At 35.0% G+C, this 128,197-nt stretch overlaps 5 protein-coding genes across 5 annotated transcripts; 3 read left to right on the top strand and 2 right to left on the bottom strand.

Annotated features, from left to right (window-relative positions):
• Positions 1-23,580: 23,580 nt before the first annotated feature.
• LOC120161530 (UDP-URONIC ACID TRANSPORTER 1-like) lies at positions 23,581-26,528 on the top strand. Its single transcript, XM_039171746.1, has 3 exons — positions 23,581-24,180; positions 25,929-26,037; positions 26,458-26,528. The coding sequence occupies exons 1-3, from the start codon at positions 23,707-23,709 to the stop codon at positions 26,526-26,528; spliced, it is 654 nt and encodes a 217-aa protein (XP_039027677.1). The 5' UTR covers positions 23,581-23,706.
• Positions 26,529-30,457: 3,929 nt separating this feature from the next.
• On the bottom strand, positions 30,458-67,093 carry LOC120161937 (ABC transporter A family member 1-like). Its single transcript, XM_039172132.1, is given in 41 exon segments — positions 30,458-30,658; positions 31,148-31,206; positions 31,402-31,535; positions 31,742-32,045; positions 32,150-32,224; positions 32,297-32,433; positions 32,871-33,021; positions 33,257-33,364; positions 33,458-33,537; positions 33,793-33,928; positions 34,012-34,263; positions 34,604-34,734; positions 34,737-34,749; positions 35,531-35,635; positions 35,729-35,853; positions 36,362-36,458; positions 36,541-36,582; positions 37,732-37,815; positions 38,737-38,947; positions 40,288-40,466; positions 40,630-41,328; positions 41,869-41,940; positions 42,043-42,097; positions 42,524-42,708; positions 42,799-42,897; positions 43,848-43,934; positions 48,142-48,204; positions 49,095-49,201; positions 50,613-50,725; positions 50,811-51,031; positions 52,703-52,792; positions 52,884-52,998; positions 53,082-53,314; positions 63,381-63,467; positions 63,628-63,688; positions 63,806-64,035; positions 64,242-64,458; positions 66,065-66,144; positions 66,402-66,570; positions 66,669-66,748; positions 66,852-67,093. Coding segments are annotated over 41 exon segments (5,655 nt in total). The 5' UTR covers positions 66,939-67,093; the 3' UTR covers positions 30,458-30,576.
• Positions 67,094-90,244: 23,151 nt separating this feature from the next.
• LOC120161529 lies at positions 90,245-91,684 on the top strand. Its single transcript, XM_039171745.1, has one exon. The coding sequence runs from the start codon at positions 90,245-90,247 to the stop codon at positions 91,682-91,684; it is 1,440 nt and encodes a 479-aa protein (XP_039027676.1).
• Positions 91,685-100,242: 8,558 nt separating this feature from the next.
• On the bottom strand, positions 100,243-108,475 carry LOC120161843 (villin-2-like). Its single transcript, XM_039172051.1, has 23 exons — positions 108,450-108,475; positions 107,818-107,924; positions 107,462-107,561; positions 107,294-107,362; positions 106,955-107,191; positions 106,630-106,807; positions 106,346-106,478; positions 105,519-105,678; positions 105,283-105,433; positions 105,103-105,200; positions 104,857-105,015; positions 104,271-104,332; positions 104,128-104,209; positions 103,875-104,012; positions 103,317-103,448; positions 102,721-102,871; positions 102,599-102,609; positions 102,364-102,504; positions 102,159-102,284; positions 101,593-101,653; positions 101,031-101,264; positions 100,713-100,903; positions 100,243-100,623 (listed from the first exon to the last, which is right to left on the bottom strand). The coding sequence occupies exons 2-23, from the start codon at positions 107,871-107,873 to the stop codon at positions 100,510-100,512; spliced, it is 2,784 nt and encodes a 927-aa protein (XP_039027982.1). The 5' UTR covers positions 107,874-107,924; positions 108,450-108,475; the 3' UTR covers positions 100,243-100,509.
• A 17,049-nt stretch (positions 108,476-125,524) lies between these two features.
• Positions 125,525-126,776, top strand: LOC120162006 (polyubiquitin-like). Its single transcript, XM_039172200.1, has one exon. It carries the CDS (start codon positions 125,555-125,557, stop codon positions 126,698-126,700), a length of 1,146 nt encoding a protein of 381 aa, XP_039028131.1. The 5' UTR covers positions 125,525-125,554; the 3' UTR covers positions 126,701-126,776.
• The last annotated feature ends 1,421 nt before the right edge of the window (positions 126,777-128,197 follow it).

Below are 128,197 nucleotides of genomic sequence, written 5' to 3'. Positions count from 1 at the left end.
GATTTTTTTAGTGTTAGTATTAAAAATTAATTAATATTTTAATTAATCATATCACATAAAATAAAAAAAAATGATCTTTTTTTATGTTTGTATAAGACCAGTCACTTTCCAAAGAATCTTCACTAGTCAACTACTAACAAAATGACCTGATATACTATGTCTACTTATATTTAATTTACGTTTTAATTAATGCGTCTTTTAAATATCTGAAAATATAAGTTTTAAAAGCACTCTCTTCGAAATTTTTTAGGGTAATAACATTTATTTCGTTTTAGTGTCAACTATTATTTTTTTAAATCAAACATAATATTATATTTTGATTTTATTTTAATCATATACTGTTAAAATATTAATCTAACTAGTAATGTAACATTTAAAAAATTAGTGATGATATATCATTACCTTATAATGATACATCAATATTATTGTTATTTTTTTACGGTAAGTGGCTAAAATGAAATCAAAACGTAACATTAAGTATGATTTGATGTAATGTATAATTTTATGTATCCATAATAATAAAAAATGACATGTCCTTAAAAACAAAAATGAAAATTTAATTAATATTTTATTTAATGATGAAATATATGTTGCGGAAGACGACTATCGGATAGAGCAAAATCGTAATTGATAATTTGAGAAAATAAAAATGAAGATAAAGAAGACATAAAATTTACGTGGAAAACCCCTAAATAATATAGGGTAAAAACCATGGGCAACAGTCTCTCGATGTACCAAGGAGAAAACAATGATAATTCTCTCTTGATAAAAAGGAGAAAATAACTTTCAAGAAACTCTCTAAATTTTCTAGTATTAGAAGAAAGCTAGAATGCTTTGGGATGGTTTTGAAGCTAAATGAGTTAGGGTATTTATAGTTAAAGCTTAAGGACTAGTCTTGAAAATACCCTAAAGTACAATGACTAAATGTGAGATTTTACCATTACCAAAAAATCAATAATTTTGATGAATCATTATGCCAACTAATGCACTTTATCATTGCTGCCAACTAATGCACTTTCGGTGCATTATTGAAACCAATTTGGTGCTTGCATGGCTGTCAACTTTCAATAATCTCTCACTTGAAGATTTATTTGGAACACTCATATCTTCACACCATTCTTTCTACCTTGTACCATCATGTTGCTTACTCTAACAGGCCACAAGAGGATCGACACCAAGTAAATTTATCAGCATTGATCGCATTCGTCATGAAATCTGCTATGTTATCTTTGGTATGGATCTTCTGCATATCTATCGCCCCTTCTTCTACCTTTTCACGAATGAAATGGTACTGAACTCGTATGTGCTTTGTCATTGAATGAAATGCTGGATTCCTTACTAAATGCAAGACGCTTTGACTGTCACAAAATAAAGAGACATACTCTTGATTGTGTCCAAGCTCCTCCAATAGCATTTTTAACCAGATTGCTTCTTTACTGGCTTGTGTAGCTGCTACATATTATGCCTCTGTTGTGGATATAGCCACAACTGATTGTAATTTTGAAACCCAGCTTACAGCTCCACCAGCAACTTTGAACACATATCCTGTAGTAGATTTGCTTTTATCCAAATCCCCTGCATAGTCAGAATCGACATACCCATTGATAAGTAAGTTTGATCCTCCGTAACATAATGCAATATTTGAGGTCCCTTTGATGTATCTCAAGATCCTCTTTATTGTATTTCAATGCTCTTTGCTTGGATTTGCCATGTACCGACTAACCACTCCCACTGCTTGTGATATGTCTGGTCTTGTGCATATCATAGCGAACATTAAACTTCCCACTGCCGATGCATACGGTACTCGAGACATCTCCATCCTCTCTTCTTCACTGCTAGGACTCATACTGGAGGATAATTTGAAGTTAATAGGAAGAGGGGTAGAAATTGGCTTACAATCTTGCATGCTGAATCATGACAAGATCTTCTTTAAATAATTCTTTTGTGAAAGCTAAATCTTCCTATTACTTCTGTCTCGGTGAATTTGCATCCCTAGAATCTTGTTTGTTGATCCCAAGTCCTTCATTTCAAATTCCCTAGCCAGTTTTGCCTTCAATTCTTCAATATGATCTTTGTTGGGTCCTGCAACCAACATGTCATCCACATACAACAGTAATATAACAAAATCGTTATCACCAGACCTCTTGAAATAAGCACAAGGGTCTGCATTAAGTCTGTTGTATCCAAGGCACATAATGAAGGAATCAAATCTCTTATACTAACACCTCGGCGCTTGCTTTAGACCGTACATATATTTGTTCAACCTGCAAACCTAGTTCTTCTTTTCTTTTTCTTCAAAATCTTCAGGCTGGAGCATGTAAATCTCTTATTCAAGATTTCCATGAAGAAAAGCTGTTTTAACATCTAGCTGCTCTAAATGTAAGTTCAATGTAGCACACATTGCCAAAACTACTCGAACTGTTGTTAGTCGAACCACAGGAGAAAATATTTCATTAAAATCAATATCTTCTTTTTGAGCATATCCTTTGACCACCAGTCTTGCACGATACCTCTCCACTTGATCGTCACCATTTCGCTTGATTTTAAAGACCCATTTGTTACCAATTGGCTTCCTTCCTTGTGGTAGTGGCACAAGGTCCCATGCATTATTTTTATGAAGGGCTTCAATTTCTTCTTGCATCACCATCATCCACAGTGAAGCATCTGAGCTGTTTATTGCCTCTTGGTATGTTGATGGCTCACCGTCCTCTGTTAAAAGACAGTATGCAATATTACCTTCTATAACATAATCTGAGTGCCAATTGGGACGTCTTCTCACACGATCTGATTTACGAGTTGTTGGAGCTTCAGAATTCTCTGGTCTTGTTCATCATGTGCTGGTTCTGCTTCAGAAGAATCTCCTTGTTCAAACTCTTTTTCCACATGTATCTGAGTAGTCTCTGACTTTTCAGCGCTACCATATTATTCTTTCTTTGTAGTTTATCTTCTACAAAGATAACATCTCTGCTGATGATCACTTTGCGGGCAGTGGGATCCCACAAGCGATACCCCTTTACACCATCAGCATACCCCAAGAATTTGTATTTCCTGGATTTTGGATCCAACTTTGAAATTTCTTGGGAGTTGTACATCACGTACACTATACTTCCAAATACATGGAGGTTTGAATAATCAGCTGGTTTACCAGTCTACATCTCCATTGGTGTCTTCAGCTCTATTGCAGTTGATGGAGCTCGATTCACCAAATAACAGGCGGTATTGACTGCTTCTGCCCAGAATGATTTTTCTAGGCTTGCATCCCTCAACATTGTTCTTGTTCTTTCTAACAAGGTTATATTCATCAGCTCTGCCACTCCATTTTATTGAGAAGTGTTCGCCACTGTGAACTGTCTTTTGATGCATTCTTTCCTACAAAAGTCATCAAATTCTTCACTTGTGTATTCTCCTCCATTATCTGTTCTGAAACACTTGATCTTATTTCCAGAATCAAGTTCCACCCGCGCCTTGAAGTTTTTGAAAGTTGAAAACACGTCTGACTTCTTCTTAATAGGGTATACCCAACATCTCCTAGAGTAGTCATCAATAAATGAGACAAAGTATTTTGCTCCGCCTAGGGATGTAACTGGTGCTTGCCATACGTCAGAGTGAAAAAATTCTAGAACACTTTTGCCTCTAGAATTTGATTTGTTGAATTTCAATTGGTGATGCTTACTTGTTATGCAATGCTCACACAAAGGGAGTGTTACCTTTATTAAGTCTGGAAGTAGCTTTTGCTCCACAAGGACTTTCATTCCTTGTTATGAAATGTGTCCAAGTTTCTGATGTCATAACATTGCAGAATCCGAACTACATGAGGCAACATAGGCTTCTGCTTCTAGAAAAGTCTCTCCCTTCAGCATATACAAGTTTGATGCTATCTTTTCACCTTTTAGCACCACAAGCGCTCCACAGAACACCTTCATGATTCCTTTCTGTGTTTCAATCTTGCTTGCATTATTATCCAACAATCCGTAAGATAATAAATTTTTCTTCAGGCCTTTCGCGTGCCGCACATCTCGAACAACTTTAATTGTTCCATCATACATCTTCAATTTGATGGTTCCCACGCCAATGATCTCTAAGGCATGATCATTGCAACTAAACACAGATCCTCCTGAGACAGGTTCATAATGATGGAACCATTCTCTTCTTGAGGTCATGTGATATGTTTCTCCTGAATCAATGAGCCATATATCTGCAAATCTTTTTTTACCTTCCACGGTGGTTGACACTTCACAGCATATAACATCTCCATCATCTGAAGTGTTTGCGGTATTGCCTTGTGGATTGGAGTTTTTATTTAGACTCCAACAATCCTTTTTCAAGTGACCCTTCTTTCCACAGTTGTAGCACTTTAAATTCTTCTTGCTCCTCAAATTCGATCTACCATGTTTGTGACTGCTACTTTGGCCACGTTCTGTTGACCTCCCTCTCATCGTTGTCAACGCTTCTGCTTGTTGCAGATTTACTTGTCCATCTTCCTTGTTTTTGTGCCGATTTTCTTCTTTTAGAATAGCAGCTGCAACATCATTGAAGACTAGACTGGTGACATTACTGTTTGTCAAGTTGATAATGAGTTGATCATATGAATCCGGTAGACTTTGAAGTAGAAGTTCAGCACGTTCTTGTTCTCCTATTTTACGGCTTAAGAATGTAAGCTGAGAAAATAAAGTGTTCAGTGTATTTAAGTGCTCCGTCACTGAAGTAGATTCTGGCATACGGAGAGTGTATAATTTTCTCTTAAGGAAAATTTTATTGTGCAGCGATGTGGCCTCGGTGAGATGATCCCATATCTCCTTAGTTGTCTTCTTCTCCTCGATGCTTGACAATACTTCATCTTCTAATGCTAGATGAAAGTTTTCCATAATATTTCCGTCCATTTCGATCCATTTGTTATCATCTGTAAAATCTACCGGCCTTTCATTGATAGCCGCTAGACAACCGTATTTCCTCAGGATGGCCTTCATCTTCAATTTCCACAATGAGAAATTTCTCCCATTGAATTTTTCAATATCAAATTTCGTTGCCATAGCTTCTTTTACAGATAGCTCCCACTATTTCACTATCGTGAATAGTTCTCTAGAACCTTCAAAGAATGAGTAATAACTTCTTATTTTCTTATTTTGGAGGATTGATAACTCCGTAAAAGGTCACATTTTTGTACCTTTTTACTTAAGTTATTAAATGTCTAAAGGCCCATTTAGAACCATATAGATACATTTAGAAGCATTTAGTTGCATGTGGTGGATTCCGACTTGCCGTGGCATTTTATTTTTACAAGCGGTACTGCTTTATGGGAAAGGTACTTGTCTGATGATGTGTATATATTGAAAGCTGAAAGCAGGGAAAAGAGGAAAGAAAATACCGTGGCATAAGGAGATTGTTGAGCTAAATAAAAATGCCGAGTTCGACTGGCATTTCGAGAACGCAAAAGGTGAAAGAATATATTTTCTAGCCAGCTGACCCCAACTCTCCGTGCCCTCTGCCCGAGAAATCCATATCGAAGATACGCCTGGAGGGATCGGCGCTGGAACCGTCGATCCTGCTGATGACGCCGTCTGACCCTGCAGATCTTATTTGTCCTTGGACGCCTGCAACGGGATTATGCCGGGTCTCAGCCAGCAACCCAGGCTGGATCACTGCTATGCTTTGTCCGACTCCCTAGTAATCAACCATGGTTTTGGGGTTTCCTAGGATGGTTAACATCAAGTCTTAGGGTTAATTTTCCCCTATAAATAGAGGAGGATGCCACAATGAAGAAGACTTAGTTTCACACTGTTTTGAGCTTAAAAAGTTAGAGAGAGAAGGTTTCATATTTATCCGTCAATCCCACTTGCCGTGGCATTACCCCTTGACAAGCTGAAGGAAGTGGTGTTCTGAGCATCCGAGAGGAGCCAGTTTGCTAGGAGCAGATCTTGGTGGTCGAGGGAAGCATTGGGCAGTGCACGTCGAAAGCTTTCTCTCATCCCCTTAGTCCTTTGCTTTTATATTTTGTTGTTGGGTTGTAAGGAACGAATAAATCTTACTTTGTGCTTGTTGATTTCGAACCCCACCATGAACTAATCCTATTTGGTGGGAGTTCACTGGATGTTTAAGTTTTATTTTAATGAATGGTTGTTGTTTTATACTTTATTTTGTTTTGTTTGTGAGACTTAATGCTTTAAGGTTCTAGGAGCTACGAGAGTAGCCTTTCCTTAGAAGGTGCTTAGGGTTCAGGAGAATGCCTTGGCAAAATATCTTTAGTCTTTAAGAGAAGCTAGGGAGGAACTACATAAACAAGGGGTTCTATATAGTAACTAGGCCTAATCCACCTTAAAGATAAGGATAGGATTTCATTCGACTAAAAGGAGTTGTGTATAAATAATAAGTTAGATGTTAATGCTGCCGCAAAAAGGTATTGCCGAGACATATCCTATTAACTGAACTAATAGGGTCACTATAAGGGCTTACGGCAATCGGTTTTACCAGGGCATCTTCAATTTGTCGAGTCCCTTACTAGAGATAGCATAGGGCATTTCAGTAGACTCTGTCGGGCAGAGTAAGCTTAGATGAAACACCATTCACAGATAGAGACTTAGATTTTCCTTGTGACTCCTTCCACTTATTCTCATTGCTACTTGTCATTTGAGAAAGCTAAAGTCCTATATTTATTAAATTATATATTTACATTTTATTTTGCCTTGACATTTCCATTTGCTTGCACGTATTACAATTTAATTTGCCACAGCATTTTCAATTACCATCACTCTACCATCATTCCATTTCCACATCAGCTATTCCAATTTGCCACAACATTCTCATTTGTACATACCATCACTAACTTTACTTAGGTGACAAAGTAAAGTGCCTTGACAAACCTATTTGATTTCCCCAATTCCCTGTGGAGACGATACTCGACTTATCACTTTATTACTTGTTCGATTGTGTATACTTGCACACATATCCGCACCCATTTATAGTACTCACAAATAGCGGACAAATTTTTGGCGCCGTTGCCGTGGACTTGACAACTGGAAGTTAAATTGATTTGTCATAGCATTCTTATTTTACTTGTTCATATTTCTTTTTAATTAGCTTTACTTTTTACTTTCCTTAATTTTATTTAATTGTTTTTCTAGGTACATGACCAGAAGCAACCCTGAAGAGCCATTAGAACCGATTGATCCAGAAATTGAGAGGATTTTTAGACAAAGAAGACGCGCTCAACGTGTAAGCATGTACCAAATCGAAAATTAAGGCATTGGTCATGAGGATGATCAGAATGCCGAGGCAAATCCAAATGTTGGGAATGCAGCCAGGCCTCGTGCTATTCGTGATCACTTAAACCCGATCTTAGATGATTTAAATCCTAGAATAGTGGCCCCAGAAATTCAGGCAGCTTACTTCGAGCTCAAATCTGTCATGTTCAATATGTTGAATTCTATAGGGCAGTTTGGGGGCATGCCAAATAAAGATGCCAAACAGTACATTCGTAACTTCTTGGAGGTATGCGATTCTTTTCGCCAGCAAGGGGTGCACGAAGATGTTCTGAAATTGAAGATTTTTCCGTATTCTCTGCGTGATCGAGTGAGGGTTTGGTTGAGTGGCGTTCTAGCGGGTTCTATGGAGTCGTGGACAGATCTGTGCAAAAATATTTTGATGCGGTATAATCCTCCAAACATGAACATCCAATTAAGGAACGACATTGCTTCCTTTCATCAAGCTGATGAAGAGTCGATGTATGAATGCTGGGAACGGTACAAGGCATTGCTTCGCAAGTGATCAAACCATGGTTTTCAAGATTGGACACAAGTGGTGATGTTCTAAAATGGAGTAAATGCACCCACGAGTATGATGCTAGATGCCTCGGCAAATGGGACGTTACTTGACAAATCACCAGCGGAGGCATTTGACATCTTGGATAGGATTGCTACCAATGATTATCAGTTTCCCTCTACTAGGCTTGGATTCGGGCGCAAAACACATGGGACTTTTGAGCTAGATTCTAAAGACAATGTGTCCGCTCAGTTTGCGGCCATTACCAACATGCTAAAGAATTTACAAAGGCCAAGTGAGGTGAGAGAAATGAAGGCAGCCAATTCAGCATGTTTATTATGCCACGACAATCACAATGAGAGTGACTGCCCAACCAATCAATAATCCATAAACTTTGTAGGCAACTACAATCGAGGCAACAAACAACCCCTATTCCAACACCTATAATCCTGGATGGCGTTAGCATCCAAATTTTTCATGGGGAAATCAAGGAACCAGTAGTGCCTATCAGCCAGCTCGGCAGCAGAATTTCAATGACTCATAGGGCTATCAATCTAATATGCCATGGCATAATTCTAATAAGGGAGGGCCGTCTTCATCTAATACTAGTTCGTTGGAAGCCACAATGCAAGAGTTCATTGCAACAATGAAGACAATGCTGCAAGACTATTCTACCTCCATTAAAAATCAAGGAGCCTTACTTCAAAGCCATAGTTCGTCACTAAGGGTGCTGGAGAGTTAGGTAGGTCAAATTGCCATGGCATTACAAGAACGCAGACCAGGACATTTTCGAGTGACACTGAAGTCACGAAACCTCATGGCAAAGAGCAATGTAGTGTGCTAACTCTCTGAAGTGATACACAGATTAATCTTGAAGACAAGTTTGGGGGAACACCGAAGGATGATTCACCCCCTAAGACCAGTCATGCTGATCAAGAGGTACTAGAAGAAGCACCAGAGGAGAATAATAAATCTGAAAGTTCATCAAGTAAAGAAACTGAAGGGGCAAACAAAAATGCCGCGGTAACTTCTGTTTGCACGCCATCAGTACAGGAAGCCAAACCCCCGCCTCTTTTTCCGCAAAGACTGAAGAAGCACAACGAAGACATCCAGTTTAAAACGTTTGTTGACATACTGAGTCAACTGTAAATCAATGTCCCTTTTCTAGAAGTAATGGAGCAAATGCCAACATATGCTAAATTTCTTAAGGAAATTGTCACCAAGAAGAGAATGGTTGAGCAGTACGAAACAATTGCCACGGTAAAAGAATTTTGCCCTTCCTTAAGCAAGTTACCACCAAAGAGACATGATCCGGGTAGCTTTATCATACCGTGTTCGATAGGAGACAAGTTCGTTGGGAATGCATTATGTGACCTTGGTTCAAGTGTAAATTTGATGCCTAAGTTAATATTCGTAAAGCTTGGGATAGGAAATGCGAGACCCACCTCCGTCATCTTACAATTAGCCGATCGTACACACGGGCGTCAAGAGGGGCAAATTGAAGATGTCATCGTGAAGGTTGACAAGTTCATTTTTCCTGTTGATTTTCTGATTCTGGACTGTGAGGTCGATGTCACTGCACCCATCATATTGGGGAGACATTTCCTAGCCACTGGTTGAATTCTCATCGATTGTGAGCGGGGCGAACTAACCATACGTGTGGCCGATCAACATGTCACCGTTAATGTCTTCCGATCTCTCAAATACATGGATGATTCTGAAGAATGCCAAAGCATTTTTGAAATAAATACAATAGTTGAAAAAGAAGCAGATCAGTTTTGCCGCGACAATTTCATTCAGCTGGATATTGATGAGAAGTTTTTTGAAGAGACTTATGACTTTTCATCTGAGGAATAACAGGCTAGCTTCCTTAAAGCTAGCCCAGGTACGCACTTTGAACCTTTGAATTTTGAAGAGTTTGTTCCTCCCAAGCCCTCATTACAGCATTCACCTACCCTTGAACGTAAAAAAATGCCACGACATCTTAAATATGCTTATCTGGGTAGTAATGAAACTTTGCCTGTGATTATTTCCTCTGCCCTTACTCCTTACCAAGAATCTAGTTTGCTAAGTGTTTTGTCACAGCATAAGAAAGCGTTAGGATGGACTATGGCAGACCTCAAGGGAATAAGTCCAACAATCTGCATGCACAAAATCCTATTGGAAGAATGCCACAACAAATCCATAGAGCCATAGCGAAGCTTAAATCCAATCATGAAACAAGTTGTTATGAAATAGATTCTCAAATGGCTTGACGCTGGAGTAATATACCCTATTTCGGATAGTTTGTGGGTAAGTCCCGTTCAATACGTGCCAAAGAAGGGAGGTATGACCGTGGTAACGAGTGAAGACAACGAGTTGATACCGACTCGCACGGTCACCGGGTGGCAAATCTGCATGGACTACCGCAAGCTCAACAAGGCCACCAAGAAGGATCACTTCCCTTTGCCATTCATCGATCAAATGCTGGATCGGCTTACTAGCAATACATATTATTGTTTCTTGGACGGTTACTCGGGGTATAACCAGATTGTCATCGTACCAGAAGACCAAGAGAAGACCACATTCACATGCCCGTATGGCACTTATGCTTTTCGAAGAATGCCTTTTGGACTCTGTAATGCCCGACAACTTTTCAGCGCTGCATGCAAACCATCTTTTCTGACATGGTTGAGGACTTTCTGGAAATTTTCATGGACGATTTTTCTGTTGTTGGTGACGACTTTAAAAATTGCCTCGATAATTTGGCAATGGTACTGAAGCGGTACGAAGAGGCCAACCTTGTGCTAAACTGGGAAAAATGCCATTTCATGGTGACAGAAAGCATTGTTCTGGGCCATAAATATCTAAGAAGGGCATTGAGGTTGATAAAGCCAAGATCAAAGTGATCGAAAAGCTTCCCCCACCAAATTTTGTCAAGGGCATTCGGAGTTTCCTTGGACATGCTGGATTTTATAGGAGATTCATCAAGTATTTCTCCACACTATCCAAGCCCTTGTGTACCCTACTGCAACAGAACCAACCGTTCGGGTTCGATCAGAAATGCCATGCGTATTCAAAGAGCTGAAGCAAAGACTTATCTCTGCGCCGATCGTAGTTCCCTAGATTGGACGGCCCCATTCGAATTAATGTACGATGCAAGTGATTTTGTCGTGGGAGCTGTGCTTGGGCAACGTAGAGGTAAAATCTTTCATGTCATATATTATGCTAGCCATACCTTAAATGATGTACAATTAAATTACACAACCACTGAGAAAGAATTACTTGCCGTGGTATTTGCATTTGACAAGTTTATGCCATACTTGATAGGTACCAAAGTTATAGTTCACACTGATCATTCAACTATAAAATACCTAGTGAACAAGAAAGATGCCAAGCCTAGACTGATTAGGTGGATATTACTCTTGCAAGAATTCGACTTAGAGGTAATTGATAGGAAAGGTACTGAAAATCAGGTTGCAGACCATTTGTCTAGGCTAGAGAACACTTCAGAATGCCATGACATATTTGATATTAAAGAAGAATTCCCTGACGAGAAAATTTTATATGCCACGGCAACTCCGTGGTATGCTGACCTGGTTAACTTTCTTGTTAGTGGTGTTTTTCCTTATGAACTAAACAACCATGGTAAAAAGAGGTTTCTTCATGATGCCCTGTTCTATTTTTGGGACGAGCCGTACTTATTCAAGCAATGTACTGATCAAATGATTCGACGATGTGTCCCCGAAGAAGAGGAAAGCGATATCTTACACCATTGCCATACATCAACTTGTGGAGGCATTTTTGAGGTTCGAAGACTGTTGCAAAGGTCCTCCAGTCAGGCTTCTATTGGCCATCATTATTTAAAGATGCCCACGTATTTTGCAAAGCGTGTGACAGATGCCAGTGCATTAGAAATATTTCCCAACGCCATGAAATGCCGCTGTAAAATATTATGGAGATTGAGCTTTTCGATGTTTGGGGCATTGATTTCATGGGACCATTCCCATCTTCCTTTGAAGACTTATACATTTTTCTTGCAGTGGACTACGTTTCAAAGTGGGTTGAAGCAATTGCTACGCCAAGAAATGACTCCAAGACGGTGCTCAAGTTCCTTCATAAGAACATATTCTCTCGCTTTGGAGTCCCTAGAGCCATCATCAGTGATGAGGGCACTCACTTTGATAACAAGCTGATTGCCAAGGCATTACAGAAATATGGAGTGCGACATAAAATTGCCACGACATATCACCCGCAGACGAATGGACAGGCTGAAGTTTTCAATAGAGAAGTCAAGCAAATCCTTGAGAAGGTGGTGAACCCTCGGAGGAAAGACTGGTCCCCCAAGCTCGATGAAGCATTATGGGCGTATCAGACGACATTTAAAACACTTTTGGGAATGTCGCCTTTTAAGATGGTATAAGGAAAAGCCTGCCACCTACCAGTTGAACTAGAACACAATGCATACTTAACAATAAAAAAATCAAACTTCGACGAGCAACTTGCTGGGGAGAAACGATTGCTCGATCTGAATGAAGTGGAGGAGTTTCGAGCGCAAGTATATGAAAATGCCAAGCTCTACAAGGAAAAAACCAAAAGTGGCACGACAGAATGCTTTTCCACGACATTTTCATGTGGGTCAGAAAGTTCTGTTGTTCAACTCCAGGCTCAAACTTTTCCCAGGCAAATTAACGTCACGTTGGTCAGGACCATTTGAAGTTCACCATGTCTACCCTTATGGCGCTGTTGACATCAAGAACATGGACGATAGATCCATCTTTAAAGTCAATGACCAGCGCCTGAAGGCTTACCATGGAGTCCCACCTGTGCGTGATAAGTCGGTGTTGCTTTTGCACGACGTTGACATTGGTCCGACATCTTAAGGATGTCGTGGCATTTTTAACTCACTTCTGTACATAAAATATTTTTATCTTATCTTTATTTTTAATACTTCTCATTTTAATTAATCATTTTCATTTTATTTTTGTAAAGGATATCCCACGCACGAGGCACGTGAAGCGTGTTAAGGAAGATGAGTAAATTTTGGGCGGTAAAACGAAAAGAAAAGGAGGGAAATTTTATTTTGACTTTTGACTTGGGAATTGATTTTTATTTTTTTTTATTTTGTCTCTTTCCCGCCCCTGCCCCACATTCCTTAACATTTCCCAAAAAAAACATTTCCTTTTATCTCTCATACCCCACGTTTTCACCTTTCACTTTCTATCTTTTTACTTTTACTTTCTATCATTTTCTTCTCCCTTCCATTTGACGAAAACCGCCATTGCCGCTGTAGCTCAAAGCTTGCATCATTTTTTCCTTTTTACTTTTTCACAATGGTTCTTTCACGACCCCCTTCACTGCCCTCACCACCACGCTTTGTGGATGAAGCCGCTGAGGAACGGTACCAAACAATCAAGAACCTGTGAGTCTTTTTAGAGTTAGGTTTTGTCTTCTCCGAGGAGGAGTATACCGACTTGGGCAGCGAGGTGCTCGATGTGGTCACTAGGCATAAGTGGAAGAAATTTGCCAAGCACCCTGCCGCTGTCAACGCAATATTAGTGAAGGAGTTTTATTCTAACATTACTGAGCCAAATCAGCATGTCGTGATGGTTCGCGACATTTCTATTCGTTTTACTCCTACCGCTATTAACTGATATTTTAAACTGCAGGTTGTTGATGACCACCATGCAAGCTTCGCCCAAGACGCTGCCAATGAAACTTACCAATGCATCTTGGAAGACCTGTGTCTTCCCTATACTTAGTGGAACGGTCAGCAACTAAGATGACAGACCATGGATAGGGATAGACTGCTCCCCCATGTAAAGTTGTGGAACCATTTCATGAAGCACAAACTTCTACCAACCTCCCACAATACAACCGTGTCGTGCCAGCGGATGCTTTTGCTACACTCGATCATTTCCGGACGAACCATCGATGTAGGGAAGATTATCGTGGAACAGGCTCATCTATGCATGAAGCGACCGGCCAGTGCCTTAGTATTCCCAAATCTCATCACTACTTTATGCCGGAAAAAGAAGGTTCGAGAAGAAATGTTTGATGAGATTTTACCGGGCATTGCTGGACTCAATAAAGCAAAAATCCCTCTGTTGTTGGGCTACAAGAAGCCAAAGGAAAGGAACGCGAGGCAACCACATCTTACGCTGCACCATCTCCATATGTCAGAGCAACTTCAAACGCCCTGGAGCAGGCAGTCCAACGCACTCAAGAGCATGTCGGGCAGCTGTCCGACAAATTGATGGTCTATTTTGTCTATACCAAACGACGAGATGCATTTCTCACCAGCGCCTTGATAGAGTTCCTCCCGCACACTAACTTTACCATTCCTGCCTTTCCTGCCGTGCTTGTGCCATCGAATGAAGATGCCAACGTATCTACAGAAGTACCTCACCCTGCTCCAGCGGCTGCTCAACACTCATTTAGTAAAGACAGTCACCAGCCAGATGCGGCAGAAGAGCCCATCGATCCCGATCCAATCCATGATGTGTCACGCGATGTAGACAGATAAGCCAACCTCCAACTCGCTAATCTCCTAGAACCCGCACAAATTGTTGAACCTTTAGCAGCTGAACATCTTGATATACCGCAACCTACCGCACCAATGGAATTTGAGAATCCTACCGTACCACAGCTCACCGAGTCAACCGAGGAGTTACAATCCGAGATGCCACAGCAAGCTCCCTTGAGTAAGAGCAGACGTCGCCTTAGGAAGGCATCTCAGCGTGAGGAGCCCCCGCTCCCAGTTGTTCCCGAAGGACCTAGCACTCCTCCAGCCACACCAGCATCTGACTCTGAACATTCCAGCCCCGCCAAACTCCGCAAGCACACTCACCGCGCAACCGCTGTACCACCACCATAAAGCAAAGGTACCTTGCATTGCATTTCATTTATAGCATTTAGTTTCATTTTCCTTAGATTTAGTAAGCATTAGGGACAATGTTTCTCTCAGGTTTGGGGGAAGTAGGGTTCTCGCATCACTACATGATAGTAGTAGTAAAATAAATATGCCATGACATTAGTAATTGTTGAATAGTTTTCTGGAATTAGTTAAGGATGCCCGATGATGATGAATTCTGGATGACCAGGATAGAATGTTCATGACTGGTTGAGGATGATATGACCAATTCTAGGACTTGCTTCTTTGAAACCCTTGAATACACGATTGTATGCTTTCCATACTTGAGAAACTTAGAAATTTTTTATAAGAAAATTCTTAAAATATCGTGGCATAAAAATTTGACTGTTGAAACCCCACAGTTATATGTCTATATATATATATATATATATTGAAAAATAAATGAAGTATGAATAAATGCCTCGGCATATCTGTAGAGGGACACTCCGCTATATCATGGTATATGAGTGAATGAAAGATGTCACGGGATGACTCTACCTGACTAGCTCGGGGGTAGTAGGTATACTCTCTTTCACCTAGAGTGTGGGATGGTAGAGTGATGGGCTGACTCCCCTCGTAGCAGATTTAATAAAAGAAAAGAAAGGCAAGGTGGGAGTAGATTTTAAAAATGTCATGGCAAATTGAGAAAGCTTGCTTAGAAAATTTGTAGGTTTGTTAAGCATGGATTAGATACAAGCACGCACACACCCACACAAAGAGTTTTATTCTAGGGGGAAGTGCTTGAATTCTCAAACCTAGTCTAACTTGTTGAAGCCAAATACTGAGGGCTGAAATTTTATTCCGTAAAATTATTTTGCTTCTGAACTTGTCATGGTATTTTTGTTTTGCTATTATTATCCATTGCTTGGGGACAAACAATAACTTAAGTTTGGGGGTGTGATAACTCCGTAAAAGATCACATTTTTGTACCTTTTTACTTAAGTTATTGAATGTCTAAAGGCCCATTTAGAACCATATAGATGCATTTAGAAGAATTTAGTTGCATGTGGTGGATTTTGACTTGTCGTGGCATTTTATTTTTACAAGCGGTGCTGCTTTATGGGAAAGGTACTTGTCTGATGATGTGCAGGTATTGAAAGCTGAAAGCATGGAAAAGAGGAAAGAAAATACCGTGGCATAAGGAGATTGCTGAGCTAAGTGAAAATGCCGAGTTCGACTGGCATTTCGAGAACGCAAAAGGTGAAAGAAGATATTTTCTAGCCAGCTATCCCCAACTCTCCGTTCCATCTGCCCGAGAAATCCACCTCGAAGATACGCCTGGAGGGATTCGACGCTGGAACTGCCGGTCCTGCTGATGACGCCGTCTGACCCTGCAGATCTTATCTGTCATTGGGCGCCTGCAACGGGTTTATGCCGGGTCTCAGCCAGCAACCCAGGCTGGATTACTGCTATGCCTTGCCCGACTCCCTAGTAAATTAACCATGGTTTTGGAGTTTCTTAGGATGGTTAACACCAAGTCTTAGGGTTAATTTTCCCCTATAAATAGAGGAGGAAACCACAATGAAGAAGACTTTAGTTCCCCACTGTTTTGAGCTTAAAAAGTTAGAGAGAGAAGGTTTCATCTTTCTCCGTCAATCTCACTAGCCGTGGCATTTCTCCTTGACAAGCCGAAAGGAGTGGCGTTCTGAGCTTCCGAGAGGAGCCAGTTCGCTAGGAGCAGATCTTGGTGGCCGAGGGAAGCATTGGGCAGTGCACGTAGAAATCTTTCTCTCCTACCCTTAGTCCTTTGCTTTTATATTTTATTGTTGGGTTGTAAGGAACGAATGAATCTTGCTTTGTGCTTGTTGATTTCGAACCCTACCATGAACTAATCCTATTTGGTGGGAGTTCACTTGGATGTTTAAGTTTTTATTTTAATGAATGGTTGTTGTTTTATACTTTATTCTGTTTTGTTTGTGAGACTTAATGCTTTAAGGTTGTAGGAGCTACGAGAGTAGTCTTTCCTTAGAATGTGCTTAGGGTTCGGGAGAATGCCTTGGCAAAATATCTTTAGTCTTTGAGAGAAGCTAGGGAGGAACTACATAAACAAGGGGTTCTAGATAGTAACTATGCCTAATCCACCTTAGAGATAAGGATATGATTTCATTCGACTAAAAGGAGTTGTGTATAAATGATAGGTTAGATGTTAATGCTGCCGCAAAAAGGTATTGCCGAGACATAGCCTATTAACTGAACCAATAGGGTCACTGCAAGGGCTTACGCCAATCGGTTTTGCCAAGGCATCTTTAATCTGTCGAGTCCCTTACTAGAGATAGCATAGAGCATTTCAGTAGACTCTGTCGGGCAGGGTAAGCTTAGATGAAACACCATTCAGAGACAGAGACTTAGATTTTCCTTGTGACTCCTTCCACTCATTCCCATTGCTGCTTGTCATTTGAGAAAGCTAAAGTCCTATATTTATTAAATCATATATTTACATTTTATTTTGCCTTGACATTTCCATTTTCTTGCACGTATTACAATTTAATTTGCCACAACATTTTCAATTACCGTCACTCTACCATCATTCCATTTCCACATCAGCTATTCCATTTTGCCACAACATTCTCATTTGTACATATCATCACTAACTTTACTTAGGTGACAAAGTAAAGTGCCTTGACAAACCCATTTATAGTACTCACAAATAGCGGACAAGGATCCACCTTTTGGTGGCAACCACAAAGACAATAAGCATATATTACACACTCTAATCTGGCTCGGATACCAATTGTTGCGGAAGACGACTATCGGATAGAGCAAAATCGTAACTGATAATTTGAGAAAATAAAAATGAAGATAAAGAAGACACAAATTTTACGTGAAAACCCCCTAAATAATATAGGGTAAAAACCACAGACAACAGTAGAAGAATTTCACTATGAGAAAATAGGAATTACAACCTCTTTCGATCTACCAAGGAGAAAATAATGATAATTCTCTCTTGATAAAAAGGAGAAAATAACTCTCAATAAACTCTCTAAATTCTCTAGTATTAGAAGAAAGCTAGAATGTTTTGGGATGGTTTTGAAGCTAAATGGGTTAGGGTATTTATAGTTAAAGCTTAAGGACTAGTCTTGAAAATACCCTAAAGTACAATGACTAAATGTGAGATTTTACCATTACCAAAAATCAATAATTTTGATGAATCATTATGCCAACTAATGCACTTTATCATTGCTGCCAACTAATGCACTTTCGGTTGATTATTGAAACCAATTTGGTGCTTGCATGGCTGGCAACTTTCAATAATATATAATTATACGATGGAAGTGAAGGATATAATTGATGTTGAATGGGTAAGATAGAAGAATTTTCTATGGCCATGTTTCGATAAGCTAACTTGGATTATTATAATTAGTTTGAAACAATTGTAATTAAAGTGGCAATAATATTTCATCAATTGATTGATTAGGCTGATGGAATTGGAGATTTAATGGTCGTTTATGTCAATTTTGTGTTAGTTGGATATCTCCATCTCAATCCTAATGGGGACCATCAACTTCGGTTGTGCACATTAGTTGAGTGCATTTATCCAATAAATTATGATTCAGAGCAAAATTCTTACGAAATAAACTATGATTAATGGCTCGATTATATCTTAATAATATTAGCATGAGATTCATGCATACACACACACATACATGTATCTCCCAAGTAAGTTGAACAAAAGCAAGTGCCATTTGATGAGACATAGAATCAGTACCTCTTGGGTCTAATAATATTGGATTCTCCTATTTAGTGATTGTTTCTGCTTGAACAAACATGCCATTCCGACTAACGACCTACATTACTCGAACTCAGATGTGAGTACCAAATATTGAATCGAGTTATCCTTAGAAGGTCATATTCCCATACCTATATTCAAGAGTGGGTCAGCTAATAGACACGGGTACTTCAAGGAAAATGAAGAGACATAAGGTGAAGAATTCATCATACAATGATGCAAAACAATGCAACTGGTATATTCATTAGCAACTCGATTGACTTTCCAATTGTTTGACCAGATCTTCTTTCTTCATCGTCGAGTATTTCTTTAACTTCTGTAATCTTGCAATGTCCCTCAAATCGCACTTCATTTTCATCAAGTTACTTGGATCAGAAGGCAGGGGTGAATCTCTGATTTACCATATCTCCTATTTAGGTCCCCATGCAACTTTGAGATGTTCATTTGAACGTGTGAATCTCTGATCTCAACGACAATTGGAACACTAAAAAGCTTTTTACGTCTCTTTTGTGGCAGTGACATTGTATTCTGACTAGCACCAGGCATAATGCTTGTTGGCTCCTCGGCTTTGCGTTGACTATGCTGAACTGTTTTCTTAATTATTTTCCCAGTCAACGAGCAGCTTAAAGTACGGTATTTAACCCTCTTGCCTTTCGGAAAAGGGGAAGAGTTTGAAACATTTTTCTTTGAATTTAAACCAGGTTCTTCAACTTCGGTGGGGGGCCGACTCCACATTCATCGCTACATTCTTTACCATTCCTCTTTGGAGCCTCGTGCACAAGTTTGAAACCAGTTTACCATCACTAGCAACAATTTCAGGCATATGGGCTTCCTCCATTTTTTGTTTTTCTTCCAAAAGATGGGTAGTTTTATCCTCTCCATTTCCATCCTGCAGTTCTACTAGTGAGGTTACGGCGGGATGTTCATTGTCACTCAGAGCAGCTTCTTCTCGTGTAACAACCAGTAAAGAGTCTTTTCTCTTCTCGTCTCCCTTCAATAATGAATTTGAATGCTGATTATTCTTAGTTGAAACTACTTTAGACTTTGATGCCTTGTTTACTTGAAGATTTCACAGCAAAGTCGCATAGCTTTTGCTCCATATCACATTTTAGACATTCTCCCTGTCCGAAGCACCTAAACTAGAATTATAATTGACCATGTCTCAAACTATAAGGATTGATACTTTTAACCAGGCCACTGGCAGAAAATGACATTATAAGCTCGTTGATAGGATGTAGTTTAAGTTAGATTCAAATAAATGTCTCAAATTGGTAATTGAAATTCTCCTATGAAAACAACATCTAGCTAAAGTCGTGGATTTCCCCCCTAGAATTGGCAATTACTCAAATACAAAAAATCCATGAGAGAGCAAGACCTGATTGTACCTTATCCGCTTTCTGAATATTCTTTCATGTTCAGGATTCAAACATGAATTTGACATATTACTTTTTCTGATAGTAGTTGTATTACATCCTTCCATTCCCCCTCCATTAACTTTCAGTTCATCTGTGCATATTTTCATCTCATCAGAGTCGCCAGTTGTCGGTTTCTGAGTAATTGAGCCTAAATTTTTGGCAATAATATTTGTAGTCAGCGCATCCTGAAACAAGAACCTAAGTTAGGACAGACCACAACGGCCACCTTAAGTGAGAGTGGTCGTAACAGAATCACCCACTCTTGTACCTTGACACGGCGTGTTAAGCATCAATTTAAAACCAATTGATAGTAAGTGGTGAGGCCCAAATTGACAAGAAATCTAAGACTTCACAGATGTAGGCCAATTTCACCAAGCACTCCCTCTCATGTGTAGCTCAATAATGCTTTCACATGGACCACCTCAGATGGAGTCAGGTATCAACAACAGCACATATTTGGGATATTCTGCATCGAAACTAAAACTATTTGGCAGCAGGTAGAGAGACCCAACTTGAGTATAAGGCCACAAGAAACCCAAAACTTAGTAGATCTGAGATAAGATCACTTAGCAAAGGTATCTAAAGAGTAAAGACGCATCAAATTTTAGCTCTAACATGTATCAGATAGCTGGTCATGCCTTCACTTGATTGGCAAGATCTTCTGTCATCCCAATAGGCGCAAAACTTAATAGATGTGGGACAACATCACTTTAACAAAAGATATCTAAAGATGCAGCACATTTTGGTTCCAACATGAATTAGATAACTGGCCATACCTTCACTTTCTAGCTAAGATCTGCTGTTATGCACATTGAATTTGATGATGAATCCAGGATTAACATATCTGCGGAAGATATAGAAGTGTGCATTGTTGCTTCCTCACTCATGATTTTCAAACTAGAAGAATTTAACTTTTTCTTCTTGTTCAGGTTGTCAGCTGAATGTTATTCACACACTGTGCCGCTGCATCCTGTTGAAGAGAAGCATATTTAATTTAATTTACATGCAACACCAGAATCTATAATGCAACAGAGAAAATGATATATATAAGTGAAAAAGAAAGAGTATATTGATTGAAATGATGGAATGCTTAAAGTTAGGAAGGGTAGAAAGCTGCAAAAGAGCATTTCATTACGCATTCTCTGTAGTTTAAATCACAATTAAGTCAATTTTTTCTCCCAGAGTATCATGAATGCAAACCATTTAGTTGATTGTAACATGTGAGAACTCATAAGGTCCAACTTATCTTTTAGTGTAGGCAAGCTCGAACAGCCTATTTGTTATCTGTACAAGTCGTGCAAAATTAAAAGAAGAAGAAGCTAAATGTATGTTAAAAAACTTCCGTCGAGCTGAACTAGTTACAAGTGAATTGATATTCACTGAAATTACCTTCTACATCTAGCAGAAGGTTTATAAAACACCTCTACGTAAGTCTATTAAAGGTTCTCCGTTCTGTTTCCAATCAAAATGTCTAAGGTAGCAGAAAAATCCAACAGGATTTCAACTCTGAGATATCTAGACAGTACTAAACCTACATTTAGAACAAACATGAAACAACACGGACCAGCTAAGCATTTGGTGAAAATAGCTTAAATTGCAGAAGCAAGAAACATATATACTACACAAATTTGGCTGAAATTGCGGAGTTAGGGGAAACAATCTGTAAACTCAACGTGAGGACATAATCTTCTGGTATTGTCCCTTTAAATTTCAGTGTTGAATCATGTTCATGGCAAGTTAGTAAAAGAACATGAAAAATATCCAATAGTCAAACCTGCTCATTTTTCTCATGACAAACTTTTGAGCAGTGCCTTCATTATTTCATGCAACTTCTCAGCAGGTTCTGTATGCATCAATAAGTAAACCTCAATGTCATTCTCATCCTTATCCTTGTTCCCCAATTTCTTTATTGAAATCTCAAGGCATTACAGCAGATGTCATGCCATTCTTCATGTTCATCCCAGACCAGTTCACTTTGGAGCAACACCAAATCTTTTTCAAGTTCATCAATGTATCTGCTTTTGCAATCAATATACTCAGCACTTGAACACAAGATTTCTCGTTCAAGACATTTTCTTCAATCATATCTGTAAAATAACAAAGCACTGCATAACCATGCTAATAACAAAAGCCAGGAAACACTACACCAATCAAACCTTAAGCATGCCTTGAATCTCTTTTTTGAGCTCATCTCTCTTGAAATTTAACTCGTCGAAGTATGTCCCATGCACATTAAAGATCTTCTTCGTTTTCTTGATGGATCCTTCAAGTCGAATAACCTTTCCTTCCAATGATGACAAGATATCCCTCAAACAATCCTTCTTTTACTCATCCGTATGAGTCTTCATAACTCATGTGCAATAATCTCATTTTTTGTGTGTGCCATAACTCGGATACCACTTATCACAAAATTAGAGTTGAAATTAGTAATCTGTATAGTCTTAGGCACAAAAGCATGAATTAGATGCCTAAGTCAACCTCTAGCCTAAATAAACAAAACCTAAAACTCCTTAAACGATTTGAGAAAGACACAACATATTAAATGGGTGAAATTAAAATAAAATAAGACTTACATGAAAAAACAACAAAAGAAATTTTTGAATCAATACTCAAATTTATCTTATGTATTTATAATCGACCATATCAGTTGAGATGGCTAATTCAAATAATTTTTACTTAAAACAGAAAAACCCTCGAACTCTAAGATAATTTTTATTTGTTTGTTATTATTTTTTCTAAAATCAAGTAAATTTTGATTATTTTTTCTTAAGAATAAACGTCATGTCTTTTTGAGGTGTCGAGAAAACGTCCGTGCCACCGACAGAAACCGTTTGAACAATAGCTGCCGAATACACGTGGCATTCTCTCACAATTCTCGTAAAATCAAATACGAACACCAAGGTGGATGTTATCCACGTATTATCTAGTTTATATGTTTTAAAAAAATTAATTAATTAATTAGTTAATCGTGTTTTTAGATAAAGTAATCCAAAAGGAAAGGAGCATAGTTAAAAAGTTGTCTTAAAAGTCTTAACCTTTCTTCTTCTTTTGTTTTCAATTTGTTTTTATTTTTCATTAATATAATAAATTTCTTATTTTATTTTATTATTATTTTAAATAATGAAACAATATCCGTTAATAGTGGATCTTACTATTTTTTTCATTAAAAAAATAATAAAATCATAGGAAAATGCTGGAAATTAATCAAAAAAATTAGGGGAGATCAAAATGTGCAAATTTAAAAGATATAAATAAATAAATGTTGTTGGGGGCATGTTTATGATTTTGAAAGATGAACAACATATACTATTATGGTAGGTAAAATAGGGGGGAATCACTACAAAAGGGGGAAAATACATAATCTATTGATATTAATATTAAAAAGAAATGAAATCACACACTTTTTTATATATATATAAATAAGGGTAAACTACATGTTTAGTACCTCAACTATCACTTTGTTCCGTTTTGGTCGTAATTATCTTTAATTTCAAAATCATATATAACATTACGTTTTGATTTCATTTTGATCACCTACTGTTAAAAAATTAATGTTGATGTTGACGTGTTACAATAAACTAACATCATGTCATCATTTATTTTTTTAAATATATCAAATCAGTATCAAAACGTAACATTAAGTATATTTTTTTATAAAACTTTTAATTGAGTGATTAAAACAGAACAAAATAAAAGTTGGGATACTAAATATGTAGTTTACCCTGAATGTAATTTAAATTTATGATTAAATTAAAAAAATGTTAAAACTTAAAAGACATGTATATAAAATAATTCCAAAATTCCCAGTGAAGGCTGTGAAGCTGACAGCTTATTCAGTTCTTTATTACATCTTCTTCATCGAGTTCATAGAAGAACAGATCCAACCCTCTTTTCTTCTGATTTCGAAATCTCCAAAAATGTCATCAACCCAGCAACCATCATCATCTTCATCATCAAAAAAGCAAACCCTTTTCATATATTCACTCATAATCCTATGGTACTCCTCAAACATCGGAGTCCTCCTCTTGAACAAGTACTTGCTTTCCAACTACGGTTTCAGATTCCCAATATTCTTAACAATGTGTCATATGTCAGCTTGTGCTTTCTTCAGCTATATCTCCATTGTCTTCATCAGGCTCGTCCCTCTCCAACCGATCAAATCCAGGCCTCAGTTCCTAAAGATTGCAACTTTGAGTGTCGTCTTTTGTTGTTCGGTCGTCGGAGGCAACGTTTCTTTGAGGTATCTCCCGGTTTCATTCAACCAGGGTGTCGGTGCCACGACGCCATTTTTCACTGCCTTGTTTGCATACTTGATGACTTTCAAGAGGGAGGCTTGGGTTACTTATGCTGCTCTTGTGCCTGTTGTTGCTGGGCTTGTCATTGCCAGTGGGGTATGTTCTTTTTTTTTCTTCTTTCAGCTCTTTGGGATCTTTGATTGATACAAAAAGAATAAAGTTTTATATTATTTTATATTTGTTTTTAGATTCATTACATGATTTTGATTTTGTGTAATGTGTATGTGTGGTGACCAAGACGATAGATCTGAGATTGCTTTGATGTTATTTGTGCATGATAACTTGTATGCTTTGATCTTAGTTGTAATTGTATGACAAAAATTTAATGGATGAAAACATATTATCAATAAAAAATACGAATAAAATACTTAAATTAGAGAATTAGAAATTATCGATAGGTGACCGTCCCGCCAGCCCTTTTCGGTCAATCCATGTGAGAGAACAACAATGTTGCTCGGACTTTGTTTTTCCTGAAATACCCTGTCCCGGACACTCGTATTTACACATGGATTTTAGGATACAAATACAACTTACAAGGAATCTTTAAATACATGGTAAAAATTTTAAAAATTCTAGCCATATTCCTAACGGATACATTCCCATACTTGATGCTTGTAGTCGAGACCGAGTAACATAGAAACTGGGAATGCATTATATCAGTCAATTTTTTGGAGAAAAAATCTCTCCTTTTTTTCATTAATTAGCCAGATTGTGCTTAATTAAGTAATTAGTTTGCAGAAGCCGAAACCTCGATCCCAATAAAGTTTTGTAGCATTTCAACTTTGTTGTCTTTTCGGGTATGTTATTTGGACTTGGATACAGTGGAGTGTGGGATACGGGTATGTGTCTAACATACGTGTTTTCATTTTTTTTCTAAGTTTTTCGACGTATTTTGAGGATGCCGCCGGCGATAGGTACCTATAGGGAAAAGAGGAGTCGAATGAGAAGAACATAACTTTTGGGTTATAAATACTCCAGGACTTTCCTTTTGTTGTAAGTCTTAGAAAAGCCTTACGAAATATGCATTAAGCTGAATCTAGAAGAATGAAATATCTTGATACAATGGAAATTTGAACAAACTGAAGTAACATAGAGGCGGGTTGGCTAGGTTTAAGTTACATGTTCAGTAGCGTAAAACTCGAATATCGGTTTCACTAATTTACTTGTTTTCTTTTAGGATGGTTTATTGAGTCACTTGTGGTGATTAACAATAGATGTGCCAAAACCTTTAAATGTAAAACTTGGCATGCACTGAGCTACTTAGTGATTTTATAAGATGGTAATTTTCTGCAATAATTGTAGTCTAATCAGAACCTAAGCAAATTTATGAGATATTGACTGCATTGTGATTGCAGTGAAGATGCAAATTACCTCCTTTAGAATTGAAGTTGTAGTGTAATTGGTACGAACACACATTTACGTAAGATATTGACTGCAATGTGATTAGCCATATCCGGAGCACATCGTGAGATTCATAGCTTATTTTGGCAAATCGGCTGGAATCTTGGACTTCTAGAAGATGAAACAAAAGAAACTGGCTCGAGATCTCTGACTTGTTCATCGGCAAGGCCCTTTTTTTATGTATAATTGACCTGTTTTAAGTACAACCCTCTCGATCCTCTGACATCCTGGAATGAAAATGACAAAAGGAAAACAGATAAAAGGAAGAAGACGGGACCACTGTGCACTCGCGCTTGTATATGTATAGCATCTCTTTTTAAGCATTCATCATTTGTTAATTGTTATTAACTAGGAAAGAGACACAGAGCTCGATAGCTTTTCTGCAGTTCTAGCCAACCTTTGTCTCTTTCTTTAATTAAAACGAATTTGATTATTGGTGGCAGGAACCGGGTTTTCACTGGTTTGGATTCATTATGTGCATAAGTGCAACTGCTGCAAGGGCCTTCAAATCAGTTCTTCAGTTCTTCAGGGGATTCTGCTTTCTTCAGAAGGGTATAACACTTATGTTTCTTTTTTTTATTATAAGAAACGAGACCTCGTTAAAAAACCCCTTCATAACCGCTGTTGTACAAAAGGAACCTTAGCGGACATTGAAAGGAGGAAAAGAGTGCCCCAAATATTATTCCAAAAAATAAATAAATAAATAAACCTCATACAACAGCAGGCTATTACAAACATCACCCACCAACTTAACCTCAACCCTCCCAACAAACACATCACCCTAACAAAAATTACTAACCAATTACCCTATACCCGACTTAGTCAAACTGTCAGTCTCCCAATTCACAACCCTTTTTAGAAACCTTATAATAACACTATGCTCCAGTATAACACTGACAATTTCCTTAACTAGCTTTGAAAACACGGTAGAACACACTTTCGGAGTCTTAATCCATTTCACTGCAATTGCAGAATCAGTCTCTATAATTAATCGACCTTTACCACAGCACTCTGATTCCACAAACAAAGCTAAACCAACTTGAATGGCCTTCAACTCACCTAAAATAGGCGGACATGGACTAGTAGATGCCGAAAATGAACCCAGAAACTTGCTTTCTTCATTTCTAAGGATTCCACCAATTCCACTGTTTTTCAATCACTTCTCACTGCCCCATTCACATTAATTTTGAAGAAACCCGGGGTGGGGGACTCCACGAGATCGATGAGAGATTTATCTTCATGGACGGATTACTTGAATCAGCCAACTTCGGGTCACCAACAAGGCAATCTAAGAGAACTGGAAAATTAGGAAATTTCGCCAAAAACCACGCAGCCACTCTACATCTAGAAATAAAGAACAAATGTTTAAGATCAAGACTTCCATTCTCGAAAACCACTTGGTTTTGACACTTCCATACTGACCACAAGACAGCTCCCGTAATAAAATTCTAAATAATAGACTTTGGAACTAGGCTTTCCCAAGAAGATAAGAAGACATTAGGATACTTTGGAAGGACCGTGGATAGGTTCCACAACCTTAAGAAACTCACCCATAAGCCCCACACAATAGAACAAGAAAAAAAATGTGAACATCCGTCTCTTGATGCAAACCACAAAGAGGGCATAAAATGTTCTATATCCCACTAACACCACGCTTGATAAGTTCAGATTTAATAGCTAATTTTTATGCAAAACCTGCCACATAAACGCCTCCACTATTGGGGTAACATAACCGATACAAACCAACTTCGACCAAATCTTATCCACAACAGACCCTCATGACAGAAATTTAACGCATGATTTTATCGAATAAACGCCCTCCCCATTCCCCGTCCACACACATTGATCATTCGCATCATTCTGAATACTAGCATTCTTAATAATGACAAAAGCTCCACCCACTGCTCTAATTCTCAGTCCAATAAATTCCTTCGCAACTGAATATCCCAGCACCAACTCCTGTATTAAAAAAAACTCGGAGATTTTTCCCTCTTTATTAACGGAAAGAGAAAACATCCTCGGAAACTTCAATCTAAGAGGGACATTGCAAATCCACCTTTCAAACAAAAAAAATATTCCCCTTTCCTACTCGTAATTGAAAATGATTTCGAAAACAGTGACTAAAAGCATCATTTGCCCAGCAGTTATGAACAACTTCCCTCCAAATCCAAGATGACTTATATAGGGTACCACATTATCCATCAAAATTGATCTATTATCCAAATTATATTTGCAGCACATCAAATTCTTCCACCAGGACTCCTTTTCCATAGCAAACTTCCTGCCCCCTTCCCTAGGAGGCCTCTATTCATAAAGTTTAAATCAATGAGACCCAGACCCCTTGAACTTTAGGTCTACACATAGTCTGACAATTCACCCAATGGATACGATTTTTCTGAGATGAACCCCCATAAGAAGTTTTCCAGAATAGAATTCAGTTTCCTCATAACTTTATTTGACATTTTAAACGACGACATAAAATAAATTGACAAAGTGCTTAAAACTGACTTCACCAACACAACCCTCCCTGCAAGAGATTTGCTTTTCAACCCGTCAATTTCTGGTAACATCTCTAGATTATTAGTTCCCACAAAATAACCAAATTCTTCGTCGAACCAAGGGGAAGTCCAAGATACTCCGTTGGAAAGATTCCATCCGAACATCTAATAGAATCTGCCCACGCTTTGATGCATGACTTATCAACATTAATACCGAAAATTCTGCTCTTAGACAAATTTAGTTGAAGCCCTGAACACAATTCAAAAATAGTCCACTCTCTTCACATTCTTTAGCTGCCCTTCCGAAGCACCACAAAAAATTAACAGATCATCGGCAAACTGCAAATAAGATAATTGGAACTAGGGCTGTAAACGAGCCGAGCTCGACTCGAACTCGAAAAGTTTAAAATTAGGCTCGATTCGACTCAAAAACTCGCGAGCTAAAAATTATCAAGCTCAATTCGAACTTGAAAAGGCTCGAACTCAAAAAAAATTCAGGAGCTCGATTGAAGCTCGATTCAAGCTCGAATTTGAACCTATAAAAATCTTATATTACATTTAAAAATATATTTTTAAAAATTTATAATTATCAATAATGTATTTTTAATATATTTTTAATAATGTAATTTTAAAAAATCTAAAATTATAATATAATTACCTTATATCAAATTCCTCAGACTTCTGAACTGCTTCTTGGGCAGCTTTAACTGCTTGATTATTCAAGCTAAGATTGGAACAAAAACACCTCTAATAATTGAACGTATTAGTGTCAATGGAAACCATGAATGGTGATAGGTATGGCTCATGAATATACTAGTAAAGAGGATGGAGTGAGCGAAGTGAACATCAACTGTCCTTACAAAGAAGGGGTTATGATTATGTGGGTTAAGAGTGCGGGGGCGTAGCCCTCGCGATACGGTACAAGGTTAATTATGTAATTATGTACTAGGTTTTTTTATTATAAATAGAAATGTAACCTAAACTTATGTGACATTGAATAAAACTTCTAGCGCCGTCTAGGCACCGAGGACGTAAGCACATTACCGAACCTCGTTAAAATTCTTGTGTTTTTTTGTTATCTTTGCCTAATTCTTCAACAAATGGTGAGCACAAATGAATAGAATTCATTATTCAACCAGGGAAGTGCTTCCTTCCAAGCAGGGAACTCTCCATGAAGTTACCAGCATGAATGACTCCCATTGTTAGTGTATAAACGTTAGTGTAAAGTTAGTTGTAACTAAAGTTGTTAAGAATTGGTTTAAGTGTTGTTACTAGTTAGTTAAGGGAAGTTGTTAATCAACTGGCATGGTTAATCAGTTGATATAAATGAGCTGCCAAGGCTCTATTCGTGTAAGCAAGATTAATGAAATAAAATGCAGAGCTTTTCTTCCATCTTCTCTACTGTTTCTTCCATACATAATAGTTACATTTATATCATAACATGGTATCAGTCGCTAATTCCTGGTGCTGCTGTGGTGACTTCCTGCTGCCATTCATGAAGTTCAGGTGTTCGTCTTCTACCTTCCTTGCTTCATCGTTCTTTGCTTCTTGATTTGGTACGTATTTTTCTTGAAGTTCAGATTTGTGTTCTTGCTCAATATGGTTGATCTTATGGCTGATCCGACTCGTGAAGAGAATGGTTCACATATCAACTCCCCTATGAGCTGCATTGCCACTCGTGTAAACTCCATTCAGCATATACCCAAACACGATACAGTTAAACTCACTAAGAATATGTATTTGTTGCGGAATCAGATAATGGCCCGGGAGGCGGAGATGGAAACACTAGCTCAAGAATACTGGTGAACACTGAGGAAATGAACATGATTTCAACTAAAGAGGTGTTTTTAACCCGATGAAGACTACTGGTGAGGATGGGTTGGGTACACACTTTTATCAGTGGTTTTGTCACATCGCGGATGAAGATGTTGCTAGATATTATATTGGTTTTATTTGAGGAGATGAGTCCGATGAACTACACCCATATCGTTCTGGCACCCAAGGTAAATTCTCTAAATCAATTTCGACCCATTAGTCTCTGTAATGTCTTTTTCAAAATTATTTTGAAGATGCTTATTAACATGTTTCAATCCTTTTTGCATTTATGTATGGATGAGGCACAAAATGTTTTTGTTCCAGGCTGGTTGATTGTATATGATACCTGTGAAATATTGCACCCGTCATAGAGAAAGAGAAGAGGGACGGGCATGCCCAATTTAGATATGATCTAAGCATGTGATGGAGTGCAATAAGCGATTGTACGGGCAAAAGATGAGATCGTTTTTTCCAGCTGGATCAATTTCATTTACAGATGTGTTTGCTCCATACCATACTCGATCGATTTTCAGTATCTAATTCATTTATTTATCACATTCAGATATGCACCTTCACTTCATTTATTTACCTACCCCTCGATCCCATTGGGACAAAAATATGGGAAGAAAATGTGTGCACATTTGTAAAACGATGGTTCTTTCACGTTTCAATTGTTTGCTTCTCTACTTTTTTCTAGCTCATATGATTATACATTGGCTGCTTATAGTTTATTTACATTTACCCTGAAAATCTAATACAAAATAAAAAGGTTTATTCATCAAGAATTAGATGCAAAATGATTGAATATAGTCTCCAGAGTTGATTGGCTGATACTGTACTCAGCAATGCCCCATTCATTCCTGATGTAAAAAAGATATATCAAAATCCAGTGCAAAACTCCCTGTATAAGATCGTAATAAGGTACAAATTAATAAGAAAATGAAAAATCATGGATGAGAAAACCGGTTGAATCGTTTGAGCCTCTGCTACTGGTTCTACCGGACAGTTCAAAATCATTAACAGATTAATTAGGAAAAGTAATATATACAGAAGGGCAAAGATAAAACGAACACATAAAAAAAGCCCATTCTACCAAAAAATAATAATGAAAAACTCCAATTTTTATGTTAAAAAGTAAATAATAATAATAATTCGGTTTTACTGGCTACCGATTTTCAGTTGTTACTTGTTCCAGCCAGTGCGTAATTCTCTGGTTTAAGTTATATATATGTTGAACTGCCGGAGCAGCTGGTTTAAGTTGAACCGGTCAATACTATCGACTTTTACGAGCATAGGAAATGGAAAAAGGGAAATGGAAAAAGGGAAATGGTGGTGCGAGAGATGCTTACCTGTTTCTCTCCAAGTGTCCAAATACATCTGCTAACGAGAGACCTTCTCTATATGGTAACTGAAACAAACAAAAAAATCACTGAATCAGTTACTGTCACTTAACTAGAAATCACAAAGCAGCAATGTAATAAATGAACCATTGGTTGTATCGGTATGCATGTGATACGAGTAAACGATCAAACACAGAAAATTCATCAAAAAACCAGAAGCGTTTTCTTTAGCATACGTAGCTGAAAGTAACTATGAATTTTACCTGATATTTAACACTCAATCCATTGCACCCATGGAAAGTTGCACCAGGGAATGAAGCGTGTATAAATGAATCAATGGCTGAAAACTTCTCACGAGCTAACCACCACTCAGAAAATATTGGCAATGGTATACCACCTATGGAAACTTGAATAGTAAGTCAATATTGCTCTAAGAAAGAAAAAATCAAATAATGGAGAACTATAACATGATAAAAAAATGTCTTGTTTTATGCTGAGATTCTATGAAATGCAAGTTCAAAACACTGATAAGAAACAGAATCGAAATTATATTTGCATCGGCAGTGGGTGGATATTAAAATAACACCGGTAGATGACTTATACCATCCCGAATCAACTGCTCTGACAATTGTTCACCAAAAAGCCCATCAGTAACCGGTCTTGAAGAAATAAGTGTCTTTACTCTTTCTTCATTTCCCAGCCAATGTCCAACGACAACTATCATCTCCTTTGACAAGCTAATTTCTGCAACTGATGCATTTTCCGATGTAATGGAATCAATGCCCCCAATACAGACTTCAAGATCATTTAGTAGGCTTCTTGGATGGGAAGGAATGTCAAAGAGCATTTCTTGAATAACGTGGCAAAGATTTTTCAAATCAGCAGAGCTCACTTCAGTGGGTTTAATCTGATTGAAGGTAAGAAATTCTTTCATTGTAAGGGTACATGTGTTTCAACTCTGATTATCGAACATTATTAAATCAAAGAACGACATAATATTCAACGACATACCTCAAGCTCAAGATGATTTCCGAATCTTGTCTTTAAGTGCTGCGGACTTCCGATACACCTTAGCCTGCCTCCAACCTATATGGAAGATGGTTTACATTAAGTGAATGCCAGCAAGTTTCATAAGTTCTAGGATGCGAGGATCGGTACCATTATCCCAATTCTGGTACACAGAGCTTGAGCTTCATTCATGCTATGGGTAGTAAGGATCACGGCTGTCTTTCCTTGTCTGGTCGATAGGCGGGATATTACTTCCCACATGAATCTTTTTGCAATGGGATCCATACCTAAAATAAAGTAAACAAAAAGAAAGCTCTATATAAAACCAGGCACTTCTAGTAGAATTCAGTTATTAGACAACAATTAGTAAGAACTTAATCACACAACACTGTTAAACAAAATAGACCACCAAGCGGATGCCATATCCCCGAGCAGATCCGAGCATTGCTTTTACAAAACTCAAACATGAAGCATGGACAATTTTTGGGAAGGAACGGCATACAACCACTTGAGTAAAAGCAAACCCACATGCTTAGAACATATTAAGGGAGCCAAGCCAACATCAAATCTTCATCACAAGATCTAGAAGCAATTTTATAACATTTCTAAAGACAAATTATTTTCCGTGTTTAGAGGGGGCAAAGTAGCATAACATTAAGAGCTGTATGCACAACATTTTCCAAGTCCTTGCAAGAATTCATGATTTAAAGCAACCTCTTCATACCTGTGGATGGCTCATCAAGAATTACAATTGGAGGATCTCCAATCATTGCAATTGCAACAGACAATTTACGCTTGTTCCCTCCACTAAGGGCGTATGATGGTTTGCTAGCATGCTTTAGTAAGTCAAACTCCACCAGCTTTTCCATAACAACCTGCCAAAATAGTTGCATGCATCAGGTGCATTATGTGGTCATTACAGCATCAAATTAATATATTGATGCTGATGTGTCAATGACGCATATTGGTTATTTTAGGGCTTAACAGACATAATCAGATAAAGCCTCTCCAATTGCCGTACCATGTTGAATGCATCAAATCAAACTAGAACCCGTCTACTTTACCAATGAGGAGTAAAATGATTAGAATAATAACAATAGATACACATACATCATTCATTTTGTAGTCCAAAACTCCTTTTATTCTTGCATAAAGTTCGAGGTGCTCTTGCACTGTAAGATATTCCAATAAAGCATCAAACTGAGGGCAGTACCCAATCTGCAGGTGATCCATTAAATGATAGAAAATAGTTAAATTCTTTCAGCTAGACTATCCAGACTTCTAGATCAAAAACAAAAGAATTTGACATACATGACGACGGGCGGCCTTTGGATTTGAAGATATATCTTTGCCAAAAATGAAAGCAGTTCCTTCAGTTGGAGATTCTTCTCCTGTATGGGGGGAAAGAAAAGGAAAATGATGTGGTTCAGATGGACCAAATATTACTATTGTACAATATCTAAACAGAGTAAAGTTCTAAAGAAGTTTCACAAAGCAGATATCATACAATGGAGAACAGTTTAAGAGAAAGAAATATTCTAATTAAATTATTAACAATTATAGAGGCTTCTTCCTTCTTCCACAATATTACATAATGGAGTGTTCGGCTGATAAAATGTTGTCTAAGCTGGACAAGTGCACAATACCAGTTAGCATGGACAAAGTGGTAGTTTTCCCGGCTCCATTTGTTCCCAGAAAGCCAAAACATTCTCCAGATTGAACGGAGAAACTTAACGAATCTACAGCTACTTTTGCATGGTGATGATTTCCTCCAGGATACACCTGAGATTGGTTGATAAACGTTACTACCAAGAAATAATAAGAGTACAAGAACATCATGAATAAAATCAAGGCCAGTAGAATACCTTCCTGAGATTACGCAAGAAAATAATAGTATTTTCAATGGAACCAGAAAGTACCCTATGCCTTTCTGTTCTTACATCTCTGTCTTCATCAAGGAGAACAGAGGTTTCCGAGGAAGATTTTAGAAAAGGTTCTAAAACAGAATCATCACCCTGATATTGTTTTTTCCTACACCACTTCATTAGTCTTGCAGGAGTCAATTTAAAAGTAGGCAAGATTTCAAGCCCAAGAGTCAGAAGAAAATAAACAATAGCCTGCCACAGAGAGAAAACTGAATGAGATCCCAATCAACCCATCTTAAAGGAAAATGGCATGTCACAGCAAGAAACATGTAAGTTCTATTTGAAACATCATCTTAAAGTAAAATGAAGATGATGCAAATGGCTAGTTCCAGGACTTCTACAAACAACTCCTAGGAGAAATGGAAATAATTTTCTAATCATAATAAAATGGGATACAGAAAGGGAACTATGACTCTCCACGTGCAGTACTCAAAACTGTATTCACCAAGGACTGTCACTCACACGAATAAAAATTATGATAAGCATAATGGCAGAAGATAATCACATCCCAAAGTATGAGAAAGATAATAACCTCAACCCCAAGATAACAAATGGAAGCACCAGTTGCATTCCAATCAAAAATCCCATCACCAGATTTATCTTTCATCTCTTGCCGAAGTAGGGCCAGAGAAGCAAGGCCATCAGCAAAGCAGAACCCGGGGATAATCTGAAGAAATTCTGGAGAAATACATAACAACTTAGTCAAGTTCACCAATCTAGCAAGCAAAATTGCAGCATGCTGAACAAGGTGTATGAGAGACCATGTATAATTTAAGTGCCACATCAGTTATTTGACCAATTTCAGAAATATTTCAAACATTTGAAAGATGTTAGTAGTGTTAATTCTCTGCCAATGTCAGCAGATAACATTTTGTAAGCTGATAAAATTGCGAGACAAATAAAGGCATTAGAACAGTCTGAGTCATCCAGGAGTATTTATAGAACCAAGTTCAATTTAAAACACATAAGCAAGTTCTTACGAATTTCTGAAATTATTCTTTGATAAGTTATCCGGGAAAATAGATTCTTTTCTCAATTTATATTAGGTAAAGCACACTGCATGTTCTTGAGGAAAGGGGGAGGGGAAAGGGGAAGGGGAAAGGGGAAGGAAATGGGTTGCAAACATGTGAGTATCCAAAATTTGAAGCATGAAAAGATTACCTAACTAGCCTTCAAGTAGGTCTTTCACCTTACACAAAAACTCCCACTACACTAAAACTTGAAAGTAATGAATTATTGTAGACATGAGAGCAAAGAATACAAAACAAAAAACAGAATAGCAGATAAGAAAATCAATAATCTTGAAAAGCCAACGAGACTGAATTTCCATCCTAGAAAAGGTTTCAGCTTCAGCTTCATAACTTTATTAGCTTGCATTTGTTTGCTTTGACACAGAGACCATCATAGCAACTGGCAATGTAAGTACTTTCTTGTAAAGATTGAGCTCAAAGAAACAAACCTTCAGAAAAGAATTTGCACTTGCAGTTGTTTTTATAAGCCCCATAATAAACGAAATAACCATGAGAATGAGTCCTGTGAAAAAGTGGATAAGGAGAACCACATTCTGACCAAGCAAGACAAATACAAAAATTTTGTCATTAACAAATTTGGTCTTAAATGCTGATGATATAACAATGTGAAAAGAATGTTACTCTACCTGAGCCATAGAGTGGTCAGAAAAGAAGAATGTAAGGCAATATGTTGATGATGCAATTGCTAGACCATACTCCAGAAACATGATGACTGTTGGCAAGAAACCCCTTCCAATGAATTGATCAAGACCTACAGACCCCAATTAAATTTTAGTAAAAGCTTCAAATGACATTAAACAAGATACACCTGTAAGAAGTGATGATATAACATGGGGAAAAGGATGGATAACTCATTGGGTCACGTTACATATCTCATGAGTCATGCACCAAGTGTCAGGTGTCAAAAGGTTGGATATAAACTTATATCTATAGACACAGCCAAAGTGGATTCTCCTTTTTGACTGTAGTTAGCAATATACTTATCTTTTTCAGCGTTATTTATTAGAAACAAATTATCTAATGAATAATAACCCATCCCTGATGTTCACATTCAATACTTACACGTCCCTAGGAAATGTTATGAAACACCAGAAAATAAAAAAGTGATATCAGAGTAAACCATTATTCATGTTTAATATCTTTTGTTAATTAATAGAAAATATACAAAATTCAGTACATGTTATTACTAGTTTCGATACCTAGCAACTCCCAAAGCATTTGGAGGCTCAACTTAATTAGGAACATGTGTAGAAACATACCAAACACATAGAAGAGAATTATGGCAAAGGTTGAAGGAAATAAGAAGCTGATGAAGTCCCATATGTACGTTGAAACCCAATATGAAATTACAGAAACCTGATAAAATTAATAATTTATCATGAAAAACATGTACTGCATAAACAAATTTAGTTAGATTATTGGGTGAAGTAAAACATACTCCACTTATCAATTGTTGGTGCTTAGCTTTAACTTCCCGTTCCTGCATCAAATAAGACAGCTGAAATCAGGGACAAACCCTTTTTTTCCACAAATATGCAATTTTTCAGAGGAAATGACTGCTGGTATAAGCTACAATAGCAATTGTCTATGGTACATAGAGAGATAGGTGAATCAGTCAGAACAATAAACAGTTTCGTCTAGAGACAAAGAACCTTTTAGTGGCAATACATATTGCTAAAATCAGTCGTATAGAAGTCTTGTTTTTTAGGAGTACTTTATGATAAGAAATGATAAATCATAGGAGTCTTTGTAATCTCAATCTCTGGATAGAATTTTATCTTTAGCAGAAAAGTCTTATTAGGAGTCAGCAAATCTTATGCAAACTATTGTGATCTCCTAAATTTAATAATCAGATTTCTCTTTCATTACTTCTTTTATTCTTTCCCTCTCCTTCAATTTATTTTCTTAGATTATAACACATAACTGAAAGGAATTGGAGGGATGAAATAGTAATTGTAGGAAAAGACTACACCCAGTAAAGTTAGATTATTAAGAGAAGAATTTAGACAAGGAACAACTACAGAGGAAGCAAAAGCAGAAAGATAAGTGCTTGATAGAATCAGATCACCATTAATACTCCAGAGAGTTAAACTTGACATTTCTCCTAAGGAGCAAGAAAATCAACCTTCAGACTATATTTGATGAGTATATGGGAAAAGGGATGCACAACCTATGATCCTGAAGCATTAACCTATGGTCCTGAAGTATTTATGAATTCAAAAGCACACAAGATATAGAATTAGGAGTCAAGTCAAAACTTGGGAAATCAATCGTCAAGCAGTGTTATGCAGACATATAAAGATATCAGTTTAGAGAAGACTAAATAATCTGGATGACTAGAAAACTTTTTTGTAACATATATAAACAATCCTAGCACTCTAAATGAAGTTCCTTCACTAATGAGCAAGTGATTGTTTTGTATGAGTATGAAATAGTGTCAAGAAAGATCTGACTTAGTTTCCTTCTCTTTTTTCTTTTTGTTATCTCCGATCACTAAAGAAAAATGGGACAATAAAAGGCAGGGACTAATTGAATGTTCAACAAAGGCAAACAACTTAGTCTTTCCACATTTGCAATTAACGCCTTCTTATTTAGAAGGGTTCTATGATGCTACAAACTAGGATTATACCTTTACAAGGGAAACAGCAAATGAAGCGGGAATGAATGAGAAGGCTATGTTAACAATAATCGCTGCAGAGAATGCATCCAGATCCTGCAAATTTCAGATGATAAATCAAAGTGAATATCTAGCAGGTGTGGTTAAAAAAAATGAAGAAAATCAATGAGTGGCTTACATCATTTAGAAATTAAAATAATGATTTAAAAAATGCAAAACAAAGACACTTGAGAGAAATTTATTTATTTATTTTTGGTGTTTTATGCAACTTGCAAGCATGCATGAAAACAATCAGCTTGGATGCAGAGCCCACATCACATGCACTACTTAGAACAAAGATACTTGTATAAAAGTATCAAGGGTGCAGAATGGCTCGGTAAGCTAGTCCCGTCCATAAATATACTTACTGGTGCCTTCCATCCAATCTACCCAAGTGATAACCCCTCCCCTTCATTCCCTTGTTAGAACCATTGTATGCCTTTTTTATAAAATTTATTAGACTTCTGACTTTTTTTCTCCCTTGTTAAATTCCAAGCAGTTATTTGTCAATATTAGGAAGGTACACACACACATAGTAATAATAATAATACAATCTTTAATTTGAAGTGCCTACATGCATATTAGAAACATTTTAAACATTTTTAAAAGGCTTTGTTATCCCTCCACCTTTTCTCGCATAGATATTCCTTGTACCAATTTATCAAAATATTAAGATGACATAAACAAATTATTAAAATCTTCTTATGAATTTTTTCTTTTCAAAAAGAAAGAATGTCAAATTGTATCCATCCTAAAACCAAATAGAAACACGCACAGAGATCTATATCATGTTTAAATTTCAAAAACCTGGGGTAACTTAATCACTGTGGAACTTATGTTCTCGGAATTTAACAACAAATATCACAGGGTGTAAACATACGTCAAAAGTGCAACCACGTGTTTACATCCTTATTATAAATAGCATGAGTTATTATGATACATAGCTGGATTGTTTTTATTAATAGGAGAGAAGCTTACATGACGCTGTAAATGTTGACTTTTTGTCATTGGAAGAGGATGATTACGTGCTTGAATTGTCATATTTTTGTCGTTAGTAGCAAGCCTAAGAATTGCAGAGTTCACCAAGTTGATAAAGGTTGGAGCAGCATGCTGACAAGTAGAATTGTGCAATATGGTATACCCCAAACTCCCATCATCATACTGCTCATCCATCACAACTGCCCCATACCTACCCAGACAAGCATAAAAATTAAAAAAGATGCATTAGAAAAAGTAACATACATGCTTAAAGTAAGCAATTTGAATTCCAGTTGCCTTTCATCATAATTAGAATACTCAAACAGATGAAAGAAACCACAGTAAACAAAAGTTTTAGGCACATTTTTTCAACTTAAGATAGAGTAGGCTGAAACTAGAGAAAAATACAAACAAATTAATAATCTCTTACATCAAGCAAAAGTGAAAGGCATCTGAACACAAGTTGGATATAATGATGATTCCAAATGACTTGCCAATAAGTATGGTAGGATAGTTAATTACTTAAAATCACTCGAACAAAACAAGCAAAAATAATAATGAAAAAAATCAGCGAACTACATGGGCTTGGTTACATGAGTTCTTTTCTATGTTCTTCATCATTATAATGTTAGGTAATTCCGACTCATTTGGTACCCAGTAAGCCAGTACCCACCATCCCAACTAATTTCTTCATCCATTATTAAACACTTGATTACCCTTATAAAGCAACACAAACATCCCTGTTTTCACCAACTTAATAATGGAACACATCTTACAGTCTTAAATAGAAAAAAGAACAATGTTATACGACTTTATGACTGTATTTACGACCAGTAACCCCTTCACATATAATAACTTCTGGTTGATTATAAAACATCTCATAGATTTTACTTAATCCATTTCCTTACACCAAGAATCAAATCTTGCTCATCATAATTATATATCTCCAGCTTACACCTTAGAGAAGTAATACCCCGACAAAACCACATACCAACTACTACATAGTTATACTAACAAAAGTTTTTTGCATCAACAGGAACGCCTTTACAATCATTTTTTGAAATATTAATAACTGTATACAGTAGTAAAAAGGTATTTAACCACAACTGGAAATTAAAAACACACACAAACAGGCAAATGCGCTACAACTTTGAGATATCAAAACACGTGATCTCAAAATATAAGAAAAACTCCACACCAATTAAATCAAAAGGTTAACATGTCTAACAACAAATATAAAAGGCTGGACTGTGTGCTAATGAGCTTGAAAAACTACAGCTGTGAAAAGACACAATTTTAAAAACAGATCAAGAAATAATATACACTCTTATTAAGGATTACTAACCAGAAAAAATGGATAAAACTGAAAACCACAAATAAATGTTGAATATATGATGAAAAAAGCTTTTAGAGGGAGGGCATAACTATGCGAATAGTTCAATATTCTCACACAAATACAACATGATTACTATCAAAGAAGGCAACTTCTGCCTCCAGAACAGTTAAAAAGGACAATATAAGAAAATAATTTAGTGATTAAGGAAGATCTACCTTGACTGGTACGATTCGTTAAGGCTGAACATTAGAAATTCACTCATTGAAAGTAAAACAGGTCCTAAAGTTGGCCCTGCTGCCTCAACAGCATCAGCTAAAGCCCTGTCTGAATCAGGAAACCTATATGAAGTTGGCTTAAATTTTTGAATCCACCCTCCTTCTACATATTTTGCTACCTGCAATTTATCACTTTTTTATAAAGAAACTATATCTCTTGTATTGTCCCCAATCAAAAGAGCATGATACAAAGTATCATGACTTAAGCAGTGTACTACTGTGCTCGTGTTAATGAAATCAGAAAATAGAACTCACAACAACAAAAGTAAAAGAATAACAAACCTCTTTTGCAATAGGCCAGGATAGATCAAAAGGAATTGGACCACCGCCACCAGAACCACTTAAAAGAGGATTAAAATGTGAAGTGGTAAAAGTCACAGACTGCTGATCAGGATGAGGCTTAAGCTTGAGAAAAAGAAGACCAAAAAGCAAGAAGATCACAGGAACCAAAAGCTGGAAAACAATTGTTTTGCGGTCTCTTCGAGCAGAAACTGCCCTTTTTATGAGTAATGCCTTAGAATGTTGCCAAAAGATAGAACTTGAAATCATGCAACAGCTGCAGCATTGCATGCTTAAGAAGTGTATGGAACTTAGAAATATAGAAACAAATAAACCACAAAATTTGGTCACCGTGGAGGATATGCCCTCAATAATCTTTTTATAACTTCCCAAAAGCTTAGTGGAGGAAATTCTTTTGGGAACTTGCTCATGAGAAGGCATGGAATCCGGCAAAACAAAATCATCTCCCTCTTTAACAGGTTCTGCTTCATCAAAGTCGCACCCTGCAACTCTCAAAAACACTTCCTCCAAGGTTGTAACAGATATGCCATAACTTTCAATGCCAAAATAATTTTTATCCTCACTAATGTTTGTTTCTGAGTTAGAAACTGGTCTTCCTATACAACTCTCAATTTCCCTAAACATACTTTCAAAGACTGATGAGGATGTCAGAGGGAGCTTGAAGGAAATTTCAGTTCCAACCTGAAAGACGATTAACAATATTATATTGCACAATATAGAACATTTACATTTAGATCTGCTTTTACCACAACTACTAACATGTATGATGAATACTAAATTGTGGTTCACTTTCGTTTTCTCCATAATTATAGCTAGCTATAGCTTCCTTCTATTTCTTCATCTTTTACACTTTTTTTGCTGGTAAAAGGTAGAACTAGCATTACAGAAACTTCATGTTTAATATATTTTCATGGAAAAGAAAGATATACTGCAAGAATGTTAATTATTGAGGAAAAACTATAAGCAGCAGTTTTATGAAAAATATCCCTTATGTGTGTAAACGATAAACAAAGCTATTTCTATCAACTTCTAAAGGATTCAAACTTATTGAGGAAAAGGATGCCCGCTAAAAGATTGACAAGAAAAATCAAATAAAATAGTTAACGCATTAAACATTAGAGGTGTTGACAGATTGGATGCTATTACAGATTAATACTACTCAGATTTTAACATTAGATTAATTTAACCCAAAAACAATCAAATATAAAAGTACATGCATACCTCACTAACACATGTAGCCGATGGAACATAACGATAAACAATATCAGCAGCAGCAGAAGCAGTTGGTGCAGACTGAGAGGAAAATGAACAATCAAACTCTCAAGTATAAGTGAAATACGTAAAAGTAATAATTCAACAAAATCATAGGAGAAATAATAAGACAGAAAACCTAACCTTCACTAATGTAAGAGTATAACCAACCCCATACTGATGCTTCAAGAAAAGGGAACTGTTGCAAAATAGGCATTAGAAATTATGGACGTGGTGTTAAAATATTTCCAAGAAAACTTTTAGCCTATAATCAAGTGTAAAAATCCCACATTATGAAAGATGAGTGTCCATGTATTAAGGGTGAGAAAAACAAGAGTGAAAAAGATAGAGAAATTAAAGAAACCAATTTTTATTTCATTTTTATTTTGGTTGGAAGAAATCCCGAGTCTTTAGTGCCCTCCACCTAGATGACTCGTACAGTGTCAGAACAGGCTTGTAGGAGCCCGAAGCTCAAAGAAACTAGTAATTTCAAAAGCAAGAGCAAAAATTATATCTGTTATTTACTTCAGGGAAACGTGATTCATCGTGCCTGATTTCTGATTTCAAGGAAAACATTTCAAACAAATTGATCTTAGGGAGAAAATTTTCGGTTAACAATATCAACCTTCCACAGCATTTCAAAGAACCATCAGCCATGATGGCTATCCGATCCCCCAATTCATCAGCCTCGTCCATTGAGTGTGTTGTTAGCAATATTATTCTTCCCTTCTTTATTTTTTTAATTAACTGCCAGGTCAAACGCATTGAATATGGATCCATTCCACTAGTAGGTTCATCAAGAATAATAACCTGTAACAAAGAATAGAAGAGAAACAAGAATTAACAATTACAACCTCCAGAATCAAGCAATAATAATTCTGACCTGGAACATTTTCATACCTTACTATTTCCTATCAATGCAATTCCAAGAGATAATTTCCTCTTCATACCACCAGAAAGTGCCCGCACAACTGTGTTCAGTTTATCTGCTAAACCAACCTTACCACAAAACAAGAATTTAAAACATGTATCCAGACATGTGACAGTCGCAGAAAGATGGATAGAGAGAGAGAGAGAGAGCAGAGAGCATGTATCATGTCCTCTGGACTCAAGACTGAGGCAAAGATGCATATCAGACCTATTTTTTCTCATAAGATATCCAAAACAAATACACATTCCATATGAGGTCCCCCAGTATATTTCCTTCACTTTATGCTCTGATGACTGATGCATATAGAATGTGAGCCCAACAGAATTGTATGTATATACATATACATCTGACGCATATAGAATGTGAGCCCAACAGAATTGTATGTATATACATATATACATATACATCTGACGCATATAGAATGTGAGCCCAACAGAATTATGTGTATGTGTACGTGTACGTATACGTACATGTATATGTATACGTATATGTATACGTATATGCTACTATACTCACCAGATGAGAGAAAAGTTAACAAATAAAAGAGAGGAACCTAACTTGGAAAAACATTAAGGATACAAAAAACTTGACCACACAGTCCAAAAAACACCCAAACCTATATACCTAGGACAAGCTGAAAATAAACAATTGACCTTAAAACTGTTCTGAAAACTAATCGGCCTAAATATTCAGTTGCACTGGAAAACTTAAATTTAAAGGAAGGGTTTTGGATTTTAAATTCATATGGAATTAAATAAATAATTCATTGAATTATGATTTTTCTTGATATGCTCAAATTTAATGATTTTCTATATCTCAATTTAGTGGTGCATTTTATGGAATTGTTGCAATTCCTCTATTTATACCCTATCAAATACATCGTCCCAACTTTCATGTTTTCAAGTATGGCTTTATAGATTATCAAAATAACAGATCTTATTTGCTGATTTATACAAAAGTAACAAAAGATTCAGGCAAAGTTATTAACAAAAATCCAGCAAGGAAGACGGGAACTCACTTCATCAACCATCTCAGTTACAGCACTCTCTAAACCATCCTCCTTAACACCCTTCAATATGGCAAACATTTCCAAATGCTCTCTGACCTGAAAACGGGAATCAAAAAAATCTTTGCTACATAAGATCAACATAATTGTCAATCAGACATTTTAAAGATGTAGAGATATCAATCAACTGAAACAAAATTTAGAAATCTAGTTTTTATAAAAGAAAAGAAATTAGGAAATATTGGCAACAGGATTAGACTTAGTTTAGAACAGATTACCCTATGGTTCAAAAATTAAGCATGCTAACTTCCATAGACAATATCATAAGAAGGCCTACAAAAACTGTTGTAAGGGAGGCTAACCATTTCAATTAGAACAAAACTACAAAATAAATGTTTGGGGAGGGGGGGAATTTTCTAGCATAGACATCATATATATATATATATATTAGACCTACATGTTCAACTCTATATTTTTCTTAAGATAAATGTGTTGAACATTTGACACCTCAGTGTAAACCAATAGAGGCATCAATCCTCCAACTACAAGTGAACGGTTGGGAAAACTTGAATGCAGGACACATTCCTGTGCACAACACATGCATGAGGAAAGATCTTACAAAAGTTAATAATCCCCGAGTGACTTAAATATTCACAGTAACATCTAATAAGTAATGAGAAAAATATGTATCAGAACTGATAGAGGATGATATTCAACAGAAGCAAGGAACTGTTGACAGTGAGGTATTAATTGAATTGAAAAATCTAAGAGCAGAATTGTGGAAGCTTCACAAGATTCAGGAGCAGATCTGGTTTCAGTACTCGAGAACTAATTGGATTGTTGATGGGGACCGCAATACTAAATACTTCCACACTTGTGCTACGATTAGGAATAAAAGGAATGCTCTACTTGCTTTAAACTTCAAAGGGGAAACAGTTGAAGACCCAACGGCAATTAAGGCCATAGTTAAAGAGTATTTTTTTAAGATCTATAATGAACGAACTACTTTAGAGATTGATGATTTGAATCTGGATTTTCCCAGAATTTTTTTGGAGCAGAAGCAGTTCTTAGAACAGGAGTTTTCTGAGGAGGAAGTGTGGGAAGTGGTGAAATCTTGTGGCAGCAACAAAGCTCCGGGTCCTGATGGCTTTAATTTGGGATTTTTTAAGAGGTTTTGGCAGTTCCTTAAGGTAGATATTATGAAATTCTTTCATAATTTTTACTTGGGGAAGGAATGGGAACATGGTGTAAATCACACTTTCATCACTCTTATTCCTAAGATTTCTAACATTGGTGGTCTGGACGATTTTAGACCTATAAGCCTTGTTGGTGGATTGTATAAGATACTCTCGAAATGTTTGTCAAGAAGACTTAGGAGCTGCATTTCAGATTTGATCAGTCCAAGTCAATTCGCTTTTATCCCCGGTCGGCAAATCCTGGACTGTTCTCTTATAGCAAATGAAGGGATTGACTTTTGGAGGAAGAATGGTTTAAAAGGGTGTGTTTTTAAGGCTGATTTCAAGAAGGCATATGATACTCTTGACTGGCCTATTTTGTTCAGAATAATGAAGGAAATGGGCTTTGGTTCTAGATGGATAGGTTGGATTTCGAAATGTGTCACTTCAGCGACTGTTTCAGTTTTGGTGAACGGAGTTCCTACTGAGGAAATTCCTATGGCGAGGGGTCTTCGGCAGGGCTGTTCCTTGTCTCCATTGTTGTTCAATTTAGTTGGAGAACTATTGAATCTATTAATAGCGAAGGCTGTTTCACGAGGGCTTTTTTCGGGACTGGTCATTAGAAAAGACGAGAGGAATTTTAATTTAACCCATTTGCAATTTGCTGACGACCTTATTATGTTCTGTGGGGCGTCGGAAAAACAGATCTTGAATGTAAAGAGGGTTCTTCGGGTGTTTGAGATTATTTCTGGTCTCCAGCTGAATTTAAAGAAGTGTAAATTATTTGGAGTGAACTTAAAGGAAGAGGAAATTAAGGGTTGGGCAGCTATGATTGGATGTTCAGTGGGCTCTTTTCCCTCAGAATATTTGGGACTCCCTCTAGGTCCACATAGGAACTCCAACATTCTATGGGATCCAGTGGTTCAAAGCTTTAATAAGAGGTTAGCGGGCTGGAAAGGCTCCTCTCTGTCACTGGCAGGCAGGCTAGTTCTAATTAAATCAGTTCTATGCTCACTCCCGATTTACTTTTTGTCAATGTTCAAGGTTCCAGCTTCAGTTTACAAGACTCTAAATTCTATCATGTCAAATTTTTTGTGGGGTGGTGGTGATGGGAGAAAGAAGATACATTGGGTAAGCTGGTCCGATGTTTGTAAACCAAAAATTGAAGGAGGATTGGGGGTTCCTAATTTAAAGGTGGTGAATAGGGCACTTTTGGAAAAGTGGGCTTGGAGGTTTGCTATTGAGAGGGAGGCGGTTTGGAGGGAAATGCTCTGCATCAAATATAAATTGGATCCTTCCTTGATGCAGTTTGACAGTAAAGTCTCTCCTAAACTATCCTGGATGTGGAGAGATATGGTGAGAAATCATTATAATGCTGATTCGTTGGGCTGTAGTATCAGAGGTAAATATAGCTTTAAAATTGGCAATGGGAGGAACATTCGGTTTTGGCAAGACAATTGGACAATGGATCATCCTTTGATGGTTTTGTTCCCTAGAATATTTTCTATTGCAGTAAATAAAGAAGGAAGATTATCTCAGTTTGGGGAGGTCAGTTCAGGGGGTTGGATTTGGAACGTTCAGTTGAGGAGAGAGTTGAATGACTGGGAATTTGAGCAATGGGCAAATTTGATGGTTGTTATCTCTGATTTCTCTATTTCTGTTGATGCCACTGATGGACTGTTTTGGAAGGGGAATGGGGAAGGGGTTTTCACTGTGAAATCATGTGTCAACCTATCTTATTCGGGTTCTCCCGATTCAGAGGAAGCTAAATTTTGGAAGTATAATGTTTGGAGGGGTCGGTTGCCTCCAAGAGTTGAGACTTTTCTTTGGCAAGTTATATTAAAGAAGTTGGCGGTCAAGACAGCTTTGGTTAAGAGAGGTGTTCGGGGCATAAATGATACTTTGTGTTCTTTCTGTAATCTTGAAGAAGAGTCTTCATCGCATTTATTTTTTTCCTGTTCGTTTGTTTGGCCAATTTGGATGAAATTCTTGGGATATTGGAATTTTCAGTCGGTTTTTCATGCAGATGCTAAAAGATTCCTATTGGCTTGGAATGACTTGAAGACCAACTCTCTTATCTGGCCATTTATTCCTGGAGCTGTTCTATGGACAATTTGGAAGACCAGGAATTTTATTGTGTTTGAAGGAGGGAAGCTTGACCGAGCAGAGATTTTCTTTCTAGCTAGGTGCAGGCTTGCTTCATGGTTTCTAGCTAAGGAAACTCAAGTTACTATTTCCAAGGATGATATTATTGCTGACCCGTCCATAGTGGATTCCTACTCATCCCATTCTTATCGGGTTTCAACCGTGTTTCCTTGGTCCCCTCCTCCAAAAGGTTTTGTTAAACTTAATGTGGATGCGGCTACCTCGAGTGATTGGAAGAGGAGTGGCTTAGGTGGTATTTTGAAAGACATATCTAGTTCGATTCTTGGCTCCTTCAAAGAGCCGGCTGGTCCGGGGCCCCCAACTTTAATGGAATTGAAGGCTATCCTAAAGGGTTTAGATTTTTTTGAATCTATTCGTCATAGGGTTAAAGATAGATTGATTATTGAGAGTGATAGTCAGGTGGCAGTTGGCTGGATTAAGGATGTGGTCTCTTGTCCTATTGTTTATGTTCAAATAGTTAAAGACATTATTCAAAAGCTTAGTGTTTTTGAAGGTTTTATTAGTTGGGTTAGTAGGACAGCCAATATAGAGGCGGATGTCCTAGCTAAGGCGGGTATTGGTTGAATTATGCTCTGTTAAGGGCTGTTTCTTTTTGGTTTTATATCTCTTGAGGGAGATGGTTTGTATTACTTTGTTATATTTGAGTTTATTGAATCCTAGGGCACTCCTTTCCTCCTTGTGTGGATTAAGGAACTATTTTTAAGTTCCGTTAACCACCAAGGGGGTTTATTGAGGCCTTTTATTCCTATCAAAAAAAAAAAATACGATGTGAGAAAGAAAATACTAAATAGATGTATATTACAATAGCCTCCTAGCGGCAGAAGCTTATTTCATCCACTGTACTATACAAAAGTGCCCTTGAAAAACAATTGTTATGCATGAAGAACCAAATATTTAGAATTAAACAACAAATATTACATACTGAATACAAACAGATACAAAATTAAAAGATGCTTCTTGCTTACAGTCAATTCAGGGAAAAGGATATCATGTTGAGGACAGACCCCCAGTTCCTTATGTATCTCTTTCTGCAGGACAAAAGGAAAAAAAGAGATTGATAAAAGAAGAATGAAGCAGAACAAAGAGAAAAATAAATAAATAATTGCGCAATAAGTTTTGATAATTCTTTACAGCAAAAGGAAAAAAAGAGATTGATAAAAGAAGAATGAAGCAGAACAAAGAGAAAAATAAATAAATAATTGCGCAATAAGTTTTGATCAGTGTAAAAGTTAAAATTCAAAATAAGTCAAGCTTGACATAGCTGATGCACCATGTCATAAAGATGCAAAAAACTCAATTTACTTGAGTCAAACTCATTTTTTGTGAATCCACTAAACAGAAGGGAATGATGTGCATGAAAGGGATCCAATCACAGATGCATTTTAGGAAAGAGAGTGAGGGAGTTATTGTTATGCATAAAAGAACCTAAATATCATATAATCTAAAAATCTTATGGACATGACACTCTATCAGCTTAAATTAAAGAAAATGGATCTAAAACCTCCCAACATACTTTGGTGACCATCGGTCCTAATCATTATGAATGTCTGATGGGACTCCCAGCAAGTAGGTCTAAAATCCAAATTTGACAGTAAAAACCAGAAAAATGAAGCAAAAGGCGGAATCACTGGGTGAAGTTTTTGACACTGAAAAAACAAATTGCACACCTCAAAGTAAGATGCTAGAGAATAAATGCCGACTTGGAATATTATATGTTTAACTAACACACCAGATCAAAGCACCATAATGCAGCATTTACAAGTCTCTGTCCACTAAGAGGGACAATTAAAAACTGATGGAAGCATGCAGTCACAGAAGAGCTATAAGAGACAAATCCCCTTTCCAATTATTAATCCTGAAGGCACACAAAAAAAATATATTGAAAAAGAGTGGAAACACCTTGAAAAATACAACATACCATGTCTGTTAGAATACTTTTTCCAAATATCAAGGCATCTCCAGAAGATGGGGGAAGAAGGCCAACAAGCATGGATATTGTGGTACTTTTACCAGCTCCATTGTGTCCTTTAAAATAACAGCATAAAATCAATAAAATAGACATCATGAAATACATGGAAAAGATTTCTAATCAACGCTACTAAAGGAATGCTAAACAGAAGAATTATACAGAAGAAAAGAAAGATCTTATGCAGAGAAGAAAAAAGCATCACAATTCACATCCCCATTAAAGGATATACACAACTATCTAATGCAGACAATGAGCTGATCTCTCACAAACTAGTACTCTTCTAGCACAGAAAACTCAGATAACCTTTTGAAATGAAAACTAGACAGAATTTTACTGTTTTTCACTGTTCGTTTAAGGTTAGCCAAATGGTTTTTAGCAAAGTATCCCCTATTCTCTATTCAGGTAGACTCTCTAATTGGTGATCCTTCTTTGGCTGACAATTTTTCTGCTCCTAAGGTTCTGAACAGCATTGTGTACTGCTGGAATCCTCCTCCGGTGGACTATTTTAAGATGAATGTGGATGGGGCTGTTTGCTGTGTTGGGATGATGGCTGGTATAGGAGGAATTCTCAGGGATTGGAATCGGGTTACTCTTCTTTCATTCTCTGAAAGTGTCGGGCCTACCACACCTATTCTAGCAGAACTTAAAGCTATCAAAAAAGGCATTGACATCTTTGTTTCTTCAGATTGGGTGTTGAAGGGCAGGCTTATTATCGAATGTGACTCAAAGACAGCAGTGGATTGGATCATTAATCAATTTTCTGCCCCGGTTTTTCTGTCTAATTTTGTTAAGGAAATTGTGGCTTCTGTTTCTTTAATTCATGCTATTGTCAGGTGGATTCCTAGGAGTTGTAATTGTGAAGCTGACAAGTTAGCGAAGGAGGGAATTGGGTGATTGTAGTCATGGATTTAGTTGGTTTGTATGCTGTAGAGGAATAGTGTGTCGGGAGTGTTTTATGTTGGTAGTATTTGGCTGGAGAGTTCTTAAGTTTTATGTAAAAGTTTTATATTTAATAAAATTATGTACTCTTTTCCTCCTTCAGCTAGTTGGTTCTTGCCTATGGGCAAGGGTCTACTAAGAGGGAGGTTTTTAAAGAGGCATTCTATTCCTATCAAAAAAAAAGATAACCTTTTGAAATATTTCAATGAAATTACGCCACCCCCATCAACTGCATTTTATGGATATAGTAAAATATAAATGATTTAACAGCCTAATTTTCAAAGGTTTTTTTCCCTTAAATGAAAACCAATGGTTGAACATAACAATAGGGGGCAGATCCCACAGCTGCCGGACAATAATTTCAGTGCTCAAGACCGAAGCAAATCCTTGATGACCTTACAAGAAGAAGCAAATTTAGGATACTGGAATTCCAACAATCAATTCCAGAGCCTATAAAAAAGAATGCAGTTTGGGATTGAAAAGAGAAGGATGTGACAGATATTGAAGTATGAAAGTTAGTATACTCACCAAGAAGAGCTAGGATCTGGTTTTCATACAAGGTTAACTGTAAGGAATTAACAGCACAGCACTTCCCTTTCTTAGTGGCATATACCTTATGCAAGTCCTTTATTTGGATACATCTGCATGTCTAGCATTATATATATATGGAGCAATACCAATTAAAATGAACAAAAAAAGAAAGTATACTAGCCTCAGTACATGTACCTGCCATCGATCTCTTGCTGCTTCATTTCCAAGCTTATAGCTTCCAAAGCAGGTCCAGACATATCCTTTCTTGGAAAGATACTTTTCCTTTTGGTTATTGTATCATTAACTTTTACTTCATTACTGGAAATTTGATGTTCTACAGTACTTCTCTTTTTCCAAAAGCATTTTTGGAAGACAAAGTTCCAAGGATAACGAACTCCATTTTCACTGGGAAGAACCTGATCCAAGAACCGTTTCAGCACATTTCATCATGCACAAAATATTCTAGAAGAGGAAGACAAGGCTAGATGTGTTCATATCTGGATCGGGCTGAGCTTATGCATGGGATTAACACACTTCATGCTTGTCCAACCCAGCCCAGCCCTAAATATGACCATCAAATTTTACCTAAGCCTGCCTGTATTTGTCAATGGCAAACCCAAGCCCGTTTTCAGCCCATCTATATTATTTTTTGTATTTTAAAAAAATATTTATTCTATTTTTAATTTAATATTAAATAATTTTACATTATTGTCCCTTTTATGAAATTTATTATGTTTACTCTTATAAAAGGACAACTTAACATATTTTTTAATGTTTATATTATAGTATTCTATATTATTTATAAATTTGATTTTTATGTAATATAATTATAAAATATCTTATAAACATAGAAAATCGGTCGACTGGGCTCAAGATTTTATTGTTGGAGTACAAGCTCGGCCCATAGTTTAAACAGGCCTAAATTTTTGTCCAAGCCCATTTTTCGGACATAATATTCTTATCCAAACCCTCACAAATTTTGGGCGGGCCTTCAAGCTTGGGTTGATACCCCAGCCCTTATACAGGTCTAGACAAGGCATAGCAGCAAACCCATAGGATCAACCATACTTCCATGCAAGATAATAGTCAACCAAATTAACTATGAAACTACTTCAGTTCACGAAGCTGAGTAATTAAGCTATTAAATTACTTGCTACATCATATTGTAAAACATACTAGGAACGAAATTCTTGACTTTTAAAGATTCTAAATGAAAAACATAAAATAGACCAAGGTATACCTGATATGTATAGTAAATATAATAATCCCTTCTAATTGTTATAACTTGGAACAAACCAAATCTCCTTCAATAACAAAACAATAAAACTTCACATGTCAACCTATCAACTTGAGAAGACACTGTCTGGCCATATATTTCTTTCAACATAAATGATAATTGTTTGAACCATCAGTTTGATCTGATGATAGCAAAACACTTCCAAGTGGTACTGGCTTACTCTGTGATTTGCACAGGGGTTAAACTCGTTGATTAAATATTTTATTCTGATAATGTGGCAAGATCAGAAACATATAGTTTAAACTTTTTCATTAAAAGGTTTGATTTGATTACTGGTAACAAAGAATTTCTCCGTTAAACGTGCTTATGACACAACCATCCTAATTTTAAAACCAAGCTACAATTCAGTTGTTAGGTCGATTGTTTAGGAAATCCATAGGAAGTCAGTTTAGAGGAAGACCAAACATTCACCCTTATTATGTCTTTACTCTCTTTTTTTTTTACTTCATATCCAGCTTATCCAAGTAGTTTAGTTTGTGAATTTGCAATCTCTTCTTAGATTCAGTCAGGCAATTCAACCGGCCTTGTTGTTGCCATAATTTGAAAACTAAGAACTACCAGAGAACATTTAAGATGCAAAGCAAGAAAGTCATTTGACAACAAGGTTTTTACTCTGTTATCAGCAGAACTACAACTAGAAATTTTCCTTTTATACGGAGCAATTCTCTCACTTTTTCACCATTATATGCATCATTACTCATTTAAACAAAGAACATTCTAAGATAAGAGTTGACAATTAAAACACCTTGAATTAAAAGAGAAAAGAAAAACTAGGTCTTTTAAGAAATACCTTATCTAGGTAGAGACCAACAACGCAGTACATCAAGGTATCAAACAGCATCATTATGAGGCAAACCAAAAAGTTCACTCCAGATGATCCCTATTTCAATGATAAAATAAGAGAAGTTGTAAATAGAAAAGAATCAAAATAAGATAAATAGTAGAAAAAATTGCCCTCATGTAGAACTTACCAACCAAATGTTGCTCCAACGAAGTCCTACATGAGCACGTTCATAATCAGCAAAGTTAATAGATCCAAGAGCAAAGGCCGTAGGTGAGAGAAAAGATGCAATGACCTTTAATAACCTGTAGTATAAAATGTTAACTGAAATCAAAAAAAATTGAAACAAACCACAAAGATAAGTTATGTTCATTGCACAAGTACTTACATTGAAACTGCCTCATCATTTACAGTGTAATAAGGAAAGAAGGCTCCAAGAAAAGAAAGAGTTCCAACTGCAACAGCAGTCTTCGCTCGTGTAAAGAACGTAGAGATCAAAAAAGATAGCATGATTGCACTGAGTCCAAATATGAAGAAGTACACGAACACCACTGTCTTATCACTATACTTGAAAAGGTTATCCATGGTACAAATTGTAATGATCCCAGAAGAAATGGCAAACTGCAAATGGATTCAAATTATACTAACATGAGAATCAAAGAAGTAATAATTCCAAGACAGCTCACCAGGCACAAAGGCATTTTTGCTTTAGATAAATCCAAACTTGTAAACCAAAAGAAACAAGTTCTTAAATCATGAAACTGATGCTATTAATCAAAATTTCTATGTATCTTCTGGGTCTCTAGTAAGGTAAGCTTGATTTATAGAAGAAAAAATTGAACTTACAATTCCATAGCATAACTAGACCACAGAAACATACTCTATACATGGCTGTTCAAAATCATTAAAGGAGCTTAAGTCAAATAAATTCTTCCCACTTTTTCAACCTAAATGAGATGTACCAGAATATATTCCAAGGCACTTCCCACTGCTACCATTTTCTTCCTTTTATATTTTTTTTTTTTTGATAGGAATAGAAGGCCTCATTAAAAACCTCCCTCATAGTTGTCTCTTTAAAGGAGACAAGTAGCGGAAGGAGGAAAAGAGTGCCTTAGTAGATTAATAACCAACAATTACATAAGATACCCAAACATTACAAAAGATTGCCTAAACAAAGAAACATAACCAAAATAAAATGCCAAAAGCACAGCTCCTAAAAACAAACTCCACACTCACTAACCAATTCCTGACTTAGCTAGACCATCAGCTTCCTCATTAATACATCTGCTGATATGCCTAATAACAACATTATAAAGCCCAATTGACTTCTGAATTTCTGTAATAAAATCAACAAGGTGAACCGGGCAGAGATCCGGGCTGTTGATCCATTTCACTGCCAGAAACGAGTCACTTTCTAAAATCAGATTTCCTTTGTCCCTCCAAACTGAATCAAAAAACATATCTAACCCCACTTTGATCGCAAAAATCTCAGCTAGAATAGGAGAACAAGGTCCTAAAGCTGTAGAGAATGAAACCAGCTTGTTATTACCAGCATCTTTAAGAACTCCACCAATACCACTCCTTTTCCAGTCAAAATTGACTGCCCCATCAACATTCATCTTAAAGTACCCGAAAGGAGGAGGGCACCATTTTAATCTAGACAGTCGAAAATTAGAGGGGGATTTATGCTTATCCGCCAAAGTAAGATCTCCCACAAGGCTGTCCAAATGAATAGACAAATCCTTATTTTTTGCTAAAAACCATGATGTCACCCTATACCTCACCAAAAAGAACAAATTATCTTTGTCCATCTTGCCATTCTCAAAAACAATCTGATTCCGGCACAGCCAAACAGACCACAAAACTGCTCCTGGAATAAATCTCCAAATATCCGAGTAGGGTCTAAGATGCAACCATGAAAGCAAAAAGCCTTTCGGATTATTAGGAAAGACTGAAATAACTTTCCACAAACGGAGTAGTTTTATCCAAATTTGCCAAACCTGGACACAGGAAAAGAATAAATGACTGACAGATTCTGGTTCCTGTCCACATAACACACAAAGAGGGTTTTCGATATCTTTAACCCCTCTTCTCAATAAAACAGTTTTGACAGCCATCTTCTGATGAATAACTTGCCACAGGAAAATCTCTACCTTTGGTGGGACTAAGCCCTTCCACACAATCTCCAACCAGAATTGTCAGATTCTGCTAAACTTGAAAATAATCTTGAGCAAGAATTAACCGAGAACTCACCATCCCCACTACCTTTCCACACAACACGGTCTCCACCCTTCAACAGCGGGCGAAAATTATCCAGCAACACCATCAGTTCCATCCAATGCTCAAACTCACTATCCATTAAATTCCTCCTAAGTTGTAAATCCCACACCCACTCCCCATTCGACAAACACCCAAAATCAGCCACAACACCTTCCTTATTAACAGACAGAGCAAAGAGCCTAGGAAACAAAGTCTTCAAGGAAACATTAGAAATCCAAGAATCAAGCCAAAATCTGATAGATTCTCCTTTTCCCACCTGAAGCACGAGATTATTTCGAAAGCATAATCCAAATGAGTCGTTAGACCAATAGTTATTTAAAACACCTTTCCAAATCCAAGACACATTAGAGGGCAACTTATCATCTACCACAATAGAGCTCGAACCCACATTGTACTTAGAACAAATCAATGTCTTCCACCAAGAGTCCTTCTCTGTACCAAACTTCCAAACCCACTTGCCCAATAAAGCTCTATTCCGTAATTTTAGATCCGAAATTCCCAATCCCCCCAACTCTTTATTTTTACAGACTGTATTCCAATTAACCCAATGAAGCCTTTTCTTCTCAGCCGAAGACCCCACAAGAAGTTGGCCAAAATAGATTCCAGTTTCTTCCTCACAACCACTGGCATTTTAAAAAGTGACATATAGTAATTAGGCAAAGCATTCAAGACTGAATTAATCAAGACTGTCCTTCCTACTATTGATAAAGAAGACATTTTCCATCCTGTTAATTTCTGGTAAAACTTATTTACAATCGGATCCCAAAGTTGAATTGAATTCCTCTTAGCACCCAATGGTAACCCCAAGTAGTCTGTCGGAAAGGAGTCTCTTAAACAACCAATAGAATCTGCCCACTCCCCAACAATGTTTTGTAAATTGATACCAAAAATTCTGCTCTTCAACAAATTCAACTGCAGCCCAGTACATAACTCAAAAACAACCAAAACCCTCTTCAGATTTGCCAATTGACCCTTTGCAGCTTTACAAAAAATAATCAAATCATCCGCAAATTGTAGATGAGACAGCATCGGCGAAGAATTATCAGAACCTAATTGAAAGCCCTCAAACAGCCCCAATGCAACTACTTTAGACAGCAGTAGATTCAGAAATTCACCCACTATATTAAACAGAAGCGGGGATAGAGAACACCCTTGTCTGAGCCCCCTAGATATGTTAAAACTTTCAGTTGGAGATCCATTGACAAGAACTGAAATAGAAGTTGAACTTAAGCAATTATGAATCCACGACCTCCATCTTCTACTAAACCCCATACACTCCATAATTTTGATTAAAAAATTCCAGTCAACAGTGTCGTAGGCCCTCTTGAAATCCACTTTGAAGACAAGACCTTCCCTTCCTTTCCTCCTCCAAAAATCGATTGATTCATTAGCAATTAAGGAACAGTCACAAATCTGCCTTCTCGGGATGAAAGCAAATTGAGAATGACCAATTAACCCCCCTATGCACATCCATGATAAAACCATTTTAAGTACAAAAGATCCGAATCAGATTAGAGCTGCTATTACGGACTTTTTCAAAATCAACTACAATGCAAAGTCAACTTTGGAGGTGGATGATATTAACCTGAATTTTGCTAAATTGTCTGTCGAGCAAAAAGAGGGTCTTGAGGTCGAATTCTCGGAACAGGAAGTGTGGGAAGCGATTTTTTACTCGGATAGTGCCAAGGCACCCGGCTCGGATGGTTATACTATGGGTTTCTTTAAAAATATTTGGAATATCTTAAAGGATAATATTATGAAATTTGTTCGTGATTTCCATAGTGGAAGGAAATGGGAACATGGGGTTAATCATTCCTTTATTACGTTAATCCCTAAGAAACTCAATCCTGAGGAAGTTGAAGATTTCAGACCTATAAGCCTTGTTGGTAGCCTATACAAAATCATTTCTAAGGTGCTGTCGAAACGACTAGTTGCTATTATTAAAGACATAGTTAGCCCTTCGCAGTTTGCCTTTATTCCGAGTAGGCAGTTGCTTGATTGTGCTCTTTTGGCTAATGAAGGCATTGATTATTGGAGGAAACAAGGGAGGAATGGAGTTGTTTTCAAAGTTGATTTCCTTAGGGCCTATGATTCTGTTGAATGGCCGATTCTTTTCAGATTACTGAAGGCTATGGGTTTTGGTGAAAAGTGGATTTCATGGATGGAGTGTTGCATCTCTTTTGCCTCAATCTCGGTGTTAGTGAATGGGTCTCCAACTGAGGAATTTCAGATTAGTAAAGGTTTGAGACAGGGCTGCAGTTTGTCCCCTCTATTGTTTAATATAGTAGGAGAACTTTTAAATTTAATGCTGAACAAGGCTGCTGATCTGGGCCTTTTTGAAGGGTTCAGTATTGGCAGGTTAGACAATTCTTTCCATCTCACTCACCTTCAGTTTGCAGATGATCTCATATTATTCTGCAAAGACTCTTCTACTCATATTCTAAATATTAGGAGAGTTTTGAGGATTTTCAGTGTGATGTCAGGGCTGCACTTAAATCTGTCTAAGAGTACTTTGTATGGCATTAATGTTAAAGAGGTCATCTTAAAAGATTGGGCTAAGAAGGCGGGCTGTGGAATGGAATCCTTTCCAATGACTTATCTTGGTTTGCCGCTTGGTTCAAAGAAGAATTCAGAGGGTATGTGGGAACCGTTGTTCAGAATTTTTACAAAAGATTAGCAGGCTGGAAAGCTAATTCTTTGTTGATGGCTGGAAGAGTAGTGCTGGTTAAGTCTGTGTTGTCTAGCTTGCCGATATTTTACCTATCAATTTTTAAAATTCCAGTGAAGGTCATGCAGAAATTGAATTCTTTGATGGCGAATTTTATTTGGGGTGATGTTCCAGCTAAGAAAAGGATTCACTGGGTGAATTGGAAAACGGTCTGTCAACCGTTTGAAGAAGGGGGTTTGGGAATCTTAGACCTGAGGTTGATCAATAGAGTTTTGCTTGGTAAATGGGTGTGGAAATTTGCAAATGATAAAAATAGTCAATGGAAAAAGATGATTTGCTGCAAGAACAACGTTAGTAACTTGTCTCTCTCAATTACGAAGGCTATTTCTCCACTTGATTCTTGGATTTGGAGAGCTATTCTAAACAACTATGTCAAAAACGATGAGGTTGGGGATTGCTTGAGAGCTAACTCAAAGATTCAACTTGGTAATGGCAGATCGATAATTTTTTGGTATGATGTGTGGATCAACGACTCAACCTTAAAATCATAATTTCCCATAATTTTTTCTTTATCGATTAATAAGTGGGGGACAGTAGCTGAGTTTGGTGGTTTTGTACAGAATGTTTGGGTATGGAACATTCAGTTAAGAAGGTATTTACTTGACTGGGAACTGGATCAGCGGGTTGCATTAATGTCCTTGATTGAATATGTTACTTTGTCGGATTCGGTGGATGATTTTCTTGGGTGGTCGGGGAAGTGTGATGGCCTGTTTTCGGTCAAGTCTTGTAGGATGTCTTTATATAGCAGAGCAGAAGGTTCGTTTGAGTGGAATAAGTGGGTTTGGGCAGGATTGGCTCCTCCTAGAATGCAAACGTTTCTATGGCAGCTTTGTCATGGAAAATTGGTAGTTAGAGAGGAGTTGAAGAAGAGAGGTATTCCATTGGAAGATGTTTTTTGTCCTCTGTGTCACTTGCATGAAGAATCTGTTGAACACCTTTTCTTCTCTTGTGTGGTTGCAGGGGAGTTGTGGGCTAAATTCCTTAGGCTATGGAAAATTTCTACTGCTCTACCTCAGGACCCTATTTCAATTTTGTGCTCTTGGTCGTTTCTAAGGAAGAATTCTTGTATTTGGAAGTTCATCCCGGGGGTCGTTTTATGGTCAATATGGAAGGTTAGGAATTTGGTTGTATTCGAAAATGGGAAGGTTGACACTTCTGATCTGTTCTTTTTCGCCAGATTTAGATTGGCTAAATGGTTTTTAGCTAAATACTTTTTGGTTCGTATCAACTCGGACACTCTAGTTGGGGATCCTACGCTTGCAGATAAGGTTCAGTATTCTCATGTCCCTGACAAGGCTAATTGTTGGACTCCACCGCCCCCAGATATGTTGAAACTCAACGTTGATGGGGCGGTAAGAAGTGGTAGGTTGCCAAGGTGGTATAGGTGGTATTTTGAAAGATTCTACCCTTAATACATTAGCCACATTCTCAATAACGGTAGGGCCTGGAACTCCTATTTTGGCAGAGCTGAAAGCTATTAAGGAAGGGATTGTGTTTTTCTTCTCATCGGACTGGGCTAACAAGGGGAGATTAATTATTGAAAGTGACTGTAAAACAGCAGTGGATTGGATTTCTAAGCAGATCTCTGCACCTGCTTTTTTCAGTTCGATAGTGGACGAAATTGGGGCATCTATTTCGGCTAAGGATATTGTTCTGAGATTGATTCCTAGGAGTTGCAATATGGAAGCTGATAAGTTAGCTAAGGAGAGGATTGGTTGATTGCTTTAGGAATAATGTGGGATTGTTTTGTGCTATTTTCCTGGCCGCGTTTAGGGTGTAAGTTTTTAGTAGCGGTGGTAGACCGGGTACTGGCCAGCCAGAGTAGAGGTCATTGTAGAGTTGTACAGGGTTGTGTGGGTAGTTATTTCGTTTTTGGTTATTTTGGGATAGTCCCTTGGATGTATCTTATGTAATTTATTATGGTTAATATAATCTAAAGGCACTCTTTTCCCTCTTCCGCTGATTGAGGAGCTTCTCTACAAGCTCCTTCAATCAAGAAAGGGTTTTTTAATGAGGCCTTCAATTCCTATAAAAAAAAAGTACAAAAGATCCCCACAAAAACACCCAACGCACTCAACCACCACACCCAACCAAAACACCCCACATTATCCTATGCCCGACTTAGCTAAACTATCTGCTTCCCAATTAAAACATCTTTGAATATGCCTAATAGTCACATTGTACTCCAACACACGCTTGGCAATTTCCTTAACCAAAAGAACATAAGCAGCCGGATTGGCCTCCGGATTGTTAATCCACTTCAAAGAAATAGAAGAATCACTTTCTAAAATAAGACGCCCCTTATCACTCCACTCCGAATCCAAAAAAAAGACCCAAACCAGCCCCATCCACATTCACTTTAAAAAACCCCGGAGGAGGGGCACCAATGTGACTTGGGGGAAATTTTCTTCCTTTTATATTCAACCCCTAAGAACCATTTCTTAAGCAAGAGTCACCACATCAAGAGGAACTACCAAAACCATCAATGTGTTTTCCTATTATAGATGCAATTATAGTAAAAATTTTGCGATCCATACCATTTACCATCTTCACTAGACAGATCTTTTGATAAAAATAGATCTCATTAAAAAAAACCCTTCATAACCTTCAAACTACAGAAGTAGCTTAACGGACATTGGAAGGAGAAAAAGAGTGTCTCAAAATTTTATTGATATAATACTAGTACAATACAAATAATAACAGCCAGAATACACCTCAACCCAAAACTGACCAAAACATACAAACCCACACTTAAACAACTAGCCTAACACCCAGAACCTAACATAATCATCCAGACCCGAAAACATAGGAATCACCCAATTCATACTTTAGTCAACCCATCTGCCTCCCAATTGGCGGATCTCAAAATATGCCTAACGATAACATCCTGTTCTACCACTAAAGCAACAATATCTTTCACCAATGACTTAAACAACGGAGTGCAGCAATTCAGATTTTTTATCCACTCCAAAACAGTAGAACAATCCGATTCTAGAATAAGTCTCCCCCTTGAATCAAAACCGGACTCCAAAAATAAAAGCATGCCCCTTTTAATAGCCAATAAGTTAACAAGGATAGGAGGCCCAGGACCAACACTCTCTGTGAATGAACACAGCAGCACACCGTCACTGTCCCTGAACAAACCACCAATACCTCCTCTTGACCACCCCTTAACTATAGCATCGTCCACGTTGACGCTGCTGGTGCCTCGCTTGAAAATTTGGGTGTTCGAGATACCTTAGTGTTTTGACGGTTATGTTATGAAGCGGGTTTTTAACGAAACCTCCCTTTCTTATAAAAAAAACCCAAAGGAGGAGGAACCCAGCGTGCCAAGGAAGAACTGACCTTCTTAGAACTCATAGCAGAATCTGCTACTTTTGGATTGCCCACTAAAGAGTCAAAAGGAATTACCAAGTCCCGAAATCTAGCTACAAACCATGTTGCAATCCTATATCTCCTATATCTTACAAGAAAAAATAACAGCATTGAGTCCAAATTTCCTTCCTCAAAAATAATTTCATTCCTACACTTCCAAACCGACCACATTACCGCCCTTGGAATGAAAGTCCAAATAGTAGAGGGCAGAACTTTTTTTTATAGGAATTGAAGGCCTCGTTAAAAACCCCCTTCTTGACTAAAGGAGCTTGTAAGTAAGCTCCTTAATCAAAGGAAGGAGGAAAAAGTGCCTTAGGATTTCATTCAACATATGAAATAACATAAGATACATCCAGATAAAACACCCCCAACAACAACAGAGAACCAAGAAAAAACCATAAACAACCATAGACAACAAACTAACTTAATCTAATCCAACTTAGGTAAGACAACAACCTATATTTATCTGGCCTGTTTATGACCCTAATAACACCATTACAAACTTAAGCCTATACAAAGCCAGAAGAAGAACACAAAACATTTAAACGAGAGGCCTATAACAATCAGCCAATCCCCTCCTTAGCTAACTTGTCTGTCTCCATATTACAACTCCTAGGAATCAATCTAAGAAAGGTATCCTTATCCGAAATTGAAGCCCCAATTTCCTCCACCAGAGCATTGAAAAAAGTAGGGGCAAAGTGCGGCTTTGAAATCCATTCCACTGCATTTTTACAATCAGTTTCTATAATGAGTCTTCCCTTGTTAGCCCAAACAGAGGAATAGAAAGAATTAATTCCTTCCTTAATAGCTTTCAATTCTGCCAAAGTAGGAGGACCAGACCCTACAGCAATAGAGAAAGTGGCTAAAGTACAGCAGTTTGAATCTCTTAAAATACCTCCAATTCCACCCTGCAACCCATCTGTTCTTACTGTCCCATCAACATTGAATTTAAACACATCCGGAGGAGGAGGAATCCAACAGTTAACCTTCTTTGTGAAACACGAATTATGAACCTTATCTGCCAGCGAAGGATCCCCAACTAGTACATCTGCCTGAATATGAACATTAGGGTATTTAGCTAAATACCACTTAGCCAGCCTAAATCTGGCGATGAAGTATAGAGCCAAACTGTCAAAATTCTCGTTCTCAAACACTACCAAATTCCTAGCCTTCCAAATTGACCAGAAAGCAACACCCGGGATTAAACTCCAAATAGTTGAATTCTGCCTTAGAAACGACCAAGAACAAAGAAGGGAGCTGGGGTCTTGAGGCAAAACCGTAGAAATATCCCATAACCTTAAAAATTTATTCCAAATCTCTCTTGCAGCAGAACAAGATAGGAACAGGTGTTCCATTGTTTCTTCATGAATATGACATAAAGGACAAAGCACATCATCCAAGTGCAAAACAGATATAATAAATACTACAAAGACGCCACCTATCCTGAAAATTACAAAACAATATAGCAGCAGAAAACTAAGATACTCCATCTAGGTTCAAGGGGCTGTAGGTAGCTGGATCGCTATTTCAGAAATGAAGCCTACATTCTTGATGAAAAATATGCAAGTAAGAATGATGTCCATGACAGATTATGCTATCATCTCTGAAGGAACACTGTTACCTTGAACATCTGAAACTGTGAAAATGCACAATTAACCAACATATTTAAACATCTTTAGTTAAAGATTAAAGATTAAAGAGAGGATAAAACCTTCATGAATTACACATTAAAAACAATTCAAATTTAGGTGCATGCGACTACATATTGCACACTGAAGATACCTACACAGCAAACAGATGGAAACCAGCAAAAGCATAAGAATTCTTTACTAATTAAGGATTTTACTGATTCAGACAAGTAAAATTTTCATAATATTACAGCAACAAAAATTAGTTAACACCATGTTAAGTCCAAGAGGCAGTCACAGTCTCACAGATACAACGTTGCAGACCTTATGGATTTTTTATTTCCCATTAAAAACCAAAATTATTTTCCCCTTCAACATGATTCACTTTTCTGACACTTAACATGCTACAATTAATATCAGTTTTGATTGAATATTTGAATTATATGCAGGGAAACTAACACTTTATCTTCTTATCTCCAGTGAAGGATTTGCCAACTTAATAAATGAGCATCCGATCCCCACCAACAGCACTTAATACATTTCTAGCCAAATTCATTGAATCATGAAAAAAAATTCAAACAGAAATTACGAAGAAAAAAAGGCCTCACGCTCTGTCAAAATACAAAGAACGGGAAAAATACATGATTATTCTAGAAGTCCGCAGCCAAAAATTAACCTGAAAAGCGTATGTAATGAACCAAGAGAAATGGAATATCCCATCTTTCAATCCCATCATAAAAAGGCCTTCTCTTATCTTCTGCTCCTGAAATGTTAGAAAAGGAAATGATTTAGATCTTAAGAAATTAAAAAGAGAGAATATCTTCCATATCAAAATGTCAAAAATTGAAGAAAAATTAAAAATATGCATAAATGTATAGATATGTGAAAAGTATCACTGATTCACTGCGATAAACATTAGACACCTTCTCAAACACAGTATAGCTGATCAAGCGAGAGATTGGATAGAGGAATCCCAATAAATACCTGTTCATCCCAAAGGCAGAGCAACAATAAACAATATATCATGTTAGCCAATGAAAATAAACATTTTAACATAAATTAATAAAGTGAACACAGGCATTAATGTCAAGAGGGACATACAACAGGCCCAGGACGCTCTTAATGATGGATTGGAACTCGTCATCTATGTATTCTCGAGTTGGGAAGGGAGCTATTCTTATATTTGAAGGGCTAAACTGTGTCCATGGTAACCTGAGGGCTGATGTTACACTGGTTGAGTGAGGTGGTGTTAATTCTATATTTTGACTAGCAATGCCAGTTTCTGTTTGCTGAGCAGCAAATATGATGAATGAATCTAACACCTGCTGAAGCTGTAGAAAATACAAAAGTATCAACAACCATAGCAAGGCATACGTCACCAAATTTAAGATGATAACTGAAGTCCATGACCATCCTTTAACATTGAGGAGAATATTTGGGGGGAAATGACAATGAATAGATGAGACAAAAAGCCGTGAACAAAAAGAAACAAATGTGAAATTAGAAACATCATCTGGAAGGAACTATTGGTTCATACAGTCAAAAATCCGCTGAAGCTGTACTGCATTGTTGATATGATATTAACACCCAATTCCAAGTCATTGAGGTAAGGACCATTAGTGTCCATGATACTTGTAACATCAGGAAATCCAGAAAAAGCCCATGTGTGATTTAGGCGAATACTATAATCAAACAACTGAGGACCTTGATGATGAAATACCACTGCTCCATTAATTTTTGGATTTGAGCAATTCCTAGACCAAGATAAACTCAAATCAAGTCAAATAGTGCAATTACCTACCATTCTAAGAAATCCCATAAAATGAAGCAATTTTTCTCGCATGATAAAAAGATATTTTAGATTATCAGTAACCAATGAAAGCAAAATGAAGAACAACAGAACAATTAAACATGAAGAAGAAGGAATTACAAGAAAAATATCATCAACAACAGAACACTAAAAACACCTCATTCTCGTACACCATAGAATTTTTTATTTTTTATTTATTTTTTTATAAGAATTGGAGGTCATGAATAACCGTAAAGGTTTCTCAACATTATCTCTTTTTTTTCTTTTTTTGACAAGGTAATTAAAAATAATGTTTAACCCCAAGAATTTAGAATAATATATTAAAAAATAAATGGCCAACACTTATGTAAGGATTTCTTTAATGCTCAGTATATGAATGGAAAAATCTGTGCTAAGTCAGGAATTGGTTAGTGAGTGAGGAGGTTGTTGTTATGAGTAGTGGTTATGGTGTATTATTTTGGTTATGGTTCTATGTTAGGTAATTTTATGTATTGTTTGGAATCTTATGTAATTATGGGTTTTTAATAAATTTAGGCACTCTTTTCCTCCTTCCGCTAGTTGTCTCTTTACAAGAGGCAACTATGAGGGAGGTTTTTAATGAGGCCTTCTATTCCAATCAAAAAAAAGATCTAATTTTTACCTAAATTCAAGTTAATGTCGACTACAATTATAGAATTGTCAATTATTAATTTGAAAGTCCTTCAAATTTGGAGGGTTAGAATTGTTTTTTGATTCAGTTTGGAGGGATAAGGGGATTCTGATTTTGGAAAGTGATTCATCTCTGGCTCTGAAATGGATCAACAACCCGGATCAATGCCCGGTTCTCTATGTTGATTTGATCAGAGAAATCCAGAAAACAGTTATGCAGTTAAGTGTTCTGACTAGGCATATTAGCAGATGTTCTAATGGGGAAGCTGACTGTTTAGCTAAATCTTTTTTTTTGATAGGAATGTAGGCCTCGTTAAAAACCCCCTTCATGATTAATGGAACACTAAGTGTTTCTCAATCAGCGGAAGGAGGAAAAGAGTGCCTTAGGATTCATTAAAAACCACAATATACATAATGTTTAACAACAACACATAAACACTCCCTTTACATAATCCAACCCAAAGACTACAAAAGCAAATCACAAATGTAAAACTAGCCAATACCAGCTTTGGCTAAATCTGGAATAGGTTAATGAGTGTTGAGGTTGTGGTTTTGTGGGTTTGGGTTACTGGGTTGTTGTAATGAAGGTCTTTGTATTGTGTGTTTCGTTTCGGTTGTAATTCTTATGTTTGGTAATAAATTATGGGCACCCTTTTCCCCCTTCCAATGATTATTGTGTTTCTAAACACAATAACTAAGAAGGAGGTTTTTAATGGGGCCTAATTCCTATCAAAAAAAGAAAGTCCTTCAAACTTCTTAGAGAAGTGATCCCACACAGTAGAAGTAACCAAATAGCATATTCTCCATTAATTCTCTTAAACTGTTCACATTAACAGTGAAGCACATAAGAACTATCAGCAAATGCCACAATACCAAAACCACAGTAAAAGAGTGCTACTTACGAGAAATCACAAGTACCATACAGATCTGACTGTATATATGTATCCAGGTCGAGCTCGTCTTTGTATATTTTAGAAACTAGCTGCAGCCATCAAACCAAGTTACTGGAAAGTAAGTAATAAAAATAAATGCAAAGATACAGGAAAGTTGCTAATCACACTAATACAGATATCCAAAAATCAAGGATTGAGGCTCACATACAACAGTTAAATTATAGCTTGGCAACAAGGAAGAATAAATAATGATTATTAAATTTATTTCCCACGTTCACAACAGTTTGACGAATGAAAACAAATTACAAAGAATAATAAGAATGAAAAATAGATAATTAATGGATACCTGCAGTAAGGGAAATTTGATGGAAATTAAGTTAATCATCTGTCTTGTTTGTTCAGTATCAGGTGCAAAGGCTAAATACTCTCTTTTGGCCAACAACAATTCCAATACTTGTTGGAAATTAGGGGATGTACCTTCGCCTACCTCCACAAATATATCTTTCCTTATGTATCTAAACCAATTTAATAGCAATTAATTCATCATCCATTCGAGAGAGAGAAATCATAAATGGGAAAACAATAACAATTAAGAACATAAAACTCGACTTACGGTTGAGCCGGGTGAATTTGAGTGTCAACGCGAGTCCTTACACCAATTAACAATAAAATTACGATCGTGGGAAGTAAAATCTGCAACAAACCACAAAAAACGAAACAAAATCAATAAAAGAATAGAAAAGTAAAGAATTTGAATAAGAAACCAGAAAATGAAAAACGAAAAACGAAGTGAAACCTCAGAAGCAGTGATAAAAGGGTGACGAATCTTAAGAAGCCAGTTTTTCCGAAGCATAGCTTTCAGTTGTCTCTTAGAACTCCCCATTCTTTTAGCTTTTTTTAATTAAACTGAAAATCAAAACCCTCGAAACAGTCACGCTTATGGAAGATGTAAGTGAACAGATGAGAAGGAAGTAGTGGTGGTGGAAAGTGGCGGAGGTGGAGGTGTTCCCTTTTTGTTAAGTGGTGGCCACTGTCGACATTTTGGAAATTGAGAAGGAAGCAACGTAAGAATAAGGAGAAGAAAATGTTAAAGGGAAGTATGACTATTAATTAGTAAAAAAATTAAGGGTAAATTATACATTCAGTATTTAAATTATTATATTTTTCGTTTTGGTATAACCTTTATTTTTTTAAATATACCTAATGTTTAGTTTAGATTTCAATTTGGTACCCTTCATTAAAAAAATTAACAAAATTGATGACTTGATATTTTTTATTTTTTCAATAATGATTTGGTATTACCTTATAATAACACATCAACACCATCATTAAATTTTTAACGATGGAATACTAAAATGAAACCTAAACTAAACATTAAATATGATTTTGTGGAAAAAATAATAAAGTTTGGGTATTGGTACTGAAAGGGTAGTTTACCCTAAACAATAAATTAATTTAGGGTAATGTCATCATACATCCTCAAACTATAATTCTGATTTTAAATTAGTCCATAAATATCAAAACATGTTAATTAAATCCTTAGAGCATTAGTACATTATTAATCAAGTAATTCTCTCAGCCTAACTATTAACTTAAACTCTAATTATATGCTCAAACTATAACATACAAGTGCTCATTAGTTGAATAGACCAAGCTGTCAGATAAAAAGTAACCTTAACTTTTATGAATTTTTCAAAACATTTGATCGAAGTTGTATAAACTATAGACGCATATATATGTATTTATAATTAGATTCATATGTTTTAAAGATGTTTCACGTCATATCTAAACAAATTAATGTTTAATACTAGTATGATTGGTAGACCGACAAGCCAACTTAATTTCATATAATATTGGTATTATTTAAATACTAAATTAAATTATTTAAAATTTAAAAACTAAATAGAAAAATTTATGATTTTAGAGGGATCTGATGCAAACCCATGCGTAAAGGTAAAAGAGAGAAATTGATATTTTCTTAGTTTGAAAAATCTTAAGCATGGGGCTTGGGCCCAGGCCACGCCACTTTGGTGCCTTTGAAAGAGATTCCCGAGAAATTCGTTTCCAATGGATTTTTTCATCAGCGACGCGCGAGCGATAGATACTGAAACTCACTGGGTTGTTGGATGACGTACGATGTGAAAATAATTCAATTCTGTCTGTTTGGATTTGGAGTTGTTCTATTTGCTTCTATTAAAAAAAATTAAGGTAGGTTTGAGTTTGAGTAATTACATTTATATATATAATGATTTTAATATTAGAAAAATATTATTTTTTAGATAAATTGAATTTGAGTAACTACGTCGGTAAAATATATGTTCGTTGTCAACTAATTAAAATTATTTATGAACATTTATTACATTATAAATGCACTCTAATCGTGTGTTTGGTTCATGGAATGTAACATTACCTCCGGGAATAAGATTATCGAAATGTAACATTACCTAAAACTGTATTGTTGTGCTTGGTTACTTTAGCATAAATGTAAGATTACATAGGTTGGTTAAAGGAATAAAAGATTATTTTACCAAATTGTTCTTATTATATATATATATTAACAAGTTTAATTCTAAATATTCAAATGAAAATATTTGTATAAAAGATCATAGAAAATATATCTTACTATTTTTAATTTATATATTCTTTAAAAAAATTTAAATTCATAAAATTTATATATTTTTTTACAAAATTTAAAAGATAAATAGGTTTAATGAAAGGGTTTAATTTTATTTTAACCCCTGAACTTCATATAAAATTCTAATTATGGACTTTTTTTTGTAAATCTAAAATAGTTTAAGGATAAATTTTCAATTTAACCATAGTATAATTTTTTTTATTCAACGACAGAAGAATGATATTATTGGAAAAATTATTTTAAGGGCATTTTAGTCCAAAACATCGGGAAATGACAAATACTTAAGGGATTCGGGGGAATCACATTCTCGATAATAAACCCCCAAAATGCTACTATTGAGAATAACTTATTATCGGGGTTGTGAATCTTTACAATCCAAACGGGAGAATCACATTCCGGAATAAAACAAATTCCCCCTGGTAATCTCACATTCCCCCATCCAAAAGCACCCTAATCACTTAGGTAGTTGGTTATCATAAATAAATTATTAAATCTTTAAATATTTAATGAATTGTAATCAATAATTTGCTCGAATAGAGTCTTCAATTTTTTAGAAATCCAAAATCTATATGAATTTTTTTCTTGATTAATTGAGTTATTTAATAATAAATTTATTAAAAATTATTTCCTAAAGAGATCTTCTATAATTTATTTAATAATAATTTTATTAAAATTTGTTTCTTAAAGAGACCTACTTATGTTTATCTAATTTTAGCCAGTACCATAATTTATTTCTGATAATTAATTGAATGATTTGTTTATAATTTCAAAAATTAAATGATTTATTTACAATTTTCTAATAATTAAATGATATGGAAAAAGTAACAAATCCATAAATATTTTATAATTAAAAGAATATTCAAATTTTAATACAAGCACTTGTCTTTTTTTTTTTGCCCTTCTGATTTTCAAGACTTCGTCTTTACTAATTTGGATCGACCCGGATCGCACACCTGGTTGTGGTGAGTGAGTCTCCCAGCAGAGATTTTCTACATACACAATGACTCAAACTCGAAACCTACTTAAGCGATATTAAGTTACTTATCACTTGAATTCTTGAATTAACCCCGCGATTAAATATATTATTATATTTTACCAAAAAATTTAAATATATTATTATATTAATTTTATTAATTATCATGTTGTTTATTATTAAAAAAATAAAATATAATTTATTTATTGTTTCTAAATTAATTTATTATTTTATAACTTCTCATTATCCAATCATGAATAAAAAAAACCCTGACTTATATCCCAACAAATATGCAGCCAAACTCTCTTCGTACTTTTCTGTTGATAAACGAATTTTTAGAAATGATTAACACATGTCATGTTTATTTGATAGGAAATTCTGATAGTGACGATTCAAAATTTTAATATATATTTTTAAAATTTTAAATATATAGATTTTTTCTCATGTCTCTAATATACTAAATTTATTTTTCAATTTTCTAAAATAATAGGATGCATTTATTACTATAAGGTATTAGTGCATCCGTCTCTAGATATAATAAGCTCGAGTGATAATCAAATTATTTTTCAATTTCAATCATAGGTATAATATGCTCGAATGATAATCAAATTAGAGAATAATAACTAATTCTATATTTTACAAATAATATAATAGCCAACTGTAGAATATAACTTATAAAATTTAATTATCATCGTTCGAATGAAGATCAAAATTTAAAAAATTTAAAAATAAAATCTAAAAATGATCAAATTAGAAAATAAACATTGTATATATAACTTAATCATAATTAATAATTGATAGAAAAAATTGACCTTTTATTATAATTTTACTTTTAAATAATATTAAAAATTATTATCAGCGATGAAAAATAAACATCATTACCTAACTTCAAAAATATTATTTCCGACATAAGTAACATCAACCGGCCCATTACTTAATAATCTTAATTCCTCGCCATAAAAAATTGGGAAGCCTTAGTCGATGTCATCGCAACTTAAAAGGCAATGAATTGCAAATGGAATAAGTTAAGCAATTCATGCTTTGAAGCTAAAGCCAAAGGCAATTGGATAACTTATTATTATTCTGAATAACAATGATTGGCTATGAGGTTCCTTTGCATCTCATCAACTCTTTCATTTATTTACATAATAACATATGCTATCTTATATTTTCAAAACCGTCTTATATGAATAAAATTCTTACCTGGAAGGTAATAAAAACAAAGTGTTGATGAATTAATCATATATTTTAAATGAAAAAAAAAATACAAAGAGAGACTAAGAGGCAGCCAACCCAAGTTGGTGGCGGCGAATACATCCACAAGAGGTGGTTAGCCACCCCATCCTAGTCATTCCACCAACCCAATCAACATCTCATTTCGCCTCTTTCTACATTATTAAAAGAATTTTAATATCTTTTAGATTAATTTTTAATTTACCTTTAAAATTTTATAATCTAATTTTAATTACAACATTACTGTCCGATTGAAGGATTAAGATTATTAAATTTAAATAAAATTAGGATCGAATTGATAAAATGAGTAACTAATGAAGAATAAATGTATAATTATATCAATTTTATCAAATATCACGTCAGTTCGTCCGTCAAATATTAATGATAGTTGAATAGATTTGCATCGTTTAAATAATTAAGTGGTCTGATTAAAAAAAATCAATCATCAAATTAGAATTTCTTTATAATTAAGTGACCATGGTTAGTAACATGAGTATCTTGTTCTTCTAACTAAAATTCAGGCTTCAAATTCAATTATTAAGCATTAGAGGAATTTTAGTAATTTTATAAGGAGTATTTCAGCCATTCTTACAAAAAATTTAGGCCTCCAAGCCCATTTATTATTCCTTAGGTGTATTATGATCCTTTTATAAACTTTAGAGTTTTAAATCTATCTAATTAAACATACGGATGCTTTAGTCCTTTTAGCACTCAAGACTTTAAATTAGGCTTAAAAGATCATTTTAGAAGAGTTTAGCAACTCAATTAGGTTTAAAAAGGTATTTTTAATCGTATGGACCAAAATGATTAAAAACCCCAATCAAAACTTTTGTTATGAAACTAGATGGATGATTTTGAAACTAATAAGGTAGATTTAGAAATCTAAGTCCTGATTTTAAAATTGTGACTAAATTATGGACCACTAAAATCTCAATTTTAAGACTAGAAGATCCAACCTTGGAATGGAGGTTCAAAAACTCGAAAGTTAAGACTGAAAATGCCTTTAAAGCACCTTTAATCTCAACTCTAAGCCTCCAAATACTCCTTGCACATTAAAAACACATTGTAGCGACTTCAAAAGAGTTTTAGACACACGCTCATTCTCTAGCGATTAACAAGCATCATCAAGAATGTTAAGTCACCATAAACAAACAAATCACTCATTGCACGCATTCATGTAGTAAAATCAAGCTAGATGTGTATCACCTTTGTTTCCTTCAACAAGATGAGCATTTTCTACACCTATAACATGCTCTGTCCCTCAGTTGTAACACCATATTTTCAAGGATTCAAGTGTCATATGAAATCATTTACTCAACATTTAAAAACAATTAATCAAATATTAATAATAATAAACTATTTGATGTCACATAACATCAAATAATAGTCATCTATATACATGATCTCGTCTAACCTCAAATACTAAAACCAAACAACGATGCATGAAATCACAAATCATAAAACAAAAGTGGACATTATGATCATCACCACAGTTGTTCACCCAACTTATCATATTCGTCCGGATGTTAGCTGTGAAATCACACAATTAAAAAATCGTTTTCATACTACTTACAACACTCTTTCAAAGAAGACATATCTTATAAGATGTACACTCCCATCGTTTTTTAAATTTCAATACCTTTATTTTCCTTTTTAATGTGAAGTTAATATACTCAAAACTTTCAAGCGTGACAATTTACATAATTATATTTTTAATATAAGTTTAATATGGAACAATCAAATTAACTCATATTTTTAGTTAAGCTATTGTTTATTATAAAGTTCAAAAAAACAATTACTAAATTCAGAGATAAGCTTACTCCTGAGGAGTAAGCACTAAATTTGTATTATATGATATTGAAATTTAGAGATAATTTAAATACTATATAACTAAAATATTTTAAAATAAAATTAATCGATTAAGTTTTTATTTTGTTAACACTATCTTTGTTGCAATATTTTTGAAAATCTTGAGTTTAAACACGTCATTTTATTTAAGTATATAAAATTATAAGTAATTAAGATATTATATAAAATTAATTTAATATTTATTATATTTTAAGTGATAATTAATTAATTATTTTTTTCTTAACATCACATTAAATAACGCTTAACGTTAGTGATATTTTCAATATGGGTTGTTGCTTTTCTTCAAACATGTATTTATTTATAGAAAAAAAACATAGATACCCCTGATTTATAATTAATACTTACTTTTTATTTAATTGACTTAAATAATAAACTATAAAAAATTAATTGTGGATTGGCTTTTCGTAATGGATTAAATTAATTTTGGGTTAGTTTGGATATTGCTATTGGGTTTAGGTATAGTTTAAGTATCAAATGATTTGGGTTCTCGTATGGGTACTGGGTTTAGGTGTTAAATGATTTGGGCACGGCTGTGGTTATTGGGTTAGGTAATTGTTAATAAAAATATTTCGTTTATTTGGTTTGAAAATAAAAACCGATAATGGACTGATTAAGTTAGTGACGATCATAGTTCGGGTGATTTAAATTTGATTTTAGTATTTTATTTTTTAATTTATCATTTAATTAATTTAGATTTAAAGAGGTTTCATTCAATTCAAAAATCGATTTTATTTTCAAGGTAGAGCTCGCATTCAACCCAATATATATATATATATAATATAAGATTCTCATTCTATTAGATATAATAGGGACTTAACTACAAAATATAGATATAAGAGTATTATTGTAATTATTTTTAAATATAAAAGATATTTACATTAGTATCTCGGATCGAATCAATAATATTTTACTTTAAATTAAAATTGATCCGACATAATCTTATCCTAAAGAAAATGACAACCCAACGAAAATATGATGTAAAAAAATTCAACCATATAAATATGATAAAGTCGAGACTCACCGAAATTAGATCTTATGCATATCCGTAGACTAATCATTGGATTTATAACATTCACATTCAGAATACAACTTTTTACATTCACTGCATAATGGGTATGATATAATTATGAACAAAGTACATTAAAAGTTTTCAAATCAGGTTTAAATAATTATTACTTTTTCAATAATTATTACATTTATCAATATTTTATAAAATGATAACCGCAACACTTATATATAACATAAAAATGGTTTTTTAATGGGAAAAACAAGTAATGGAGTTACCAGTGATCCAAGTGAGACTGACAGCAGCGATGGTGGTTCAAGTCCTGACACTACTTAATTATCTTTACCAAGAAATCAAGGCTTTCGTGACCCTAACTTTTGCTCCATTTATTTATTTAACTTTACTCCCCACATAATTAAATCATAAGAAACATGAGTATTGTCGGATCCATCTTTCGGTTGGGCCCGGAATTGGATTTCGACTTGAATGAATGAGTTTGGAGTCGTCACCGACCATTTTAAAACGAATTTAGGTGGGTCGAACACCATCTTACCTGATCTACGTTGTACCAGAAACGTGTCGGGTTCGGGAGTCGATTACGGTCAAAGAAGGATTAGCACCCTTGAATCGCCCTTTCGGTACCAATTAATTTATCGGTTGTCTTTAATTGCGAAAATTGAAAAATTAAATTGAAATTTAGAAATCCGACTTGAATTGCTTATCTCTGATTACTTGAGATTATTAATGAAAAAGGCAAAAAAAAATGTTAGATATAAAAATAAATAAATAAAAATGAAAAGATAAAAAAAATATAAAATAATGGTACTAAAAATAAACCAAAGGAAAATAAAATAATAAAAAAAATTATATATACCAAAGAAATAAAATAAAATTAAAATTAAATAAATAAATAAATAATAAAGAAGTATTAAATAGATAAAAAAATATTTTAAAAGTATGAATGAAAACAATATGAGGTAAAAAATAATACTAATAATAATTAAAAAGCATGATAATAATAAAAATAAATAAAATAAAATAATAATTTAGGGATCAAATTGCAAAAATGTAAAATATAAATGAGGACCAAATTGAAACAATTGAAAATCTAGCAGCCAAACTGAATGTGGTGATTGAAATGAATTGTGACTCAAACTTACAGGGACCACAGAAACGATTTAACTATCCTGTAATTACATGGTAGTCCCTAGTATGTAAATACAAAAAAAACACATATTTCTCATTCATTCTCACCATTTCTCAAAAAGCTCCCCCTTTTAAACGAGAGAAAACTCTCTCAATGCCCTCTCCCCGACCGAACGTTGGCCCCCAATGGCCACTCCTCAGTGCCGTCCGGAAAGAATGAGCAAAAACTCCTAAAAAAGTTCAGGACGGCGTAGATCTACACCTCAACCTTCAGGTTTTATCTCTTTTCGTTCGTGACTCTTGGCTTCCGGTGTGCTTGCCTTCGGTTATTTTTGTTTACTGTTTTTGGTATTTTTATGGTTGTTTCGAAGCGTTTTGGTGATTTTAATTTTGTTGGGTGTTTGGTTCTTTGGTTGTGATTATGTTCTGATGGTTCTCGGTTGTTTTGGTACCGTGTTTGTGGGTTCTATCGTTGATACCCTTTGGTTTTTGTGGCTCGTTGGATCCCGATCGATCTGTTCGTCCTTTCTCCGTTCGATGTTGGACGTGTATTTATATAGCCCCGATTAGGGCTATTTTCGGTCATTTTGGGGGTTGATCCCGAATATCATGGGGTCGTTCTTGTTCGTGGTTGACTGACTATCCCAGGATAGGTCAGTCCCGGGAATTTCGGCCGAAAAATCTGACCGTTTGGGTGTTTCGTGCTTGACCCCTTAACTGTCCCCTTGTGCGGCGCCTGTGCTGATGCGGTAAACCCTAGCTTCTTTGGATATTGACTATGGGCTGGGTCAGGCCCAACTATCTCCAAACCAGGACTTAATAGACTCAAAAATGGACCTGGACAATAAAATAATAGAAGAAAAATAAAAGAAGAAAAATAAATAACAATGATAATAATAATATTATTATTATATACAAAATATTTTTCAAAAACTATATAATATATATTTTCAAAAGTATTTTAAAATTATATATAATAGTTTTAAAATGTTTTTCAAAATTATATAGTTTTCAAAATGTTTTAAAATATATTATAAGTTTTAAAATGATTTCAAAATATATATATGTTTTAAAAATGTTTTAAAAACTATATTATATTTATTTTCAAAATGTTTTAAAAACTATATAATATATATATTTTCAAAAATGTTTTAAAAACTATATATTATATTTATTTTTAAAATGTTTTAAAAACTAGATAATATATATTTTTTCAAAAATGTTTTAAAAACTATATAATATATAAATGTTTTCAAACATGTTTTCAAAACTATATATTATATAATTTTCTAAAACCATTTGCAAACTATATAATATACATATATAGATATATATGTATATATAAAAAATGTGGACGAAAATTAGTGTTTACAGCTACCCTTCTTAGTCTTTTTCGTGAAACAAAAAATAGGACAGGACAAAGATAAAAAGAAACAAATTTTCACTCAGTGGAGTTGAAAATTGATTTGAATTAGGAATAAATCCTTATCGAACTTGAGTTGCGGATGGCCCCTCTGTCTCGAAGTCGAGTCCACCTTGAAATGATATGGAATTGAAGCCGTCATTCGGAATTTGAATCGGAACATGACTTCTCGCTGCCAAATTGTAGTCAAATTCGGTATTCTTCTCGGTTTAAAGACCTTGGTTAAAATTCGACTGGAGAGTAGTTCTTTGACTCCATTATGTGGTTGATAGGTCTTCGAGCTGAATGAAATCGAACTTGAAAGGTCTTCATTGACATATAGCTTTTCTCGACTTAAGCTATGCTGCCGGGAAACGGTTTTTTTGTTACTGAGGTTCGGTTAACCTGAGTCTTCTTCTCGACTTGAAAACCTCGATTACAACCGGACAGTAGTGTGATTGAGGTATCATCGAGCTGAATGGAATCGAACTCGACCAATTTATTGACAGATAGCCCTTCCTGCCTTGAGCTATTCTGTAAATTTAGTTTGCCTCTGAGCTGAGTGTAATCAAACTCGAAGGTCTTCGGTTGGCAGATAGCCCTTCTCGACTTAGCTATGCTGCAAATGATGTGCCTTGGAGCTAAGCGTAGCCGAACTCGAAGGTATTTGGTGACAGATAACCCTTCTAGCCTTGAGTTATACTGTAAGTGATGTGTCTTGGAGCTGAGCGTAGTCGAACTCGAAGGTTTTTTGTGACAGATAACCCTTCTAGCCTTGAGTTATGTTGTAAATGATATGCATTGGAGTTGAGCGTAGTCAAATTCGAAGGTCTTTGGTTGGCAGATAACCCTTCTCGACTTAAGTTATGATGCAAATGATGTACCCTCGAAGCTGAGTGTAATCGAACTTGAGGGTATTTGGCAGATAGCTTTTCTTGACTTAAGTTATGCTGTAAATTATGTGTCTTGGAGCTGAGCGTAGTCGAACTCGAAGGAATTTGGTTGGCATATAATCCTTATCGACTTAAGCTATGCTGCAAATGATGTGCCTTGAAGCTGAGCATAGTCGAACTCGAAGGTATTTTGGTCACAGATAACCCTTCTAGCCTTGAGTTATGCTGTAAATGATGTGCCCTCGAAGCTGAGTGTAATCGAACTCGAGGGTCTTTGGCAATAGCTTTTCTTGACTTAAGCTATGCTGTAAATTTGGCCTTGGAGTTGAGCGTAGTAGAACTCGAAGGACTTTGGTTGGCAGATAACCCTTCTCGACTTAAGCTATGCTGCAAATGATGTGCCTTGGAGCTGAGCGTAGTCGAACTCGAAGGTCTTTTGGTCACAGATAACCCTTCTAGCCTTGAGTTATGCCGTAAATGATGGGCCCTCGAAGTTGAGTGTAATCGAACTCGAGGGTCTTTGGCAGATAGCCCTTCTCGACTTAAGCTATACTGCAAATGATGTGCCTTGGAGCTGAGTGTAGTCAAACTCGAAGGTCTTTGTTGTAATTGAATTTATTCAAAGTTTTAAAAAGGTTTAAAAATAATTCAAAGTCTATTAAATTCGGATTTGAGCCAAAATGCTAAAGGGTGTCAAAGTGCATCCATGCACCACTGTAGTGCATCCATACATCCCTGCAGTGCATCCATGCACCTGCACTAGTGCATCGATGCACCATGTAGTGCATCCATGCACTCAAACACCAAATGCAATTAGTGCATCGATGCATCCTTCTGTGCATCGATGTATCAAGGCTGTGCATCGATGCATCCTGCTATGCATCCATGCACGAAGGCTGCAATGACTAGTAACGACTAGTTTATTTGAATTTAATGAAGGGTATCGATGCACCATGATAGTGTACCGATACACCATGTTATGGGAAGCCTTTTTTAGTAGAAAAAGCATCCCTCAACGGTTATATACGACATCAAACACATTCTAAGCTATTAATACAAGCTAAGGACACTTGAAGAAGTAAGAGAAAGCAATCAAACACAAGAGAAGAGTTTTTCATTCTTATTTCAACTTTCTATTGTAAATATTTTGTTCTTGTGAGCTCAATCTTGTAAACACCTACCTTTGAGAGGTTTTCTTGTTTACTTATTTTATCCTTTTGTAAAGGGGAAATGTTCTAGCTTATCCCGTGTAAAAGCTAGGGAAAGGTTCTAGTTTAGCCCGGAAAAACTAGGGAGTTGTAAGGTTACTCTTCGTCCTTAAAAGAAAGAACAAATTAGTGAATTTGTTGGAAAATCCTTGGTGATGAGCTAAGGTAGTGGACGTAGACTTTGGTTTAGAAAGTCGAACCACTCTAAATCGCTGTGCAATTTTCTATCTTTCAATCTCCTTACTCCCTAAATTCAAAACCCGTTTCGATTATCGAATCGAGCTTCTGAAAATCCCAACAAGCCCTTTTGTTGTAAAGTTGAGCCTCGAATTGGATATCCTTCGCCGTGAAGTTGAAATTGACTGTGAAACTGGAAAGTTGTTTGTTGACAACCAGCTGCCCTTTCACTGTGACGTTGAGCTTGTGTTGTCTCGAGTCCAATATCCTTCGTTGTGAAGTTGAAATTGACTTTGAATGAAACTGAAAAGTTGTTTATTGATAGTCAGTCGCCCCTTCGCTGTGAAGTTGAGCTTGTGTTGTCTCGAGTTTAATATCATTCGCTGTGAAGTTAAAATTGACTCTGAATGAAACTGAAAAGTTGTTTGTTGACAGTCAGTCGCCCCTCCGCTGTGAAGTTGAGCTTGTGTTGTCTCGAGTCCAATATCATTCTCTGTGAAGTTGAAATCGACTTTGAATGAAACTTAAAAGTTGTTTGTTGACAGTCAGTCGCCCATTCGATGTGAAGTTGAGCTTGTGTTGTCTCGAGTCCAATATCCTTGGTTGTGAAGTTTAAATTGACTCTGAATGAAACTGAAAAGTTGTTAGTTGACAGTCAGTCGCCCCTTCGCTGTGAAGTTGAGCTTGTGTTGTCTCGAGTCCAATATCCTTCGCTGTGAAGTTGAAATTGACTCTGAATGAAACTGAAAAGTTGTTTGTTGACAGTGAGTCGCCCTTTCGCTGTGAAGTTGAGCTTGTATTGTCTCGAGACCAATATTCTTCACTGTGAAGTTGAAATTGACTCTAAATGAAACTGAAAAGTTACTTGTTGACAGTCAGTCGCCCCTTCACTCTGAAGTTGAGCTTGTGTTGTCTCGAGTCCAATGTATTTCGCATTGAAGTTGAAATTGACTCTGAATGAAACTGAAAAGTTATTTGTTGACAGTCAGTCGTCTCTTCACTATGAAGTTGAGCTTGTATTGTCTCGAGTCCAATATCCTTCGCTGTGAAGTTGAAATTGACTTTGACTGAAACTGAAAAGTTGTTTGTTGACAGTTGCCCCTTCGCTGTGAAGTTGAGTAACCACCATAAATTTCCGAATGCGCTTTTAAATCAAGTATCTTTCATTTTGAAGTTGAAATTTGACTCTAAAAGCTGTAAAAAATTATGTGTGCTAAAAATGATAAATGTGATGCTCTTAAGTTTGTCTAAGGTGCATGCAACATGAATGTGTTATGTTTTATCTCTTGGATTGGAATCTCATGTTTTGTCTGCCAATCTGGTTATTGGAATCGATCGTGCCCCATTTGCTTCTCGAGCTTTGGCTTTACAGACCTTTCATATTTGAGTCTGTCCTGTTTGAAAATGTTTTTCTACTTTTTCTTGTTTTAGGATGGAAAAGGGATAAAAGTTCTGTAAAATATTGTTCGCAATTGAATCAAATTGTAAATATGAGTTTAAATTATATCAAAGGAATCAATAGCTCTTTTTAATACTTTCAGAGTTATAGCTCTTACACAAATGTTCAAATGGATGAGTTGACTTCATGTTGACCTAAGGTTTCAGCCATAAAAAGGTCACTTTTTGGGTTATTGCAACGTGCTTTTTTTGGTTTGGCATTTTAATTGGGTGCGGACAAAACAAAGCAACTAGCATGATCAATTACTAGACCTTTTATTTTGGTCCTCTGAAATCTTCTATTTGTGCAAGCCTCGTAAGCTCCTCTAACAAAGGTAGTGCAGAAATATCGGTCTAAAAATGAAATTCCTGAGTGCTCGTGTGAAGTTGACTATAACAGGTGTTCCTTAACTCCCTTAGTCCATCATTACCGAAAATTTCTTGCTTAGATAAATTTGATTTAATTTGTAGTTATCTGGCTAGCTGAATCCATAAAGTCGGGGCGTTTAACCAATTACTTTAGGGGGACAACTTAACATTATAATCAGTTTTTCATCTCATCACAAAGTCTTTGGCCGGACAATAACAGTGGAGCAAACACCAAATTGCCAAGTGTTCGAGCCATGTCATGGTTTGAACGTAATATACTCATAAGGCCAAGGCTTTCAAGTTTCCTCTATAACCAATTGCCTTAGTGGAATAGCTCAGCTTTACAGATTTAATTTCTTAAGTTTGTAAAGAAAAACTTGTTATAGTCTAGGTGTTGTTGAAAGTCAAGGAATCTCATTTTTAGAGTTCAATTTCCAAGCAACTGACCAAAACTAGATTTACCTACTCGACTATTCCATCTGTAAGATGATCATCATTGAACGTCTTAAACGAAAAGTATAATAATTGTCATATGTAAATATGCCCCATGTTGTCCACACCTTATGAAAAGAAAATGTTACATTGGTTAATTGCAAGAGCGTGGTACGGTGTTTGAGTGTATATTTTGGGTAAGGTCAAAGTCCTTGTTTTAAATCATGTTACTTTGTCGAAGATCTGTAACTTTGAACCATTTACAGAGTTTCTTAATTCAAATGATATTCAAAGAATTGCAAGTTTGCAAATGTGATTCATTGCATAACATCTTTAAAGTAACATAAATTTCTTTAAAAGTCCTTACAAAAACTTGAGAAAAAATGAAAAAACAAATTCAAACAGAATGCCTCAAATAATGAAATGATCTCCCTCACTTGGATGCCCCCAAGTTGTTGAAGTCGATCCAGTTCTGGTTACGTATCTTCTGTACGACTCTCTTGAATGCGTAACAGTATGCCTTGGGACACCGCTGTGATATTCACAATGAGCATTCTCATCATACCACTTGGGGTATGGGGCTTCATGGGTTTCACCGGGTATGGTGACACTACATGGGTGTCAAGAAGTTGCTGGTAAAACTCTTTGTAGGTCCTGGAATAGAATCGAAATGTTCCCATTTTTTATGAGACATGTGAATATAAGAAAAATAATGCAAAATATGCAGGAATGCATGATGCATGCAATGTTCGAGGTATTGATCAAAAATGTGTCTATTATTAATAATCCTCATTGGGGACAAAAGTATTTTATCTTCTAAGAGACAGAAACATCCTAACAGCTCCTGACATGTTGACTAGTCTTCTGCCTTCATCTGTCACCAGTTGAATAACCTGTCGAACCTCTCTGCTTCTCTGGATGAACCATGCAAATGTTGAGTTGCTTTTTGTACTGACCCAAGAAGTCTCGTATGACTGCATCTCTGGTATTTATCTTTTGTTGAACCTGTTACCAACGAATATGTCATTGGAGCCCTCAATTGATAGGCACTATATGAAGTTCATTTATTTGTTTCTTGAATTCGCCAGCAATGGTCTCCAATTTCAGCTATCGTTTTGCCATTGTTATCTTTGGAGGGACTCCCAATACCAGTAACCTTCATCTTGCCCCTGCAACCTTTGCCAGTCAATTCTTCAAAGATAGACTTTCATTGTGCTTGATGTGGACCCGGTTCATTCTGAGTCCTTTATAATGCAGCAGGGTGATATACTCTTCAATTGTGGGCACTACGTCTTCTGGATTGAATGTGACACATAATCGCATTGTAGAATGTCCTCTGTATTTTCATCTATTGTATTACAACCCTTTTGTCCATTAATGCATATTATTCATGTTTAACAAACACATTTTTTATGGATCAACACCTCTTTTAAATGATGTGAATGATGAGAACAAAATGAAAGAGAACAACAAATAAAAAGAGTTAGTGAGGTAAATCAAAACAATAAAAAATGAAAAATTGTACCCCACATGATATCTACCCCATATACTTTAATTCCTACCCGGACATGATCTCTATCCCACATGCTAATTTCAAACAAATCTTAACCGCATATTTGTCTAGTTCGTATGCTTTGAACAGAGAGTAAAGCAAGAAATAAAATCAAAGCATCATAGGGTTTGGAATGAGGTTTTGGGTGGGCTCTAATTCATGTACTCTCACAGTTTAGGTTCTAAAAGGGTACCCGAGTTCTCCTAGTTGATGCCCTTTTGAGCTTGTCAGACCCTTAGTCCTAAGCCCATTATAAGCTTATGTGGACTAAGTTAAACTCGAGATGATACATACCCTTATGCCCATACGGAGAATAAATTCAAACGAAGGCATAAGGTATATGAATCCCGAAGGCTACTTGCTAGGCCTGCACGGTGAATAAATTCACACGAAGGCGTCGCTTTCACCCCCACTTAAATAAGTTCAGAGCTCGGGTATAGAGTCTGAGATGAAAATTTTGAAAATATGAAATCATTGAAAAAACGTCAGTACAACTATTTACTTGAAAAATAATCAAAGGTAAAAAATTTGAATCTAATAAATAAATTTAAATTTAAATTCACTATTTTCGTATAAAAAGATAACTGAAAATTAACTCTGGCCTGACTCACTTACCTGTCCCCAGCGGAGTCGCAAAATTGTCGAAGCCGTCTTTCGGTTGGGCTCGAAATTGAGCTTCGACTTGAATGAATGGGTTTGAAGTCGCCACGGACCATTTTAAAATGAATTTAGGTAGGTCGAACACCATCTTACCTGATCTGCATTGTACCAGAAATGTGTCGGGTTCGGGAGTCGGTTACGGTCAATGTAGGATTAACACCATTGAACCTCCCTTTCGGTACCAATTAATTTATCGGTTGTCTTTAATTACGAAAATTGAAAATTTAAATTGAAATTTAGAAATCCGACTCGAATTACTTACCTCTGATTAATTGAGATTATTACTGAAAGGGAAAAAATGTTAGATAGAAAAAATAAATAAATAAAAATGAAAAGATAAAAGTATATATAAAAAATAATGGTACTAAAAAATAAACCAAAGGAAAATAAAATAATAATAAAAAATTATAGATACCAAAGAAATAAATTAAAAATAAAAATAATAAATAAATAAATAAATAAATAATAAAAAAGTATTAAATAGATAAAAAATTATTTTAAAAGTAAAAATGAAAATAATATGAGGTAAAAAAATAATACTAATAATAATTAAAAAACATGATAATAATAAAAATAAATAAAATAAAATAAGAATTTAGGGTTCAAATTGCAAAAAAAATGTAAAATATAAATGAGGACCAAATTGAAACAATTGAAAATTTAGCGGCCAAATTGAATGTGGTAATTGAAATGAATTGCGACTCAAACTTACAGGGACCATAGAAAAGATTTAACTATCCTGTAATTACATGGTAGTCCCTGATATATAAATACCAAAAAAACACATATTTCTCATTCATTCTCACCATTTCTCAAAAAGCTCTCCCCTTTTAAACGAGAGAAAACTCTCTCGATGCCCTCTCCCCGGCCGGACGTTGGCCACCACCCAATGGCCACTCCTCAGTGCCGGCCGGAAAGAATAAAAACTCACAAAAAATGCTCTACTCATCCTCCCCGTCCCAAAACAGAGAGCAAAAACTCCTAAAAAAGTTCAGGACAGCGTAAATCTACGCCTCAACCTTCGGGTTTTACCTCTTTTCGTTCGTAACTCTTGGCTTCCGGTGTGCTTGCCTTTGGTTATTTATGTTTACTGTTTTTGGTCTTTTTGTGGTTGTTCCGAAGCGTTTTGGTGATTTTGTTTTCTTTGGGTGTTTGGTTCTTTGGTTGTGATGATGTTCTGATGGTTCTCGGTTGTTTTCGTACCGTGTTTGTGGGTTCTGTCGTTGATACCCTTTGGTTTCTGTGGCTCGCTGGTTCCCGATTGATCTGTCCGTCCTTTCTCCGTTCGATGTTGGTCGTGCATTTATATAGCCCGATGAGGGCTATTTTAAAAATGTTTTAAAAACTATATATTATATTTATTTTCAAAATGTTTTAAAACTAATATATATATTTTTAAAAATGGTTTAAAAACTATATATTATATTTATTTTTAAAATGTTTTAAAAACTATATAATATATATATATTCAAAAATGTTTTCAAAACTATATATTATATAATTTTCTAAGACCATTTGCAAACTACATAATATATATAGATATATATGTATATATAAAAAATGTGGACTAAAATTAGTGTCTACAAGTATGATAATAAAATTAACAATATAATATGAATATAAAATATTGTAATGTGTATATAATGTAAATTATTAAATTTTTAAATTTTTATTTAAATATAAAATAAATATATATTTTTTAATGTAATATATATAGGAATATGTAGATTTATTTTTAAAACCAAAGAACGTCGGGCTTTCTTAGTGGTAATTGGGGACTGTGAGTTGGCAGTGGCTACTGAATATGGCTATTTGATCAAATTTGATCAAACTGATACGTCTTTAATGAATATTTATCTTTTTGGCACCGTTTAATATATATTTCTCGAAGTGGCACCCTTTCGGCTGAGCTGGCGAAAGGCGTGTCATCGGGGACGCGCTTTACCCGTGTTTTCGCTGAGTTGGATGCTACGTGTGGAAGGCGCATCCTCGGGGACGCGCCTTCACTGACTCGACTGCCACGTGCGGAAAGCGCATCCCCGGGGACGCGCCTTCCATTAAATTCCATAAATGCCCCAATCCGTTTTCCCTAACTACCCCCCCTCCTCCCCTATCTTATATAACTCAAATTCTCCAACTATTTGAGTTTTAAATTTGTTATTAGTGGTATGAAATTTATTTTTATGTTAGTATTTTTTAAATAGTTATTATATTTTATATTAATATATTTATGTAAATATTTTTTTTATTAAAATAATATTTATATAATTATTATTTATTTAGAATTATTAATTTTTTTTTCTAATTATATTGTTTGTCTACATAATGGAAAACGAAATGCTGTTGCGATTGGATATTGATATCTCCAGACATTTTAGCGATATGGTAATTTTTTTAATAATGTTAATATTTAAATTTTTTATTTTAAAGTTATTATGAATTTATATTAAATTTTATTTTTTATAATGTATATTATTTAGGATACTGATCATGTCATTGCTGCTTGCTCACATTCGCATTTGGACTACAAAAATTATGTTGATCCCGTATACCAACTTTCACAAGTATTCAAGGTATATGAATTTGAGTTTTCGCCCATAGGAAACGAAGAGACCCAATGAGATTCAAACTTGGCTTACAATTGTACCAGATCCATTGCTATTGAGGGACTCAGATCGTCCAAAATCTACTAGAATACATTGTGATATGGATATTCGGGAGAAGTCAACAGAACAAAAACGATGTGGGCATTGTAGAAACATCGGGCACAATAGAAAAAAATGTCCAACTCTGTTATCATCATATAACCGTTAACTCTTATGTAATTAATATTGTATTTAAATGAATGTTTTTGTTTCTAATAATTTAATGTTATTGCATTATATAATTTGTCAATGTATGTACACCTAAATAATTTTTTTTAACTTTTAAATACATAAATTTTAATATATTTATATAATAATTAATATTATTAGTTATAATTTTTTAAAATATAATAATAATTCCACCTTCTAAGTAGAGAAAAATATTAAATTAAACAAATTAAAAGTTATTAAAAAATTTATGTATACGATGACACATTTCATGTTCTGATTGGAGGATTAAATTTATTAAATTAAATTTTATAAGACTAATTAATAAAATATGTAAGTCTTGAAGATTAAATATGTAATTATACTAATTTATTAATTATGCATCAATATTTTCGTTAAATATTAATAAGAGATGACTAGATTGAACATTTAAATAATTAACTGATAAAATTAATAGATCGATAATCAAAATCAAAATAATAAATAACCATATGTGTAATATTATAATTTCATACATTTTTCTTATAACTACAATAAAGTCAAAATTGGTTTTCATATATTGTTATATCATATTAATGTAGATAATTCACTCCACCTTTAACACACATTAACAAAATCATTTGATAATTCTTACATTATAATCGAAACACTTTATATAATATATTATTAATTAATAATAATAATAATAATAATAATAAAATAAAATATTTATTATTAAACAAAATACGTGGCAGTCGAGCTGTCCACACGTGGCATCCAACTCAGCGAAAACACAGGTAAAGCGCGTCTGCGGGGACGCGTCTTTCGTTAGCTTAACCGAAAGGGTGTCACTTTAAAAAATATATATTAAACAGTACCAAAAAGATAAATATTCGTTAAAGGCGTGTCAGTTTGGTCAAATAACCATTGAATATGACATTACGCAACACTACGTTACGTCTTTACTCTGCGCTTGTCTAGTCAGCACTTGGGCATTTAAATCTAATAATTATTATAATATTAGTATATGATACAATATGTTAAAACAAAAATAACTAAAATATATATAAAAAGAACATGATATATGCAAAAACAAAACATAAACATGGAATCATTATGTTGATTACTGATATAGCAATTTATATATGTTGAATGTTACTCTATGTATGAAAGATGATATAATAAATAAGTTTAATTAATTTAAATAATAATAACTTAATTGTATTTTTATAAATTTGAAAATTATTTTATTATTGTGTTGATTTATAAAATTAAAGAAAAAATAAAAATAAAATTCATTAAATGATCTTAATGGTTAAAGGGATATTATTCTCCATTGAAGTCTAAAATTTGAGCAATAGTGTGTATATGTGCATTATCAATAAAAATTATAAATATATATTTCCTTATATTCACCTTAGAATATTAAAAATAATTCAAATTATAATTATCATTTTTATGTCATAAATGTTTTATAAAATTAAAGATATCTCAAACCGTCAATATTATTCTTATGTCATAAACTATTTATAAAATAGAAAACTGTCGATATTAAGTCACTTCAATAGTTAAGAAATTATTGTTATCTTTTGAGGTTTCTAGTTCGAGCATCATATAGGTAGAAATGAGTGTTCATTGTCAAATAGTTAAAAATATTTAAACATATATTATCTTATATTCACATATATATATATATAAAGCACACGAGCATGAATATTTGCATATACGTGCTTAAACCCTCAACCCATCTTATATAATTTTTCAATAGAATTAAGTTTAAATTCTTCCTTAAATTTTATCATGTTTTAATTAAAATCTATTGAGTGACCTCATTGATTAAAGAGATTCTTGTTCTCTTTTAAGATTTTAGGCTCGAATAGTTGCGTCTATAGAGTTTGTACACGTTGTCAATAATTAAAAAAAGATTATAAGCATATATTACTTTGTAATTATCTTAAATTAGTAAAAACATGTTTAGTTAATTCACACATTCAAAGTAAAAAATAAATAAATTATTATTCTATATATGATATTTAATGTACATTAAAATTCAAAACCTTACCTGATGGAGAATGGGAATTGAATGTTAGATAGGCGCCCGTTATGCTGTCCACTTGTTAGGCTAGATTAAGCAACTAATTGAATTGAATTTATTTTCTTATTACTGGCCTAAAATCTCAATTAAAATTTTAAATTAATGGTACTATTTTTGTATTATCATTTAATATTAATTCTAATGAATCAATATAAAATTTGTATCGTTCATTTAGATCGTAACTCGGATCGAGTTAACTTTTTTTTTTCTCATTTTCTCAAAATTTTGCTTTGATTAATCCTAACCGATCCTTGTTACACACCTGACATTAGTATAAATATTCGAATGAGAACTTTTTACATATATAAAATCTCTAACTTAAGATCTGGTCAAGACATATCAATATGATTACCACTTAATTATAAAAAAACAAAAATAAACAGGCGCGGATCCAGTTGAGATTGTCGGACCGGGTGGGCTGTGGGCCCCAAGTATAGTGTCGGTGAAATACGTTTTCTGGTTACCCGATTAGGCAGTAATAATGGCCTTGAATCCACAGATTTTATTGTCGTTTTATTCACAATTAACATGGCTATGTAATTGTCAACGATAATTAATAAAAGCTATTAACTATTAGATTTTTTATTTAAAAATATGTAAAGATAAAGTAAAAAATATTGTTTTATAAAAAAATGTAAAATTACATATACGATTTAACCCATTAATTTAATATTTATAAAACAGTTTTTTTAATATTGTTTTCAACTTTCATAATGTGATTAAAATTAATGAATTTAATTATTAATTAATTTAAAGTATAAATGTTAAGAAAACAAATCTTACTAAATAACTTAGGCGACAACGAAAGGACAAGTGAATCGAAAATAGTAAAACCATATTAATCATTGACAGAGCATGCTCTTGTTGAAGCACGTGTTTTGGAAGTGAAATTCACCAGTAACTACGAAAATGGTAATAATTTTTAAAAAATAAATAAATCAATATTTGATAAAAAAATAACTTGATGTATTTTTAAATTATTTTGATATATAAATTAAAAAATATTGTTATTATATTAATGAAATATTTAAATATTTTTTCCGTTAACAACAGAAGTAATTAATTTTAAAAAGATAAAATATTTGTAATTATAATGAAGGTTTACAACTGTAATTATAAATTAATCAAAGAATAAGGATATTCTTTTAAAATCAATGAGACAACAAATTAGTCACTTGAGATTATATAAGGATCATACAAGAAAAATATAAAAAACTCAAACAAAAGATAGATGGGAACATATCTGACTGCATGAATAAATGAATCACAACAAGGGATCGAACTATTGAAATACTATCGACAAACTTAAATTAGAGCCAAACATCATGAGAAATTTATTTGTGAACGCAAATTATTTATCAAAATCTAATTTGAATGTCCAAAAAGGAAAGATCAACAAGATAACAAATACATGTCATTTAAATTAGTTGCGGCGACATCAAATCCAACCTTGAGAAATCATTCAAAAGTTTTGAACATTCCAAACTCTTATCCCCATTCAAAATTAATCCCCAAACTTTGAATGTTTTGACAATGACTCCAAAACATTCAAGAGCTTAGGGTGAATTGAAACATTCAAAATTTTAGGAATTAATATAGAATGATGGTAATAGTTTGGTGACAAATTTAGAATGTTTAAAAATTTAAGACTAATTCAGAATAAGATTATAAGAGTCTTAATTTGGGATGAAATTGTAATATTTAAAAATTTAAGAATTAATCTAAAATGGATGTCATAGTTTAAGAATATATAGTATAATTAACACTAATTTTTATTATAATGAATTACATAGGTATGGATTTATCATATTTAACATAAATATTTATAGAGTAAACATATTTTATCAGTTGTTCAATTTATTCATCTTTATTCTCTCACATTTTTTTAGATTTATGAAGAACAATCTTCTTCTTCTTCATGGACATCTCTCCATTAGACAATATTGTAATTAGATTTAAGTTTTAATATATATATATATATATAAATATAGGTATCTATAAAAATAATAATGAAATAACTAAATAATAAAATTGAGTTTATAAGTTGTAAAGTGGATCACATTATTTTCCACCAAAAAAAGCGGGTATTCGGCAAAGGTAAGTGACAGACAGAGAGCGAATAGGCCGAGCCGTCCTCCTCTATATGTCCTTGTGAAAAAAAAAACAGTCCCACCCCACTTGAAAGCCAAAAAGCTTAGGCCACGAGAAGATGTGAAACTGGAAAGAGATAGATAGAGAGAAAGAGAAACGGGTTTCGCATCAGTTAAACCAGGCGCCAATACCAGCAAAGGCAACAAAGAAAGCAAGGTCATGGGTTTACTCTTGGTGTTCTTCCATGGTGGAGGAGGCCAATCCAAAATCACCGCCGATTCCACCACCATTGATAACCAAAACAATACCACCACCACTACTACTACACCAAGAAGATTCATAAGAAGAACAACCAGTTCCACTCTCCTTTCCTCCAAAGCTCAATCCACCATTTCGATTTGCCTTCTCTTGGTTTTCATCACTCTTCTCCTCTTCACTCTCTCTACTTTTGAACCCTCCCCTACCATAAAAAACCCTCGTCGAATCTTGTCCCAGAAGACTCAATTTCCTCCTCCTTCCTTTAAAGGCTTCTTCCCGAATTGGGATTATAAACCACTGAATGTCAAGCGGAAACCCAGTGTTTCCCCCTCTTCGTTCGCTTTGCAGAGGATGGGAATTTTGTATAGACGTGGGACGAAAGCCATGAACGACATTATAGTCAACCATGTTGTTGAAGGTTTGACTGAAGGTGAGCTCAGGCTTTTCTTAAGAGTCTTGCATAGGTCCGGTATCACTTCGAAAGCCGACATTGTTTTTCTTTTTGGTTCTTCTTCTTCGAGTTTCAGCAACGTTATTCATGAAGAGAACGAGTCGTTCTTGAAAATCATTCAACACTACAAAGAGTCTAATAATAAGGGGCGCCGAGACTCGATGTTCGGTTTTGACTCGACCCAGTTTTGGAAATCTGGGAAGAAAGAGGTTGGGGAGACTATTTGGGGAAAGAAGGGGGCCCGAGGGAATTCTAGTAATTCAACTGAAGTTGAAGGTGAGTCAACTCGGTTGACTTACGGGTCAGTTGTGGGATTCAATGTGAACGAGTTGGATCCGGAGAACTCTCTGGCTGGGTTTTTGGATAACGTTTCGATGAGTTTCAGAAGATGGGCTTGTTATCCGATGCTATTAGGAAGAATCAGGCGGAATTTTAAGCATATAATGTTACTGGATGTTAAAAGCTTGATGATACTGAGTGACCCACTCGTCCGTGTCAGGAATCGGAGTCCCGAGTCTGTTTATTTATTAACAAAGGAAAGCAGCTCCGGCAAGCATGGGAAGAGGAACTCGGATAAAACCCAGTCTCATTCTCAAGTTGACTCGGGGATTTTGATGGGTGGAGCTAGAGGGATTCGGAAGTTAGCCAATGCAATGTTGACGGAGATTGTTAGAGCTACGATGCAGCATAAGAAGAAGAAGAATTCGATAACCGAGTCAGAAATCTTGAGTCAACTCGTCGGCAATGGGCATGTACTGAATAATGTTGATCTGATCACATCGAGCGAGTCAATTCAGGAAGCGAGTTCACTCACGGGTTCCAGATCCAACTCAGCTGCATCAGATTATTCAATAATCCAACGCGGTAATAGTAATCATGATCTTAATTCCAAAATTATGGAGCTAATATGCTTATCTGAAACAAATTCTTACGTTTACAGGGATTGTTAGAAAATATAATATATATTAATCAACCTTTTGAAAATAAGTAGTATAATTTTGTTATTTTTTTAATGTATAAATAGTTTTAGATTATAGGGATTATTGATTTTTTAGCCAAATAAAGAAGATAATTTTGTTTGTTCGATCAACATTTTCTGTTCCCTTTGTTATTTTATCAATCTTTCCTAATTGTGAATTAGTTTCCATATATAATTTACAATTTATCTACTTTAAATACAATAAAAATATTTTTTAATATTTATAGGTAGTATCTCATTATAATAATTCGGAGTCTCTTACGGAAGTTGTTCTCAACCTGACGTTGGGGACAATATACTATCTTACCTCCCCTTTATCTTATTACATATGAGAATAGGGTCAACTAATTTTTTTTTATTATAATATTTTTTAATCATTGACAATATATTATTTATAGACGTAGTTGCTCGTACCTAAGATGAGAGAATAATAGCCCCTTTAATTAAAATAAATACATTTAAATAGTAATTAAATAACTTTGAATCCGAGTAAGTACATCTGATGGGTTGATTAAATTATTCTTTGTTCTCGCATATTTCCTTAGATAAGGGATTCGAGAGCTTTTTTTTTTTCATTTTTTCTAAATAAAATTAAAATTAGAATATATAAAAAAATTGAATCCATTTTTATGCATGCTGGATCCATAATTTATGTTATAAATTTGGCACATGAATTTTGTAATAAATGAAAAAATGGTACGGTTTAATATGTCTAGTGAGTATGAGACAAGAAATAAAGGAGTAAAAGAATATAGGCCTGATAACATTTCTGGCCTTTCAATTAAAAAAATCAACCCTAAATTTTAATTTCGTCTTTTTTAGTTTTTCATTTTTAGTTTTTTGTTAAATTAAATTAATTGATGAAAATAATTATTTAAAAAATATGAAAATATGACAAAATTGTAAATGTATATATATATTATTTTAAAAAAACTAATGAAAATTGTTTACCATCTTCGATAGATTTGATCCAATAATGAATATTGTTTACCCATAGCTAAAATTCCTTCTTCGTTTTCACCACTTTATTCCAAAAGAAAAAGAACTAAAGAACAAAAACAACTTTATCATTTGCCTTTTTTAACACAAAACGACCCTTTATAGCCAATCACATTTCGTATATAAATCTTTTAAAAAATATTTAGGGTAAACTATATGTTTAGCATATAATATATTACTTTAATTATGTTTTGATATCTAAACTTTAAGGGTAAACTACGCCAATGGTCACTGATATTTGGGTAAATTTTCATTTTCACCACTAATGTTTCAAAAGTTACAAATCAATCACTAACGTTATCGTTTGTGACAAAATGGTCACTGGCTGTTAACAACCGTTAAGAGCCGTGACGAAAAAATACAGCTGGACCGTTATCTGCTGAGTTGGATCGTTGACCGCCATTTTGACTGACTCTTCTTCTTCTTCTTCTTCAACCCATTCCCCATCTTCTTTCTCTTCACTTTTCTTCACTTCCCCACTTCCCTTTATCTGCCTCCGCAACAATGCTTGCCATGTTGTTGCATCGCTCTAACCAACAACCACTGATGTTCTTCAAGCTATCGGGCTTTAAATCAGGCAAGTTCTTCATAAAACCATTTTCGACCAAGAAGACATACTTGGCATGCTCCATAAGAACCTCAACACCAGTGGGAAAATCATCAAATCCATGGATTTCCAAAGATTGACCAACTTCTTTAGCATGAATTTTTTTGATCGTGGTGTAGACATCACCGAAGATATGCTTACGGCTGTCACTGTAATTGTCCTCATCTTTGCATTCTGCTCGAACCGATGAAATTGAATGCCTGATACTCTCCAGCAATGTGGAAATTTCATTCAAACTTTTGAGAAGTTCTACGCCATGCACGACTATCATTGGCTTCTTATCCCCTTGAGGAATCTCAGAAGACTTAGAGATACAACAAGGATCCAGTTTTAGCTCCATCGGTAGGGCGTCGACGTTCTTCCCACTTTTAAATTCTTTAGCCACCTCCTACAATATATGAAGACTCTTTATATTTCTTAACGGTGAAATTTCGTCCCCAAGATTTTTCACCTGGGTCCCTGATAGATCAAGCACCTCAAGCTGACTCAATGATTTCAGCCATTGCAACTCATTTAAGCTCAAACAACCTTTTAGCAAAAGCTTCTTTAAATCGGTAAGGCTAGCTAAAGAGAAGGGCAAAAACTCCACAGTCTCTCCAGAAAGATCAAGAACCTCAAGTTGCTTCAAATTTTCCAAATAAGATCCAATGCAATCAAATGCAGCTTTGGATAACCAGAGTCTCCGAAGCTCAGAAAGGCGACTTAATACTTTAAAATCTATACCCTTCAAATTCAAATAGCTTGTACCACGTAGGTCAAGCTCGCAAAGTGTGAAAGAGATCTTAAAATCTGGAGCTTCTTTGAGTTGGATGCACTTATTCAGAATAATGGAACGAAGTTTGGTAGAAGATAGGTTTGGTATGGTCGAAATCTAGGTTTCTGAGAGATCAAGGTCTTCAAGCTCAGACATGTGCTCCAAGGAATTTATTTATGGCGTAGCTTTATATCCTGAAAGTTTAATAATCTTAAGCTTATTAAGACCTTCCAAGCTTGGTAATTGCTCAGCCTGGCTCTTACAATCCGAGAGATCAAGTTCCTCAAGGTTAGTTAGCCATTCAAAGGAGCCAAAGGTTAACGACTCGGGAAGTCTTTCGAACGAGCAACCCTTTAGCAAAAGCTTGCGAAGATTGCCAAGGTTGGAAAGAGATGGAAAACATTTAACTTCGGAGTTTGAGAGGTCAAGCTTGTAGGTTAGTGAGCCCTTGTGAGTTCTGGAGTTTTTCAAGCTTAGAATAACCTTTAAGTGTGAGACGACAGAGATGTTTATAGGTAATGAAATCATCCACAAGCAAGTTTCCGTGTTTGGTTTGGCTTTGGAGATGAGGATTGTGTCATGTATGTGATAAGAGAAAAAAGAAGAAAAGTGAAGAGAGAGAAATAAGAAGAAAAGTGAAGAAAAAGAAGATGGAGAATGGGTTGAAGAAGAAGAAAAGCTAGTCAAAATGGCGGTCAACGATCCAACTCAGCAGATAACGGTCCAGTTGTATTTTTCGTCACGGCTCTTAACGGATGTTAACGTCCAGTGACCATTTTGTCACAAACGATAACGTTAGTGACCGATTTGTAACTTTTAAAACATTAGTGGTGAAAATGAAAACTTACCCAAACATCAGTGACCATTGACGTAGTTTACCCAAACTTTAATTTTTTTCAAAATCATATTTAACATTTAGTTTATATTTCATTTTGATACCTCGCAAAAAAAACTTAACAGAAATATTGACGTGGTATTTTTTTTGTGGTGATACATCAACATCACCATTAAGTTTAATGACACGGTATCAAAATAAAAAAAAATGTTATGTATAATTTTGAAAATAAAATAAAATTTAAATACCAAAACGTAATAAGAGTGATAGTTTTGATACTAAACATGCAGTTTAACTAAATATTTATTATCCCACCTTTTTGTGTCCCTAAACCCTAATTTTTACTTACAAATAAGATAAATCAAGGGTTAAGTACACAAATGATCCTTTAATTATAGGGTGTTATTTTGTAACGTCCTCCGACTATTGAAAGTTATAAATGATCCTCTAACTATAATGTGTTATTTTGTTGAGTCTCCCGACTATTAAAAGTTATAAAGTAGTCACTCAACTATTCATATGTTCCAAACTCGCTATTTTTTGTCAAAAAATTGGCAGCCATCTGAGTTGGACGTTAATATGCTCACTGGGATATAATAAAATATAATCATGGAACTGTTTGAACTATATTTTGTGGATCAAGTCTCTATTTACATTATACCATTGAATCAATGATTAAAACATTATATTATCAAACTAGCGCTTGAAAGCAACGACAGTGTAATATACATATCATTACAATATAATTTCATCATGTCTCAGTCAATATGTTAACGTCCAACTTAGACAACCATCAATTTCTAACGTAAAATTATGAGTTTAGAACATATTAATAGGCGGGTAATCATTTTATAACTTTGAATAGTCGATGAACTCAACAAAACAACATTCTATAGTTGGAGCCCATTTTACAATTTTTAATAGTTAAATGACTCAACAAAATATCATACTATAGTCGATAATCATTTGTGTACTTTATCCATAAATCAAATTATTGTACTTACCCTTACCTAAACTTTTTGTAAAAAATTGATTATACGTAAAGACATTACATATTTAATAAAATTAATATATATTTTTAATATTAATTTACAATTTTGACTTTAGGTTATATACTTGTATTTTTTGTTCATGGAATGTATCTTGAAAGAAAATAAATGATCGAGTATTTTTATTTTAGGGAATAACTAATAAAGTATAAAATTCAAACTATGAATGTAGGAAATCGTGAACATATTGATTAGCACCACGTGGATATGGTTGTGATCTAATTCACCTCAGCTGTCAGAGTAATGCCAGTCAAATAAGTATATTCATTTATTACTTTTAACATATAAGCTAAAATTATTATTACTATTCATATATAATATGATATTAAACGGTATTTTATATACAAAAATTAATCACGTGAGAGTGCATGAAATTAAGTATATGATTGACATTCCCAATAAGATTTTCTCTTTTTTTTAATAGTATCAAGATTATGGGTGACTTGTTATTTCATCAAGTCGTAGTAGAAAAATTTGAGGTAATTGAGTTATCGAGTATTAATTTATTATTTATAATTTATATTGAAACTTTTAAGATTAAATTTAGATAAAATTGAAATGTTTTATTTGGAATTTTAATTAAATTTATTTATAATATTATGATATATATTAATTTAAATTTAAATGATTCTTTAATTCTTTATAATATATATATTATGTTTTTCACATACATAAATAAGATTTGTAATGCTATTTAATAAATTAAATATTACATAAAAGTATACAATATTTCTTTTTTAATAGTATGTGATAATTACAAGGTAGTATATGTTCGTAATATTTTTTAACTATTGATAACGCAAATACACCTTACAGACCCATTTTTAAACTCATCTATAGGAAAAATACTATTTCTCTTAACCACCGAGGTCACCTAATGAATTTATACAATAATTTTTTTAAATATTAGATTTTAAAGATAAAATAGTAATTATAATACAATAGATTCAAGAGATTGATGAAACTAAAGAAAATATAAAGAATTACGATTAGAGAATAAAACTGAATAAAGTTAAGAGATTAAAAGGAAAAATGTATCAAGAAGTAAGATAAATCATAAAATAAGTTATTAGTTAAATAAAAATTGATGTAAATTTGATATTTGAACTTTTAATTATTCAAAAATTTAAATTAAATTGATTTTAAAATTTAAATTATTACACTAATTAAGTGACTTCAACATTTAAGGATTAAGGATTTGTTGTTATTTTTTGAGGTTTCAGGTTCGAGTACAATGTATACATGAGTATTTGAAAGTTCAATATCAAATGATTGAGTGTACTTAAACATATATTACCTTGTATTCACCCTAATTAATAATAAAATATTTAAACTATTAATTTAAAGAATAAAATATACATTTAATACTCCAATTATTATTTTTATACCATAATTTAAATTAATTCAAATAATTTAAAACTAAAAAAATAAAGTTGAATTAAATTGTATTCACTCTTAATTAAATAATATAGAAAATCAAAATTACAACATAATTTGAATAAATAAATACTGAAATGCGAATTCTGACAAAGCTTCCCTGCTGTACAGACTTAACGAGGAAGAATAGGAAGGAGGGAGGATGGCGCAGCGTTTGGAATGAGAATAAAATAGATTGCTAATGGTAAATGCTGAGCGTCACAGACAGGTGATATATGCAAAGCCAATCCCCACCGACACCCTATGGCGTGCCACGTTTCATCACATGATTCACACATGAAAATTTACACCCACCTTCTATTTTAATTTTGATTTTGATTTTTAACGCTTGAAATAATTTGGAATTTTAAAATATAATTTGTTAAAATAAGATTAAAAATAATAAAATTTAATCAAGAACGTAATTTTGTAGGTTGGATGTATATATACTTTCAAACAAACTGTCTTGCTATTAAGTTTATTGACGAGGCTAAGCGATAACAACTTAGTAATCTTCACATGTTAAGGTCATATAATTGGGAAACTACTCTTCAATGGACACCACGAGATGAAAACACTACTTCTATCAACTGTATAACAACTTATCGCTCGAGACATTCATGGTCCATCTCATTTGAGGCTCGATTTATAACTCTTTAGTGCACCCTCTTGATTAAAAAAAAAAAGAGGAGTACGTATTTATGTATTTTATTATTGAAAGAATCGAATTAAAATATTTTAAAATTTAAGTTAAAAATTCCTAGTCGCTCTTCCAAGTCCCACCCCCTCCCTCTTTTTTTTTTCTTTTAGAGTTTATATTTTTTTATAGATCATATCAACTTCTTTTTCTTTGATTTTGTTTAACCGACGACGACATTGATTTTGATGTCGATTGTCGATTACCGATCGTCGATTATATTTTTTTTTTTCTTTTTGAGTTGTTTATAAGAAAAATTCTACCTTTGTGGTACGTTTATTTATGTCTTCATGACATATTTTTCTCTGTCTTTGTGACACATTTTTCGGTCATTTGGCCGTTCTTTTTATTTTATGTTTTTTGAATGTTGGATTTGATAACGTCGCTAGTGATCAAGATGACACTTATTTGTAATATAATTTATCTTCCCTGTTGTGGACTCTCGGATTGAAATTGGATACGCAATTTTGCGATCGTTGATAGTTTCTCACGCTTAGCTCTGATTTGCGGTTTTCAGTGATTTTTCATTAGCTTAATCCCCTCTTGTGGTCTGTTTGTTGATGCAGTCATATTTACTTGTATATATTTTTTGATTAAGTATTTTGGTTGGGTTTTTAATCTTTTCCATGTATGTCTTTATATGATCTAAAGTGACTAGTTTTAATGCTATAAGAAAATGTTCAAATTATGTATTTAGTTTACAATAATAGTTGTAAACTTTTATTGTAAACTTGAATATTCACTTTTTATCAAAATTTTGAATTAAAAATTTAGATTAATTTTGTAAATAATATTTCGGTGAAACAAAAGTTTAATTGATATCGAATTTCAGATTCGATTTCGTACTTCTCTTATTATATATATATATATAATATAAAATTTAAAATGATATGGATATAAAAAATGTACTAAAATGCACAGGTCATGAATTATTGAGGTGAGAAAATGAAGAAAATTCAAAGTTGGAAGTGTGGAAATTGCAGTGCATGCATTCAATAAGGGAGTTTAGCCTTCTTTTTCTTTTATTTGACAGTGACAATGTAAGATTGGATGTACAAATGCTAGCTGTAAAATTTCCTAATTGGTCCCCAAATATTATAGAATATAAAAAGAAGGGATATCTTTTCCCTTACATACGTGAAAATCTGGTTTATACTCTATATATGAAATTTTAAATTTAAGTTAAAGTTCTGATCATTGGGACCATATTTGGGGATTTAATTGCATGATGAAATTATTTAACTGCATAATTATGGGATAATTTTAATTTTATTTAAAGTGGAAGATCACTTTAAAATAAAATAAGTACATAGATATGTATTGTTCAAACTTTAAAACGCTTTCGTTTCGAGATAGACGACCTGCGCAAACGCACCCACCGACTCTGTCTAAGATCCGCAAATTTTCTTATTTTATCTTTAAAGACGAGACAACATTCAATTCTTCCAAAGATATTAATTTTATGCATTATGGGAGTGTTCTAACATTTCGTATGCGTAATTGACTCTTGATCTCGATTTTGATCATGAAGTTAGATGCGGACCATATTTGAAAGTATTCGGTCATACCTAACTCAAAACGACTTGTTGAGCTTTTTAAAGACTTAAGATTTTTTTTCGAACCACCATAGAACAGTTTCGATATAGAGAATTATTCCAAAATATAAAAAAAAATCAAATACACTTTAATAGATAAATAAGAAAAATATACCAAACTTTTCAAGCTAAGTTGAATAGGTAATTGATGTAGTCATCAATATTAAAATGAAATTCTTATTGATAATCATCAATCACGAACTAAGATAATTGAGCAAAATTATAACGATAACACATTATAAAATTATGGAATTTGTAGTAAAAGGGATACAAGAAAAAGAGATAAATAAGGACAAGATATTGCTTTTCAATTACTTGTGCATTATGAATTCTACGATGCCACTATTTATTAGGCTAAAATCATAGATATATAAGAAGATGAAAAATCAAGATTTATAAGGAATGAAATATAAAAAGACTCGCATTTTAATAAAATTCATAAAATTATTTTGATAAAAGTGAAATTTAAATGACATAGAGAACTTTAGATTTTGTGTTTTTCTCATTAGGAGATGAGGAGACTAATAAGGATCGACATGAAAAGCATATGTTCTTAATCGATTGATTCAATAAGTGATTAACAAAAAAGATGAGATGAAATATATTGCAAACAAACCATAGAATGTTATTGACCTTCAAAACATTACAGTATATGATAATGGTAATCCATGTCACATCGGATTCGATCTGAATACTAATCGGAACGGAAAAACTGAACAAAAAATGGTAATCCAGGCATCGTATAACAATAATACGATGTTTTTTGGGGGCAGAACTGAAGACAAATTGCTAGTAAGAATGCATTGAGAGGCACTTAAATCACTTGCCTTAAGTGCATGAAGCTCTAGAACAGATCAACTTCCTTCTTCTTAGAGTCTTGCTTCCACTTTGGCAATTTGTAAAATGCTTCTTTTGTCATCCCGAATATCGTCTCAAACTCCTCGTCGGCCAAATAAATCTGACAAATGAAAGATAAAGGAGTAAGAACACCGATATAATTCAAAAAAGGATGAGAGTGAGCTTAAAAACATCGATGGCGGGACAAACCTCTCGACGTTTGAGGTCAATTCCAGGAGCAGGATTTTCGGACTTGGACTTCAGTTGATCATAACTGTATGTACGTTTTTCACTCCTATCACCATCATCACCCGTCTCTTGGTTGTTCTCACCTGTCTCGGCTTCAGCTTCCCCTTGAGAATCATGTGCTTCGGAAGGATCCAGTTCACCCTTTGCATCAGCTGTACAATCTCATCAGATACAGTTTGAGAATTACACATAAAAACGACATCGATTTTACTTATCGGAAATTGCACCGAGATCAGACGTATTGGTCTTAAGCAATGCCAAGAGTACAAGTGTACTTACAAGGAGGGCTGCTAGTGGATTTTCTAGGGGATCCCTCGGGTGATTTCTTCTTTTCCGCAGTAAGAACCCCGGAGAGAGCAGCTACAGCAGCTTTTCGCTGCGATCCCTGACCAGCACCGGAAGGCTTCAGACCTGAGGTTTTGGTTTCTGATGATGGATTAAATGCAGATGTTAAGGCAGCTAAAGCTTCAGCTCTTTGCCTAGGTCCTTGACCTCCATCAGATTTATCCTGCTGCGCTTCAGTAATAAGCATTATATATGAAAACAAACAATACATTATGACATGTAGCTTGTGGAAATGGCTACAAAACATAAAGGAATTGATAATCAGGCACATCCGTAACATAGGCAACAAAAGGGATGAAAACAAAGCTTAACTAATCTTCGAACCAATTGAAACGAAGGGAAACAGATGCATTAGAAGCTAACTGAAAGCAGATGGGGAAAACAGATAATTTTCCGAAATGAAAGCCCTTGCTTCTCATTGAACTTTCAATTCGACTTTTACGATCTAAATGTTTCTTTATGCTAAACAGAAACTTAATATACTGTAAATAAATTACCTCTGCATGGGTAACCCCAAAGAGCAATGCCACCTTCTTCTGGAACGAGTTTCCTAGCACCTGTGTTCAACAGATTACATCTAAAGCATAAATATCAAACATATGCAGTGGAAGTAATACATATGAAAGAAAGGATGAACCATGCCATACAAAGAGCTGTAACGCTTAGAGAAAACAACAGGGCATTTCTTAAAATTTTCGGAGCATGAAGATTAAATGGTACTTTCTTTAAAACAAGTGCACAATGCTAATCGATTCTCTGTTAAATTATAGCACATTTGATCCTTTTAGGTTAGGTGCAGACAAGAAATATGTGAAACCGAAGTTACAGGTATAATTATCTCATAAGAGACCCTCTATGCATGCATTCAAACATTTCTATATCTAGAAAACAATGGCATTGATTAAAAACGATTCAATTGCATTTTATCAATTTCCATCCCAGTTTATGTTAGATAAACTGAGAGTACAACTTCAATTTGTTGCTGACGAAAATGAAAGCAATATAACATTAATTGAAGTGACAAGAGGGATAAAGTAGAAAAATCCAGTCAAGGACGCATACAATAGCTCGATGAGAATCCCATGAAAAGAATGCAGTGAAGAAGCAAGGTTCGTTTCCTTCAATAACTTTGAAAAGTGCAACCTTTGGAGACAAACCCTCTAGATATACAGCCCTGTCTATGTATTTCTGCATGGAATTTTCTAAAATGAATGACGAGCAAATGAAAAGGATATTACGATGGAAAAACTTGAAGTTTATGTATTACCTGGCCAATTTCGAATGCACTTTGTTTTTCTTTGTTGTCTACACACTGACCAACCCAAACAAACACTTCAGCATGTGTGTCGAGTACCAGAATATCTTCAGTCAAGAGATCGTCTTGAGAGAAATTGTAAATTTCCTCAACCTGCAGAATGGAATGCAAACTTACATATAGAGGACTTTGGATATATATTGCATATATTAAGAACAAGTTTTAAATTACAGATGGAAAAAATCACCTCAAACTTTCCTGAGGCATCCGTGTCCAAAAAGATAAAAACATGGAAAAACAGTTAGAATGGTAATACGCTTCATTAATAACTGAGGCAAAGCAAATCACGTTTTTGGTTAAGAAATACACCTTTATTAAGAGAGATACTGAACAAGTGGGGATCCCTGACAGTCTCATCGGGTTCTTTTTTGGTGGAGGAATAACTTTCTTTCCCACCAAGTGCAGACCAGAAGGCAGAAACCTCTGCTCCTTCTTTACAATGTTTCCGAGTAACTCCCGGCTGAATGCAAAAGATTATTAGATGATTGATCGACATGGGGGAAGGCAATTTTCAAAGAACTAAACAGTGTTACCATTGTCCTTTACCAACGAGGAGCAAATCACAAGATTTAAGCTAGAAAGGGGTTTAATATTGTCCCACTATATCTTCAGAAGAGATTTGAAGGTAAATATGCAAATATCTAACTAACTACGCCTTGAAAAGAAGAAAACAGGTATAAGCAGCTGAAGAATTGTGATCAAATGAAAACTGTAACACTGAACTCAAATGAACTATAATCATTAGTATTATCACTTAATTGGTCAACTCAAATCGTTGGAACTTAGATTTTAAACTTAGATTTTAAACCGTATCAAGTAATTACCAGGCTTCTCAATAAAAACTATGTGCTTTATTCCTGTGTCACAAGAAAAGCCAAAATTAAATAACCTTCTGTAGAGTATACCTTAAAAAATTCAACAACTTTCGCTGCCAATTCCTGCTGTTCTTTAGAGCTTTGATTTCCAAACCAAGTGAAAATTGTCGAAGATCCAGATTGCAGGAGGAAACACTCAGTCGAGTTCAATGATTTTGCCACCTAAACAATGATTAGAAATCCAAGAATAGGGATATCCAGCAGTATACATGTTAGGTTACAAAAGGAATAGGTAGTCATACAACACACATCCTAAAAAAACCCTGCAGGAATATAGCCATCACAACACATTAGATGTCCAATAAAAGTAGCTCGTACCTCACTACCAGTAAAATAATGGAGAGATTATGAAAAAAAGCATTATGAAAAGTTCAAAATGGATAAGGTGTTACATCAAATAAGATTGTACAGTCAACGGTGACAACAGAAAATGTTAGGGTCTAAAACTAATTGGATGCAATACAAAATTAAACTACTTGTTTGCATGATGTTTTTAGGAAAAATAAATTTTCAATCATTGGAAAAATCAAACCAACCAAATAAAATTTAAAAGGAAAAGGTGACAAGGAAAAACCAACTAATGCATACCGCATCAACTTGCAGTGCTTTACCATCACGCGCTGAAGTTCCTGCTATCTGAAACAGAGCAATGGAATCTGCTGTGTATGTTTGATCACTCAAGCCTTTGTCTTGTATACTCTTTTTGTAACCAGCGCTAAGGCCACCCTAGATGGGAATCAGTCATGCTAAAATTGATTACTTTCGATTTCAGGCCAAAAAAATCCCCATGCCATGGTGCATTGATAGTAAGTTTCTAAAAGTTTGAAGTCAAATTGAATACCTTGAGGACCACCATAGGTTGAAAAAGTGCAATGAATTGAGGTGGCTCTTTACCTTCAAATATACGACCCTGCAAGAAGCGTCTATTAGAAACACAAGCATTATAATAACAGTACTCAGCCAAAGGTAATATGGTACCTGAACAGGCCTCCCTTAAGTGAGTTAAATGTTGAATTAGCCAACTTGACGGCCGTCTTTTGGTCCTCCTGAATTAAAAACCATATATACTTTTAGAAAATGAACTTTCTCCTATGGCACATGAAGGGTTGAAGCTATGAATGCGAAAATAATGAAAAGAGGGAATTTTGATTCAACGCACAGAACAAGTCGAATGAAGTAGATACTGTCGCCACTAAATGAGCTAGAAAGCAATTATTAAAAATAAACGTTGACAATGAAAGTGCAGCTTATTGCAGACAATAAAAATCAACAATGGCAGTCCAAGTTGACGTGCACGAATTTTAGAAGGCAACTTATTGAAGACACTTAAAAATCAACAAGTCGAAATTTCGAATGATATCTATTGGGTCCATATCTATCATTCTTTCAGTACTGAAAAGGAGCTCATATTGGCAGCACTCTGATCCACATTATTTAACATCAAACCCACCGTTTCACATTGCTATACTGAAAGCAGTGCTATCTATCATTAACAAAAACTTGAAGACAAATGACTGAAAGGGCATGTTATTTAAATTATTTGATACCAACTATGAGCAATGTAAATTACCTCAACGCTATCTTTTCCAATCCACCAGCACAGAAAGAAATCTTCTTTCCTCTCACCTGAGTGGTATGTGTAAAGCACAATATAGCAGTCTCCACTATAGAATTTACCAATATCCTCTTTTTCCAGCGGCGTCTTTGCACCCTCATTGATGCACCATACCTGAAAAACAAGCAACACCCTAGCCATATAAATGTTTTTGTGTCTACAAGTCAAATATCAATAACTAACTAAAACTGTTAACTTGACCTCCATCTTTCCCTCGCCTTCAAGCAAAGAAACTTCTTCTTGTACAGGAGCAGGTTTGGTCACCCCCTTGACAGCAACTTTTTGTTGCTTCAGCAAAGCTGGCAGTAAAAAAGCGGTATTCAAATAATGTTAACCACACAATATAACAGTATCAATTGTAGACTCTTAAGTGACCCGTACCAGCTACTTTTCCCTTTCCATCATCACCCCCGGGAGCTGTAGATTGAGCCGGCCAAGAGTCAAAGTGGGACTTGAATGAATTGGTTTCATAACCTTGGGTGAGGCGGGTTAGGCGTGTTGATTTTGGTCTATTGTTGCTAGCAATAAAGCCCTGGAGATAAAAGGTAGGGAATGAGAATTCATATTCTTGAATCTTGATGTACATAAAGAAACCAGTACCACGCCTTTATCTCTACCTCAGTGGCTTGGTTGGCAGCTTTTCTCTCCTCTAACTGTGTCACCCGTCCAACCCAAACAAAAACCTCAGAACCACAGTCTAGTAGATAGGATTTGTTGTTTTCCAAGAGGCTTTTCGATAGTTTGCCATCTATGGGTGTCACCTTACCATCAGTTATGCTACAGGAATCAGTGATTCCTTGGTTAACAAAAACGTACATCTTTAAAAACAATAGTAACATAAAGTAATAGTAACCCAAAAGGATTTTAATCAGGAGTGCCTACTCACTTAAATTTCTCCTATAGATATGGTCTACCAGAAAACAAGTATCTAACCTAAGAAAGTTGAGTTCATCTAAATTAACCGTAATGATGGTGACCATATGGACATTCTCAAACCTGTCAGGCTCATAAAGATGATCGATATGAATTGCAAAAGAACATTTAGAAACATAAACGGATTGGGTAAAGCTAAAGAATAGGTTTACGGTTTGAAATGAAAGCTACCAGTTTTACAAGGCTTCACACTTCTATTGGTTGAAATAAAAGGGTAAAAAATACTAGCCAGAATAGGACAGTTTGATTAAAAAGAGACAGAAATATGAGGAAGCTTAAGGATTTCAATTACACAAAAAGAGTTACGAGTTTTGATCCAATCTTTGTGACCACTAAACGATTTCTAAGCACATTTGCTTAATTTATATGATGATTTCCTTAGGGCAAGAAGTTGAGCCTACGGGCCTCTAGTAATCTGGTTACAATCACAACAAAAATGAAGTATCATTACCAACATACAAATAGGATGCATGGTAATAGTGTTTAGCAAATTTTTAGAAGATACAATTACCTATAAAGTTTAGCCGGAGTAGCCTCGGGAATAACATCATCTTCATGGCTAACCTTCTTGCCTATTGGAGCAAAACCACCAAACAGGACCCAGAACTCGCCCGAGTCAGATTCGGTGTCCAGTTTCCCATCATCTGTTAGGACGATTACCGTTAAAACAGTGGCGGCTTTAGATAGAGTAAGATAAAGTAAACCTTGTACAAAATTCAATTAATACTTGCAGAGGAAGTAGGAAATCTGGAAAAACATCATCATCAATCAATACTGTAAATGCATCATCCTTACCAACAATTGCAACGCCGCACACTCCATCATGATACTTTTCCTTTAAAAACTGGATAACTTCTAATGCCTTGGCCCTTTCCTGAATATTGGAGTTTGCACCATTGAACTGATAAATCTTTTTCTGAGAGTCCAGGATAAATACATCATCGTGATTCAGTGAAGACCGAGCAAAAGGAACCTGCAAGAGCATAATCCAAAATGGTATTTCCCTCATCCAGAAAAGCCTCATTGAATAAATTATAATTAGTTCATGAAACTTTTGTTTTTATCTTTCTTTCTTCTTTGTATCCATGCTCATCATACTCATGTAAAGATCATCAGATACCTGCTTCAATTTGACAACTCGTTTTCCTCTGCAGACATACAACCGTGTTTCAAACACTTCTTCCTCTGGTTTTTTGAATCCGGAAGCAACACCCCCCTCCAATGGAACAATGCAAGGCTTAAAGTATGACAAAAATTTGTCAGATTCATGGCCTTGAAGTTCCCTGTGCTGCACAGCACGGCCTCCTAGCGCTGCATCTAGCTCAACAGTTTTAATAGCAGCGGCTCCAGATTCATCCTGCATATGGAAACATTATCTCAAAATGTTGTTTCATTTCATTTAAAGGAACATTTAAATCCTTAAAAAAAAATAAGACACGAACATGCATAAAAAGCACACCTGAGTGGTATCTTTCCCGATCCAGAAGTGTATATTATACATATAGGAACCAACCTTGCCATGTGACGTCTACAGAAATGCATACATACCAAAAATCAAATAAGGAAATGTTTCACATAGAAATGTATGACATATGGATGGTAAAGGAGAGACAAGTAGATTCTATACATGTAAGACAATGTAAGAATCCCCCATGTAGAATTTTCCATAGTCAGACTTTGGCAACGGAACCGGCTGAAAATTCTCAATACGCCAGATTTCAATCCCACTACAAGATGTTAAGTCCAACAGCTTTTATGCAAACAAAATATCAGGAGAAATACCAATCATAAGCACAGACCTCAACAAGAAGAAAAGAGAATGTCATTTTTTTCTCCTTTTTCCCGTTTTCATGTTGGTAATTGGGAAAAGATTAGTGTTTGATTTCAGTTCTCTTATGATCAAAAGACCATAAAACACCCATATACTCGTAATAAAGGATAAAAGACATATATATATATATAAATCCTTTGTTTTAAGGATACGGTTTCTGACCAACTCCCTGAAATGCAGGATCCACAACTTTTGCAGCGCTAGACATTTCTAGGAATTCTTCTGTATCACTGAGATTAAAAATCCAACCTTTAGCTGTCTGTAAGTTACAAAAATCTTACTGGGGAAAATACAGGAACCAAATGATGCAAGGAAAATTAAGTTACATTACAAAATAATAATAATAATAATAATTTATAGTTCAGGGAAAAAGCTCAAATCAGTTTTGCTTTCTATAACAGCACGGTTTGTCAGTGTCTTTAGCAACAAGCCAATGTAAGCAACAGTTACATGCCATCCCGGTCTATCAATCACGGGATCAATAAGCAAAATGTAATTGACTTGGATGAGCAAAACAATCGCTCAAAACTTGAATAATATCTAAGGTCTTCCTTAATCTCGAATGCTCAGTGGTTACAAGTTACAACAAACAAATTAAATCACCTCCATAGCTGATGATCTTAAAAGCTTCCTACACTTAGCAATAGAGAGTTTAAAGACGAAATATATTTTACAAGGAGAAAGAAGAGAAGCAGTATGATCGAACAATCTGAAAATTTGATATCAACATCATACACATGCAGATGAAAACCCCCCACTAAAACTGAGACAATATCAAGCGTACCCATATCAACAAACATCAAACGAAACACGAGAAAATGGATGTCGAGATAATTTATAACCCCCAAAGGAAATGATCAAGGACGTTTCCATTGATTATAGCAGAGAAAAACAAAAACAAACAATGATCAAAGAAGAAAAGACTAGAAGGTTACCTTTAGAGAGAATATATGTCTACGAGTTAAAGGAAGAGAAGGGAAAGAGCAGTGAAGAACTGGCAACTCAAAATATAAGAAGGAAAAAAGAAAGATGATGGTGATATATGCGTCCTTGGTTGGATTTGGAAGGGAATGGGAAATCATATTAGAGAGTTTGTGGCAGAGAAAGTAGTCGTTAATCGTTATAGAAAAGATCCGGGAAAGATGGACACGGCGCCATGTTTATATTGCTTCTTCTTCCTCTTTTGCTTCCATGTATTCTTTTTACTAATTTTATTCATTTTCCTAGAATTTCTCAGATAAGTATTTATACTTAACAAAATTTGATTTTCTTAAAATAAACCTCTAAATTTATATTTACACTTCCGCACAAGTTAAGCAACCGCTCCATTATGTAAATTAAATTACACTTGAACATATGTTTTCATTTCCGGAAGACTTAAATGTTTCTTTAAATAAACTATTGATGTAAATCATCTTAACAACCACAACCGCTGTTGTATATATATATATATATATATATATCCATCCGTTCATAAATGATGGAAAGAGATATTGTACCAAAAGTAATTATTATTACATACAAGAGTAATGAAAATTTCATATAATATTTATTTTTCAAATAATTTAGGAATTAAAATAAAAAATCATGAACTTATCGAATGGTCTCAGTGGTTTAAGGGGGTGTTATTTTTCACTAAAGATTCTAGGTTTAAGAAGCTGAATTTGTGAGTATGTATGCGTTGTCAATAACTAAGAAACATTTTGAATAAATATCGAATTGTAATGATCCTAAACCATTCAAAAACAATTGTTTCAAATTTTAACGATATAATTTGTTTTTAACATGTTAGATTTAAATATGTGTTTAAAATTTAATTTCTATATTTTTAATATATTTCACCTTAAATTTGAACTGACATTTAACGTTCGTATTGACATTAGAATTATAAAAAGACCTAATTAATATGATATGGGTACTTTGATAATTTAATCAAAATATTTTAAAATTTGAGGACTAATTTAAAATTGTATTTCATAATTATGGGTTCTCGATGAATTAAACCTATTAAACATAAGTTTTAAATATTTAAAGAAGACCCGCCAAATTGCCTACCTTCAAGGATGGCTTCTTTTCTATCTCCTCTCGAACGAACTGTGGCTTCAGCTATTCTCCTTCTCTCCGCTCCACCTTCCAAGAAAACTCAACACAAATTACTAAAGAAATTCAATTGTTTTCGGTTTTAAAATTTTATTTCCAATGATTACTCTGCTGTTCTTTTCTGTTTTCCACTGATTTTTGTAAGGTTGATCGACTGTTATGAACTTATGATGGCGAAGGAAAAGGGAAATCAAACGTTAACGAAGAGAGGTCGAGATTGACGTTGTCGGTTGAATCCAATTCATGCAGTTCCTCTCTTACTACTGATCAATTTTCATCTTGAAAGAAAAATCTAAGGATCATCGCTTCTGTGATAGGCTGCAATGAAATCAAGCTCAAGGTTCGCCTTGCCTTTTTCCTGTATGTTTTAGTTTCTGTTTGTTTTCAACCAAAATGTTCTCAATTATTTTGGAAAAACGGAATTGTGTTTAGCTGGTATCTGATTCCTACGTATAATAAAGCTGATTAGTTTGCATGATTTCACTGCGAAAACCAGTCATTAAGACAGTAATTCAAATTCAACGAAGTTATAGGTCGTGGAATTCTCTTGATTAAAAAAAGAAAAGAAAAGAAAAACTAGATCGATTTATTCATTCATTTTGAATTTTCCGTCGGATCATCGAAACAAACCTTGTAGATTTATAAGCCTTTTACAATACTTTGATTGCATTCATATTTATTTTACTTTTGATGTGTCCAATTGTTTCTTTTATTCTCTCCTATTGGATTTTCAATTTCAATATTCGATTAATCGAATCTCCACGACACGTACACATTTCTTCGTAATTTTTCAACTTTCATTTTTAAAATTTGAATCTAAATTTTATATACAAAGCTTTTGAAGTTGTTGAAAAGGAGGCATTCTAAGATCTACTTGAGTTATAGGTTATTTTTATAATGTAATTAAATAAGAAAATATTATTTTAAAATAAAATAAATATGTATATATATATAAAAGATGTTAGAGGCACTTGAGATTTTATGATAACCTTCTCTGTCTTATTTATTGATTTGTTGATTATTTTTTTCTCATAAATACGAAATCCTAATTCATTATCTTATACATAAAAAAATCATTTGTTCCTTTAGAGTAATTTATTTCTTCTTACTTTCTCTTCGATAAGAATAATACCAAACGAGTTCCACTTTATTATTTTGAGTGTATGAAATTGAAAGATTGAGTTAATCTCGGGATGTCACATGTAACCCCCTAGACCCGGCCTATGCGTTTCGACTAAGTCTAGTGGATCACATTATGATTATTAAAGACATTTTCCGAAATCGTTATTCTATCAATATAAAATCACATTATAAATAACATGAAATTATAAACAAATTATACTATCAAAATCCAACTCGTAAATATAGTACCAATAAATAATAATTTAATTTAAAACATGTCTTCAAATTCAAAATCACAATAAACCGAGCAGTACTAGCAAAAGAGTCATCATTATAAAATCCGATATTTAAAATAAGGTTCATGTCACCAAAATAAAGTCAACTTGCAAGATAAAAACATTACAATCTGATTCACTTCAAGAGATATGTTGATCCTCCAAGTGCTCGAACCGAGGTATCTAACCAACAGTATCTGAAAGGGGGAAAACATTTTCAAAAGGTGAGCTAGGCTCAGTGTGTCCCAACATTTCCATAAAATGTCAATAGGTACAAATCATAGTCCAGTAATCTTACAAATTCGTAAAAGAGTTTAACTTTTGAAAATCATAGTTTAAACCCTTTTCTGGTACACCATCAGTAGTTCTCAAAATTATTTTCCATATAGTTTACTTTATGCACATAGCAAAAAGAAAGCCGACTTATGGATAGGCTCTGAAGCTTGTATCCTTAAGCCCAAGTCAATAAGTTCATATAGCTTACCCAAAGCACATAGCAAAGGAAAGCCGACCTAATTAAACATCTTGGGGCCCTCAAGAGTCACATTAGGCCCATTTAGCTTGATCAGAGCTATTCCATCGTAATTCAATTCCAAAATTCAATTGCACCGTGACATAAATTCCATAAATCCAAAAACATGGTAATCATATACCATTTCAAAACAAAAATTAGATAGCAGCCATATTCCATAAATTGTCACATTAAATTGGTGCATCCATAAAACAATAACCAATGAATTCGGTGTACCACATATTAAAACCAATGAAACAGTTCAGTAATAAGTAGGGAACACACCTCGATAATAGGTTCAAATAGCAAATCTACTGATTGCTGGTTTCACCACGCTCTGCTACAGTTTTCAAACCTATTTAACAATAACACTATATTACTTATGAGTAATATAAATAGATCCCTAAAATCATAAAATTTACGGTCTTACGGGTGAATACTGGCACACGTGGTTTAACTAATATAGAAGAGCTGGGTCGAGCTGTCGAATGATCCGGAAAGTCTCTTGTACCTTCAAACAATAATAATTGATCAGCCTCAAATCTTATTTAATTGTTCAAAGCTAGAATTCTTAAATATCTAAGAATTTTTCGGGTTTGACTATCAATTTGGGGTATTTCGAGTCCGAATTTGGCCAAACGAATTGCGGAAACGGTATTAGGACGTCGAAAAATATAAAGTATGATTTTTCGAAAATTCAAATTCTTGGTCAAAGTCAAAATCAACCATTTTGACCGTCGATTTGGAGTCCTTCGGGTTCGAATTTGACAAAATGGACAGCGGAAACGGATTTGGCACGTTGAAAACTATCAGGATAGGTATACTCGGAAAAGATTAACGGTCGTTTAATGCTCGGTCAAAGCCATTTTAAGTTTTGGTCAAAGAAAGTCAACGGTCAACGGTCGGGTCGGGTCAACGATCGGGTCGGGTCAGACCGGTCAAACCGGTTCAGACCGGTCAAATCGGTTCGAACCGGTTAAAACCGGTCAAACCGGTCAGAACTGGTTGAAAACCGGTTAAACCGGTTTCTAGCAGCCACTCGCCCTGCGGCGGCGCGTGTGGTGCGTGAGGCGTCCTCTGGGGCCCTAAAAATCCCGAAAAAATTTCTAAAAATTATTTTGAGCGATTTCGAGATACTTACAACGATCAGTTCAAATTTTTGAACGGCGGAGAGCTCGATTTCAAATCGGCCGAATCTTTGACTGCACCACCTCCTCACGCGCTGCCGTCTACGACGGACAAGGTTGACACCGGTGAACTCGGAACGACACAAGGAACACGATGGTGCGGGAGGTGTCGTAAACGGAGCAACGATCAGCGGTGAATTTAAGATTTTCTCGGCGATAGAGCTAACAAAACCGTCGCTACTTTGACTGGAAATTCCCGACGTTTGGTCGCGTTTCGCTTCAATTAATTTGAAGGGTTTGTTCCTCGCCCAATGATGAACACAACGGTGGTTTCAAAACAACGATCGGAATTCGGACGACGTTTGGATCGGACTTGAAAGTGGAGGTGTGAGAGGAAGAAAATTGAAGGAATAGCATTTGTGATTTCTGATTTACAATCAGAAATCACGCTTAAATCATCAAGCCTACCGACAGTTTTAGGGGAAATTCAAGGCTTGGTCCCTGAATTTCCTTTACTTCGAAAATGGCATACAAGTTTCCATAAATTTTAATTTAGTCACTTAATTTCACCCATTTTCACAATTTACCTCCAATTTCAATTAATATTATTTTGTAAATATTCGGGTTGTTACAATTCTCCCCCTCTACAAGAAATTTCGTCCTCGAAATTTACCTTATGAGAATAGTTGAGGAAACTGAGCCTCCATTGACTCCAATGTCTCCCAAGTAGCTTCTGAGGGGCCTCGATTACTCCATTGAACTTTGACCATTGGAATTCGCCTATTCCGAAGAACTCGTTCATCTCTCTCTAAAATCTGAATTGGCTCCTCTTCATATGACAAATCCGGTCTCAGCTCTACTTCTTCAACCTGAATAATGTGACCTGGATCTGGACGGTATCTCCTCAACATTGATACATGAAAGACATCATGAATACGACTTAGCTCAGAAGGTAACTCAAGCTGATATGCAACAGGTCCTACCCTCTTCAAGATACAAAATGGTCCAATAAATCTTGGACTAAATTTACCCTTACACCCGAATCTCAATACTTTCTTCCAGGGTGAAACTTTCAAAAAGACCTGATCTCCAACCTCAAACTGTATATCCTTTCTCCTTTGATCTGCATAAGATTTCTGCCTATTAAATGCCTCTTTCAGACGGTCACAGATTAATCTGACTGTGTCCTCCGTCTCTCGCACTAACTCAGGTCCCAACGTTTTCCTATCACGCAACTCAGTCCAACAGATCGGAGTGCGACATTTACGCCCATAGAGCGCTTCATAGGGTACCATACGAATGCTGGTCTGATAACTGTTATTGTAAGCAAATTCAGCCAACGGCAAAAAGTTCTCCCAACTACCATGAAAATCGATTACGCAACCCCGCAACATATCCTCCAGAATCTGAATTACTCTCTCAGATTGACCATCAGTTTGTGGATGAAAGGATGTACTATAATCCAATCTTGTTCCCAAAGTCGTATGTAACGCCTTGCAAAATCTCGAAGTAAATCTCGGATCTCGATAAGAAATAATAGACAATGGAACACTATGCAATCTGACAATCTCTGAAATATACAATCTTGCCAGCTTATCCAAAGTATAATTTACTCGCACAGGAATGAAGTGAGCTAACTTTGTAAGTCTGTCAACAATCACCCAAACTGAATCTTTTTTCGAAGGAGTCATAGGCAAGCCAGTAACAAAATCCATAGTAATACGCTCCCATTTCCATTCAGGAATCTTGATAGGCTGTAACAAACCTGATGGATGTTGATGTTCTGCCTTAACTTGCTGACAAGTCAAACACCTAGCCACAAAGTCAGATATGTCTTTCTTCATACCAATCCAATAATACCTCTCTCTCAAATTCCGGTACATCTTATCTCCTCCGGGGTGCATAGCATATGGACTACTATGAGCCTCAGTAAAGATAGTCTGCCTCAACTCAGCATCATCAGGCACATAATATCTACCTTTAAAGCATAAAACTTCATCCTGATCAATTGCGTAATCTGAGGTTGTCCCCTGCTCTACTTGCTCAAAGATGGAAAGCAAGGAGCTATCAAGGGGCTGCTTAGCTTTGATCTCATCAACCAAGGTCGTCTTAACTTGCAATTCTGCTAACAAAGTGCCATCGTCATATAAATTCATCTTGGCCATTAAAGACCTCAACTCCGATACCGTCTTTCGACTCAAAGCATCTGCTACAATGTTAGCTTTACCAGGGTGGTAATCAATCACGCAATCATAATCCTTTAGAAGCTCTAACCAGCGACGCTGTCTCAAATTAAGTTCCTTCTGGTTCAGAAGATACTTTAAGCTCTTATGATCTGTGAAAATGTAACACTTCTCTCCATAAAGATAGTGTCTCCAAATCTTCAAGGCAAAAATTACTGCTGCCAACTCTAAATCGTGAGTAGGATAGTTACTCTCATGCGGCCGCAGCTGACGGGATGCATAAGCCACCACCTTACTTTCCTGCATTAAAACACAACCAAGTCCTGAATGTGAAGCATCACTATACACTGTAAAATCCTTCCCGGACTCTGGTTGAATCAACACCGGTGCTTGAGTCAAAATCGCCTTTAATTTCTCAAAGCTCTCATGTTGTGCCTCGCCCCAATCAAACAGCACATTCTTCCTTAACAACTTTGTCAAAGGAGAAGCAATGATCGAGAAGCCCTTAACAAAACTTCGATAATAACCAGCCAAGCCCAAGAAACTGCGGATTTCAGATACGTTCTTAGGTCGTTTCCAATTCATAATAGCCTCTATCTTGCTGGGATCAACCTGAACACCTCGCGCAGAAATAATATGCCCCAGAAATGACACTTCTTGAAGCCAAAACTCACACTTGCTTAGTTTGGCATATAGACGATGCTCTCTCAAAGTCCGCAGAACGATCTTCAAATGCTCGTCATGCTCTGCCTCAGTACGAGAATAGATCAGAATATCGTCAATGAAGACCACCACAAATTGATCCAAATATGGTCGGAACACCCGATTCATCAAATCCATAAAAGCTGCAGGAGCGTTCGTCAAACCAAAAGGCATCACTAAAAATTCATAATGACCATATCTAGTGCGAATGGCCGTTTTTGCAACATCATATCCTTTAACTTTCAATTGATAATACCCCGAACGAAGATCAATCTTAGAGAATACAGTAGCTCCTCGCAATTGATCAAATAAGTCATCAATCCTGGGTAATGGGTATTTATTCTTGACCGTCATCTTGTTCAATTTCCGATAGTCAATACATAATCTTAGCGACCCATCCTTCTTTTTCACGAATAGAACTGGAGCTCCCCATGGTGAAGTACTATGTCGGATAAATCCTCGATCGAATAATTCTTGCAATTGGACTTTCAACTCCTTAAGTTCCTTTGGAGCCATACGATAATGTGCCATAGAAATAGGTGAAGATCCCGGATAAGTCTCAATCTCGAACTCTACCTCTCTATCAGGAGGTAACCCAGGCAACTCCTCCGGAAAAACATCAGGAAACTCGCTAACTGTACGAATCTCCTCGATCGTGGACAATGCACCTTTGGTGTTCAAAATACAAGCAATGAAGGTCTCATATCCCTTCCGGATCATATGATCAATTTCCATCGCTGAAACTATATTGGAGAGATAACCACGCTGTTCACCAATTAACACAACAGTCCGACCATCTGAAGTCTTCAGAGTAGCCCGCTTGTATTCGCAATCCAGCTTTACCTTGTGTTTATTCAACCAATCCATTCCAAGAATTAGATCGAACTCCCCTAAAGGAAGTTCCATAAGATCAGCGAGAAAAATTTCTCCCTGAACCTCGAGAGGACAACGCCGAAATACTTTATTCACTAATACCGCTTGTCCTACTGGACTTGTAACTGTAACAGTATTTTCAGTGTTCTCGATCGAAATCTGAAGGTTTCGAGATACTGAGCTCGATACATAGGAGTGAGTGGAGCCATTGTCCAATAATGCAAAGTATGGGGTAGAATAAATAGTAAATGTACCTGCAATAACCTCAGGCTCATCTCTGTCATCACGACGTCTAGTTGCATAAACTAAAGCTGGCTGTCTAGCCTCAGAAGCTGTTGGCCCTCTATTTTGCTGAGGTCGAGCTCTATTGTCTGTCCTGGACGCTAATCCTCGAGTCTTTCCTTGACTACAATCTCTAATTGGGGTCTGTACTGTAGTCTGCGAACGCACAGGAGTTTGGGTAGTGGTCTGCTCAAACGAAACTAACTGAGGACAATCCCTCCGATAATGACCACTAGATCCACACTGATAGCAAAGACCCATCTTCTTACGACACTCTCCTGAGTGCTGTTTACCACAATACTCACAAAGGGGCCCATTATAATACGACAAGGAACCGCCTCGACTGACAGCTAAAGGTGAGGATGCTGCAGGCCTGAAACGTGTATTGCTTCTCTGAGGGGCTGAAGTACGAGTCCTCTTCCCGGACTGTGCTGATGACTCTATCGGGCCTGAAAATTTCTTAGATCGATCTTGATCAACACGCTCTCTACCAGAAGCTAAAACCTCCACCTCTTCCGCATCTTTGGCTCTGCCCACCAGCACATCAAATATCTCATCCTGATGGGTTACAACTTGCCTACGCAGCTCGTATCTGAGTCCAAGGGCAAATTTACGACATCGATCTCTCTCCGTAGGTACCATACTGAATCCATACTTCAGCAACTTCAGAAACTCGATCTCGTATTCAGAAACAATCATGTCTCCTTGAACCAGGTCTTGAAACTGTTGTCGTCTCTGAGCTAAGTAGCGCTCTCCCAGAAAATAGCTCCGAAAGCGATCCTTAAAGAAATTCTAGGTCAAACGATCGGTAGGAACACTACTGGTCACTGACTCCTACCAAGTGTACGCATTGCCATCTAACATCGCCACAGCACCCTGATATCTCTTAGTTGAGTCCAAACCCAACTGATCCATGCGTCTCTCTGTATCCTGGAGCCAATCCTCAGCTTCAGTAGGAGCTCCACCTATCTGTCCCCCAAAAGTTCTAACTCCATTGGCAATCAAAGTCTGCGAAATAGGAACCTCAGATACAACACCAGTAGCTCTGACTGCTCCCTGTATTAACTGCAGAAATTGTCTACCAAAATTCTCATCCAAAGCAACTCCGGTAGACTCTGACTCAATATCGGTCGCTCCTATTATCGGTGTAGTCATGCCAATACCAGCGGCAGGAGGCAGATCCGTTGGGGTCGTAGGAGCATGATCACCTATCGGAGGTGGGGGATCTACCCGTATCTCATCGATCGGATCTGCGAATCTAGCCACTCGACCTCGTCCACTGCTAGTTCGACGACCAAGTCTAGCACTCATTTTGATAGATCTCAAGTTTACTACAGAAGATAAAACTTAGGGTTAGATAAGCACTTGGAGTCTCAAACATAGTTAAAATCTTAATAACTTTGTGACATGGCCTTAGTAACTCGTTTTGTAAAATATTTCAAAACCGTATTTTCAATGTGAACTCATACACAGTCCGAGGGTTAAAAACCAAAAGCTCTGATACCAATAAATGTAACCCCCTAGACCTGGCCTATGCGTTTCGACTAAGTCTAGTGGATCACATTATGATTATTAAAGACATTTTCCGAAATCGTTATTCTATCAATATAAAATCACATTATAAATAACATGAAATTATAAACAAATTATACTATCAAAATCCAACTCGTAAATATAGTACCAATAAATAATAATTTAATTTAAAACATGTCTTCAAATTCAAAATCACAATAAACCGAGCAGTACTAGCAAAAGAGTCATCATTATAAAATCCGATATTTAAAATAAGGTTCATGTCACCAAAATAAAGTCAACTTGCAAGATAAAAACATTACAATCTGATTCACTTCAAGAGATATGTTGATCCTCCAAGTGCTCGAACCGAGGTATCTAACCAACAGTATCTGAAAGGGGAAAACATTTTCAAAAGGTGAGCTAGGCTCAGTGTGTCCCAACATTTCCATAAAATGTCAATAGGTACAAATCATAGTCCAGTAATCTTACAAATTCGTAAAAGAGTTTAACTTTTGAAAATCATAGTTTAAACCCTTTTCTAGTACACCATCAGTAGTTCTCAAAATTATTTTCCATATAGTTTACTTTATGCACATAGCAAAAAGAAAGCCGACTTAAGGATAGGCTCTGAAGCTTGTATCCTTAAGCCCAAGTCAATAAGTCCATATAGCTTACCCAAAGCACACAGCAAAGGAAAGCCGACCTAATTAAACATCTTGGGGCCCTCAAGAGTCACATTAGGCCCATTTAGCTTGATCAGAGATATTCTATCGTAATTCAATTCCAAAATTCAATTGCACCGTGACATAAATTCCATAAATCCAAAAACATGGTAATCATATACCATTTCAAAACAAAAATTAGATAGCAGCCATATTCCATAAATTGTCACATTAAATTGGTGCATCCATAAAACAATAACCAATGAATTCGGTGTACCACATATTAAAACCAATGAAACAATTCAGTAATAAGTAGGGAACACACCTCAATAATAGGTTCAAATAGCAAATCTACTGATTGTTGGTTTTACCACGCTCTGCTACAGTTTTCAAACCTATTTAACAATAACACTATATTACTTATGAGTAATATAAATAGATCCCTAAAATCATAAAATTTACGGTCTTACGGGTGAATACTGGCACACGTGGTTTAATTGATATAGAAGAGCTGGGTCGAGCTGTCGAACGATCCGGAAAGTCTCTTGTACCTTCAAACAATAATAATTGATCAGCCTCAAATCTTATTTAATTGTTCAAAGCTAGAATTCTTAAATATCTAAGCATTTTTCGGGTTTGACAATCAATTTGGGGTATTTCGAGTCCGAATTTGGCCAAACGGATTGCGAAAACGGAATCAGGATATCGAAAAATATAAAGTATGATTTTTCGAAAATTCAAATTCTTGGTCAAAGTCAAAGTCAACCACTTTTACTGTCGATTTGGAGTCCTTCGGGTTCGAATTTGACAAAACGGACAGCGGAAGCGGATTTGACACGTCGAAAACTATCATGATAGGTATACTCGGAAAAGATTAACGGTCGTTTAATGCTCTGTCAAAGCCATTTTAAGTTTTGGTCAAAGAAAGTCAACGGTCAACGGTCGGGTCGGGTCGGGACAACGATTGGGTAAACGGTCGGGTCGGGTCAGCCCGGTCAAACCGGTTGAAAATCGGTTAAACCGGTTTCCAGCAGCCACTCGCCCTGCGGCGGCGCGTGAGGCGTCCTCCGGGGCCCTAAAAATCCCGAAAAAATTTCTAAAAATTATTTTGAGCGATTTCGAGATACTTACAACGATCGGTTCAAATTTTTGAACGGCGGAGAGCTCGATTTCAAATCGGCCGAATCTTTGACTGCACCACCTCCTCACGCGCCGCAGTCTACGGCGGACAAGGTTGACACCGGTGAACTCGGAACGGCACAAGGAACACGATGGTGCGGGAGGTGTCGTAAACGGAGCAACGATCAGCGGTGAATTTAAAATTTTCTCGACGATAGAGCTAACAAAACCGTCGCTACTTTGACTGGAAATTCCCGACGTTTGGCCGCGTTTCGTTTCAATTAATTTGAAGGGTTTGATCCTCGCTCGATGATGAACACAACGGTGGTTTCAAAACAACGATCGGAATTCGGACGGCGTTTGGATCAGACTTGAAAGTGGAGGTGTGAGAGGAAGAAAATTGAAGGAATATCATTTGTGATTTCTGATTGTAAATCAGAAATCACGCTTAAATCATCAAGCCTACCGACAATTTTAGGGGAAATTCAAGGCTTGGTCCCTGAATTTCCTTTACTTCGAAAATGGCATACAAGTTTCCATAAATTTCAATTTAGTCACTTAATTTCACTCATTTTCACAATTTACCTCTAATTTCAATTAATATTATTTTGTAAATATTCGGGTTGTTACATCACATCACTTTTAAGATTATACAAATCCTTTAGAGTAATTACTTAACTCGCACGTTGTCAGAATTCAAAGTATAGGAAAAATGTCCAGGCAGTTCACAGATACAAAAGGAAGATAAATTAAATGGATAAATATACCAAGAAAATGGGCAAGGCCGGCGGGGTCGCAAAAGGAACCGACACCCACATTCATAATAGCGGCACACTGTCACATAAAACAAAAACAAAGAAATTGATAATTGTGATGGAATGCTAACAAAAAGCAACGAAGAAGGAATTGGGAGATTAATTTGCCTTATCGGTTTCGGGATCGCTGATGAGGAGAACTTGAAGGGAATTACTAAGGACGATCCTTCGGTACTCCCTTTTGTCCGTTCTGGGGTTTATAATCTCCGCATCTTCTCTTCCGACCGCCATTTCTCAGTTCTTCGATGTTCTATGTTTTGGATTATTTTGGTGATTTTGATTTTGGTTATCGAAAGTGGAAGAGAAGATTGACTTGTTGATATTGGCTTTCTCAGGACCGGATGAGACGTTTAATAGGAGAGAAATAGGGAGATTCGTAATTTCATCCAATGTTTGTTTCTCCGGGAAAGTTTGAATAAGGGTAAACTATATCAATGGTCCCTTATATTTTTGGTTCGTTCAATGTTGGTTACCAGTAAAAAAATGTGATTTTAATCCCTTATATTATTGATATTTTCAATTTTAATCCCTCATCTATTAACTCACATTAACCATTAACATAAGTCTGAGTTGAAAATTAAAATATAAAACAAAAAATCACATATCGTCGTCGTCTTCTTCGCCTTATAAAGGCACAAAAATCGCGTGTTTTGTTTCTTCACGTGAATGACGATTTTGCAAAACTGAATAAAAGGAAGTTATGCAGAGTTAAATCCATTTCAAAAAATGAGATACCACTAGCTGAAACTCAAATCTGACTCTGATACCAATTGTTGCGAAAGACTACTATCGGATAGAGCAAAATCGCAACTAATAATTTGAGAAAATAAAAAATAGAGATAAAGAGGATACAAAATTTACGTAGAAAACCCCTAAATAATATAGGGTAAAAACCACGGGCAACGGTAGAAGAAATTCACTATGAGAAAATAGGAATTACAACCTCTCTCGATCTAACAATGAGAAAACAATGATAATTATCTCTTGATAAAAAGGAGAAAACAACTCTTAAGAAACTCTCTAAATTCTCTCTAGTATTGGAAGAAAGTTGAATGCTTTGGGATGGTTTTGAAGTTAAATGAGTTAGGGTATTTATAGTTGAAACATAAGGACTAATCTTATAAATACCTTAAAGTACAATGATTAAATATTATAATTACCCCTTGCATAATTCAACAAAAAATAATAATTTAAAACAAAAGAAGCCTTTCAACAGATAATTCTTTCACGGTATGATTATGATCTCGACCTGGAAACAACTTTATTCGCTATGAAAATCTAACGGCATTACTTAAACGGTGAAAGATACCATCTATCTACGATCATAAGAGCCTAAAATATATAATAGCTTAAATCCTCGTTAAATGTATGATTTCCATATTGCTTTTCATTGTGACACTGGCGCTAATGGTTGGTGATAGGCTGGAGTTTAGTTTGCTTTTGATTTGCATGTGTTGTGTGTATAGAGCTGCACAGCTTTGGTTTTGTGCAATTTGTATTTAAAGTAAGATTTATATCCACGTCGAAAAATACACATTTTCCCTCTATTTAGGTGTAGGAATTTTTTTAATGAGATCATGTTTCATTTTGTATGTATTGACTATATAAATTATACATAACCTTTAAAAAAATTCCCGTTAAAGGTATCAGATAGAGCTTCTGAACTATTATAACTTAGGTGGTATTTGTTTTCACTGTTTAAGGTCTTTAAAGCTCTTATGATTGTGCCGCGCAGACATTGAACTTCGCAGAACGTTTGTTTTTTAGAAGACAGAAACTCTTCTAACGTCTGCGCGTCCTCTTCTTGGCGCAGACGTGGACTTATGTCTTCAAAGTTCTTCTAACATTTTCAAAGCTCTTCTAACATCTTCAAAGAACCATTTTTGCTATTATTTTTTTAAAAATTATAAAATGTCATTAAATTTAATGAATTATTACAAAATAGTCACTATAATGTTGTAATAAATTATAAAAATTCGATAATATAATAATTATTTTATAGTATTTAGATAGATTTATTAATAATTTTATAATCTTTTAATAAATTTAATAAGTATTTTATAATTTTTAAAACTTTATTGACGAAAATGATTATTTGTATATAACTTAACGATATCTAATATACTTTATTTAAAAAAATATATTAAACTTAGTAAAAAAATATTATACAATTAAATTTAGTAAACTTTTTTTTATATAAAAACTTAGAAAATCACGGGGACATACAATTATTAGCATTAAAAGACAAAATAAATGTTTTAATAAAAAAAATCACACTATTGAAAAATATGATTCTTATTATTTAATTCTGGTAAAGTACGAAAGTCCCTTTATACAGAATAATTAAATAAAAAACAAATAATATATTTTTTCTAAATAGAAAAATACTAATTGATGTATATTATATGGACTATATATTATATATATTTTTTAATGTTACTAGAATTGGATTGTACCACTCCAATAAATTAAGATGATTTAAATGATATTATAAAATCGAGTATTGATATATTTGTGAATCGATAATAATTGAGAATTAAAATATAATTTTTTTAACAATTACTTAAACCGAAACAAACAGATTGAATTAAAATCAAATTGATTTCATTATCGATTGATTTAATAATAATTTTTAAAATGATATATAATATTAAAACCAAAATCTAATAGTTCGTAGAAGTAATAATTTATAATAATAAAATTCGTATAATATTTATTTAATATATTTTTTCAAATAAAGTATATTAGATATCGTTGAGTTATATACAAATGATCATTTTCATCAATAAAGTTTAAAAAATTATAAAATACTTATTAAATTTATTAAAAGATTATAAAATTATTAATAAATTTATCTAAATACTATAAAATAATTATTATATTATCAAACTTTTATAATTTATTACAATATTATAGTGACTATTTTTTAATAATTCATTAAATTTAATGACATTTTATACTTTTTAAAAATTAATATAAAAAATGGTTATTTGAGTATAGTTTAAAAAAAATCAGTTTATTTTAGCAGTATGCAGACGTTAAAAAACAAACAGTCTCCTTCTTGCAGACTGTAGACTTTTGATCCATCTCTTCTGCTGCAGATACCTGCAGATGTGGTCTGCAGATTGCAGATCTTTTATCTCTGTAAAAACAAACATCACCTTTTGACGGAACAGAGAAGACGATTTTAAGGGGGGAAAATAAAAATGTTTTTTTTATTATTAATATGGGTGAATATAAGATACTATTTGTTTAAATACTTTCAATTAATTTGATAATAAATGTACATATTCATGATATATATAGTGCTCGAATTCGAGACTAATCGCTTAATTCGCACATAATTTTATTTAATTAAAATTATTTTTATTTTAAATATAAATTATTGATCATTTTAAAATACATCACATGACATACATTTATTGATTATTTTTTTTCAAATGTTCGTAATATATTAACTTTAAGAAAATAATAAAATGAAATATTAAATATTTATTTTAATAAAGAATAAATACTTAAATAAAAATATATATATAATTTAAGTATTTATTTTTAAATTAAATTAGTATAAAAAGCATACTATTATTATAATATTAATTATCTTTCCTTTTTCTAATTAAATTAATATAAAAATAAACATGTTATTATTATAATATTAATTATCTTTCATTTTTCTAATTAAATTAATATAAGAATAAACATAGTATCTGTATCAAAAAAATAAACATAGTATTATTATAATATTAATTATCTTTCATTTTTCTAATTAAATTAATATTTAACTAATTGATGAATAGATACATATAAACACACACCATAACAATGCTATATATAGTTCAAATTAATTGGGAAAAAATACAAATGTTTATTATTGATTTTATTTTTATCTTTTAATTAAGCGAATCTTGTTTGTTCATCGTATCATCTTCAATATTATATACCTGAAAAGAGGATAGTTAAATTATTGGCGATTCTCTTAATGAATTTTCAATATTAGTTGTTTTATTTTTTGTTCTATCTTTCGATAATTTAATGGCTTCTATGAAATATGGATTTATCGTTTTTAATTAATCGAATCTTGTTTGTTAGTCGTATTATCTTGAATATGTACCTGGAATGAGGATATGGTGGAACTATTGGTGGATCTCTTAATGAATTTAAAGTCTTAATTCTTTTATATTACTGATTCGATTTTGTATATTTTGATAAAGCAAATCTTGATAGTTAGTCATATCGTCTTGAATATGTTGCCTGAAACGAGGATAGTTAAAATTATTGATAGATCTCTTGATGAATCAACTTTGTTTGTCTAGATTCAATTGTAAACATGTAAAATTTTCAAATTTGTGGAGATGGGCTATTGGAAATTTTAATTGATTTCATTTATGCTGGTTAGGTTTTTTTTTATTTAAATAGGGGATTTCTGATTGTCTTGCAGATTTTCTTTTCTTAATTCTAAATTCTAAATTCACTAATATAATGGATGTCTGGATGATATATGATTCAGGGTCTTAGGTTCTAATTTATGGTTTGCAAATGTTCGTTTTTAGCTAATTTTCTGGACTGTTGAGGTACTAATTTGTTTTGATCCTTTGATTAATAGATGCAAATCTTTGTTAAAACCCTCACTGGCAAGACCATCACCCTTGAGGTGGAGAGTTCGGACACCATTGACAATGTGAAGGCAAAGATCCAAGACAAGGAAGGAATACCCCCAGACCAGCAGAGGCTTATCTTTGCTGGCAAGCAACTCGAAGATGGTCGAACAATGGCCGACTACAACATCCAGAAAGAGTCCACACTCCACCTGGTGCTTCGACTTCGAGGTGGTATGCAAATCTTTGTCAAGCCTCTCACTGGAAAGACGATTACCTTGGAGGTTGAAAGCTCCGACACTATTGATAATGTCAAGGCTAAGATCCAAGATAAAGAAGGAATCCCTCAAGATCAACAGAGGTTTATCTTTGCTGGAAAGCAGCTTGAAGATGGTCGGACACTGGCTGACTATAACATCCAGAAGGAGTCCACCCTCCACCTAGTGCTTCGTCTTCGTGGTGGCATGCAAATCTTTGTCAAGACTCTTACTGGAAAGACAATTACCTTGGAGGTTGAGAGTTCAGATACCATTGATAATGTGAAAGCCAAAATTCAGGACAAAGAAGGAATTCCACCAGACCAACAAAGATTGATTTTTGCAGGAAAACAGCTTGAAGATGGAAGAACTCTTGCCGATTATAATATCCAAAAGGAGTCTACTCTCCATTTGGTTCTCCGCCTTCGTGGAGGTATGCAGATCTTTGTGAAGACTCTTACTGGAAAGACCATCACTTTGGAAGTTGAAAGTTCAGACACAATTGACAATGTGAAGGCAAAGATCCAAGACAAGGAGGGTATTCCCCCAGACCAGCAAAGACTCATCTTTGCCGGCAAGCAACTTGAAGATGGAAGGACATTGGCAGACTATAATATCCAAAAGGAGTCAACACTTCACTTGGTGTTGCGCTTGCGTGGTGGGATGCAGATCTTTGTGAAGACCTTAACTGGGAAGACAATAACATTGGAGGTTGAAAGTTCAGACACCATTGACAATGTTAAGGCAAAGATTCAAGACAAGGAAGGAATCCCACCAGACCAGCAGAGGTTGATTTTTTCTGGGAAGCAGCTGGAGGATGGGGGAACCCTTGCAGATTACAACATACAGAAAGAGTCTACTCTGCATCTTGTCCTTCGCCTCCGCGGTGGTTTCTAAGTAAGGGTGGTCTGTGTTTGTAGGTGACCTCTTTTTGGCTATAAATGATGTCTAAGCTTGTTTGAATTATAGCTATATGTTTGGTTTTTCAAACTTTCATGGATTGTTTGTGTGTTGGTGGGTGTTTCGGCATTAAATCTGGAACATGTTTGAATAAAAATGGCTTACTGCTATTAGATCTATAATAATGAATTTCCTTTGGCTTTAACAGTTTTGCTCTGTTGGTTTGTGGATGTTTCTTGATGATCTCTGCCGAATCGATTAGGAAATTGCAGCCTGCCATTACTTTATGCATAAAGACTTCCACTTGAACTGAATCCAGCTTTATCCTTTCTAGAATTCGTCAAATTATACTAAACATCTTCATGATGTAAAACATGCAAATTCCATTTTAACCAGCAAAACATGACAATGTTGAATTTCTTTTTAGGATATAAATAATAGGTTCACCTTTATTGTATAATGTTAAAATCAATGTGAAACCAGTTAAGTTTTGTTTAAATATAAGTAACTTATATTTGAAAAAGTTTATAATTTATAAACATATGGATGAATTTCAATACGATTTAAAACTTATACTTGGATCTCATCCTCGTTTCTACTATATACCCTTGTTTGTGGTCTATTCAGATGTCTGCAAGCCTTCTCTTTTAACTATTTGTGTGATGTCAAAATCACATAATATAAGCTGCTGGGATTCTCTTGCTGCATTTTTTTTCTCTTTTGTTTCGCTTATGAGCAGATAGTTCGGTTTTAGAATGACCAGTCAGCACCAGTGTTCGAGGCACCACCTAGGGTGATGGAACCAACCCGATATTTGCAGCGATAGACCGAAATACTGATTGTAGTGGTAGCAGTGATCACTATCCTAGCTGTTTTGCTGGGACAAGTCAGTCGGCAATCTGGCGAAAGGCATTCAGTCGGTAACAGGGAGAACGGCATAGAAAGATGGATAGAAAAGAAGTGCAGAAGTTGCATTGATAGTGGACTCCCTCGGTAGTTCTGCGGTTCGGCGCCTAAAAAACGGTTAATATACGGTGTGACCGGTTAAATAAGTGATCGGTTAAAATTTAGACCGGTTATGTTATATTATTTAACCGGAAATATTATAAAGTACAATAACATACTAGGTAGCGCTTATATAATGTAATAGGTAGCGCTTATATTTACCTATTTTATAAGTAAACCGGTATATTTATACCGATAGCATTACAAATTTACCTATTACATTATATTATATTGAAAGTGTTCATACTTTTTATAAAAAAGATCGATATTTCTTTTAAAGTTATGTAATTTATGTTTTAATTTTTTTTAATAGTGTTTCATGTTTTCCACCTACAATATTAATTTAATAATTTCATTTCACAAAAAATTATTTAATTGTTTTGATATTTTATAAAATAATATTTAGAATTTTTAATTTAATAATAATATATATCGTAACGTAAAAAATAAATCATTAGACGCCTATAATTACTAAATTAATATCTTAAA

This window comes from Hibiscus syriacus, unplaced genomic scaffold (genome assembly GCF_006381635.1).
Source record: "Hibiscus syriacus cultivar Baekdansim isolate YM2019G1 unplaced genomic scaffold, ASM638163v2 tig00111402_pilon, whole genome shotgun sequence".
Taxonomy (NCBI): Eukaryota; Viridiplantae; Streptophyta; class Magnoliopsida; order Malvales; family Malvaceae; genus Hibiscus; species Hibiscus syriacus.
The sequence above is the reverse complement of the archived record's forward strand: the minus strand, read 5'-3'. Positions and strand labels throughout refer to the sequence as shown.

Excerpts from the sequence above, each read along its gene's own strand:
- LOC120161530 (XM_039171746.1), top strand. The coding sequence starts at position 23,707 with ATGTCATCAACCCAGCAACCATCATCATCTTCATCATCAAAAAAGCAA. Across the intron at positions 24,181-25,928 it reads GGCTTGTCATTGCCAGTGGG|GAACCGGGTTTTCACTGGTT; the intron begins GTATGTTCTTTT and ends TATTGGTGGCAG. Across the intron at positions 26,038-26,457 it reads ATTCTGCTTTCTTCAGAAGG|AATCAGTCTCTATAATTAAT; the intron begins GTATAACACTTA and ends CTGCAATTGCAG.
- LOC120161529 (XM_039171745.1), top strand. The coding sequence starts at position 90,245 with ATGGGTTTACTCTTGGTGTTCTTCCATGGTGGAGGAGGCCAATCCAAA.
- LOC120161843 (XM_039172051.1), bottom strand. The coding sequence starts at position 107,873 with ATGTCTAGCGCTGCAAAAGTTGTGGATCCTGCATTTCAGGGAGTTGGT. Across the intron at positions 107,192-107,293 it reads TCGGGAAAGATACCACTCAG|GATGAATCTGGAGCCGCTGC; the intron begins GTGTGCTTTTTA and ends TTCCATATGCAG. Across the intron at positions 102,872-103,316 it reads AAGTTGTTGAATTTTTTAAG|CCGGGAGTTACTCGGAAACA; the intron begins GTATACTCTACA and ends TTTTGCATTCAG.
- LOC120162006 (XM_039172200.1), top strand. The coding sequence starts at position 125,555 with ATGCAAATCTTTGTTAAAACCCTCACTGGCAAGACCATCACCCTTGAG.